This window comes from Lepidochelys olivacea (assembly GCF_965140295.1).
Source record: "Lepidochelys olivacea isolate rLepOli2 genome assembly, chromosome: 6".
In the NCBI taxonomy this organism is placed as follows: domain Eukaryota; kingdom Metazoa; phylum Chordata; order Testudines; family Cheloniidae; genus Lepidochelys; species Lepidochelys olivacea.
The window spans coordinates 54,351,008-54,482,337 of record NC_140416.1 but is presented as its reverse complement, the minus strand read 5'-3'; the positions used below and the strand labels follow the sequence as shown (position 1 = coordinate 54,482,337).

The 131,330-nt window shown below is 44.1% G+C and overlaps 2 protein-coding genes across 5 annotated transcripts; one reads left to right on the top strand and one right to left on the bottom strand.

The window, feature by feature from the left end:
• The first annotated feature begins 3,850 nt into the window (after positions 1–3,850).
• On the top strand, positions 3,851–23,457 carry SYT13 (synaptotagmin 13). The gene is made up of 6 exons (XM_084631675.1): positions 3,851–4,347; positions 11,185–11,407; positions 12,919–13,059; positions 14,994–15,307; positions 21,364–21,493; positions 22,772–23,457. Exons 1-6 carry the CDS (start codon positions 4,165–4,167, stop codon positions 23,071–23,073), a joined length of 1,293 nt encoding a protein of 430 aa, XP_084487801.1. The 5' UTR covers positions 3,851–4,164; the 3' UTR covers positions 23,074–23,457.
• A 26,300-nt stretch (positions 23,458–49,757) lies between these two features.
• PRDM11 (PR/SET domain 11) lies at positions 49,758–105,251 on the bottom strand. 4 transcript variants are annotated; one of them, XM_084631108.1, is made up of 9 exons: positions 104,624–105,251; positions 94,726–94,897; positions 80,256–80,374; positions 79,759–79,862; positions 78,265–78,527; positions 76,916–76,983; positions 56,911–57,098; positions 52,770–53,420; positions 49,758–51,969 (listed from the first exon to the last, which is right to left on the bottom strand). In XM_084631108.1, exons 2-9 carry the CDS (start codon positions 94,738–94,740, stop codon positions 49,805–49,807), a joined length of 3,573 nt encoding a protein of 1,190 aa, XP_084487234.1. In that variant the 5' UTR covers positions 94,741–94,897; positions 104,624–105,251; the 3' UTR covers positions 49,758–49,804. The 4 variants fall into 4 exon arrangements, with proteins under 4 accessions (XP_084487234.1, XP_084487236.1, XP_084487235.1 ...); XM_084631110.1 differs by lacking the exon at positions 52,770–53,420; XM_084631109.1 differs by lacking the exon at positions 94,726–94,897 and having other exon boundaries at positions 104,624–105,250.
• Between the last annotated feature and the right edge of the window lie 26,079 nt (positions 105,252–131,330).

Sequence of the window (131,330 nt, the reverse complement as noted above, 5' to 3'; positions counted from 1 at the left end):
GCCAGCGCGCCTTTAAACGTCCAAATGCACATTCTACCACCATTCTGCACTTGCTCAGCCTGTAGTTGAACAGCTCCTGACTACTGTCCAGGCTGCCTGTGTACGGCTTCATGAGCCATGGCATTAAGGGGTAGGCTGGGTCCCCAAGGATACATATAGGCATTTCAACATCCCCAACAGTTATTTTCTGGTCTGGGAATAAAGTCCCTTCCTGCAGCTTTTGAAACAGACCAGAGTTCCTGAAGATGCGAGCGTCATGCACCTTTCCCGGCCATCCCACGTTGATGTTGGTGAAACATCCCTTGTGATCCACCAGAGCTTGCAGCACTATCGAAAAGTACCCCTTGCGGTTTATGTACTCGGCGGCTTGGTGCTCCGGTGCCAAGATAGGGATATGGGTTCCGTCTATAGCCCCACCACAGTTAGGGAATCCCATTGCAGCAAAGCCATCCACTATGACCTGCACATTTCCCAGGGTCACTACCCTTGATATCAGCAGATCTTTGATTGCGTGAGCTACTTGCATAACAGCAGCCCCCACAGTAGATTTGCCCACTCCAAATTGATTCCCAACTGACCGGTAGCTGTCTGGCGTTGCAAGCTTCCACAGGGCTATCGCCACTCGCTTCTCAACTGTGAGGGCTGCTCTCATCCTGGTATTCATGCGCTTCAGGGCAGGGGAAAGCAAGTCACAAAGTTCCATGAAAGTGCCCTTACGCATGCGAAAGTTTTGCAGCCACTGGGAATCGTCCCAGACCTGCAACACTATGCGGTCCCACCAGTCTGTGCTTGTTTCCCGAGCCCAGAATCGGCGTTCCACAGCATGAACCTGCCCCATTAGCACCATGATGCATGCATTGGCAGGGCCCATGCTTTCAGAGAAATCTGTGTCCATGTCCTGATCACTCACGGGACCGCGCTGACGTCGCCTCCTCGCCCGGTATCGCGTTGCCATGTTCTGGTGCTGCATATACTGCTGGATAATGCGTGTGGTGGTTGATGTGCTCCTAATTGCCAAAATGAGCTCAGCGGCCTCCATGCTTGCCTTGGTATGGCGTCCGCACAGAAAAAAGGCGCGGAACGATTGTCTGCCGTTGCTCTGACGGAGGGAGGGGCGACTGACAACACGGCTTACAGGGTTGGCTTCAGGGAGCTAAAATCAACAAAGGGTGTGCCTTTACATCAAGGAGTATTTCAGGCAGGACTGCACGGAGGGTTCCAATAAGAAATGGTGCACCAAAGTTATCGTTGTTATTGGAACAAGGAGGTTAGCCTGGCCTCTGATTGATACATGGCTAGATTTACCTCGCTGCGCCTTCTCTGTGAGTGACTGCAGTGTGATCTAGACAGGGGAGGAGGAAAATGAGTACAAAACAAATCTGGTCTATTTCTTGTTCTGACCCACTCCATCTATCCTTTACATCTTTGGCTGGCAGCAGACGGTGCAGAAGGACTGCATGCCATCCACATCTCATGGCTGCTTGGCAGAAGATGGTACAGTACGACTGCTAGCCATCTTCATCTCTTGCCTGCCTGGCATAAGATGGTACAATACGACTGCTAGCAGTCCGTATCGCCTGCCCGCTCACCAGAAGACGGTTCAATAGGACTGCAGGACTAAAGAGAATGACCTGGTCAAGTCACTCCAAATTTAGTCCCTGCGCCCATGTCTGCCCAGGCGCTCCCAGCCGACGTGGCCAGGAGCACCTCGGACACGACGAGGACGACTACCAGTCGTATTGCACCGTCTGCTGCCAGAAGGCAATGGGTTGCTGCTACTGTGCAGCAAAGCCGTACCGCGTCTGCCAGCACCCAGGAGACATAGGGTGACGGTTACCTGAGCTGGCTCCATGCTTGCCGTGGTATGGTGTCTGCACAGGTAACTCATGAAAAAAGGCGCGAAACGATTGTCTGCCCTTGCTTTCACGGAGGGAGGGAGGGAGGGAGGGAACGGGGGCCTGACGACACGTACCCAGAACCACCCGCGACAATGTTTTAGCCCCATCAGAGTGCTCCATTGTGAGTGCTCTGGACAGCACTCTCAGATGCCCGATTGTTTGCCATTGCTCTGACGCTGGGAGGGGCGCTTACAGGGTTGGCTTCAGGGAGCTAAAATCAACAAAGGGGGTGGCTTTACATCAAGGAGTATTTCAGGCAGGACTTCACGGAGGGTTCCAATAAGAAATGGTGCACCTAAGTTATCGTTGTTATTGGAACAAGGAGGTTAGCCTGGCCTCTGATTGATACATGGCTAGATTTACCTCGCTGCACCTTCTCTGTAAGTGACTGCAGTGTGATCTAGAAGAATGAGTCCCCTAGACAGGGGAGGGGGGGAAGCAAATCTGGTCTATTTCTTGTTTTGATCCACTCCATCTATCTTTTACATCTTTGGCTGGCAGCAGACGGTGCAGAAGGACTGCATGCCATCCACATCTCATGGCTGCTCGGCAGAAGATGGTACAGTACGACTGCTAGCAGTCCGTATCGCCTGCCCGCTCACCATAAGACGGTTCAATAGGACTGACTGCAGGACTAAAGAGAATGACCTGCTCAAGTCACTCCAAATTTAGTCCCTGCGCCCATGTCTGCCCAGGCGCTCCTGATCGACCTCACAGAGGCGACCAGGAGCACCTCAGACATGACGATGACGGCTACCAGTCGTACTGTACCGTCTGCTGCCACAAGGCAAGGGGTTGCTGCTACTGTGTAGCAATGCCGTACTGCGTCTGCCAGCATCCAGGAGACATAGGGTGACGGTTACCTGAGCGGGCTCCATGCTTGCCGTGGTATGGCGTCTGCACAGGTAACTCAGGAAAAAAGGTGCGAAATGATTGTCTGCCCTTGCTTTCACGGGGGGAGGGAGGGTGGGAACGGGGGCCTGACGATATGTACCCAGAACCACCCGCGACAATGTTTTAGCCCCATCAGGCATTGGGATATCAACCCAGAATTCCAATGGGCAGCGGAGACTGCGGGAACTGTGGGATAGCTACCCACAGTGCAACGCTCCGGAAGTCGACGCTTGCCTCGGTACTGTGGAAGCGCTCCGCCGAGTTAATGCACTTAATGCACTTAGAGCATTTTCTGTGGGGACACACACACTCGAATATATAAAACCGATTTCAAAAAAACCGACTTCTATAAATTCGACCTAATTTCGTAGTGTAGACATACCCTAATAAATTGGTTAGTCTCTAAGGTGCCACAAGTACTCCTTTTCTTTTTGCGAATACAGACTAACACGGCTGTTACTCTGAAAACTGCAGTACCTGAGATCCTTCCAGTAGGGCATTAAGCAATGTGACTACACATCTGTCATGTTTGTTCTCTCCTCAGGGGGAGAAGTGTGTGCACTGGAATGTCTTGTTTTGGTAGGGTTTATTTTTATACATTACAGACAGACAGACACACACACACATAGAATAGATGTGTTTATGTTAAAGCAGGCAGGTGAAACAAATGTGCCTTGCACTTGGAAAGGAAGGTGCTGAGGTTTATGGTGGCCCTTGGTTTCTGGGGTAGTTCATTCTACTGTCTCAGGCTGGATCCTGAGAAGAACTTCTGTCTCCCACACAAACAAGCTTTGCCCTTATTATAGAGAGTTCATTGTGCCAGTCTCCAGGGCTATCAGGTTGGCACTTTTCATCAACCACTACATTAACTTTAAGTAAAAAAACCCCTAACTCAATTCCCCCCCCCCCGGAGAATTAAAAACTCAGCCCTCCCAAACCCTGCTAAAGAGCTAATCCAACACTTGGACGTTCTCTCTGTGGGTTAGCTTGCAGGGCCCACCCCTTTCTGCTGACGTCTTCCCTCTATCGCACATCAGACTTTTCCCCGTGGAGCTGGAGAACAAGCTTCAATGAAAACTGCCTGCTTGCGGCTGTAAAGGGATTGCAGGCACCACAGCCACTACTACTTCTGTTTTTCCCTGCCTGGCCAGGAACATAAAACCAGAAGCTCCATCAGCAGCTTCCTAGCAAACCTGGAATAATTTATTTCTCTCTTCAGAGTCACTTCTTTTCCCTGCTGTTATTGAAACTCTTTTTCTTACTTCAAAGTGAATGAAACCAGACTAAACTCTGAAAGGGAATGAATGAAATACATACTGCTTGAGAAGAAGAATCGCATGATTCTTGCGTAACATCTGTGCAGCCTGAGACAATGGTTTTGTCTGTCCCAGTTATAGCTCTGGGTGCCACCTTGGGGACTGCAACTAGCATCCTTGCCCTCTGCGGTTTTACCTGTTTGTGCAAATGCAGGCAACCTAGGAAAGGACTCTCGGGAAAGGACCAAGACATGGACAGTGAAAATGCTAAGCCCAGTACGCTTCAGCCAGTCCAGCAGGTAAACTACCTTCTCTAATTTACTCTGCCACTTTTCTGTAAGTGTAGAAGGCAGGAATGCAAAGTCCATGCCAGACTGTGGTGAGTGATTTATCACATCCTATTTGTTTGCAGGATTCAGGATGTAGCAACATTTCAGTGGGGGAAGGGAGACTCAGGTGACCTGCAAAATGAACAAAGCAACAGTCAACTCAGCGGTCCTTTTACCAAAGAGAAAGCTCCTCGTGGCAAACATACAGAAAAAGAAGATTTGAAATTCCACTCGAATTGTCAGGCTAGATCCCAAGGGAAATCATTTGGCTAGAACAGAAACCTGGACTCTACTAAGAAGCAGTCAGAACATAGTTGTGTGCAGAGTAGGAGCAGAATATCAATAGTGTCAGAATCTTTTATAATCTCTCTCTCTCTCTCTCTGCACACACAGACACTTATGGCTACAGCAGTATAGTGGAAAGGCTTCTGTGTACATAGCTGGTTTATTATGAAAACAATCCTCCTCCACATGTGAAACAGATGAAGTTTTAGGAAAGTTAAGACATGAGGTTAAAATAAGGTTTATAATATGAATCTAGTAACAACCTTAACTGTGGAGAGTCTACTTTCTCACCATGCCTACTGCTTTTTCTTTTCCTTTTCACTTACTATAACAGCTGTTTTGAAGTGCTGCAAATGCCAGATATCCCTGGTGATCTGACTTAATTGCTCAAAGGGTTCAATCAAAATAGGAGCATAGGGACTGGCAGACTGGAACAGGCTGATGGTCCATTTACTCCTGTGTCCTGTCAGTGGCCAGATGCATCAGCAGTAAATTGTAACACTTCCCTGATGCACCTAATTATGGAATACTCAATACTGAACCTTGAGGAGAATTATTTTTAAAAACTTTTTTCCCTTGGCTGATTATGACCTCAGGTCTGGAACATAAAGCCTGATGGTCACTGAAAGTTTTACCCTAGCTTGTGTTACTGTAGACGCTTTTCTCATTTATATGGGTTGAATGATTTTTTTCTCATTCTTACTAAACCTTAATTTGCCTTTATAATATGCTACATCAGCTAGTTCCAAAAGCTGATGATATATTGTATAACAAAGTCTTTATTCATTTGCATTTAAATTACATGGACTGCTCTATTATTTTTGTTTCATTGAAAACTGCAGTAGGAATCCTAATTGGCTTTCTCTGGGCCATTCATTAGTGCATACTCAGTCCCTATATAATGGACTCTTTTTTTCTTTCCCAAGTAAATAGTCCCAGTCTCACCATATTTCTGCTGCAGTTGTTTTGAGACAAGATGGCCAAAGCCGATTATCTGCAGTGTTATAGCCATGTTGGTCCCAGGATATTAGAGACACAAGGTGGGTAAGGTAATATCTTTTATAGGACCAACTTCTATTGGTGAAAAAGACAAGCTTTCAAGCTACACAGAGCTCTTCTTCAGGTCACCTGAGCTCCGTGTAGCTCGAAAGCTTGTCTCTTTCACCAACGGAAGTCAATCAATAAAATATATTACCTCACCCACCTTGTCTCTCAAAGCTGATAACATTTGTGGTGTACACATATCCATATTATTGATTCTTTTGGACTGCCACTTGGTATTGAGTAGATACCCTTACTGAACTTAGATCTTTTCCCCTAGACATTACGGCTATTTCTGAACCCTTCAGTGAGTAGGATAGAGTGTGTTTTCCAATGGAGATTTGCCTGTATTTATTCTGAATTTTATCTGTTAGTGTGTTGCCCAGTTTCCTAGGTCCTCCTCAGGTTTCTCATTAGCTTTGGCTAACCTAATAGATTATTATCTGCTGATTTTTCCAGTTTGCTCTTTGATACAATACTATGCAGCAAGGCTGAGATTTTCAAAGTATACAATTAAAAATGAATGGGAATTGGGTGCTCATGCCCCAAGGCTGCTTTGAAAAATTTCATTTCAGACCTTTATTGTGCATCACTTTCACCTGTTTTCCAGACTGTTAATATATTGAATGACACTATCCACAGAGCACTCCATTATCCACTTTTTCACACAAAGACCATTTCCTTTTCTAATGCTACTTTTTATTGTTTTAGCTCTAAACCAATTTTTAATTCTTCATATGACTTCACCCTTTGAGTAACCAACTTTCTTGAATAACATCTTGAGAAAGACTTTAAGAAAAGCCTTTGGAAAGTGTTAATACATTTCTGCAGCTTCTCCCTTCGGGTCCCATCCTGCAAATTGCTAAGCGTTCAGATCTACCACTGAAGTGCATTTTGGTCTACCACTGAAATCAAACTGTGCTCAGGGTCCTCAGAACCTCATAGGTTCAGGCTCTCATAATATTTACTAATTTAGCAAAGCTTGCAATATTTTAATATAGTATGTGACCAATATCTTGTTAAATTATTCACCCAGCTTTTAGTACAACATTATTACCCTAGAGCACTAGGAGGAGACTAATGTTTTCATCATCAGTTAGGTATTATAGTTAGTATCTAATTATTATTTTTTTTGCAAGAATTCCAGAAAGATGAACAGAGCACTCTGTCACTGAAGGTACAAAATGTCCCTAGTTCCCATATTCCATATGTTTGCTAGTTCTTTCCAAATTAAAAGGAACCTATTGCCAGGAACATGCACTCCCTAAAATGTCTCCAATTTAAAAGTACTCCATTTTCATTGTAAAGATTAATTTCAAATCTAGTTTTATGTCTGTGAAGTGCTGTACATCATCTGTGTCTGTTATTATGAACAATCCTGTCTTTTTTTTCATCCACGAACAAAAAGCAACTTTAATACACTGTATGTCCTACCTAGCCAGTGCTCGGAACGCTTTATTATTGAGGCTTGTCAGTATCAGGGGATTCTGAGGAAGAGAGAGGAAGCTAGACTATATTGGATCCACGGTTATGTTGTTTTCTTTAACATTGACCTAACATTGTTTGAAATGGGAATACATCAGCATGAACTAGTTACCTCCCATGGTGTACCACATAGGGCAGTTAGAGCACCACATGTTAGAGCACTCTACAAATCATACCTCTCGAGTGCACTTTGCCAGAGCTGGGTAGACAAGCTCTATGTCTGCTGTATAGAAAAGCCCCAGAGTTCTGAAAAGCACCTATAAACAGAATTGGGTCTTGTGCAAACAAAGATATATCTACAGAACAAGTAAAATGAGGTGGCTTTTATATTGTCACTTTGAAAAAACCTCAGAGCATGGGAGATAGTAACAATCACAAGCTTGCATTGCTTGTGAGTCAGATACAAGATAAGCCAAGGAAATAATCTAGGCCAGCGTTTTAATAATGTCAAGGAGGAACACAGAAGGGTCAAGAGCAGCGTCCTATCTAATTTGGTCTTATTTCACATAGAATGGATTACGCTCTCTTGCTCTTCACTTTATTTAAGACTGCTGCTGTAGTTTGATTTGTAAAAGGGACTTTCCGCAGGCAATGCTCAGAAAGAGTATAAGCTGCCAGCACTTGCGAAGCAGAGCTGGCAGCATGAACAATAAACAGAGGCAGATGCAGTTGGAGGAGGGGGTGGATTGGTCCCCACTGGTTTGCATATGTCTCTCATCTCTAATTCTGAAGAGCAGACATGAACGTATTATGTAAACCCAGTGAAGCTGTTAGTTGTTGTGTGCTGATGGATTTCCTGACTAAGTGTTGGGCTTTTAGCAAGCAGGGGAAGCGATAGTAATAACAATACTTCATATTTGTATAGCATCTTTCATCTCAAAAGTTCCTCAGCTGCTTCATGTAGTATAGACATACACCACTGAAATGCAGCCACCTCTGGTCTGGAGGGCAGCAGGCAGGTGGATAGCTATTGCAGAGCACTCTTTGTATAAGAGTGAAGGAAGAGGCGATGTTGGTCACAAGCTCCATGGCATAGGATATTTAATGTCTATGTAAAGCAACCAGGGCCATTTTTTCCCCAAGATATTGCCCAGAGGGTCCTGCCAACTGCACAGAACACACTCGATTTACTTTAGAAAGAAGAAAGTCTGACCTGACCATGCTGGGATTTGAACCTGTTATTTCAAGTTTAAGTATTTCAGAACTGATGTTTAAATCTCTAAGAGTGAAATCCCACTCCCTCCTTTTTGCCAGAAAGAGGCTTATTCATTGTGTAAGTCCCACTTATGGCCAGGGCTGGCCCTCATCAGAGGGGTGAATTTCTCTCTAAGAGTATAGAACAGAGGTCATAAACTAGAGTGGAGAGAGCATTGATAGTGGACTATAGTGAACAATCCGGTACTGGCTACCTGGGGAGATGGAGGCAATGACCTAATAGGACTCTTCCATTGCTAATGGCTATGTCACTATGATTCTGTGGGCATCACATGCAGAGTGTGGTTAAAAACCAAACTACATTATTCTTTTTGCGCTATTGAGCTGCTCCTTGAGGAATGTGAATATGCCCTAAGGACATGAGGTCTAGGAGTAAAAAGCTCTAACGCAAGAGACTGCTTCTCCCATGGCACCATCCACATTCATTATCAATATGAATCAAAGTAACTAATGGAAAAACATTAATTACAATTAAGAATATTATCTTGCTCTCGCTCTCTCTCTCAGTCTAAACGTAAAATGAAATAGCTTGGCAGTTAATGGGACAAGAGATCCTTCCATGACAGCAAGCTCACAATAAAACAGTCTTTTCCACTTCTCCAGCACCCTTCACACAAGATCTTCTAAATGCTTTAGAAGCACGAAAGCAAACTGATTAGAGTTGGGGTAGCTCCTACTCAGTCTCTGTTTTTTCCATGGACAAATCCAAATATATGTTCACACAGAGTGATTTAAATTACACATAGCTGGGATTAATGTTTAGAGTGTAGGTGGGGGTGGAATTCAATGTCCCATTGACAGATTTTTCACCAGCCTCTCCTTCTCAATGAAGGGTTCCTATGTTGGGTGAGCTATAGCAACAATCCCACAGCTCTGAGTTCATTGCTATGCTTTTCGCACTATCCTTCTGTACTCTGTGTTGATTCTTGTGAATCAGCATGGGACTGAAATCATAAAACGAACTCTGATCTATCAGACCAAAATGTCGGTCCATCTAATCAAGGAACTTTTACCTTAATTTGTTGATGCTGTCATCTTGTTTGTTCCCTGGAAAGTGCTCAGACACTATGGTGCTGGGTGAGCTATAAACCAGAATCAGTAGCCAATTGCCTGATGATTCCAAGGGAAATGAAAAAAAACCATCATACAGCGGACAGTATTGCTAATATTTTCCCATGAAGCTTTGAGAGAAAGGCAGGGCCTGTTGATCTAAAACTGAGATGGACCTGACCCCACTCCAAACTTTGCAACTGGTCCCTCTCTGTGTAATCAGCTAAACAAAATCTGAACAGTTCTGAAACCTAGGCCTGAACTTTGTGACTCAGGCCTATCTCGAGTTCAAAATCCTTACTGCCAAACTGTTGTTATTTATATTACAATAGCACCTGGAGATCTCAGTCAAGATCACAGCCCCATTGTACTAGACATGACAAATGCATAGTAAGAACCATTACCTGACCTAAAGAGCTTTCAGTCTAAATAGATAAGATGGACAACATGTGGGAGAGGAAACAGAAGCTCAAAGAGGTAATGTTATTTGCCCAAGATTACACAGTCAGTTAGTGCCAGAGATTAGAATAAAATCTAGGCTTTCTGACTCTTAGTCCAGTGCACTATCCATTAGACCACACTGCCTCTCACTATGGACTCTGTGTATTTTCAAAGCTACTGCAATTTACTTATTGACACTCCACTGGATCACCGTTCCCCAGGTTTGCCCCCGGACCTCCTCCTGAGCCTGTTACCCTTTAAGCAGTTTCATGGAAATTTTCTTTTTAGTAAACATTACATATATTTCCTTTGCTGCTTGTATGAAGTTATTTTGCTACTCGCTTTCCTGGCTCAATTTAGCTGCAACTCCATTAACTTAGTTTCACAACAGCCAGCAATTTGATTGTAAAATTCCTACTGAAGTTGAAATAAAGCCACTCAGAGGCCTCTGAGCTTCAAATTAAGCATCAGAACATAGTCAGCAGATGATAACTCCAACCACAGGAAATATTTAGATGAGAGAGGGTAAATAAATGTTCAGAAGCAGAGAACAGACGTTTAGGTAGTTGGCTGTAGATGGGACAAGAAAGAAGTTTTTCCATCGCTGTCCTGAACACAGAGATAATAAGATTCAATAGTTGCAGAGCATGTTGGTGAAAGAACAGTTTTAGACTCTTAGGTCTGGCCTGTTAGGGTGCAATAAGCCTTCCCACTTCTAGGGGCAGTCACAATCCCAGTCCTTGTGTTTCCTGAGTCCAGTGACAGAAAAAGTAACACAGCACTGCCAATGGCACTGGACATCCCAAAACATGTGGGGAGGTGTGACTGTCAGGCTGTGGCTGGCAAACATGTGGGAAATGTTTACTACACTTTCCCAAGGAGGTAGTGTGGGCACTCCTCCAAGCACCAAAACTAGTCTGCCTGGTTGATGACTGGCTTTCTTTGGATCATACAGTCACAGCACAGACCCAGCTCCATTCATAACATCTGAGCTTAGTAAGGAATTGGCATAGACATATAAAGTAGGGGTGTATTGCTACTGTGAAGGGGGAGGGGAAAATCAACAAATGGGAAAGTTTCCCTTTTCTGTTGCAAACAAATGTGTTGATGGGTGAGTCTGAAGAGGACACAAACTGAGAAGATGCAGTGAGTTCAATTAGCCAAGTAACAATGGCATTAGGAATGACTGGCTGGATCATTTTTTCCCTTGGTCTGGGTTCAGCTGGTCTTGGGCAAGCTGGTAGCATTAGTCTAGTCTATACAGAATAATGAACAGGATCTTTATTTCAGTTCAGCATTAAGAAGACTACTGAACCCATCCAGCCTCGGACCCTCCTGATGTTTCCCAACGTCTATGGCCCAAAGCCAGTCATGACTGCCCCAGAAATTATTAATTATGTGGATTATGCCTTGAAGTCAACTGAAGAGCCAACTAGAGGAAAAGATGAAGTTCAGGATCAGAACAGAATGAAGATACAAGTCAATGAGGAGTTATTTGTTCTCCCTCAAAATGGTAGGAGCATTTCCAAGTCCAGTGGAACCATTTCCTCTTCAGACTGGTGATCCACTGCTCCAGTGCCCAGGTGTCTGATAAGCAACATAGGACTTGTACACAGGATTAAAATGCAGTTATAATCAGAATGGTAGATGTAAAAATGACCATTTGGGGCGCCATAGTTCTTCTCTCTCAATGATCCCAGCACAAATGTGCTCAGCTGGCAAACCACCTGAGGCTTGCTCTGTCCACCATCATTTTAAATGTGGTTGGTTAAGATAAAGTAGAGATGGAGTCCATCAACGGGTTCCATTAGTGAAGCAGGGGCACACATCAGTGCCCTGAATAGTTTTAAGTCTAGAGTCCTCTGACCTTAGAGAGTCTAATTCTAACTGTTTGCATCTGGCAGCATTTCATGCTTGTGATGGTTCTGTGCCCATATTGATTTTACCTCCTGAGCTGCCTTTTTAATAGCACAATTGATCCTGGTGGCTATAACATTAATACAGTCTTCCTGGGGATTTTCCAGTGGGCACAATGAACTCCATGCATGGTTTATATAAAGATTTATTTTTAACTTGAAAAATCACTTGGCAGTACTTGGCAGTTTCTCTGTCTTTTTCTGGGCAGAGGGCCACTCTCCCAACCCCTCCACACTGGGAAAGAAGGGGAGGTGAGCATTTAAGCATCAGCCTACAGCGTCAGAAGGAAGGCAATAGGACGGGGCTGCTAAAGCAAGATGGCTGCACGTAGGTTGGCACCAGAGCTTGAGGTGTGTGTATCAGTGCACTATCAGCTCCGCAAGTGCTCTGGCTTCCTGCTGTGCTTGGTTCCATAGGCCAAGTGTTATTAAAATAGAACAAGAACCGTTTGCTTTCTCCTCTGTATACCATGTCACACTGATTTTTGACTCTGATTGGCATTTGCTTGGGGAATAAGTCCCAGCCCCCTACCATTGCTGCCTTCCAGCACCTGATCCAAACTGATACTGCATGCACCAGTATCTGACAATAAAATACTGTGGCTTCCCTTTTAGTCCTGCCTGTTGCTTTACTTGAGGTAATTAACATAATATATACTCCAATCCAAACAGCCTCACAACCTTCCAGCCTCACCACTTTCAACCTAGCCAAGCTCTGTGGGAATTAAGGTAACAGTGGTCGTCTGTGTGGAAAAGAGGATCCCCTAAAAAGGATTGAATTCATTCCAATAGCTTTAGTAAAATTTGTTAGCGTTGTAAGTGGGATCAGAGTCAGCTGTGAAGTCCTTACCCCAAAAATCTTACAGTTTAATTCAGGGAATATGTGAAAAAGAAATCCAAGAGCAAGCACCTGTGTCGTTACCATGGGTTGGTAATGGAGTGAGAGGTATGGCTAAAGCCCAGGTAGCACACAGAAAGTGAAGCTTGTCCACATCTGGAAGGAGGTGGAAAGTGAGAGGGGGAGGGCAGCACTACAGAACAGTCAGTGAAGCCAGGTGGTGAATTTGGCTTGATGAGGAATGAAGCCTTGCTAACTGGGTTACTTCAGTCCCAGGTGCAGTACAGGATGTGTGTGTCACTGAGCACCTGAACCCTGAGAAAGCAGCCAGCTGTAACCAGGTCCCTAAACTCCGCTATTCCCTTGGGTATGATGGACAGAAAGCTGAGCTGTGTGTGGCCTTTCTTGAAGGTAAGTGGCTCCCCATTCTGCCTATTTTATATAAACAAGCCTTTATTTGAGAGATACAAGATACTTTCTGACTCAAAGTATTTCACCTCCTACATAATAATCAACATGTCCCCACAGAACTGAGGGACACTTTATTGGCTATGAGGCTTTCAAACTAGAATTGCCAAGAGATTTCACTGCTTGAAAAGAATGCACCATGGTTTAGCAACAGTTTGTGTGCTCAAAGGCAGTATGAGGGAATCAGGAGTTTGTCCTATTCCACCCATGTTCGAGGTGCGCAGGTAAGGATCCTTCTGTCTTACTGTTGTTTTAAGGAGATGCTCCCAATGAGGTGACAGGCTCAATACCCCCAAATTCCTCCCACCCCTCCAGTCAAACATTTTTTTGTTTAGCCCTTCTGTCTGGTCCTGTAAAGCAAAACCAGATGAAGGACAAACCAGTTCATGGATTTATGATTCACGTAAGTGACAGGAAAATCTATAGAGCTTCACACAGCTTGACTAGCAAAAGGAAGGTTTAACTCTACATATAACAACCCTACATATAACAAGCCAAATTGGAGGAAGAGATGTTTAAATCACATTCCTCTTATATACCCTGTGGATAAGGTAACTCCCGCCAGCTGAGCCTAGCCATATGACCAGGCTCTCTGGCAATCTCACTAAGGACAGGCAGTTGGGGGAGCTGTGCTACTACTCAGAGATAGAACCCTGTTAACCCTCTGCTTGCTAGTCACAGTCCTCCTGGGGTGTGTAAAGCAGAGCTGAGTGACTAATTCACAGATAGTATGAGTCCCCCCAAAAACCAGTCCAGCTATCACCTTCCTAAGCAAGGACTGAAGGGGTGTTAAATTGCAGCCATCATGCTGGGCAAGCTGCCAGCAACAAGCCCACAGCCTTGAGTTTCTTTCTGAGGTTGTCATGCATGTTCAGTGAGCTCTCATAGGCATGTTGTGCTCTCCCTGTCAGCTCAGTAGGAGCTCTACTCTCTTAAGGAGACAGAGGAGTCTCTTGGGTGTCAAGGACTTGACTGCTCTCAGCTGCTGAGCCAGTGGGTAGCAGGGCATCTTTCCATGGACAGTCATGCACACTGACTTTTGCAGTCACAAAGAGGACTTGTTGCTACATTACCCTGCTGAGGAGTAGAGACGTTGCTGCAGCCCTTGGCCTGGAGGGCTGATAGATTCATTTGTCACTGTTCATGGAATGTGAAATGATATTTTATGTACGTTTTTCATTTGAGAACTTTCAGCCTCAAGATGAAATAAAGAACAGGAAAATCTGGGGCTGAATATCAGGAGGAAAATCCTAACACTGAGAACAATTAGACTGTGGAATGGTCTCCCAAAGAGGCCATTTCAAAAAGACTGGACAAAACACTTAGGAATGAACTTTAGAGACATACCGCACTGGTCCCTAGGGGATGGACTAGATGTGCTAAGCAGCCTTGTACACCTCTAGCTTCTGTGACTGACCAAGAGCCTTTAATGCATTTTATACGAGGCTCTCTTTCTGATCCAGTGTGAAGATAAATTAAAATCCTCTCTCCCCCTCCCCTCCCCCCACCCCAAATATCTCGTGTGTCTTCTCAGGCTACTGGTTCGGTGCCCTTGAGCGATGCACATTTACTTGAGTGGGATGCAAAATCTCCCAGACAATAACAATATCCTTGTGCTTTTGCTGAAGGACAAGGACAATAAGATTCTTGGGCATGCTGAAGGAAAAATAAATAACATTGGGCCCTGGACTTTGGTCTCTCCAGTGCTAGTTAGAAGGAACAGCAGGTTTTAGCAACATCTTGGATGTCTGTTCAGCTCATGTTATTTTATGACTATAGTGAGACAGGCAAAGGCCCCACAGCCTTCTGCCCTTGCATACCTAGCCCTGTAATAGGATGTTTCTTTTAATACAAGCTTCCCTCTCCTTGTCCTCCAGCTATGCATGGAAGCATGATAGGGGACCAGGATGCTGGCTGTGACTGCTACATCCTGGGCACCTTGGTGAGCAAGTCTGGCACCACAGGTGCCCAGACAGTGCTGAAGAAGAAAGTGCACCACATCATCTGGGAGGAAGCTCTGCTGTTCCCGTTAGCTGAGGAGGAGGTGCTAGAAGGGATGCTGACTCTCACCTTGAGGAACTGCGACAGATTCTCTAGGCACAGCATTGTTGGGGAAATTAAACTGAGCCTGGCTAATGTGGGGGAACCCTTCAGAATGGCCCAGTGGGAGAAACTGAAGACCCCTGAGAAGGTATCACATCAATACTTATCAGTAGCTCAGGCAATATAACGAGAGTTAGTTTCCAAAGTTAGAGATGCTTATTTCAATATGACTGTATTTTAATGGGCATGTAATAACCAGGTCTGCATTTACACTGGGCCAGATTCTGAGTTGTGATGAGCCTCCACAACTCCAATGACTTCTAAAGATCAGCAGCACAACTCAATATCTGACCATTTCAGCAAGTAATCAAAGTGCTCCAACTCAGCTCCTAACCTTATAGGTCCCAGCATCTACACATCCCTTCTTTCTCCTTGTGTTACATGATAATCAATCACTGAACTACAGTAAAAACAACGAGGAGTCCTTCTGGCACCGTAGAGACTAACACATTTATTTGGGCATAAGCTTTCATGGGCTATAACCCACTTCATCAGATGCATGGAGTAGAAAATACAGTAAGCAGGTATAAATATACAGCACATGAAAAGATGGGAGTTGCCTTACCAAGTGGGGGTCAGTGCTAATGAGGCCAATTCAATTAGGATGGATATGACCCATTCCCAACAGTTGACTAGAAGGTGTGAGTATCAGAGGGAAAATTATGTTTTGTAGTGACCCAGCCACTCCCAGTCTTTATTCAGGCCTAATTTGATGGTGTCAAGTTTGCAAATTAAATCCAGTTTTGCAGTTTCTCATAGAAGTCTGTTTTTGAAGTTTTTTTGTTGAAGAATGGTGACTTTTAAGTCTGTTATTGAGTATCCAGGGAGATTGAAGTGCTCTCCTACTGGTTTTTGAATGTCTGATTTGTGTCCATTTATTCTTTTGTGTAGACACTGTCTGATTTGGCCAATGTACATGGCTGAGGGGCATTGCTAGCACATAATGGCATATATCACATTGGTAGATGTGCAGGTGAATGAGACTTGATGGTGTGGCTGATGTGGTTGGGTCCTATGATAGTGTCCCTTGAATAGATATGCGGACAGAGTTGGCAACAGGGTTTGTTGCAGGGCTTGGTTCCTGAGTTAGTGTTTTTGTTGTGTGGTGTGTAGTTGCTGGTGAGTATTTGCTTCAGGTTGGGGGGCTGTCTGTAAGCGAGGATTGGCCTGTCTCCCAAGGTCTGTGAGAGTGAGGGATCGTCTTTCAGGATAAGTTGTAGATCCTTGATGATGCGCTGGAGAGGTTTTAGTTGATGGCTGTAGGTGATGGCTAGTGGTGTTCTGTTACTTTTCTTCGTTGGGCCTGTTCTATAGTATGTGACTTCTGGGTAAAGAAAGTAACAGAACACTACTAGCCATCACCGACTGCTCCCAACTAAAACCTCAGGATGGAGATGCATTGCAGAGCTGTGGGGAAGGTGTGGCAAGCAGTGGAATACAGAGAATGCTGCAAATTAGGATTGAAATGCATCAGTGAAGCTGCATGTTGGAAACAACATCTGCCTCCACCTTGCATTAATCTAGGCAGTGCTATTATTTCTTTGTTTTTGTGAGTACCACATGAATTTTGAGCACTTGTGAGTTTTTAAATTCACTAGGATCAAATAGAGACAGGACTGAGATAGTACCCAGGTAGTCAGAACCAGGGTTCTGGACAGAGCAAACAACACAGCAAGGGACAAGCATTCCTGACTGTGTTGCTGAACCCTGAAATAAGTAATCTGGCGTTAAGAGAAAAGGAGTACTTGTGGCACCTGGCCTTGTAATTCCTGAGGACTACACAGTGATTTTACTTGAATCATAGAACTTGGAATCTGCATCACCAGTTTCCCACAATGCTAATTTACCTGGACAGTACTCCCATACTACAGTGATGAACACTATAGAAAACCCTGAGATAGACAGATGGATGGTAGGAATAAATGGATGCCATGGATCAGTTTAGCAGATGGTGTTTTTGGCCTTGGCTACAGGGGAAAGTTTCACCAATTACACTGGTATAAACCCCCACCCTCCCACTCCCACACACAATGTGGACACACTTGTTCCAGTTTAAGAATGACTTTTTTCGGTTTAACTTTACCCCTCCCCCAGGGACATGAGCCCCCACCCTCACCGCCAAGCCACACTTCTCCTGGAATAAAAGTGTTTACACAGGGGATTAGATCAGTATAACTGTATTGGTCTAAATTCAAAGGCTATACTGAAAAAACTTTTCCGTGGAGACAAGGCCAAAATCTGCTCCATAGCTGTTATACAAAAGGTGCCAAGAAGCTCTCTGTATATAGGATTAGGAGACACCAATACATCTTCAAGATGACAGGGCCCTAGACATATTGTCCCCTCTGCCATGGTCGATCTTTACAGCCATTCACTTGATAAGTCAAGACTGATTCCTTTTCTAACCCGTGAGGAGTAGGTTAACATTAACAGTGCCCCAGTTTGTGCTGAAAGATATGCAGTGAAAGCTCTATTTGCATCATCAGGGACCTCAGTGAACCAATCATTACACAGCCAGCTTAAATACAAGTCATGAATCATTAATTGAGAGCCAGGACAGGAGGGAATGAGGGAGCAAGAGAGGGAGGATCAGAGAGCAATAGGAGCTATTTTTGTCAGCGTACATCCAGGAACAATGTTGCTGGGATTTGTTTAAAGTTTGATATTTCCTTGAAAAGCTATGAGCTGCAAAAATGTCAAACCCACTCTCTCTGGAATGCTCCTACACAGATATAAGAACGGAGAGGGGAGCTCACAACTGGCTGGGTGATGTCGTTGCTCTTCGGAAATGTGTGGAGTGCTGCTGCTGGCTCAGAGCAATGTTCACCACATTACGAAAGCTGCAGGTGTTAGGCTGGTACCACTAATCGTGTCCTCCTCTCTTCCCACTGGTTTAATACTCTATGCTTCCATAGCACCTTCCATCTCAAGATCTCAAAGTGCTTCACGAACATTATTAACTGATTAAATCTCATGGTGCGGGTAATTAGAGTCCGGCAAATAAGTGATTTTTTTTTAGTTCACTGTCAGTTTTGAAAAACTGAATAAAAAAAATTGGTTCTACCTGAACTAAATCCCAAAATTCAGAAAAATTTTGATGAATCAAAAAAGTCAACCAAAATTTCATTTCCAGTTGAACAAAACATTTCATTCAACCTGACACAAACTGTTTCATTTAATTTCCAGGTAGTTTATAACATACAAAGCAAAGAAATGAAGAACTAGATTCACAAAACTGCCGGGGGGGGGGGTGTCACAGGAGCAGGGTTTTTAAATTGGGTCTCCCACATTTTAGGAGAGTGTCCTAATTACAGTGGTGTAGGGTATTTTGAGATAGGGCTTTCTCAATCTCTTCTGTCAAAATTGTTCTATTTTGTATAAAATACTTGGATGGCCAAATAGTCAGTCCCCAATGCTGCAGAGCAAGTCATTGGCTATGTCTTTACTGGAGGAAAAACGTGTGTGTACGTGTGTGTTTACATTGAGATAGATAGCTCTCTTGATGTGAAATCCTAGTGAAGACAAGTCGGAGCAGTTTTTTCCTAGATTTAGCTAGTGCAGGTACCTCAACTAGTTACGCTGAGGTGAGAGACACCTGTGCCTTATCGCCAGTGGGATTTTACATTGAGAGAGGTATCTTCATGTGTAAATACATAATATTTTCAGTGAAGACATAGCCATCATCAAGAATCTGATTAGAATCCATGGCTACTGCCTCTCTTTAGATTCATTTAGATTTAGGACACTTTTTTCAAAAGGTGTATGGGTACAAGATATTCAGTGCTGCCTGCACATGTTAACTGAGTTCATGGAAAAAGGTTTACATTGGCTCTTCTGAGGACTTTGCTTAATCTGAGTTTGGAGTTTCTCTGGAAATGACTTCTTGGCTGGTTTGTGTATGAGTCATTCCAATCAGATAGTTATGACAGCAACATTTTCTAGAGAGTAAATCTGTTGTTAATGAATGTCTGTTCACATCCACCGCAGCCAGCAAGCAGAAAACTTAATCTGAAATATTTATAGCCTACTTAGAACTGAGAGAGGAAGGGACAAAAAAGTCCTGGATAAGGGAACTCTCTCCTAAAGATTCTAGTCTTTGTTGGGAAGTCCAAAGGGAATTCACTCAATTGAACAGTGGCTTTCAAGGACCTTTCTGGACCATTAACTGCACATTAAAATGAGGTTTCTGTCACAAGCTGGTACTACTTGAGTGAATAATTACTTCCCCTTTGCTTTCCCCTTTCATATCTCTGTGCACACACACATTCTCTCTCTTTCACTCCTCTGACTCCCCACCACTAAATGATGTCATTTTCAAAGGAAAGATCAGTTGTCAGCATGATTATTTTCTTCTTGTTCTGCCTACAGGTATACATGGAGGGCGGGAGAGGGAGGGAAAGAGAGAGGAAGGCCAGAAGGCTAAGAAGCCAATCACTAATGGCAGAAAATAAATACAGAGAAGAATGGTGGCCTTGTAAAGTGAAAGTTGGATCATTCAGAGCATCTACCTTAAAGAAACCAGAGCTTGGGGAAAATAGAGGGAATCGCTCACAGATTTGGGAGTAGACATGCCAAGAAAGCAAAACAAATGGCACAAGTGCTGATTTTATACACACACACACACACATATATAGATCAAGGTTCTTTCCCCACTCTGAACTCTAGGGTACAGATGTGGGGACCTGCATGAAAACCTCCTAAGCTTACTTTTACCACTTTAGGTTAAAATTTCCCCAAGGTACAAACTATTTTACCCTTTGCCCTTGGACTTCCACTGCCACCACCAAACATTTATCTGGGTTTATTTTTATTAGGAAAGTGTCGTTTAGAAACATCTTTCCCCCCAAAATCCTCCCAACCCTTGCACCCCACTTCCTGGGGAAGGTTTGGTAAAATCCTCACCAATTTGCATAGGTGACCACAGACCCAAACCCTTGGATCTTAAGAACAATGAAAAAGCATTCAGTTTTCTTACAAGAAGACTTTTAATAGAAGTAAAAAAGAATCACCTCTGTAAAATCAGGATGGTAAATACCTTACAGGGTAATTAGATTCAAAACATAGAGAATCCCTCTAGGCAAAATCTTAAGTTACAAAAAAGACACACAGACAGGAATATTCATTCTATTCAGCTCAGCTTAATTTTCTCAGCCATTTAAAGAAATCATAATCTAACGCATATCTAGCTAGATTACTTATTAAGTTCTAAGACTCCATTCCTGTTCTGTCCCCGGCAAAAGCATCACACAAACAGACCCAGACCCCTTTTTTCTCTCCCTCCTCCCAGCTTTTGAAAGTATCTTGTCTCCTCATTGGTCATTTTGGTCAGGTGCCAGCGAGGTTATCTTTAGCTTCTTAACCCTTTACAGGTGAAAGGATTTTTCCTCTGGCCAGGAGGGATTTTAAAGGTGATTACCCTTCCCTTTATATTTATGACAATATATATATTTTAAAATACCCTTCCAAGCTTAAGTGACTAGCTCTGGTTCATTCTGTGTATGAGTGTAAGTTAGTGTTGTGGTACCCATGGGCATTTTCTTCTCTTTCTCTGGGGATAGCACATCTGGATTATTTAAAGCCAGGACTTAAGTTTAGATGGAATTTTCTCACATAAAGGGTAGCTGATATAAGGAACAAATGGCCAAAGGAAATAATCAAAGCAAGAAACATGAATCAGCTGGAGAGGCAGCTGCACGATAATCTGTCAGAAAAGGATAAAGGCTAAGGGATGCAGCTACATTTCTCTGTTTACATCTTTCTGGTACTGCCCAGCATACTATATCTGTTACATCCCGACTCTCCATTCTCTCAAGTAAATGTCCCACTGAATGACATAGGAAACAGTTATTTTCCAGCAGCAATGAAAGGGTTAACCCACACAGTCAGGTGAATCAGTGAGGAGAGCACTACTGTGAACTTCCTTTCAGATGAGTTCTGTCCAAGAGCCTACTCTCTGCTTCATTCCATCAGACCTCAACTAGTCTAACTGGGGATCCTTGTGTAATAGGGCTAGGATCCAGAGACAACGTGACTTGCTGCATTTGAGAGTTTCTCATTGATCTTTGGCCCCACATTGCTCAATGGTATGGACAAGAGTGGATTTTGAATTTGCCTTTCTTTCATGCTTTTCTTCTTGACTTCTAGGAGCCGGATGCAGGCTATGGGGAGATACTCCTCTCCATCAGCTATCTGCCAGCAGCAAACCGCTTGCTTGTGGTGCTCATAAAAGCCAAGAATCTCCATTTCAAACAGCTGAAAGATCTCTTGGGAAAAGGTGAGTGAGGAACAGCAACAGGGGAATTGGGCAAAATTCTATAGGACACAATGGAATGAGGGTGACCTGATTTATGGTGAGTCAATACAGTCACAATGTAATCTAATGCCCCTCATCCCCATATCTAGAAATCCTGCACATAAATTAAGGTAGTCATATCCTAGTTACACAGCACATAGTTATATATTCATCTGCCTACTCATTGTAACTGTATCATTCTACGACCATTAATGGTCCAATTACAGATAGAAACCAATGGTGGCAAAGACTGCATTTTGTGGTGTGGTTTCAGGACAGGCAAGGAGAGGGTGGAGCAGAGGGGGTTCAGCAAGAGCCAGAAGCCCTGCTACTATATTGCTAAAGTACTGCACAACAGTTTCAGACCACTTCGCCACACTCTCCTGTGAAAGGGGGAGTTCTGCTTGTGCATAATGATCCTTTCTTGCCCTTGAACCATCTGAAGGCCTTCAAGGAGTAGGGTAAGGAAAGGGAGCCAGTTATAGTCTTCCAAGACTTCCCTCCAACCTGCAACCCTGAGGCTACGTTAACTTGCACTGCTTCATCCTCTGCACTGCAGAACTTCCCACCACATCCCCTTATGGGAAGAGTGGGAGAGTCTTTGGAAGCATGCACCTGCAAGACCTGTATAGCCAGGTGATAGAAGGGAGGCAAAAGTCATCACCGTGAATCCTTCTTGCCTCCTGTGATCTCATGGGATCCATAGGTTGAGGAAGGAATCCATAGGATTCTCCCAACATGGGACAAGCCATATCCACTCTGGCAAAAGAATTCATATTAGAATTCAGCAGTTTCCTCTTCCCTTTGCAGGTTCTTTCCATGCAGGGAAATGGGACCCATTGCTTTTGTGGATGGAATACTGGATGGAAACCCCAAACTTTGGAGGTGTTCAGAATCCAATCCCAGATCTGTGTCCCAAACTCCATGTCGGGCCTTCAGCTCTATCCCAGGGTACACAAAAGCCTTGGATTCAAACTTCCCTGAACTCCAAAGGAGTGCTCTAGATCCAGATGCTGATCTCAGTCTGAAGAGGTTGTAGTGTCTGATATTCTATAACATCTGCCTGTGCAGCTGGGGCTTAATAAAATGGGGTTAAAAAGCAAAAATAACTAAAATAATTTTGAGAGAGAAAACAGTTAGAAGTTGCTCATGTGCTTTTCCTTTGGTCCATAGACATTAGTTCAGATTCTCTTTTAATGGCTCTCTGCCTGTCCTGTGCTCATCACTGTGGTGTCTGTCTTTCCTTCATTTCCCATGCAGATGTATCTGTCAAGGTGATCCTGAAGCACCAGTCTCTGAAACTGAAGAAGCAGACAAAGCATGCAAAACACAAGATCAACCCAGTCTGGAATGAGATGATCATGTTTGAAGTGCCCCAAGAGCTGCTACACACCTCCAGTGTGGTGCTAGAAATGCTAAGCCAAGACGGCCTCGGGCAGAGCCAATCACTGGGCAAGTGCAGCCTGGGTCTGCATGCCACAGGCACAGAGAGGAACCACTGGGAGGAGATGCTGAGGAACCCCAGGAGGCAGATAGCCATGTGGCACCAACTTCATATGTAGCCAGGCAATCTCTGTCATGACCAGCCAACTGCCTTTCATACTGGGAGGTCTCTGAGTCAGGAGGAGTAAGCCAAGTTATATTTCATCTTGCAGTACTGTGAACCACACCCATCCACAAAATGACCAATCACAGCATTCTGTTATGGACACTGCCTTTTTCGGGTTTCCTGCCACAAGGACACTCTCAAGCTAGACCAGGCACAGTCCTGAAGCGTACATTGTAGGGAAGAGTCCTGAACTCTCTCCTAGGGATGGAATGCATGACCCCAACAGACCTCTAACTTCTACAAGGACGAGATTCTGACACTGAAAAGCTGCTGGTGAAAATAAATGGGGACTGTCAGATAGGCTTTTGTATGTGTTATAGTTAAAGGTGAGCTGAAGGGGGGGGGGGAATGGGCTTGTGTTCTTATTTACTGCTTTATGATGAAGAAAGAAGGCCTGGTTTTTATTTATTTAGTTAGTTTTCTGCTTGTTTTTTATTTTATATGTTCAGGTCTTATCTACCCTGCTTTCCCTTGAAGACTCTATAGATGACTGGAGAGCTAGCAGGTATACAGCATACCATAGAAGGGAAACCTGATTAAATAAGAGGGAAAGTGAGTTTTATTCACAGTGTTCAAACCACTTTGTCTTTTTATTAACATTTTTAAAATCAAACACTTGACAAACAATTTCGAAGAAAAACTCTTTGTTAAAGAGTTAACACCTCTAGCCCTTCAATTAATGGCAGAGAGAGATCTCCCTGTCTGTGTCTAGCTCTACTACAGAGACCGCAGCAAAACAGGGATGCGCAGATTGACATTTCTAAGGTTAATACGTACAAGAAGAATTTTTCTATGAATACAAAATGAAAAAAAGGCACAACCCACCTTTTGTTTGTTTTTGCCCCTGTACACCTTTTTTCAGAAACACAGGATTTCTGAACTCCTCTCGGGAATGTAAAATTCAGGCTCAAAACTCAGGCCTTCCCCCATCTCAGAATGTGGTAGCCAAGTTCTCTAGTGGAAGTGACTGGGCTCTCTGCATAGTTTGACCTCCCCAAATTAGAGATGCTAACACACGCTATCATTTTCCTCTGGTATATACTTAAAATCTGTCTCTATTCCTGTGAAAAAACCAAGTAATGGAAATAGATGGGCCAGAAGGTTATAACTCAGTCCCAGGTTTCTGACCTGTCAACAAACCTTCATCACCAAAGCCCCCATTGGGGTGGTGGTCTCTGCAATAGTTGTGTCCATTTTGCAGTAAATGTTTTCCATATTGCTTTATGTGGTCATATGGAACAAAAATAACAAAAATAAACTGATTCATGAGATATGAAAAAGAGGCAGAAATGGAAAAAGACAGTAGAGGAACACCGAGAAAAACAGAGAAAGATGGGAGAGAGAGAGTAGATCATATAAAAAGAGTGAGAGAGGCAAAGAAGCACAGGTATTCTTCTGAGAGTGTACTGTACATACCCAGCCTTTGAAGTGAGCACCTGCCAAACCCTGTGTCTGGATTCCTTCCTGTTCCTTCATTGCTGTAGTTTTTGATACCTTGGATTTAGGGTTGCTAAAAGCCATTGAAAACATGACAGCATCAAGGTCCCTTATCCCAAATCTATATATATAAGTAGTGTATACCTCTTTCTCCCAGTGTTCTTGGGGGAGCTCTCCTCTCTGTCTCTCACATGCAGGTCATTGGCATAAGAACATAAAAACAGCCATATTGGGTCAGACCATATTGGGTCTAGCCCAGTAACTTGTCTTCCGACAGTGGCCAATGCCAGGTGCCCCAGAGGGAATGAACAGAACGGTGATCCATCCTAGAATTCAGAAAAATCTGAATAGATAACTGTTCTATCCAGTTATTGCCAATGACTTGCCACAAATCCTTCTACTTACTGCCATCCTTTCTGCTTAGAAATAGACTAATTTCTGAGGTGAGCAGGTGTTGGATATTCTGATTATGTTCCAGGAAGCAGATGAGACTGAGTAAATTACATGGGATTGTTTCACCAACAGTCTGGGTTGGATGCTGAGTGCCATACTGAAACCCTATCTTAGTTACCAGCACTGCCTAGAGGAGCAGCCCAGAAGGCTGCCAGGTACTACATCATCTCAAGACTGAATGACTTTCTCTTCACTGGCCCACTAACTCACCATCACCTTTCTCTTGTGCTTTTGAGATTTGGCCTGATTTAAATGTAATTATTTACTCCCCTTTCTGTGTCTTGGCATACAGAAGGGGTATCGTCGACAGAGAGATTGCTATGTCCTATGAGCTCACTGCTTGTCCTGCCACTCCATTGCAAACAGCAGGCTCACCTTTAAGAGACATGCATGAGGACAAGGCATTCAAGGGGCTAAAGATATGATCATACTGTCCATAGCTCTGGCATACGTAAGAGTAGGACATGAGACTAAAATTACAGTGTTTCCACTTAATTCTAGCAATGATCGAATTGATGCACCATTAAATTTGAGTAAAACTACAAAAACCAAAGTATTTATATTAACAATTACCTAATCTCCACCACATTTGATAAGGCTTGGTCACTTTAAACCTGTATTATTCACAGTTCGTTCCCTTGCCTACAGAAGATTGCTGCTTAATTAAGAAGCAAGAGCCAAAATTCTGAACAAGATGGAGGAAGACTCATGGAGATGCTAAAAAATGGATTACAGCTAAAAGTTGTGTTAGCCACACTGTTGTGCATTCCAGTTTACATGGCACAATGCCTATAATATCAACAGCAGTATAATAAGATTGAACATTTATTTAAATCAAAGTATAGACTTGATTGAAATAAGAGGCTGCATGTTGGTGAATCTTACCCCATACATTTTAGCCTCCGATTACCTCTATTTTACATTGTTTTATAATTATAAAACAGTAATATACCATGAATTAATAGTGTTAACTTATCGTAATGATAAGACTAAAGTATCATTCAGGATGTTTGATCCCAACCTCTTGCAGTATCTATAATTTGGCTGTAGACTTACTACAGATCTGGAACTTTTTTTTTGTTTTGTTTTAACTGTGCAAACTGATTTTAACATTCAGTTTCCTCTATAGTTTCCTCTGAGTGCTGTTAATCTGCCTTATTTTTATGATAAGGCATTTTTTCATGGTGTTAGGATAGTTGGCTAGCACTGGAGATCCCGAAGGACCAGATATCTCTATGACCAGAAATCCAGGTCATCAAGTTATTGATCACAATTCAAACATGGTGGTATTAATTAAACTGGTTGTTATGGTCCCTTATAGTGCAGAGGGGAGTGAAATTGTGGAAATAGTGGGGTAGCATGGAGGAGGGGATACAGCACTGGAAATGCAGCTCCCTAATTCCATATGTACCATTTGTCATATATGTTTCCCATCTGTGGATTTTTTACATGAAAAGGGTATTGGGACTACAGAACCTGACTTGTGATCAGTATGTAAAAAACCCCCATCTATTCTGTTACAATATGTACTCTAAGTGTAGGGTGCTGTATCCCAGCTGTGTGGATAGTTCTGTTCTGTCTGTTAGCGCTGAATCAATGTACCAGCATGGAAGTAAGGGAGGATAGTTGGAAAAAATTGTTAGTTATTAAAGTTTCTATGCTATGTTTTGTAAGTCAGTGTTATATTTGGTCTCCCTGCCCAATTCTAATGATGTAGCAGCGACATCCTGTCCTCCCTAAACTGCAATTTCAAACTTCCGGTCCTAAATTGTTCAGCAGTGTGGTTGCTTGCTGTGAAACAAATGCTGTGTTTGATATGCAAAGGAATTTCATTTCAGTGATGAATGAAGTGATCACTATATATCCTCACCAGGGTCAGCATGAGGCTCAGTAAATTGATGGACTCATTTATGCTTTCACACATTGAAGTGCAACTCCATTAAAGTCAATAGACTTGCACCAGTATAAGTGAGAGGAGAATCTGGCCCAATGTTTGGAAAGCCTCCGAGGAAAGGAGCTAGAGAAGTGTATGATATTATTACCCATCATCAGGAAGCTGGAACCAGATACAAAGTTTTTTTCCTCAAGATGGGAGGAAGTTGTAGTTTGGCTCCATTAGAGAGATATGCCCAAGAGCTGAAGGGCCTGAATTCAAGTTTCCCAGTGTTTGCCTGGGATTTGGATCTGAGATTCCAGACTGAGCCCCTCTTTTATCATTAAACGATACACAGGAAATTCAGTTATCTTACAATTGCAACCAGCATTACTTCATTTCTATTATGTCCAGCTGAACTACATACTGGACTCACTTGTAATTACCTCCACTTCACAATGTAAAGAGTCATTGGTTCTCTGTTATGTACTGTGTAGTGCAAGTTTTCAATTGATATTCACCAGCAAATGCATGATTCATATGTGATTCAATAATGAGGTGGAAAATAGGGTACAGTCCACATCAGTAACAGAGGCTAGAGTTCAACACAATGACATTTACTAGCGCTATGACAAATTTACCAAAGGCACTGAACTTTTGGCCTCATTTCTTGCACTTTTGTGAATGTCAGTTTAGGTCTGATTAGATCTAATTACAGAGCTGAGATGGAACATGTTACATGTTTTAAAGTTCAGCTCAATCACAACAGAATTTTGTTCTCTTAAAGAAAGTTAACAGAGTGATGAGCTATCGGAAATAATAATACTTAGCATTCAATGAACAGCACAGAAAAATGGTGACATGTGGCCTTCCAACAGGAAGGACCAAGCTCTTCTGGTTACTCAGCCCCTTTCACTGATGTCTTTATTGTACAGAACCAGCTTTTGGTTGTCTACCTTGTACTCACAGTCCAAAGCACAAAAGAAGAGCATGAGATTTTTCAATCATGTTGGACATTACAGCACAAATGTAAATCTTCAATAGTAAATAAATAATTCCAAACTGTGAACATAGTGTCTGTTTTAATTGTGGGATTTAATTGTCCCCTATGCCTCTGTCATAAATATAAAGGGAAGGGTAAACCCCTTTGAAATCCCTCCTGGCCAGGGGAAAGCTCCTCTCACCTGTAAAGGGTTAAGAAGCTAAAGGTAACCTCGCTGGCACCTGACCAAAATGACCAATGAGGAGACAAGATACTTTCAAAAGCTGGGAGGAGGGAGAGAAACAAAAGGTCTGTGTGTCTGTCTATATGCTTCTTTGCCGGGGATAGACCAGGAATGGAGTCTTAGAACTTTTAGTAAGTAATCTAGCTAGGTATGTGTTAGATTATGATTTCTTTAAATGGCTGAGAAAAGGATTGTGCTGAATAGAATAACTATTTCTGTCTGTGTATCTTTTTTGTAACTTAAGGTTTTGCCTAGAGGGGTTCTCTATGTTTTTGAATCTAATTACCCTGTAAGATATCTACCATCCTGATTTTACAGGGGGGATTTCTTTATTTCTATTTACTTCTCTTTTTATTAAAAGTCTTCTTGTAAGAAAACTGAATGCTTTTTCATTGTTCTCAGATCCAAGGGTTTGGGTCTGTGGTCACCTATGCAAATTGGTGAGGCTTTCTATCCAACATTTCCCAGGAAAGGGGGGGTGCAAGTGTTGGGTGGATTGTTCATTGTTCTTAAGGTCCAAGGGTCTGGGTCTGTAGTCACCTAAGCAAATTGGTGAGGCTTTTTACCAAACCTTGTCCAGGAAGTGGGGTGCAAGGTTTTGGGAAGTATTTTGGGGGGAAGGAAACGTCCAAACAGCTCTTCCCCAGTAACCAGTATTAGTTTGGTGGTGGTAGCGGCCAGTCCAAGGACAACGGGTGGAATATTTTGTACCTTGGGAAAGTTTTGACCTAAGCTGGTAAAGATAAGCTTAGGAGGTTTTTCATGCAGGTCCCCACATCTGTACCCTAGAGTTCAGAGTGGGGGAGGAACCTTGACATGGTGGCATAGTGGTGGGATTAACCTGAAATCATTTTGAGATCCAGTTGAGATTTTTTGAACTAGAAATACAGATTTTAAAAAGGAAATTTTTTTTTCCTTTGGAAAGGAAGTCCAGAAAGCAGCTGAAACTGAAAGCAGCTTGTTTTTTCTCTGCTTTGTGGCCAAGCAGAGACAAAAGGGGATTATCTTTGTGAATTGCAGGTTTTCTTTGCCTGGAGGCAGGGTACTTAACTCCTGCAGGGAAATTCACAGTCTTCCAACCCAGAGTTGTTTTTTTTCCTCTCTCTTCTTCCTAAAAGTAAATAGGGGGTGTGTGTTCTACCCCTTTGCTTTTTCTTTGGGCTGGGTAAGCAGGTTTCCAAGTAGTTGGAGGTTTTTTGCTTTAATTTGGGCCCAGAGCAGAGACAAGGGAATTGTCTTTTTCTGTAGGCTGACAATCACTATCAGAGAATAGATATTCTATTCCAGCACAGCAAAATTTTACAGCCAAGTTTTGTTTGTTTATTTCTAAACCTCGGGTGTAAAGTTAGTTAAAAACAGAGAGGTTAGAATGACCAAATCCTCAGCTTGACTACAGCTGGAATTAGCCAAATTTCAGGCTGAGGAAAAACAAAGGGAACATGAAAGACAGATAGAACTCATGCGGCTGGAGAAGGAGGTACAGGAGGCTGCCCACAAGAGGGAAATGGAGGCAAGGAAGCATGTGGAGGAGGAGAAGGAAAAAGAGAGGAAGCATGTGGAGGAGGTGGAGAGGATAAAGGCCCAGCAGAATATACCAGCAAACCCTAGCAATCCTTCTCCAGGTACCACTTCCCATCCCAGACAGTTCCCCACCTAGAAGGCAGGTGCTGATACTGAGGCCTTCTTAGAAAACTTTGAAAGTGCCTGCCTTGGGTACAACATCTCTACTGACCAATACATGGTAGAGCTGAGGCCGCAGCTCAGTGGACCCTTAGCTGAGGTGGCAGCTGAAATGCCTAAAGAACACATGAACAAGTATGAACTGTTTAAATCCAAGGCGAGAGTCCGAATGGGGATAACACCCGAGCAGTCTCGTCGGAGGTTCAGAGCCCTAAGGTGGAAACCAGACATGTCATTTACCCGACATGCCTACCACATTGTGAAACATTGGGATGCCTGGATATCAGGAGCAAGTGTTGAATCTCCAGTAAATTTGCCCTTCCTAATGCAAATGGAACAATTCTTAGAGGGTGTTCCTGAGGAAATAGAAAGATACATCCTAGATGGGAAACCCAAAACTGTAATTGAGGCAGGAGAGATTGGAGCCAGATGGGTGGAGGTGGCAGAGAAGAAGAAAACTGGTCGCAGTTGGAGCGGATACCAGAAGGGACCACTCCAGACCACACCCTATTACCGGGGGCCGCCCAAAGCCCCACCTACCTCCCAAAGAACCCTCCAGACCCCTTATCGTCACGCCACCCCGTTCTCCAGCAACCCTCCTCGCCCCAGTGACCCGTCAGCTGGACGATGTTTTAAATGTAATGAGCTGGGGCATGTAAAGGCCAACTGCCCCAAGAACCCCAACAGATTACAGTTCATTGCACCGGAATCACACCAGAGGTCCACAGGCCCAGATACCTCCCAGATACCCTTGGAGCGGAGGGAAACTGTGAGTGTGGGCGGGAAGAAGGTCACCGCATGGAGGGACACCGGAGCACAAGTGTCAGCTATCCATGCTTCCTTAGTGGACCCCACTTTAATCAACCCAGAGATCCAAGTGACGATTCAACCCTTCAAGTCCAACTCTTTCAATTTGCCTACAGCCAAGTTGCCTGTCCAGTACAAGGGCTGGTCAGGAATGTGAACTTTTGCAGTCTATGATGATTATCCCATCCCCATGCTGTTGGGGGAAGACTTGGCCACTCATGTGAAGCAGGCCAAGAGGGTGGGAACGGTCACCCGCAGCCAGGCTAAACAAGCCGTGAGGCCTAGCTCTGTTCCGGAAACTTCTATCAGGACCCAGTCAGAGGTGATGGACCCGGACCCCAGGCCAATGTCTGCAACAGCAGTAGTGGATCCAGTCCCAGAGACCCAGACGGAACCAGTCCCAGAACCGGAACCAGCCGAACAACCAACACCAGACCCCGTGTCAGCACTGAATCCAGTACTTGCAACCTCAACACCAGAGGGCCCCACCGAACCTGAACTGGCAGCAGCTGATAACCCTACACAAGAGGCTCAGCCGGAGCCTGAATCCCAACATAGTGCACCAGCGGAGAGCGGTTCACAGTCAACAGAAACAGCTCCATCCCCTACATTGCTTCCAGAGGGACCAAGCCTAGGTCCACAATCCCATGAGGAACTGATGTCTCCAACATCAAGGGAACAGTTCCAGACCGAACAGGAAGCAGATGAAAGCCTCCAGAGAGCTTGGACGGCGGCACGGAGCAACCCACCGCCTCTCAGCTCTTCTAATCGATCCAGGTTTGTTGTAGAAAGAGGATTTTTATACAAGGAAACTCTTTCTGGGGGACACCAGGAAGACTGGCATCCTCAGAGACAGTTGGTAGTTCCAACTAAATACCAGGCCAAGCTCTTGAGCTTAGCCCATGATCACCCTAGTGGCCATGCTGGGGTGAACAGGACCAAAGACCGTTTGGGGGGGTCATTCCACTGGGAGGGAATGGTCAAGAATGTCTCTACCTATGTCCAGTCTTGTGAGGTGTGCCAAAGAGTGGGAAAACCCCCAGACCAGGTCAAAGCCCCTCTCCAGCCACTCCCCATCATTGAAGTTCCATTTCAGCGAGTAGCTGTGGATATTCTGGGTCCTTTTCCGAAAAAGACACCCAGAGGAAAGCAGTACATACTGACTTTCATGGATTTTGCCACCCGATGGCCGGAAGCAGTAGCTCTAAGCAACACCAGGGCTAAAAGTGTGTGCCAGGCACTAGCAGACATTTTTGCCAGGGTAGGTTGGCCCTCCGACATCCTCACAGATGCAGGGACTAATTTCCTGGCAGGAAATATGGAAAACCTTTGGGAAGCTCATGGGGTAAATCACTTGGTTGCCACTCCTTACCACCATCAAACAAATGGCATGGTGGAGAAGTTTAATGGAACTTTGGGGGCCATGATACGTAAATTCGTAAATGAGCACTCCAATGATTGGGACCTAGTGTTGCAGCAGTTGCTCTTTGCCTACAGAGCTGTACCACATCCCAGTTTAGGGTTTTCCCCATTTGAACTTGTATATGGCCGTGAGGTTAAGGGGCCATTGCAGTTGGTAAAGCAGCAATGGGAGGGATTTACACCGTCTCCAGGAACTAACATTCTGGACTTCGTAACCAACCTACAAAACACCCTCCGAACCTTTTTAGCCCTTGCTAGAGAAAACTTACAGGATGCTCAAAAAGAGCAAAAAGCCTGGTATGATAAACATGCCAGAGAGCGTTCCTTCAAAGTAGGAGACCAGGTCATGGTCTTAAAGGTGCTCCAGGCCCATAAAATGGAAGCATCGTGGGAAGGGCCATTCACGGTCCAGGAGCGCCTGGGAGCTGTTAATTATCTCATAGCATTCCCCACCTCCAACCGAAAGCCTAAGGTGTACCATATTAATTCTCTTAAGCCCTTTTATTCCAGAGAATTAAAGGTTTGTCAGTTTACAGCCCAGGGAGGAGACGATGCTGAGTGGCCCGAAGGTGTCTACTACGAAGGAAAATGTGGTGGTGGTGTGGAAGAGGTGAACCTCTCCATGACCCTTGGGCGTATGCAGCGACAGCAGATCCAGGAGCTGTGCACTAGCTACGCGCCAACGTTCTCAGCCACCCCAGGACTGACTGAACGGGCATACCACTCCATTGACACAGGTAATGCTCACCCAATTAGGGTCCAACCTTACCGGGTGTGTCCTCAAGCTAAAACTGCTATAGAATGGGAGATCCAAGATATGTTACAGATGGGTGTAATCCGCCCCTCTGAAAGTGCATGGGCATCTCCAGTGGTTCTAGTTCCCAAACCAGATGGGGAAATACGTTTTTGCGTGGACTACCGTAAGCTAAATGCTGTAACTCGCCCAAACAACTATCCAATGCCACGCACAGATGAACTATTAGAGAAACTGGGACGGGCCCAGTTCATCTCTACCTTGGACTTAACCAAGGGGTACTGGCAGGTACCACTAGATGAATCTGCCAAGGAAAGGTCAGCCTTCATCACACATCTCGGGCTGTATGAATTTAATGTACTCCCTTTCGGGCTGCGAAATGCACCCGCCACTTTCCAAAGACTTGTAGATGGTCTCCTAGCGGGATTAGGAGAATATGCAGTCGCCTACCTTGACGATGTGGCCATATTTTTGGATTCCTGGGCAGACCACCTGGAACATCTACAAAAAGTCCTTGAGCGCATACGGGAGGCAGGACTAACTGTTAAGGCTAAGAAGTGTCAAATAGGCCTAAACAGAGTGACTTACGTTGGACACCAGGTGGGTCAAGGAAATATCAGCCCCCTACAGGCCAAAGTGGATGCTATCCAAAAGTGGCCTGTCCCAAAGTCAAAGAAACAGGTTCAATCCTTCTTAGGCTTGGCCGGTTATTACAGACTATTTGTACCGCACTACAGCCAAATCGCTGCCCCACTGACAGAACTAACCAAAAAGAAACAGCCAAATGCTGTTCAGTGGACCGGAAAGTGTCAGAAGGCCTTTAACAAGCTTAAAGCGACACTCATGTCTGACCCTGTACTAAGGGCCCCAGACTTTGACAAACCGTTCCTAGTAACCACAGATGCGTCCGAGCGTGGTGTGGGAGCAGTTTTAATGCAGAAAGGACCTGATCAAGAATTCCACCCTGTAGTGTTTCTCAGCAAAAAACTGTCTGAGAGGGAAAGCAACTGGTCAGTCACTGAAAAAGAATGTTACGCCATTGTCTACGCTCTGGAAAAGCTACGCCCATATGTTTGGGGACAGCGTTTCCACCTGCAAACCGACCATGCTACACTAAAGTGGCTTCACACCGTCAAGGAAACTAACAAAAAACTTCTTCGGTGGAGTTTAGCTCTCCAAGATTTTGATTTCAACATCCAGCACATCTCAGGAGCTTCTAACAAAGTGGCTGATGCACTCTCCCGTGAAAGTTTCCCAGAATCAACTGGTTAAAATCGTCCTTGAAATGTGGAAAATATTGTTAGTCTTTATGTACTCGGTAGTATATTTAGAGATGCATGTGTCTTATTAACTCTGTTTTTCCTAGAGCTCCAGGAAGAAATCCCAGCCAGTGTTTCACCCTAGCTGAGATTTGGGGGGCGTGTCATAAATATAAAGGGAAGGGTAAACCCCTTTGAAATCCCTCCTGGCCAGGGGAAAGCTCCTCTCACCTGTAAAGGGTTAAGAAGCTAAAGGTAACCTCGCTGGCAAAACCAAAATGACCAATGAGGAGACAAGATACTTTCAAAAGCTGGGAGGAGGGATAGAAACAAAGGGTCTGTGTCTGTCTATATGCTGTTCTTTACCGGGGATAGACCAGGAATGGAGTCTTAGAACTTTTAGTAAGTAATCTAGCTAGGTATGTGTTAGATTATGATTTCTTTAAATGGCTGAGAAAAGAATTGTGCTGAATAGAATAACTATTTCTGTCTGTGTATCTTTTTTGTAACTTAAGGTTTTGCCTAGAGGGGTTCTCTATGTTTTTGAATCTAATTACCCTGTAAGATATCTACCATCCTGATTTTACAGGGGGGATTTCTCTATTTCTATTTACTTCTCTTTTTATTAAAAGTCTTCTTGTAAGAAAACAGAATGCTTTTTCATTGTTCTCAGATCCAAGGGTTTGGGTCTGTGGTCACCTATGCAAATTGGTGAGGCTTTTTATCCAACATTTCCCAGGAAATGGGGGGTGCAAGTGTTGGGAGGATTGTTCATTGTTCTTAAGGTCCAAGGGTCTGGGTCTGTAGTCACCTAGGCAAATTGGTGAGGCTTTTTACCAAACCTTGTCCAGGAAGTGGGGTGCAAGGTTTTGGGAAGTATTTTGGGGGGAAGGATGCGTCCAAACAGCTCTTCCCCAGTAACCAGTATTAGTTTGGTGGTGGTAGCGGCCAGTCCAAGGACAACGGGTGGAATATTTTGTACCTTGGGAAAGTTTTGACCTAAGCTGGTAAGGATAAGCTTAGGAGGTTTTTCATGCAGGTCCCCACATCTGTACCCTAGAGTTCAGAGTGGGGGAGGAACCTTGACAGCCTCTAACTCACAAATCAGATGTGTAACATTTTTGTGGTGTGTCAGTGGAAATCTAAGGAAGACCTTTTGAGTTATACCACTGAGTACATAGATGGCATAAGGTTATGCTGTGGCGTGAGATAGAGTTCAGGGTCACACCCTTGCCAAACACAGGAAGATTCCTGTCTTGCTTTTTAGCAAGAAAATGTAAAAGCAATGCTGGAGAGGCTTTAGTGAAGCTGTGAAGAACATAAGACCAGACATATTGGGTCACACCAATGGTCCATCTAGCTCAGTCACCTGTCTTCCAAAAGTGGCCAGTGCCAAATGCTTCAGAGGGAAGAACAGGGAATTGAGTGATCCATCCCATCATCCAGTACCAACTAGCAGTCAGAGGTTTAGGGACACCCAAAAGATGAAGTTGCACCACTGACCATCTTGGTTAATAACTATCCTCCATGAACTTATCTAATTCTTTTCTGAACTCATTTATACTTTTGGCCATCACAGCATCCTCTGGCAATGAGTTCCACTGGTTAACTGTGCGTTGGGTGAAGAAGTACTGCCTTTTTTTTTTAAAACCTGCTGCCTTTTTGTTTCATTGGCTGACCCCTCATTTTGCAAAGGGGTAAACAAAACTTCCCTATTCACTTTCTCCACATGGTTAATGATTTTATAGCCCTCTTTCACATCCCCCATAGTCATCTCTTTTTTAAAAATGGACAGTCCTAGGCTTCTTAAACTCTTCTCATATAGCAGCTGTTCCATACCCTTCATTATTTTTGTAACCCTTCTCTGAACCTTTTCCAATTCTAATATATCATTTTTGAACTGGGATGAACTGAACTGCATGCAGTATTCAAGCTATGGGCATACCTTGGATTTATATAATGGCATTATTATATTTTTGGTCTTATTATCTTTCTCTTTCCTAATGGTTCCCAACATTGTTAGAGTTTTTGACTGCTGCTGCACATTGAGTGGATGTTTTCCGAGAACTATCCACAATGACGCCAAGATGTCTTTCTTGAGTGGTAACAGCTAATTTAAACCCCATCATTTTGTATGTATCATTGGGATTATGTTCTCCAATGCATATTACTTCACACTTAAAGATGAGAAGGGATGAGCAGATAGGATTTGGAAATTAGGCCTTTTATGGTATTTGGAGCTGACTGTGAATCAAAACTGTAAAGGTGAATTTGGATCTGAATACCCTAACTGGTGCATGGGATTAGGGGAGCTGCATTTCCAATATAACATCTTTTCCTTTGAGAACAGCCAACGGTGGTGTGGATTTGAGGTTCTGGTTTGGGCCTGTCCCCAATTTTAACCCCTGCTGTGCTGACTTCCTCTCAAACATTAGCACTTCAGTAAAATACCAAGTCCATAAGAGCACAGGAGATGCCCTTTGCGTCTCAGAGGGAGCGAGCAGAAACAAGAGAGATGGGAGACAAAAGGATGGAAGACTGAGACACAGGAGATTGAGTTCTGAGTCATCCACTTAGAACTGGTTTCAGAGTAGCAGCCGTGTTAGTCTGTATCTGCAAAAAGAAAAGGAGGACTTGTGTCACCAACTGGTGTTCAAGGTTGTAACTAGCACGAGTTGTCACAGAGAGAGAAGAGCAAAAGAGCCAAGGAAATAGTTTTGGGAGAGAAGGTGGGAGAAGCTGTACAGCTCAATTTACAGTAGAGACATCATTCTGATTAAGATAATTTTAAAATGTGGTGGGGAAATGGTATAGTATGTCTCCTAGGGGTCCCCCACAGGGCTGGTGTCACAAAGGAGATCAGCAAAATATTCCAACCTGTAAAAGGCTCAGATGGTCAATCAGGCCAATTTTACTTAATCCCTTTTTTATAAAGGAAGAAGAGGAGAGGTTCAGAGGATATCCTTACTTCCAAACAAGATTGGGGCAATTTGCCATTGGGAGTTCCTTCTCACCTACTTGGTTACATCTGAAGTAGTCAGTGATACCCAGGTCTGGTGTATTTAATAGCAGCAAAAATTGCCACAGGTCCCGCTCTTGCTGTGGTGTTTATTTTCATATCAAATTTACTGGAAGCTTCCTTATAAAAAAATTAAAATTAAGCTGTCATGGAATTCCCAGCCTGCTGCACCAGAGCATAACAGAATCCAGGGCCCTTGCTATAGATATTGGGACCAACCTGCCGCAGAGTACCTAGGGATTTGAAGACTACTCCTCCCTGCCAACCCAATCCCTAGGAAACTTTGCGCAGGTTACTTCACATTTTCTCATTTAAATCTTGGTGATTATGAAAACTGAAGACTGATAGCACTGCCCAGAGTCAGACAGGGGCTGTGAAATGTCTCTCCAATGCTCTTGAATCTATATAGGTCTGCAAGTACACCACAACCCAGACCTGCAGCCTACTTCAATCCTGGGCTTTCTAGCACAACTCTACTGACTCACCTCAATCCGGTCTCTGCAGTAACCTCTGCTATTGCAATCCTTCAGCATCTTCCACAGCTCTGGCAATGTCCCCATGGCCAACACAGGACGCAGTGCACCTCAGTATTGACCTGCATCACACCTGGATTTGTGCTGGAAATGGCCCACCTTGATTATCATACACATTGTAAAGAGAGTGATCACTTTACATAAGATGTTGCCAACAGGCGAGTGGGTTTGTTGGGGGGGGGGGGGGAGAAAACCTGGATTTGTGCTGGAAATGGCCCACCTTGATTATCATACACATTGTAAGGAGAGTGATCACTTTAGATAAGCTATTACCAGCAGGAGAGTGGGGTGGGGGGAGAGAAAACCTTTTGTAGTGATAAACACCCATTTTTTCATGGTTTGTGTGTATAAAAACGTCTTCTGTATTTTCCACAGTATACATCCGATGAAGTGAGCTGTAGCTCACGAAAGCTTATGCTCAAATAAATTGGTTAGTCTCTAAGGTGCCACAAGCACTCCTTTTCTTTTTGCGAATACAGACTAACACGGCTGTTACTCTGACACCCTGCTATAGTATGCCTAGCCCCTCATGCACACATCTCTGCTCCTGACCTGCCCCTCAAACCTGACCTGCACCACTCCATGTGATTCCCAGTCCTGGATCACTTTAGTCCCAACCTGTAGCCCTTTCCTTCTCCTTTTTTAAAGGCCACTCTGCTGAGTGTCCCAATCACTCAGAAACATGAGGCAGCTGTAAGGAATATGGACAGCCACCCATCTGAGGCCAGCAAACTTATTTTACTTGGACTAAAATGGGCTTCGAATCTGGGGCTTCAGAGTGATGAAAAGTCTAGTGAGTCATCACATTCTGTTCTACAGCAGCCTGGTGCCTTTGATTTTTCTGTCAGATATTTGCTATTTTTAGACACCCCTTTCCCCCTTGTAAGTGAATTGCAGCACAATTCATGTGGTAACTGTTCTGTCTGCAAAAACTGGCATCTGCTGCTCCCTCTCGCCCACAGCGCAGTATCTCCAAAAGCAGACAGGCATGTGGCACAGCCCATGAAGGCTGCTCTTGCAATTTAACACCCTTGGTGAGGGATCTGTTTATTGAGCCCACTGGGGACAGGTCAGAGAATACAGCTGTGTGTTGGGCGTGGTGTGTGCCTGCTTCCCTTCAGCCACTGCTTGCCTGAGACACCTTGGGAGGGGGAGGGGGAGATGGCAACTGATAGGAGAGCAAGGCATCTCCATAGAAACCAGTCTGCTTCATTAATAGGAAAGTCACACCATGGTTCCTTCCCTCTCAGCCCCTAACTCACTGAATCAGACACATTATTGCAGACTCAGTCTCCTCATACAGAGCCTGTCCTGAGGTGCCCTGCTGAATTTAAGGAAACTTACAGCATTATAATCACACCAAAAGGAAATTAAAAAGTGAGCTGACTAGGGAAATCTAAGTTTATTAAAGGAAGGAAGAGTGGAGAGAAAACTGTTAACCCATTAACTGCCTCTCTCCCACATAGGCACACACTGCTCCCTTCATTTCACCTACTATATTAAAAGAGACAGTTAACAATAGACCCAAAGAAGTGCTGACAGCCTCCCTTGTGTGTCTGGGTCAATTTAAAAGCAAGCTGACCCTTTCCCTCAGTGTGGCATTGCAACAGGCCTCAGGGGCATATGTAATATTCCTCACCAGGAAGAAGCTGCAGGTTTGTTTTTCTGATGCTAGATACCAGCATTTCAGAGCCTCTTGCCAGCATCAGCCATCTTGATGGACAGTGATAATGACACCAGCAGAGATAAGAGAGAGTTTGCCGGTGGCTTCAATGCTAACAGAACTATCACAAACAGTTGTTTTCTCTTTTGCGCCTTTCACTATTTTCATGTACAGCTGGTGTTTATTAAAGGCATTAAAATCAGCAGCCCTTGAGACTGAAGTTACCTTTAGTCACAAAGTAGGTAACCAGCAGTGCAAGCTTCCCTTCTACATACTGTCGCATCCCCTATGCTCCGCTTCCATGGCCCATTTAGACCTTGGCCTGAGCTCCCAAGATGGAATCCAATTACAGCTGATTGTGGCGGTGATTTTTTGTGCCATGGACACCTGGCTGCTAGGAACTAAACTGAGACTCACCAGTTCATTTCACATCCTGTACTTGTATTTCACAAATTGGTTTAATCAGCTTGGTTTGAGATGGGGCATTGCTCTGATTTGCTGCCACCGCTTCCACAGGGTGAAGAGAACTCAGGCGATCAGAGCTCTATCACTGCCCCTTCCACTGACCACTTCCAATGAGACCTTGGACAAGTCACTTAGCCTGTGTCTTTGTTTTCCCATTTGTAAAATGAAGATGAATACTTACTTACCTCAAAGAGGTGCTGGGTGGCTCATTAATGTTTTAAAAAATCCTTTGAGTTGCCTAGGATGAAAGCTTCCAAAGAAGGGCAAATTAATGTAAAACTTGGTTCGCTTGGTGGCCTTGAACAAGTCGCTTATGCCAAAATATTCTAAAGTGTCCACTGATTTTGGATGTTTACAATTCTGAGTGCCAAGCTTGAGACACTGTTGGCCCTGATTTCCACAGGCGTTCAGCAGCTGCAACTCCCATTGACTTCAATTAGAACTGTGGGGGGCCGATGACCTCTGAAAATCAGGCTCCAAAGTGTCTCATGTTGCACACCCCAAAATTGATGCACCCACAATCAGCAGCCACTTCTGAAAATTTTGGCATTTATTTATTTATGTGGGTAGAGCTTTATAAATGCTAGGTAAGTACAATGGAAAAGCTACTGACCTGTCTGAATACGATCATGAGGGAAGCAGTATCACACAATTCTTGCTCCTTCATCTGAAATAGGTGGAATTTCCTCAAAGAATTTTGGCCCCCTAATGGCAGCAGTTATGGGGCAGAGTGTGATCCAGGCCCACTCTGGGCATAAATGCTGCTCTTTGGGCTTTCTAGTCAGTTCCTTCTGCTGTGCAAGACATGAAGCTCCCAGGATGACAGGACAATTCAAAATGATTAACTAGGACTAAAACAAGAAACAAAAAGAACAACGCCTTCTCCCCCCAAAAAGCAAGATGCAAGCATTGATATACTTTAAAAGAAGATAATCCCCAAACTCCAAGAGGAGGTGGGTATCCACTTGGAACAGTATCTTTATTGAGGCAGCATTACAGATAAGTAACTTTCCTTTCTCAAGAGACACCATCCACCAGGATGCTGACTCATAGGGAGTAAGAAATTAGGCTTGTTCTACACTTAAAAGTGAGGTTAACAAAACTATGTCACAGTCAGGGGTATGAAGAAACTACCCCCTGACTGACATAGTTATGCTGACCTCACCTCCAGTGCCTATGTTGACAGAAGACTGTTTCCATCGATGTAGCTAACTTTGTTCAGGGAAGTGGTGTTCCTATATCAATGGAAAAATCACTTCTGTCGCTGTAGGCTGCATCGATACTACAGGGCTATGTCAGCATGGCTACACCAGCATAGAAATGCCAGGATAGTCTCTGTCGTGTAGGCACAGCCTTAGACAGATATTCAGAAAGAGAACAGGTCCAGACCAATCAGGGAAGCAGCCAATTTAATCTAGGATCTGGCAGGTGTATAAGAAAGTGTCCCCTTTTTACAGTTGCTGCCCCTTTGTCTCCATTTGAGTGCCCCTTTTTGTGTTGCATTATAAGAAGGGGTAAATACAAGTGCATGAATTACCTGCTCCATACAATTACTTTTTATATGATCCTTATTTGTTTACTCACCAAAATAAATAGTTTCAATCTTTTCAATCTGTAAAGAAGTCTGTGCACACCACTGATATGGTCAATCTGTGGACTCTTGCAGCTATATCCTAGGACAGGGTGACCAAAACAGAATGTAGCATTGTGGGTGAGGTTGTATCACTGATTTATATAATGACATTATCATTTCTAAACTGTTCTTCATACATCCTTTTTGCTGCCTTTTTTTTAAACTCTTCACAACGATGCCTAGTGCCCAATTACTTGTCTCTGGTCTACCCTACAGAGTTAGGTCGACGTAAGGCAGCTTACGTCCACCTAACTCTGTAAGCGCCTACACTAAAATGTAGTTCCCACCGATATAACTCGCCCACTACACTGAGTTAATAACTCCACCTCCATGAGCGGCGTAGCACTTAAGTCAATGTAGTTAGGTCGATGTAGTATTAGTGTAGGCATTGTGTTGCTTACAGCAACTGTTGCTGCCTTTCAGAAACTGTCCCTCAATGCCCCAGTTAAATCAGTGCTAGCGCTTCTGGTGTGGAGGTGCACCACCAACACAAGGAGCGTAGTGTGGACTTGTAAAACTGATTCAATTACTGCAGTGGCTGTAGATTGATGTCACTTAGGTTAGGTTATCTTAATTTTGTTATGTAGACTTGCCCTGAGTTGTTACAGCTATTTAGAACTCAGAAACATGCATGAGTAGTTGCAATTATTTCCTTCAAAGTGCATTACTTTGCACTTAGTTTAAAAAGTGGTTTAAGTTAAACCTTTACAAACCCCTGTGTGAAAGCACTTATATGGATTTAAAAACTTGAGCAATTGTTTTAACTGATATGACTGTCCACAACAAAGTTGCTCTGGTTTAACTGAACTGGTTTAAAATCGCAACTTTAGTTTACCCTATGCAGCTCTGTGTGTAGATTAAGCCTTAACAAAAACTTCATGCAAAAACTACACCAATTTAAAAGAAGGAGCATCCTGAAATAAAACAAAACTTCTTTTGAGGGTGGGAGAGTCTGGTCTCCCCTATGTTGGAAGCATGGAGAGTCTGAAATGGGATTCTGTTCTGCAAGCCAAATCCAACCAACGTTTTGTGAATATGTGGAGACAGCTGAGCTGGGTACTGTGTAACACACAGGAAAAGCACCAGTGTGACTGAAATAAAGGTCTCACAATTAAGGCAACTGTAGCAGAAACACTGGAAGGCTGGGGCACTCCATATAAGAAATACAGAGAGACTGTGATAGCTGAAGTGATGCAGCAGCAGAAGGGAGCAATTTTGCTGACCATCCTCAAGAAGCAATAGACTGGATGCAAATTATTGGTGCCTTCCTAGCAAGTTGCCAAAATAGGCCTTTTGGGGGCAGTTTAGGTGTCCCTCCCTTTAGGAAATTAAGTTCTATTAGCCTTAAATAATAAAATAAAGAGAAAGTAACCCAACCTGATAAATTTAAATGTTTTTTATTAACAATCATCTTACATTAGAAGGATAATATGACAAAAGGAAAGTTCTCGTGTACATACTATGATATATCAACATAGCTCTATTCGTATCCAGTGTCCTAGGTCCTTTCACACAGGTACTATAAAGCATAGTCTGCAAAGTAATAACATTTTAACGTTCTCCGAAAGTGTGATATTAACATATTAATACATATGTAATAATAGACTTCTAGATATTTTTTCTGTGTGTGTGTGTGTGTGTGTGTGTTTGAAACAAACAGTTCAGCAGGGCTGTGCTTTGGGTGGGGGAAGGTAGAGACTTTGTTTTCTGTAGGAAGTTAAACAAAAAATGTATTGTGTACAACGGTTGATGAGTCTCTGAGGATGCCTGAATGACAGGAACCCTAATACCCCTCCAATCACAACATAGTACAGCATATGGGACGTGGTTCCCCCGCACAGTCCAGTGAGCATTCTGTACATGAGGTGCAGTGCATAAAGGATTCCAATGCCAGGCAGGAAATACTCTATTGGCAGCATGTGGACTGGGGATTGGTTTGCTAACTGAGTTTAATGTCAGTGGCATTTTCAGGAGAAGATGGGGGGTGGGGAAACCACCCATGAGGTCCATGAGGAACTGGTACTCGTTTCTCTCTGCTGTATGTGTTTACTGGGTGCCATTCAGCACAACTGGCAGTCATAGTTCAGAGAGACTCAGGAAAGGCAGGTTTGTGACTGAGGCGGATTAGCAGAGTTGTTTGAAGAGAGAGGCCCAGGATAGCAGGGGATTGAGGTTGCATGAGGAAAGTCTGCAAAGCATCTGCTAATGCAATACCAGTGTAACTAGTCACTCAATGGTCAGAGCTAAAATGCACTGAACTCTCCCTCCTCCCAAAAGAGATGAAAAATTAAAACAAACATATGAAGTTAAGTGGTTGCTAGGCTGACTCTGGAGCTGGAAAGCCAAATCTCCATTCTCCTCCGTTGAAGTTACAACAGCTCTCTCTCTCGGGGAGGAGCAGCAATGAATCCATTACCTTTGAGAGGAAAGCTGCTCTAGTCATCCTGCCTTGCCTCACATGAAAAGTGGCAAGCCAGTGTAATACGCACAGCTCTGTCCACAGCAGCAATTTCGTGTGGAGAGAGGAAGAAGGGAAAGGGGCGCAGACATCAGCACACACTCTATAAATGTCAATCCATGGAAGCTGTGTCCTGGATCCACCAAGAAGTCCTCAAGCTGGAACTGCCAGTCATAGAAAAATATTTATCTTTGTTTTTTTTTTTCAAGAGAGTGGGTGCGGGGTTGAGCCCCCTGAATGGCTCAACTCAGCAATGTCAATGCACCTTGTCTGTTGGCTTAAGTGTCCATCATGTGTCATTTACAGTGTCCTTCACTTAACCAAATAATTCCCTTCTCCACCAAGAATGCCATCTAGATAATCAGTCAGGCGAGTTAACAACTGAGAAATAGCTGCCCTTGGTGAAACACAGCACTCGCCGAGAAGCAACAGTGCAGTTGCACTCATTGGGTCCACTGTAAGGGAAGTGGCCTAATGGCTCAATTTGGTGGAGCTACAGGTGTGATTCCCAGTTCAGTATGAACACACACATCTTTATCACTCCTAACTCACGGTCCATTTTCTTTTGTTCTACTCCCGCTCCATACATCATTCCTCCCATCTCTGACTATACAAGAGGGACTGCACCAACTCTGCATTTTCTCTTGCTCTCGTTTTAGTCTAACCTCATCTCTAAAACATTGGCTGATGCTGTGTGCGACATACACTACATATAAACAAATTCCACTGTATTGTGCTGGACTAGCTTACTGCATGTCGGTGGCCACCAAGGAATGCCAACCAGGTGAAGCAGAAAGCCACATCTTCACTGCATTCAGATCCTTGGTCATCTAACCTCTCCATGAAGACAGAGAAAAGTGCATAAAGGGGTGAGATATGTATCAGCCCAAGTGTGAGTACACAGGAGCTATGGTATGCTTATCCAAAAGAAGACAAAGGCGTTCACCTTTCTCAGACACCAAGACACAGTCCCAATACTACAGCTCCACAAGCCTTATTTAGCACCTTATTTAACATACAAGGAACGAACCTCCTTGTCCTAACCACAGCAAAGTCCCTATACACACAAATGTAGACCTCCACAGCATAAGATTAAAGCTGTATTGAAGTCCTCAGTCTTCCGTATTACATACCTCTCGCTAGAACACAGGGCCAGGGTTATACAAGGGCAATTGATTCTATATCTATATTATAGGTTTATATCTATTCAAAACATAGAAATATATAAATATATAGGATTTTATTTATAGATATATAGGCATGTGATTTTTATTTCTTACGCTGTGTGAAAATGTACTGGGATGTGCGTATATACAATATATAGACTGTATGCATAAGTACTGTATACATACACTAGCTTACATGCACACACATTATACATGTCTCCAAGGGAGACAGGAATTGCATAGGCATTACTGGATTGACAGTACAATGGTTGGGGGATCAACGTACCATTTCTTCACTTTTACCACCTCTATTTATGGGGTTGGGAGAGGAATCTGGCTAAAGCAGATATTACTGAATGTTTGCCAAGCAAACTGTCCATTGGTCGAGCAAATAGCAATATTAATAAGTTATGAAAGATATGTAATTTCAAAGAATCCCAGTGGCGAACTGGCTGAGTTTGCATTGTGGGATAGAAATGTATTTAGAACCTGAACAGCATCTGATAACCCATACCACCAAACGTGCAAGGAGTACACCTGCATACCACAGAGATCAATTCAAGGTTTAATGCAAAGAACATTCCAGGACAATACCTTCTTAGGGACACTCTTGCATATTTGGTGCATGATACTTGTAGCATGCATAAGTAATCCTTGCACTCTTGCTAGTACAGGAAGAGCTTTGGTTTCCTGTGCCTTTAGGATTGTCCCTGTTGCGTTCAGCCTAGTGGCCAGGAGGCCTAGACTTCATGCAGCCACTGGCAAGCTCTGTAGAAGAAAACATCTGTGTGCTTAGTGGACGTCTGCCAACAAGCAGGATAAAGGAGTAGAGGAGCCTGAGAAAAAAGAGGGTAGGATTTCAGGAACCAAAAAACCCAAGGGCTACAAAACCAAGGGTCTGGAGAAGTGCATGTCATTCATGGTCAGCTGTCTTAAAGAAGACAGAAAAGAAAAAAGGCAAAGCTCAGTCAATGAATAACAAACCCATTTTTTCTTTGCTCTTGAAGACGTTCAAGATACCATGAGCAACACATTCAAAACAATCACCTCTTAGTTAAAATGGAGCAGGAGGGGAATAATTTAAACCGGATCCCATTCTTCTCCCCACCTCAGGAGGAATCTGTCCAAGATGTCTACATCTAACATCAGATTTCTGAACTGTAGTACACCATGTGATGCCGCTACAGTTACACTGGAACCCAACCAATGTTGTGAACTGGCACCCTCTGCTGTCCCTCAGTCATCACTACAACCCAGCACATTTCAGCCTCTTTCGTCTGTGAGAGAAACTGTCCAATCAACAGTTAAAAAGATTATAATGAAATAAATCTCCGTAAGTGTGGTTCAGCTAGTTATTGGACTGAACACTTTTTGCTTTTCACAGCTAAATACTAGGCATCTCTTGCCTTTCCAGTTGACAGAAACAGCAGATCCAGCCACTGGGAGTCACTCATATCACTGACACACAAGTGGGGCATATTTTTTGCAAGAGAAGCCCTCGCTGCTTTGCAGACAGAATGGAGAGAAAGCAACCCTATACACATTTCAATCTACTGTTGAGAATTTGTTATGAGAGATGTCACCAATGATGAATTGTATTTGAAAACAAAAACGTGATGGTCACAAGAGTCACTTTTGAGCCAGTCTCTGGTGATACCCACCTTACTGCCTTTTTGCAACATTAGAAAGTAAGGACACTCAGTGTAGAGGTTGTAAACAGGCTTTTTTGTGGCTTTAACACTGGTTTGAACAAGGACCAGGTCAGCTCTACTATTTAAAAACTGTTTTGGGGATGGACCTTTCCAGAAAGACAGCCACAGAGTTTGCAGCTCCAGTTTGAAAAAGGGCCATATGCCAAATGACTTATTTCTATTGCAAATAGAATACACAGATTTTTCATGGTGAGGAGTGTGGAACACTTGGATCTTCCAAGTTCTTGTGCTGAGCACAAAAAGGGAAGAGCGTAAGCTGTCTTTAAAGTCTCCCTCATGCTCAGAGCCGTCTATATCATGCACTTTTTCTACTGTTACCATTCACTTTGCTGCAGATTTCCTGGATACCTGTGTGCCATAAGAAAGAGAAATTCCCTGCAGCATCCCAGTTCACATTGTCCGGCTACCGCTCAGAGTTCAGGAGTGGCACAGTGGTTCTTTTGGGGATTTCAATTTTTATCTTCTCACATTTTAATTTAAAAAAGTGGCAGAACAGCCCCCAAAAGGAAATTGATCTGATGGTATTATGACAGTGCAACGAGCAGTTTTTTAATTCCCAGGCCAGTAGGGGCTGTGAACACCTTGGGCCTCTAGCAAGAGCTTCCCCTCTGATGGCTAAGCAATGAGCTATTTGAGTCTGCAGAATTCCACTGGGCCTCTGGTCTAGAGCTCTCCTCATTTGGAAGGACGAGTCGTCCTGATGCAAGGCTTTGTTGGGAGTGAAAGGTACCTCAGCCATTTATTACCATTATTCACTTGCCAGGTATTACATTGCCTTCCCCTGTGCTGATATGGAACAGTGTCATGACCTGACTCACTTATTGATTTCTAAGGGGATTCCAGGGGGAAACATTCCAGTTCCTGATTCTTAATGGTGATTTTGACGTACACTAGACATTACCTATCAAGCTCACTCTGGCACATCCGCACTAGCACACTCATTCCATATACTGTATGGGGAATGGGAGGGGCAGAAAGGAAGGAGTTAAGTGCTGCAAACTGGATTGCTTCCCTCCCACATATCACTATTTGAATTCAGAGGCTCCTTGGTCTATTTTAACCCTTTCAAAAGTGACCAGCTAAACATCCTTGCTATATAGTATGTGTGGCAGGATTAGGGTAAGGAACATAGTAAGTCATCACAATTAATGCTTCGAACAGTATCCAACTCCACTTCTCAACGCACCCCATAAGGGGTAATGTACGGATAGACGGGATGCACTTTTAAACCCATCAGACATACAGGTTCTGCCGTTTCCCTTGGGCTTAGGAGCTGAGCCAGAATGTCTCCACCTGACCTGTGTGCTGCTGTTCAGCACAGATTAGTTTGAACGGTGTGGCGGGATCCAGGCAGTGGTGTGTGTTTTGTTGGGGAAGACAGTGAGCGAACCTTGGCAGTAGAAGTGACTCCAAGAGAGACTGATTTAAAACATGCTACATCACCATTAAAAACAAAAAAAGTTTAAAAATAAAATAATTATATATATATATATATTTATATATATTTATATAAATGAAAAACTATCAACTAGCAGCAACAGTTCTAGAGATATCTTAGCACCAAGACCAAGGGTAGCGGTTGAAAGGAAAGGTTCAGTGTTGCTGACACCACCATCATGTTTCCAAACAACACAGCTTGGCACAAGACGTTTCCCTCTGGGAATTGGGAACATGCCAGCCTGATTCTTCTGGACAACACGGTCTCAACTCCCGTGATGCTCTGGTCAGATTGGTGCTGCCCATATCACATTAGCAAGGCAAGGCACTAGCATCTGGGGAGTTTTTGCACCTCTTTTTTTTCTTTTCTAACCTGAAGCGATAATTGTGTGAGCGTGTGATTCTGTTAAAAAAAAAAAAACAACAACTCATTTGCAGTTCAAGGTGAAAGTGCTACTTCCACCTTTCTGCTGGACTTCGTGCCCTTTCAAGGAAGGACAAACTATTTCACAGGAAGAAGTACAGCATTTTTCTTCCTTTTGTCGCCATTCTGCCATGCTGTGAAACATGTCACCTTGGTCACAAGAGAATACATGAACCTTTAAAAAGACATCATCACACCATTATAACCCAAGATAGATCTTGCATTGATATTCCCTGCCACGGAATTAGCGCAGGTGTTTTTTCACTCATTCAAGAAAATAAAACCAAAACCACAACAATCTATGATTATAAAGACAGAGTATAAATAATGTAAATCAGAATATAATTTTTAAGCCCTGAAATCTCCACCCTCTGATGGGTCTTGACTCATTGGCCATCTCACTTCCACAGCAGCCCTGGTTCTGAATGAACAGTTGTATAATTTTTTTTAATCTCCTACAATGTAAAAATATAAATGCAAAAAACTCCCCATGCTTTCTCCATTATGCTATCTTACAGTCTGCACATGACATTGTTATAATATGTCTGACTGGTAATGGGGTTATCACAAGGGGACCTGAAAGCTTTGCCTTACTCTACAGCCCACCAGTGGGGAGGACTGAGAAACAGGCATCACAGTTTAGCTGATACATTTGTTCTTAAAATAGGGGGAAAAAAATATCCAACACCCTGCATAAGTGAATAAAGCTTCCACTTCTAAACGAGAAAACAAGGTGAAGTTGGGGAGCAGGGGAGGGATCCCAACACACATGCACAAGTCGCTCAGTTGGAAATCAGACAGCCATCAGTGAATGGCTCAAATGGCTCAATAACTAGACTAAACAATGAAAAGAAAGGGGTGGGGTACCCCCCCCGCCACCCCACACGCACACAAACACACAAGGAAAACAACTGTGAGGAGGAGGTTGACAGAGACCCGTCATCTAGCTTATAGATTGATTGTTAGGTTTGAACATGTAGAGTATGGCCCCAACACATGCTTCTGACAAATGAAATGTTGCCACCTACGCTGCAGCTGCCATGTTTGGAGACATCAGTAAATTTCAAATATTGTCTCTTTCTTAAAATTCCACTTAGCTTCTATCAGATGCACATCGCCTTAACTTTTAATTTTCAGTGTGAGTTTTATATATATATATATATATATATTTATATATATATATATATTTTATATAATATATCAAAGTTTAGAGTATAGACTAAAAAATTATTCAACAGCTTTCAGAATTTGAGGCATTCCTTCCTAAATATCAGGGTAAAATTCAGAGCCGTGGTCCATGCTCTGCAGCATCGGCTTCTGATCAAGGGAGGACATCCTGCTCAGCATTTCTGCTGACAGTGCATAACTATTGCCTGATTTCTCCTCAAACCAACTATCTAGTGCTCGCTTGGCATCGAAGTTGGCAATGGGTGGCCCATTAACGGCAATCGTCAAAAGATCACTGAGCTGTTCCAGAGTGAGCCGAGAGCGGTTGTTTTTGCGCACTCTCTGCAGGGCATTGCGCCCCTTCTCGCAGCAGGCTGTTGAGGTGGGAAGGACTTTGAGGATCTGAACTATTTTATTTAAGAGTGGAAATCTCTGTTTGTATTTACAAATGTGACTGATTAAGTCTTTAAAACCATTTTTGGTATAATAATCCACCTTGAGTTCTCTCCATTCCATCAGCAAACTCCCTCTGGTGTCCATCCCCTCTCTGCAAACTTCTCTTGAAAATGATGGAACAGCTTCCAGGTGCTCAAATATTTGTACCATATCCTCCTTTCCATAGTTCATGAGCTCCTCTGTGTTTCTGGGCCAAGTTGCAAGATCAAACACCTGACACGCTTTCACAAATGTTCGGCTACGGGAATCGAACCTTTGGGCCAGGATTACCTGGGTCTTTTGGCAGATCTTTTCTCTGATTGACTGGAATTTGGCTTCAGCCACTCGCAGGTTTTTCACAGCAACGCCGTTAAAGCTTTCACGGAAGTTCTCTTCAAATTCCTGCAAGTACTCTCCAGGTGAGTCTGCCAGCCTACTGATCTCCTGTATAGCCTCCTCTATTTTGTCATCCACTTGTGACACAAGGAGGTATTCACCTTGGAAGATGTAGGCGAGGCGCGAAAGCACAGCAATCACATCCAGCAAGAAGTAGATCAGTTTAATTGACTGGTAGTCCATAAGGAACTGCAAGAGAGCCAAGGCAATGGCAGAAGCATCCGCCCGTTGTGTCTGACCACTGACATCTTTGAGATGGGCCACGACTTCAAGGTAATCCTTGATCAGCGCATTGAGGACATTCTGCTCCCCTATGATCCACTTCACTGCTCGGATGTCTCCCAAGAACTCTGTCTCTTCACAAAGAGTGGCAGCAGTGACTCTCAGCTCACACATCAGTCTGGGAGAGTAACGATAAAAGCTGAGCAATTGCTTCAAATTGTTTTCTAGCTCCTCCAGACATGGAAGTTCTTTCCCACTGATGGCATCCAAAATTTCCAAGTGGGGCCTGTGTACCATAAAGGGCAAACAAAGCAACCAAGGCAGAGTCTTTCTGATGGTCATGAACAAGTTGGCTCTCAGGCTGGCAGTAACGTTAGCACCATCTACTCCCAAACCGATAGTTGGTTTCTCATCCTGCAATCTTATTCCCAAACTGGAAAAAGCCCTGTCTAATGCTTGGAGGTAACTATCTGTTGTACAAAAGCCCAGCTCTTGAAGAGACAGGAATTCAGTTGCTGGAGGTCCATCGCTGCTCGTGTACTGAACGTAAACTGCTACTGTGTCAGCAAGCAAGTCGTCACTCTGCCCATCCAGAATGATGCTGAGAAAGGGAGACTGCCTGATACGTTCTACCAGATCCTCTCGTAGAGCCCGGGCGATATGATGGATTAAGATTTGGCAGTCTCCCTCGTTCATGTACTGATCCACCACTTTGAGTTCACACTTTCTCAGTAATTCCGCAAGAGGCCTAAAGTCAAAGTAGGGCCTGCCTTCCAGAGCCAAGTGATAGGCTGTGTTGAAGAGCAGGGTCATATTTCGGCACATCTCTTCCGTCTTCTCTGGATGCATCCTGAGCTTGTAGAGCTGCAGGCACTTCTTGTGAAGGTTGCTCTGGCTGTGAAGCTTTATAGTGTGTATCTTGAACTGCTTAGAGCCAATGATGAAGGCTGAAGTCCGAGAGGATTGCACCGTGTACTGCCTGCAGACGTGGCACCACATTTCATTCAACGTAGGGGAGTACCGCAGAAACCAAAACTTTTTAAGCCACTCTTGCTTGAAGCGTCGAATCCTCCTACCAGTTGCAGAAGACATCTTTGAAGGCTCATCTGTTGCAGCTATCATGTCATTGGACACTGATTCATCAGCAGAGTCCACCTCCTGGTCATCATCCTCCATGATTGTGGGAACAGAGATGATGCTTTCAGAAGCTTAAAAGAAAAAGAAAAGATATTTACAAAGTTCAGAGGTGCAGCAAACATTCAAAAGATAACACAGAATATTGTCTGAACAACTGGCCCAAATTCTACCCTTCATTGGTTGCACACCGGTAGTAGAATTTGGTCCTCTGAATACAATTTTTGAAAGAAAAATCAACATAGTTCTCGTATAAATCTTACACATCAGGCCACCTTGGACAAAAAGAAATGGTATGACATTTTGGCCACTAGCGCAATGTATAAAGTAAACCACATACTGCTTTGGGAGAGAAAGTCACTAAGTTCCTGGAGGAAATGAAACATCTTCAGAAAGGGACACACGCTTGCATTAAGGCCATAGAGTGAACAATGAATGCTTCCAAAGGAGGCAAAGAATTCATTATGCTTTATACACATGCAGTGAGCTAGTATATTTCAGACTCAGCATTTCAAGTCATTCAGACTTTCAAGCAGAGCTTCCTGGTGCTTCTGCTGGAAAAAAAAGAATGCGTCAAGAATACAGCAAACAAACCAGCTGCAATGGAATTCCGTTTTTTTATTGACAGCATATTGATTACAATAGAAACAAATAGAGCATGTCATCATTACAGAATCTTCCCCAAACCATGTCTTCCTATTCTACACACAGCAACTGCTTCTTCCCCCTACAAAACCTATTCAGCTGGCTTCCATAAAACAAGGCTTTCCTCATAATATTCAGAGTAAAACATTTTAGACATACACAGCAGATAGTAACTCCATTACTCTCCTTAAGCAGGGTTTGAAGAACATTCTAATTCTGCATGACTTACCTGTGGGGTCAGACAACTCTTGGAGCTCGGGTACCTGAGATGGTACAAGAGGCGGCTCAGGTAACTTGCTAGATCTCAACATGTCTAGCTCAGCCTGCAGCTCACGGATCTTCTTCTTCAATCGTATGCAATTGGGACAGAAGGAAGTTGTGGGGATTTCATGTGAGTTGCCTTGAGTCGATGCTAGCGATAGCTCAGTTGGGCTTTCTGCCTTGAGTGACAGAGGCTCTTCATCTTCATCTTCAAGGAGGCCCATCTCTTTGGCCGCACTGTAAGAGGAACCATGGGGGACCTTCCATTCACCTTCATTTTGGTTTCTGCTAAAGTTTGGGGAGCTATGTCGAACGGCAGCTCCACACCTTTCAAAGATGTCTTCGGCCTGGTATTTGGATGCCTTTCTAATGGAAAGGGGTGTGCTTGTTGTTAGCTGGTGCTCTTGCCGCTTTGCTGACTCTAGGGAAGCCTCCAGGACATCTTTGAAGATGAGATCTATCTTCTTTTTCTTCATCTGGGTGTGGGATTCCCCCTCATCACAGCTGCGCTTGTAGGGGCTCTTCCCTTGCTTTAACGTGGTGAGCTGGAGGGGGCCTCTCATATCCTCTTGATTTTCCACATTTTTTTCTGACTTTTCCCTCTGTAATTTTTTATCTCCTAGAAAGGAAAGTGAGGGGTGGGGATCATCAAAGAGAACTATGAAATATTCCTCAATCCAAAACTAAAAAGAAAAGTAAAAAGCAGGCCAAATCCCTGCATATTTGTTGATTGCATTACAAATAAGGGAACTAAAAGAATTCAGTGGAAATCAGGACTCAGAAGAAGAGGAGCTCTACTAACGGGCAAGCCTTCAAAATGGAGAGACAGTATCTAGGCAGGTTTCAAAGTAACAGACGTGTTAGTCTGTATTCGCAAAAAGAAAAGGAGTACTTGTGGCACCTTAGAGACTAACCAATTTATTTGAGCATAAGCTTTCGTGAGCTACAGCTCACTTCATCGGATGCATACTGTGGAAAAAGACATTAGGACCCATACATTTTTAAGAGAAGAAAAACTATAGGCATGTTGCCGAACATAACAGGTATAACCAACCTGTGCTGGAATGAGACTACAGAATTAATCACTGATCACAGTGGAATCCAGGGCTCTGGCCCAAATACCTATTGCCTTTCTGGAAGTACAGTGACTACTTTGACTTGGTAAAAGGTATCAGGTGAACAACACATGAAGCTTGAGATTCAGAGTTTTCCATCAGAACCCCAGAGTCTGCCCATTTCACAACAGAAAGCTTGGAAGGCCTTTTCATTCTGTTTCAGTTTGAGGCTCTTTCAGAGACGAGAGCGCAAAGAGATCAAAGACTTGCAGTCTTAATCCCTGTGGTACATGTTGCCAACTCAGCTAAAACTGGTGAATGCCCTCCAAAGTTGGGACAGCTATCTTGTCCCAATGGATTCAAACAATGTGGCCGCTATTCAAAATTAAAAAATAAAAGCAACATTATACAAATAATTAATTGCTTAAAACAAAGGGAATAGCCAGATTTCCTTACCTGGATATTCAAAGGATGATAGGTTTGGTTCAATTTCCATCTTTCTTCTATCTTGTAAATAACTTCAAGCACTGGTGACTTCCCAAACAAGAGGTTGCTTTATGCTGATTTTTTGTTTTTAAACCATATTCATGCTTTCATAAGTTACAGTGTAGGAGTTACTAGGGTCTTTCTGAGGAAAGCAATGCTAAGAATGCAGAAACGATGCAAGACTCAAAACACTCAGGGTATTCCACTATATGGAGGGCTGGACTGGACAACCAATTTCATGCCAGGTTGTTAGGTTAGGGTTGTATCCCCACCTGCCGTCTTGTATGAACCAAAACAACAGCCTATGTTTCAATGCATTTCACCAGGGCGTTTCTAAGGGCTTGAATATTTTACCTTATTTTTTCCCCTTTAGTGGAGGATTGCAGCCAGAAATAAAGGAAGTGACTTAAGACTGATCCTACTTCTTTTATAATTAAATAAATGGTTCAGCCCCCTATAAAGATATTAAACCACAAGAAAAACCCTTATATAATAGGTCTTAAGGCAGAAACTCTGATGATAAAAACAAAATGAAAAATAATAGCAGCTTTGTTACTTATTGGGACTTTACAAAGTCTGTCTTTTTACTTGGCAGGCTGTAGAGGACTGTGCATGCTTTGGGTATGCTTCTAAATATAATATTATTTAAAAGATTTCTATTTTCTACTGATCAGCAAGGTGAAGCACCTTCCAGAGCCGCCCTCAGAGCAGATGCTGTAAAATCTGGGAATTCTAAAGAAAGTCTGCAAGTGATGCTCAGGGTTTGTCTACACTTACCGGGGGATTGATGAGCAGCGATTGATGTATCAGCGGTCAATTTAGCGGGTCTAGTGAAGAGCCGCTAGATTGACCACAGATCGCTCTCCCGTCGACCCCTGTACTCTACTGGATCGAAAAGAATAGGGGGAATCGACGGGAGAGCATCTCCCATTGACATTGCGTAGTGTAGACCCTGCGGTAAGTAGATCTAAGCTATGCGGTTTTGAGCTATTCACGTAACTCAAATTGCGTAGCTTAGATCGAATTTCCCCTGTAGTGTAGACAAGGCCTCAGTATTTGCAATGTCTCCATTTCTGTTCTGCAATACCGAGCCCATTGCAGAGAGCGACTGGCTGCCAGAGATACCTGCAGGTTTCTCGGTAGGCCTTTTCAACCATCTCAATTTCTTCTAAAACAAGATCATGCAGCAGGATGGTGAGACGCAGACCCAGTTCTCCACTACACACATAGTTTCACTCTGGTCCAATGTGCACTGTGACTTAATCTCTGAATTCATACAAATCCAAGGTCTAAATGCAAGTGTGGTGTTTGTGTGGCAGGGCTATTGATTTCCAGAACCTGTGTTATGGGCATTCAGGCTCAGACAAGCATTGGGGCATACCACTTAACTGCCAGCTGACATGTGGGAAACCCAGGACATAGTCTTTCCCTTTAGTATCTTCTGAAAGTTTCAAAATGTTTGAGCAACTGGCGACATGTGTGGGATAAAGCAACTCCCCATAAGCTTGTATACAGTACAATTATTAATATAATTGTTCATGGAATAAGTGCATATTCACCAAATATTATCATTGATATACCATATTTCCCATGCGTAAAAACCAGGGTGACAGACTAAACAGATCTTCCAGGAGGTTCTGCCCTACCCATGTTTTAACAGAAGACACCTTTTACCAAGTCAAGGCAGCAGCTGTGCAATAATACACATAGGCTTTTTAATTATAAAATTGTATTTAGTTTGGCTGCCTCTCAGAGGCCCTGCCATTCTGTGGCTGGGCTTGCAAATAAATTCCCTTGGTCCCCTTTGTGTCATTGCATTGTACAGACAATCAGGTGCATGAGAGGTTTTGTGATTTGTTTTGTTTTTGTCTTCCTCTAAATCTCTGAATGCTCTGGCAACTGAATGCAGGACCAGTTCATTTGTTCCAGTGTGGCTATTCCTGCAATAAGACAACAATACTAATCCAACGAAAAAATAATCTGATTCCACTGCCAATTACAAAGTCTGCCATATGCATTACAAGACATGTAAAGCTGTATGTCTGATGAGCCTCTAGCCAATGCAGTGATATTCCCAAATTGACTCACTGAAGAAAGAGAGAAATTATGTCAGGAAAGCAGACATATACAAAACACACCAAGGAAACATCCCTTTCACATGCACACAGAGCCATCCAAATACTAGATGATCACAATGGTCCCTTCTGATCTTGGAATCTATGGTCTTCAGAGAGCCACCAGCTCAGCAGCCTTCAGAAAAGAGAGCCTTGTAGAGGGAAAGCTCTGAGATCCCAGTGCTTTGTTTCAGTTTCTTACAGTACATGAAGTGAAAATGCCCTTCTGTGATCCTTCACTCCAAAACGTGTGGGTTTTTTTAAACTCGTATCTATCCCAGGGAACCAGGCAGGAGGGACTCTGCACTCAGTGGACTTTGGTTATAGAAGTTCAGAACTCCGTATAGAGGTTGAGTATTATTTATTTATATTATGCCTTCGATCGAAAGCACTTGGTGCACAAAGCTTGATCACAGACAGGGAAAAAAGGGATGATGTGAAGGAAGGAACTCACCTCTTGTGAGGTTTCTGTTGATTGTCTCCTGGGACATACTATGCAACCGCTTCATGTAATCCTCACTGTACCAGACTCTCAGCCTCTCCCCAGGCCGGATGTCCCGACAGGCTCGGAAGTAAATCCTCTCACTATGCTGAAAGGCCATCAGATTCTGCTCCCTCTCCTCTCGGGATATGACCACATACCTGAGGGAGAGGATAAAGTAGGCTTGAATCATAAACTTCAGTGGAGGTGTGCCCCCTCCCTTTCTTATCAAAGTCAACTGAGACACATCCACAGTCATGCCAGAACGATCTTCAAAGACAGCCACAGAACCAGCAAGATTAGATAACATTGAATTATGGACAATGATATGTCAGTGTATAGATACAAGAATATGAACAGGGATACCTAAGGACTATTAAACAGGTTCTTGAGTCTGTGGCAGCTGTTTCAGCCTGGGAAGAGAGGTTACTACTTCTATTACTGTAACAATTGTTACTACTTCTATTACTGTAACAATATACATGCCGTATGAAGGACTATCAGTGCTAGTGCTTGTGACGCACACACTCACCTTTGACATTTTTCTTGCCTAAAATGTGTTAAACAGAATTGGTGACTTCCTGGACTCTGGTCTTCCTGGACTCTGCGACCCCCTGTTCCACCCCAGGAGTCTTGGAAATGACAGAACCTTCTGGCCTCCCACCAATCCTGGCCTCCCACCAACAGCTGCTCAAACACCATTTGACCCTTCAAGATAAGCCATATTTCTTAGCTTCTCCCTTGCTGGTTAAGCAGTACCTGGGTACTCAAAAGGGGGAAGATCATGGTGGCTGATGATGAGTGCATGAGCCAAACATTTTGAATTGCAGTCTAGGAAACTGAGAGATCATCTACACTGGTGGCTTTTGCACGTGTGCAGTTTCATTGGTATCCAGTACAAAAGAATACAGTGTAGAGAAACTCAAAATGCTTGAAATCCAATAACACAGGCTAACGACCTGCTAATGACTTTTGATTGAAAGATCGAAGTTCAACAATGAGATTTTTTTTTCCTGTTCTCCAGAAGCCCAATTTCAGCGCAGTGGGAACATGGAAATTAATCTTGCTAGTCAACCCATCCTCTACATGCATCTCGATAATATACAGATTTAGAGTATAGAATAGTCAGAATAGTCTAGAATAGAATAGTCAGGCTAGCGCCTCCTTTTCTTCATCTTGGAGGAGGAAAGAAAGGCATCCTGTAAGCCATAAGCGTCCTATCCATTGCTGCTTAAGTACTTTTTGTAGGCATATAGGACTAGAAGCAGAACCCGAATACTGTGCATATAAAACTGGTTGATCCTATTTGAAAACTATATATTTATTATAATTTACAACATCTTCTCCCCTTCTTACTCCTCTTCTCTTCAGCTTTGAAGGCTCCATGTCACAATCACCCCAATGTCAGTATGGGAGAGCAGCCATTATGCCTCCTTCTACAATCTCCTTCCGTTGTGCCTTGTATGAATCATTGTTAATTCAAAGCACAACTTCTTTTTGGATAGAGAAATGTGTATATTTTTCCTTGAATTCACATTCTCTCTCTCTCTCACACACACACAAAATTACAGGGGGAAAAGTTCACAAACTTGATCAAGTTTTGTAAATACAAGAAACAGGTTTGCAAAGCCTCCGACAGCATGAGTTTCAATCAGCTCTGGTTTTAGTGTTAACCAACTGCCCGTTTGACTGTAATCAGCTATGTTTTATATACTATTGTGCTACATACAGTACCCACAATGGTCTATAGTCATCAGTAATTATGCAAACAACAGCCTTTATCACTCCCACCAGCAAAATAATACGAACAGCCTACGAGACTTTTTAATTAGCCTTTTATAAATATGTCAGAAAAAGTGAGCCCTCATTCACAGCAACGTAGCACTGGGAAGGAGGCTACTAGGGATTGTGCTTGTGCATCAGATGTCATGTCTGTGTTGACCTATTCAGGCATTCAAAAAACAATGCATAGAGCACCCAGGAGATATGCTGCTTCGCTATGATCTGTTCCGTGGTTAGTCCACCTGAGCAGCATAAGTGAGTGCAGGGAACGTTTGCCCCAGCACAAGCAAAAGTACGGAAATGTTCCAGTGACAGTTAAGGCCTGATTCTCCAGCTACTCTTCATCCCCAGCCTCCCAGTTGAGTGAGAACGTTGATGAGATGAGTCTGCTCCTCTACACAAGCACAATTACTTTTAGATATTTAACAACTTCCACAAAGGCATTCATACTTTACAGAATGTGCACGGTTCAACCCAGTAGCCAACAACACTGATATTTATAGGATAGTATCTTGTAGGGCAGGATAATGTTGTATGTGCCCAATAACTAGATTTCTCATAGAGATTTTGAGAATTCAGTAAGGTTCAGCTTTGTGTGAGAGTGAACTGGTAACATTTTCTATTAGGTCACACAAGAACAAGATAATGTTAAAGCCACGTTTTCCTGTTACATGGCTTACTATGCCTGCCAACCCCCCAAACTTCTCAAATTTTCTGCCTGATCCTTAGGTACAGTAAGGACCCACAATTCCCACCCACTTTTCTTTTGCCAGCCTGGCTTCCCCTCCCAGGTACAGTGCTGGCTGCACACTGTTTCTTCCCAGCCCAGCTTCCAATATAACCTACCTTGACTGCCATTTCCTGACCTTCCATCACACCGGGAACTAGTGGTGTGTATGTGTGAAATACAGAGAAATACAGCAAATGCTATTGTGGATCCAACCAGTGGTGGATCTAGTTCAGGCTGCCTGACAGTGGCCAGTACTGAATTCTTCAGAGGAAGGAGCAAGAAACCCCATAATGGACAGTTCTGGGATAATCTGCCCATAGGTAAATTTCTTCTTAGCCTTGGGCAATTAGTGGTTGGTTTAAACCCTAAAGCAGGAGGCTTTGTATCCCTTATATTTTTCCAATCTAATGTAAATGTGGATGTTCTCATCCATATAACTAAACTTTTAAAATCCTACCAAGCTTTTAGCCAATAATATCCTGTGGCAATTAGTTCCACAGATTCATTATGCATTTTGTAAAGAAGTATTTCCTTTCACAAGTTTAAAATTATATCGTCACTGAATGTCCCCTTGAGGTGGGAACCATGAGAGGAGGGGGGGAAAACACTGGAACTGGCAGCATGGTTAAATGGCAAGGGAGATTCCTGGAAAAATAATCAAAGAATCAATTTGTAAGTACCTAGCAAGTAATAGTCAACATGGATTTGTCAAAAATAAATCATATGAAACCAACCTAGTATCTTCTTTGACAGGGTAACAAGTCTTGTGGATGGGGGAAAAGCGGAAGATGTGATATATCCTGACTTTAGTAAGGCTTTTGATACGGTCTCATAGGATCTTCTCATAAGCAAACTATGGAAATGTAGCCTTGACGAATCTGCTACAAGGTGGGTGCACAATTATTTGGAAAACCATACTCAGCATTTATCAATGGTTCACAGTCAAGCTGGAATGGCATATCCAGTGGGGTCCTGCAGGGATCTGTCCTGGGCCTGGTTCTATTCAATATCTTCATCAATGATTTGGATAATGCCATAAAGAGTACTGTTATAAAGTCTGCAGATGATACTAAGCTGGGAGAGATTACAAGTGCTTTGGAGGATAGGATTAGAATTCAAAATGATCTACTGGGAGAAACAGTCTGAAATAAATAGGATGAAATTAAATAAGAACAAATGCAAAGTACTACACTTAGGATGGAATAATCAACTACATAAATACAAAATGTGAAATGACTGCCTAGGAAGGAGTACTTTAGAAAAGGATCTGGGGGTCATAGGTGATCACAAACTAAATGAGACTCAACAATGTAATACTGTTGCAAAAAAAAGCGAACATAATTCTGGGATGTATTAGCAGGAGTGTTGAAAGCAAGACACGAGAAGCAATTCTTCCACTCTATTCAGCACTGATAAGGCCTCAACTGGAGTTCTGGGCACCATACTTTGGGAAAGATGTGGAAAAATTGGAAAAAGTCCGGAGGAGAGCAACAAAAATGAATACAGGTCTAGAAAACATGACCTATGAGGAAAGATTGAAAAAATTGGGTTTGTCTGGAGAAGAGACATGGTAACAGTCAAGTATGTAAAAGGTTACTATAAAGAGGAAGGTGACAAATTTTTCTCCTTATCCCCTGAGGACAGGACAAGAAGCAATGGGCTTACATTGTAGAAAGGGAGATTTACGTTAGACATTAGGAAAAACTTCCTGTCAGGGTAGTTAAGCACTGTAACCAATTATGTAGGGAGGTTGTGGAATCTCCATCATTGGAGGTTTTTGAGAACAAGTTAGACGAACACCTGTCAGGGATGGTCTAGAATAGATAATATTTTGTTCTTCCTCAATGCAGGGGACTGAATTAAGATAACCTCTTGAGCTCTCTTCCATTCCTACATTCTGTGATCAGAGAATTCCTGGCTGGGAAGAAAGGCTAGGTGATTCTGCATTTTCCCAGAAGACCTTACTGAAGCCAATCTCCCAGCCTTCCCTGCTCCTGTGCAGACAGCTCTCTAGTGGCCCATACCTACTTTGGAAAATGGTTAGTTCCCAGCTGTTAACCACCTAGCAATTAACCAGTGTCTTTGGCCTGGTCTACACATACAAATTACACTGTTTTAATTCAACCTGTTTAGGAACTGGTGTAGTTAAGATCAGTACAACCCCATTGTGTAGGGATTTCTGAATTTGTTTAAGAGTGCCTTTGAACAGTATTGAATCATCTTAAAACTGAGGTAAGGCTACATCTACACTGCAGTGGCATAGCTACGGTGCTGCAGCTGTAGCATCATACTGTAGACATTTGCTACAGCAGCAGGAGGGGTTTTTCCATCACTGTAGCGAGGTGGTAGCTAGGTCGACAGAATTCTTCCACCAATCTAGTGGTGTCTACACTAAGGCTTATGTTAGCTCAACCACATTTCTCATGGGGGCAAATTTTTTCACATCCCCGGGTGATGTAGCTAGGTCAACCTACGTTTTAGGCGTAGACACTGCCTAAGGTGCTCAAACCAATTTAAGACTGTCTACATGACGGGGTTGAAGCAATTTAACGATATCTACACTCAAAAGTTAGGTTGACCCTGCTACAATGCTCAGGGGGTGTGAAAAATCCCCCCTCCTGTGTTACATAGTTGAGCCAACCTAACCACCGGTGTTATCTAGCTAGCATCTCTTAGGGAGATGGAGTAACTACAGTGATGGGAGAGCTCCTCCTGGCATGGGAGTGAGCATCTACACTGAAGTGCTAGGGCAATGCAGCTGTAGCACTGCAGCATTTCTCGTGAAGACATAGACACTGGTACAATTTCTGACAAGACCTTAAGGCTGTTTCCCAGCAATATTAGTGAGGTGAGGTTCCAAAAGGAGAGGGATACTGGTGACCATAGACATGTGACTCAGTCAAACCCATCCATCTGCAATTGCTTCGGGTTTTGAAGAGGTACCTGCAGATTACGGGGTAAAGTGAAAATAATGAATTTTAGCTCTCACAGGGGTCATAAAGTCTCCCAGCTGTCCTATGCCCTGGGACAGAGAAGCCAAAGTGTAAAGTCATAGTAAACTCCTCTTCAAATGCTGACAAGGACTCTGCCCAGTCTATTCCGACCCAGCAAAATGCCAGGTCTCAGATCGACAGCACTGTTCAGATATTGCACTGCCCAGAGACATGGGAGCCTGCCGCTCTTGCTGGTGTGTATTAACTGGAATTGATTCCTTAGCTGTTGGAGAGGCAAGCGGGCAGCAGCAGTGATCCTAGCTACACAGAAGCTGGCCCTGCAGTATGTGCTTTCCATTTAGTGGCTAAACGCTATTCTGTATTCCCTTTACACCGCTTCTTACAGCTGACTCTGGACTCCCAGAGGCCAAGAAGCTCTCAGGTCTCCCTGCTCAGGGGTGGTTTGTGTAGCTATTTCTCACACACTTCAGAAGTAAGGGGGATTTGGATGGAACAAGGGGACCCAGTGGAGATTCAAGTATTGGAGAGAGCCACAGGCCACTGGAGGGCAGGGTGTGTGTGTTGTGGGACAGTTGGGAAGCCCTGGAAAAGGTTTGTTGTGGGGGAACCTCAGTCATTCTGCCCCTCTCCCCTCAGCCTCCCTAATCCTGTTCTCTTTGTCTCCCCCCATTTACCTGCACTATCTCCTCCCTGGGGGCTCTGTGCTGGTCTGGTGCCAGGAGAAGCCGAGGGGAGGGAAGAGAGAAGCCCACCTGGCTGCCTGAAGGCAGGCGCCACAGCTGACCCAGGAGGAACAGCAGCAGCTTGCTGCCTCCATTTCAGTGGCCACAGGAGGTGCCTACCTGCAGCCCAGCCACAAGCGACAGGGCTGCCAAAGGCTCGTGTGTCACTCCAGGTTTGTGACATTTGGCAGCCCTGGGATGTCTGGGAATGTCAGACAGCAAATGGATGTGGCTTCTGAGATGGCTGCAAACACCAGATCTTTAACTTTAGCTCCCTGGCACAAATCCAGGCAGAGATGGAGTGGGAAGGACAAATGACCCAACAAGCATGTGTGTTAAAAGTGTTATATATTTATTGTAATTTATTTAACAAAATACTTTTAAAGAAATATTTTTCCAGCATATACAAGAAATGGAAATACTGGCGTAAGCACAGTAATATGCTTCAACACGGGCACTTTGTTTCTCAGGCTTCCACCACCAGTCAGTGTGATGTGCACAGGAGGAAGTGCCCTTTGCAAGACAGTACAAAGCAACCATTTCACTGAGGGTCTACAAGGGCAGACAATTCCCACCGGGAACTGGGCCCATTAGTAATACCCCACAGAGGAAATTCAGGGATATAACTTAATCTAGTCATTGGATTTTATAATATGTGGCCCTTTCTCGTCAGCAATCCCCTGAGCCCTGATGTTTCAGGGGTTTGCGCTTTAGGCTGTCCCATTAGCAGAACAGAAAACAGGGTCATCAGTGGTGGCTCCAGACATAAAGAGACTAAGCAAATGCCTAGGGCCCCAAGCAGCTCAACGGGGGCCCCCCATTTAGTATTACCCCCAAAATACTATTCATCTTATTTAATGTGGAGATTTTAACAAGCATATTAGTATGTGTTGTGTTGGTACATTTTTTGGTTTGCAGAAATAATGCAGTTAGTATTTTTAGGGAGTCAGTAAGAGGTAATGGAGTGCCCCTAAATTATTCTTGCTTAGGGCCCCCAAAGGACTAGAACCACCTCTGACGGTCATCGCTCTTTAAGTGCTTCTATAGATTAAGGGCTTTATTCTAAAACATTCTGAGTACCCATAACCACCATAAATGTCACTGGGAACTGTGGATGCCTACCAGCTGCAGAGCTGAGGCCTCCATTGTCTAGCTCTAAGAGTTCCCATGGCAGCTCCCCAAGGACAACATAACCAGTGGGGCTAATCTTGCAGTTATATCAACAAGACATTGGCATGGACCAAATATTATAATAAATATAAACTAAGAATGTTACTAATAATATTCAGCAGTAGCACCATATTTACTCATACAAGCTTTTTAAAACATTTGCCATTTCTCAGTTTCTCCTTAAGCCACATTAGAAAAGTTTCTCCAACCTCAGCCAAGACCAAATACATTCCCCCACCATAAAAACCAAAAAGAGTAGTTTTCTACAGAATACAAATATTGCAACTGAAGCAAAATGGCAGACTAATAGAAAGGAAAGCAAGCATTGCCCTGCTCTGGCCTTGATGCTCTGGGGAAATTCCTCTATGAGATCCAAAGTTGATTAATTCTTAGAAGAAAGGTGGTTTTCTCCTCACCAGACCTTGGCTTTCTTGAACTAGAGCGCTTTCTCAAGCAATTAAAATTTAACCTATTTGTATTAGGACAGTAAAATAAAAATACACACACCAGGAATGGCTCAACCACTGCAGTAACACTGAACTGAAGTATTTTAGACAATTCTCACAGTATATTTTAGAAGAGAAATGGCAAACAGCTGAAAGAAGAAAACACTCTTAACAGTTTCAGAACAGTAAAGTAGGTCTCACATATTGTGCTGTCCGAGTTCCCTGTCCACTAAGGCTTTGCCTACACAATCTTTAGCTGAATTTGCAATTGGCTTGTGACAAGGCTGGCTCTAAACCAGATTTGTGTTCACATACTCAACATGGTTAGTACTTAGTTAGTAACTGTGGCAGCTAACCTTGTGTCACCATTTCAAGAGATCTAGGAGAACATGTGCTGTCTCTGTGCAACCAGGTAGTAACACTTGTGTGTAGATGTGAACCCCCCAAGTCTGTTCGTGTCTCCAGTTTGGAAAATTCTCCTGTTACCCAGCTCTATGAACAGTAGGACATCCCAGAGAGCACAGGCTCACAAGCTGCTGGTGCTGCTCTGCGTGAATGTCCTCTTGGCACACAGGGATAACTGGCCAGATGTTTCTGGGGTCTGAGGTGGCATGACAGATGAGGATGTGGAAACCAGGGTAACACCCAATTGTGTTGTGAAAAAACTGCTGTGCGGATTCAACTCAACAAGGTGTGTTGTAGACGGGTCGGATGAGGGTGCTAAAACGCAGTTTCAAAACCAAGATTATACATGTAAAGGCAGAGGGAGCCTAGGACAACAACAAAGTTTAAAATGCTGAAACATCGTTCTCGCTTGTCTGGACAGAAACAAAGTGTTTGAGGTTTTAGCTTAGATATCTATCAGGAAATTTAGATTGTAAGCTCTTCAGGGCAGAGACTATGCCTCAAATTCTGCCCTAAGATACCCCATTGTAAATAATTCCACTGAAGTCAATAGAATTACACTGATGTAAAACTAGTGTACATGAGATCGGAATCAGGCACTATGTCTTTACTTGTTTCTGTAGAATATCTAGCACATTTTTTGGTGCACAAAAACAATAGAGGTTATAACACGTCAGAAAGGAACATGGTACAACCCTGTTTGGCCACAATCACACTACAAATACTAGCCATGTTTAACCCTGACTGTGACGTGCAGACAGAGCCTCAGATACACTCAAGGAAATAGATGGATTAAACCCTGCTGTGCAAGTGCGTGCAATACTGCAGGGTTCTGGGCAAGTGCAACACCACATCTTTGAGGGTTTTATGGAATCATGGGAGGACGGAGTGGTCATCTAGTCCATCCTCCCATGCTAAGGAAGGATTAATTATACCTAGGCCATCCCAGATAGGTGATCATCCAACCTTTTCTTAAAAGCCTCCAGTGCTGGGAATTCCACTATCTCCCTTAGAAGCCTGTTCAAGTGCTTAGCTATCCTTATTGTTAAGACATTTTTCCTAATATCTAAGCTAAATTTTCCTCTGCTGCAAACTAAACTGGATTACTTCTTATCCTACTCTCAGTGGACATTGAGAACCATCCTCCGTGTCAAACAATGCTTGGACAGTCTCTCCCAAGTTGCAGTGGGTGGGAGGTTCTCTCTGCATCTACTTTCTTCCCATCTCAGCATTTGCACTTTTATATCCCCATTCCCAAAGCTGCATATAATTATTACAGTAAGCCCTGATCTCCCATTATTGCAGAGCACAAGATAAACTAATGAGCAATTACAGCCTTTAAAGCTATAATGATGCATCACTTAGTTAAGAATCTGCATAGCACATATGCCAATTTGCAGGATAATAGTGGGAGGAAAGAGGCTGGGATATTTTGTGGTTTGGTTTTTAAAGGAAGTTTGCAAATATGTTGCCCTAATAATGTTTCACAGGCATCCTCCAAGATCAAAGAAATCAGTCTAATTGCATCTCTCAGCCTCTAGAGGACTTAAGCACAGGGGGCCCTGATGGCTCGAAATAGCTACAAGACAAAAGAATTGAGGTTTAACTTCCCTACAATCCAGGTTCTAAAAGGCTTGAGACACCTGTTTGTCAGTCCATCGGGCCAGGCCTACTACTCAGCTGCCATAACTCTGCTTTACAGGTAAGGGGGGGGCCTGCTGCTCCTCACCATGTAATACTGATCCTTGGGTGGAGGCCCTGTGAATTCGCAACAGCTCAGGATGGACCTCCCTTCTTTTATTTAACATGAAGCAGATTAAAAATGGTGTTTTCTCTTTTGTGACCTGGTAGTCCGTGCAGGAGCAGGCTGCTTTGGGGGGCTTTGGTTGGACTCTGCATGGGGCTCAGATGGGTTCCTTGAGCAGGGTGCCTGCAGGACAGTCCTTGGGGTGGCATTAGGGTCCTGCACCCTATGAAAAGCCTGGACCCCATCACGGATTTCTGTCAGGGTCTGGCACATCTGGCTGACTTGCCCAGTCAGGTCAGTCATCCTCTGACCAATCACATGCATGCTGTCCGCCATGTCTCTGTGGATAGCCACCAGCTCCTGGCAGAACTGCCTGAACAGGTCTGTCTGCTGGGTGTGGGAATGGAGTAGTTGCCGATCGAAGCTAGAAAGGGGCGGACTCCTGGTGCGTGGGTGAGGGGGTTGGTAGGATGACTGGGCATGTGGGGACAAGTGCTGCACTTCCTGCCTTTGGTTGGTAGCTTCAGATTGATCAGATGAAGAAGACGTGCGGAGGAGAGAAGGCCCAGAGAGCTGGCTGGCTTCTTCACCATCCCTCTGCAGTGATGAGAAGTGGTGCTCCTGTGAGGGGCCTGGCATTTCCTCATCTTCATCAGCTTTAAACAGAACAAGAAGTGCAAATTATTATGGCAAAACTTTCTCTCCCATGACTTGTTTCAAGAGATCTTAGAGCAGCTGGAAAGCTCTCTCTTCACTATCCTAGCATTAGAGACAAGCCTCCAGATACAGTTTTTGGTGCATAACTTAAATGTGCTTGCCCATGTAAAGCAAATATTAGCACCTGAGCAACAAATGTGAAGGAACCCAATCAGTTGAGGAGGGATCCAACCTGAGAGGTTATCCAGTATAACCACATGGGTCAGGATTTGTTACCAGAAACTAAAATAATTTTAAACAATAGTGATGACCTACCTTCTCCAAAAGCACAGCTAAATAAGAAAAATTGCATGTTCTGGTTAAATTAAGACAGCTGGCCTTCAGGCTAGTGTCAAAACTCACCAGAGATGTGTAGATATCTGATGACAAACACCTAGTCATGTACTATTGCTTATATTATATTTTATATAATGGCACCTGGTCCTTGCCAAATTTGACTTGCATTGCAATATTTTTGGTTTGGTGCCAAGGGATGTAATTTGGTAATGCTGCTTTAAAACAACAAGACCCCAAGTTAATTAGGTATGTTAGACTGTTGCAGGGGGAAAAATAGCCACACAAAGAAAACCCCACTTCACTGTAATGATACTGATTGCAATAAAAATCTCGTGATAACCCTGTTCATGGGCATATGTACAACAAATATAATGATAATGCCTTATACTTCTAGCTACCGACTGATATTCTCACACAGACATATGAACTATTTTGAAAAAGGCTATCAGTTAAGACGTGAACCTCTGGATGATAAAGGCTAGAAACCCCATATAAATGTGCACATTACCCTTCTGATTCTGAAAGACAGATTACTGATTTCCAAAGGTAGGCACAAGGAGTTATCTAAGGGCATGTCTATCTTGCACAGAAAAACAGAGATCATCCCCCCCACAGGGTTTCAGAGCCCAAGTTCCAGCCCGAGCAGGAATGTCTACACGGCTATTTTTAGCCCCACAGCCTGAGGCTTGTGAGCCTGAGTCACTAAACCCAGGTTCTGAGACTCAGCATCATGGGTTTTTCTTTGCAGTATAGACACACCCTGACTGAGCCTCACTTTGCCAGTTCTAGTATTCTGTCCTTGCATTTCTATTAACAACGTTAACTGGTAGAGCACTAAGGGAAGAGACAGAACATGGTGGGAGAACACCAAGAGTGAAACTATACTTAGTCTACTTTCCAGAATAACAGATATCCCTCCTTCCCTACTTCATATCTCCATAGGCTTACAGCAAAGCAAGTGCCACATCCACACAGAAAAATTCATAAGTAAAGGCAAAAAAACAAACCAAACCAACACAGAGTAGAAAGCAATTTAGGCCTACAGAGCTGGAAGGAGTTAGTGAATTTCACTATAAGAAGCGTAACTAAAAAGCAGAGTCAATCTTCTGTTTCAGGAAAGAAAACAAATCATTAAGATGCCCTTTCTATTGATATTACTTGCACTGAACGCTCAAACCACTAGATAAGAAGCCCACAATGGCCTGAGCACAAGTGTCAATAGTCACCATAAAAAGAGGACCTTGTTGAAGCTGATTATAGTGCAGCGGATCCATTAGTAATGGGATTTGTTGAGAATCTCCTCCCTACTGGGATGCATGTTTGGGAACCCTCCCTAGTCCTTCATAACGGTCTTTCCACCCACTGGAAGTAGTTGCATCCAGCTCCCCATACCTGGTTGGCTTGGGTAAGGCTTCGATAGCTGCTGTCCACCCCTTAAAAAGGCAGAACCTTATCACTGTACAATCATAAGAGGGGGGAGACACAATAGGGCAAAAGGCTGGGAGAAGTTGACGCAAAAAAAAATTTAATATGGGATGGGGGAAACTTGCTTCCATCTCACTTCACCATGATCAATAGAGACCTACTAGCGACCAACACCACAGTGAGCAGGAAGGTACAACACCTCATATCATACACAAATGACACCTTTGCGTCAAAACTGAGATATGTGAACATAAAACAGAGGTTAATGTAGAGATACTTACAGCTCGTTGATGGGCTGTCAACCACGTCCAGATCCGCTCTCCGGAAGCCGTGCATCTGGTGTGACGAATGCAGCGTCGACTCGATGGCTCTCTCGTGGGCGGTCAGGACGATGGCCGAGGGCCGCCCCGTGCTGCCAGGGCTGGAGAGGGACCTCTGCATGAATGCCAGTTTGTCCTTGGTCCTTCTCTTCATGTCGTCCCATCTGTGCTTAATGTCTTTTACAGACCTGGGGACCTGGCTGACTGATGTGATTTTCCTGGCTATGCCTTCCCAGATCTTGTCCCTGTCAGCATGGGATAGACGCATTGTCTCCCTCCCAAACAGCATGGCTTCGTTCCGGGTCACCTCAGTGACCAGAATGTCCAGCTCTTCCTTGGAAAACTTGGGCTTCCTCTTTCGTTCAGTCATATTCCTTGGGTTGAACATCCCACAAAGCACAATTGGGTAAAAAGAAATCAACGCCAAGTACCACACCCCCCACATCCAACCACGTGACCAGTGCTGCACTGGGGCTGATTTCCAGCAAGACGGAGTTGGTGGGACCAATTCCACCCACACCCACAACAAGCTTTCAATATTCCTCAGTCGAGATAGAAAAGGGCGGCCATTTTGTTTTTTAAAAGGTAACTTTCAAGCTTGAAACTCGGACTATTATGGAGGTGCTAGGTTGAGCGCCACAATTAAGATTGAGTTGAGTTCAAAGCAGGGATTCAAAGCCTTTTGTTATGTATGAACATTTCAGCATATCCTCACCAATACACGGAATAGTGAATGAATTTTGTGAGAATTTGCGAAGTCCATTAATTAGCTTATGAAGTAACAATTAAAAAATGGGACCTTTAAAAAAAACCTTAGTATGCTGTGTCTTGACCTTACTTGTGTGTTCTAAATGATTTTAATAAGGGAACACAATGCAGACTCAATTTCCCTTACGGTTAAAACTCATTGAAATCTTATCTACAGGCTACCATATGAATACTTTTTTTAAATTTAAGAACTGATTAATAGTAATTTTTTTACTTATTATCTTCTTAAGTGAAAGTTTCTCCTTCAGTGTAGTTAACTAATACTATACTTCAGAGAATTCCAACAAACAGCCGTACAGTACACTCACTGAGTAGTGCCCGGTCACTATGCCACTCATCCAAGTTTGGCCCAGCTGTCCCTCTGCCAAAGTGAGCAGCAACACTATGAGAACTGGTCCTGGTGGATCCACAGCATAGCCAGCCCAGCCATGGCAAGTGTACTTTATGGCTATTTATTATTCATGTGCAGAGAGGGGCACAGAAGTGTATGTTTACATAGGGCCCAGTGATGGGTTAATCTGGCCCTGGTGGGTGCAGGAGAATGGAAGACTGGAGGGGCAGGGGAAACAGGTGTGCACTGAGAATACAAAGGACCTGTAAACCCAGCTTACCTAACCAGTATGTTCAGGGTGCTTTGTGTTATTCCAGAGCAGAGTAAAGCAGTCAGAACACACAGGTGACTCTGGCCTCAAAATTTCAAATAAACATGATTTAAGGTTGACACTACACATCTTCCAATAATTAAAAATATATGATAATGTTCTCTTTAGATTTCCTGTTCAGCATCTATGTATGAAGTTTCTGATCATTTAAAAAAGGAAATTCTCACAAAAATCTACATCAAGATGGAGTAATGTTTGGAAATATATATCTGTAATTTAAGGTAAAAACAATCAGTGATGATGTAACTAACCCCAAATCAAACAATTAAAACCCAGGAAATTCAGACATATGCTAAAAATTAAAAGAAATCAAAACATATTAAGTATGGAAATGCCCAGTTAGAGCATTCAAACCACCTTAACTCTGTGCTATAGTAGCACTGTGGCGGCAGGGGGAAAATGAAAAAAAATCTAAAGTGTCCTTAAAAATAAGTTTAATCTAATCTGGGACCACACATTAAAAAGCCTAATTTTAATTATATTGTTACTGAACGGTGTCACTATATGTTCGATCAGAAGTTATAGGTAATGTCATGCAGTTTGGGGGGGGGAGGAGGGAGGGAGTGTTAATTGAAGGAGATCTGAAACAAAAGGTCCTGTCTGCGCGGCATGGACACTAAAGATCCCAAGATACATTTTAAGGGGTAGGTAATATGTCCCATTTTTGTAATCTGCACTAGTTATCAGGAGGTGCTGCCTCCCAGTGTGGAGAAGTTTGGGATACATTGGCATGAAAGGCACTAGACAAATGCAAACTATGACAAAAACATATGGAAAAATAAGTGGACCCCTTTCAGGTGTATTTGTTTGTTTTCCTTAGTACTGTTATGTTGAGGGAGGGGTGAAACTTCACTGAAGGCACAACAGCCGCCCTTGTTCAGGATCAAGGAAAGAAGCAGTTAAGCTCCTTTATGGAACAGGAAACAACAGGAGCCACTGCCCAAAACACAGGCCACATAAAAGGCTGGTCAGGAGGTGGGCTATGTGGGCTGAGGGGTTTTACTGGAGGCTGAATGCAAATACTGAGGGTGGGGTATTGTTCTGGTGGAGTTGTGTGTGTGTGTACACATCTGCCTGTGCACAGATGATTCCAGAAACACCTCAGAAGCACTCAGAGAAGGCAGCAGAAAGCCGACAGCCAGAGCAGAACATGTAGCGTGACCCTGAGAGAAAGCTAAGAGAGAGCTTTGGGGCAGAATGCTGGCTGGGAAAAGAGGACTGGAATATTTGCAAGGAAACTGTCTCCTGTATGATTCCTACTGTGTTCAGGGAAACTGGGACTTTATGCACATTCTTTGTAAATAAGCAGAATTGTATCAAACAAGTATCTCACGACATCATCAATTTCTTCTTCTAACTGAAACAACCAGTAAGATTTCCAATACTGGCTAACTGTTCTGGTCAAAAGGGGTAACAGTATGATAATCTCTCTACAAAGGGAAAGCTGGCGGGATTTTAACAGAGAACTCACTTGGGAGCTGCTCTGAGCAAGGTAAGCTGACAGTATTAACAAGACTGAGCCCTGTCTACATTACTGCTTTCACGACTTCTGTCATTGCTGGAGCTGCACCAGTGGTGAATTATGGGTCCCAAGTTTGCCATTGCGGCTAATGCCATACAGGGAATTGCACAGTGAATTAGTCACAAGCTAGAGTGAGATGTGGCAGTTTCAGGTCCTAGGGGCTCATACCAATTTTTCCTTCTGAGTCTGTGCATCAAAGTCGAATTTTCCTTTCAGTTTGCAGTTTAAGAGAATCCAAACACCAAAAAACCAAAAAACTCTACAAAAACTGGGAAGCCTGGCCTGATACTAAGTCAAAACATGAAGCCAGAAAGTGTCAGGTTCCCAGCAGACCTGGTTTCCACAGGGTTGTGAGAGGCTCGCGCAGTGTTCTGATAGTTACCAGGAGCCTGGGAGGAGTTTTGGGTCGGTATTAAAACCTAGTGTTTTGCCTTTTAGAGCTTCTTCAGGCCTCTAGTTTTGGCACCTATTGTGTGAATGGAAGAAGGCTTTAACTTTCAAGCATTGTGGCCCACGCAGAATGTAATGTGGGGTGTTGCCAGACCCTGCCCACAGGAGTCATAACAGCCCATCCATCATTTTGAATTCACTCCTTAGCTCAGAAGGAGCAGGGCCCCAGAGACAGCTTAAAGCTGTACAAGTTTCACTTTCAGTTGCAAAGGAGTATTTGAGAATTGCTAATGTGTGATATACAGAACCGTTCTGAATACAAAGCCACCTACACTCTACACTGCTTCTGAGGAGCAAATGCACAGTGACTTTAGATTGCTGTTTGCAGGGAGCTTGTGGCTCCGTCAGAGTTTCAGAGTGATACTGCTTTATATGACTTCTTACTTCTTCACAGCAATTCACTGAAACAGGAGGACCCATAAGAGCCCTCAGGTCCCACATGCTGAGAGCTAACAGAAATGGATGTATGCAACCCAACTTAAACGAGCATGGACACTGAAACCAGGCATCCATCCCCAGCCATGCCCAAAGGGCTGAAGAAAGTAAGATAGTGCTATTACAAACCCATCCCAACTGTGTGCATATGCGGCCATCATAAACGTGGTAGGAAAATGTTCCCAAGGAGTTGCACCAACAATGCTAAACTTAAAAAAGCAAATACACAGACAGTTCCATGCACATATATGCACGTGGTGAGGTAAATTAAGACTTTCCTATCCCCAGAGTGGGGATTTGGACCAGGTAATAAGTTTTTGAGAATTCGAGTGCTCTTTTCTAGCAACAGCTTGGAGACTGTAACCTGCCACAGGAATTCTAGGACTCTCACATATGAGACACCACACTGTGATAATCCCCTTAGATATTGCCACAACTCCAGATGCTTCCCTTCACCATCTTCCAGTGAGGACAATGGTGAGTCACCCAGAAGGGTGCCCTAAGGGCTTCCTGCCCTATTTCAAAGGCAGTTCCATTTTCCAGACGTGTCCCCTGCTTCATCCCTTATGACAAAGGTCACCAAGAGCTGTATGAAGTGTCTCTGCCACATCCCAAAAGTAACCCAATACAATGGGGCTGGTTCTGGGTTTTGTGAGAGCCCTTGTAAGATTCGGGATCAGGGTAGATTCCTGGGTTCTTATTAAAGCTGGAGGCAACATAGCAATTTTGACTGAGGTTTGGTTTGAGTCCAGGCATTTGTTCAAAGCCAGTCCCTATGTGAAGTGAGACCGAGGAAACGGTTCACACAAACCCCTACAAACAAAACCACTACGTTCCACACAGTATTAGAGACAACAACCCTTTACGCAAAGAGGAGACTGTTACAGTGACTGGTTCTTGGATCAGTGGCCATCTCAACATGCAGCCCAGCTCCAAGAGCTTCTCCGAGATTAAGCATGAGAAGAAGGAAAAATGCAACATGTCACCTAACATGTCACCTAACTGCTGCTCGTCACTTGCCCTGTCTTGTGTTCTTCCTTTCCTTCTAGCCACTGCCCTATTTAAAGAGGATCTGGATTCCCCGAAGAGTAAGAACTGGAAGGTGCCAAATTTCATTAGGAATATAAACATGATCAGATTGGGTGGGTCAAAGACAAGTAAAATGACACACAACACAATACAATGATGAATCAGCTCAGGCTGCTGTTCACCTACGACCCCGTCCTGGTGAGCAGACCCACTCCGTTCACAGAGAGAGAACGCTTTGCAATGGCAAGGACAGCGCTACTCTTTTTCCAGATGCTGCTACAGCATCCCGAGAAGTATGGCTTTTGGGGATAATATCCACGAGGGGCAAGATGCTAAGGCAGGATCCTGAATGCCTACCCAATCTGAAAGTTTCTGAATACACAAAAACTTTTCCCCATCAATCCTTCCTAGTAACATCATGTTTGTTAGCATGAATACAGTCATAGTCCCCACACTACTACTGTGGGAAGCACTTTTTCCAGGCTCTATGTGGAAGGATCAGAAAGATTTCACTCCATGGAGCTCAGTTTGTGTGTGACCTGTCTGGGGTCCCCCAATAAACAACCCCTAAAGGAGTCTGGTGACCCTCTTGCACCTAGACGACCAGATGTCCCTATTTTGTAGGGACAGTCCTGATATTTGGGGCATTTTCTTCTATAGGTGCCTATTACTCCCCATCCCCTGTCCCGATTTTTCACACTTGCTGTCTGGTCACCCTACTTGCACCTTATCTCCATTGTTGTTCCGATTCTCTCCATCCAACCTTTTATAGTCTACTCACTCTACCAGGCTGAGCAGAATGGTTTGGCCATTCCATCAGGACATAACCAAGGCAAATGCTGGTTTGTGAAAAGATTCCTGTGAGGTCATTCTGTCGGATGGCACCGTGCTGGTAACTGTTCCTGGATAGGGCCAACATGAAAATTGGTAGTGGTAGGGCCATGCAAGTCAAATCCAGGAGGAAGATATTGTTATAAGGTTCTTGTTTCATGGGACCATATTCTCTCTACTCCCACTTTTGCCCCTGATTGGGTTATGAGAAATGGTAACAATAGCAGAAAAATCTCTCCGTGGCTTCTGACCATGGAAATCTCTACTATGGTTTCTGATCTTTGAAATCTTTGCTGTAAGAGCTACATCCAAATATCCATCCATTCCTTCTCCCACCCCTTCTCTTTTCCACGAATTACATAACTCCAGACTAGAGATCAGTCCTACTGGAGTAAAGACACGCAGAAGACCACATGACAGTATTAAGAACTCCAGCCTTTCTTGTCTCATTGGCATCCTGGATACAAGTGTCAGGACACCCTTCATTCATGCAAGCAGACAAAAAGGAAGAGCAGTGCCAGAATATAGGCTGGATTGGTTGCCTTTGTAGTGTCTCCATATGTGTTCCACACTACGCCTCTTTTCTTGGTGAAGCTAATAAGGGAACTATTCATTTGGGTCAACAATCCAATTAACCCCAAAGTTATTTTGATCTTGTCTGGAATGCTTTCCTGACACCAACTATCTAGCTCTTCAAAAATCCACCACTGAAGGCAGTGTTATTGATTGGTAAGAACATAGAAGTAGCAAGAAATCCACAAGTTCTCATGCCCTCTGTTAACTCTGCTACTGATATATCCGTGGCCTTGGGCCACTTCACCTCTTTGGAGTAGCTTCCCAATTTATACAAAGTAAGTGCTACCTGCTTATAACATCATAGGGGGCTGCAAAGAGTACATCAATACTTGTAAAGAACTCTGAAACTAAACAGTGCTGTATAAATGCTAAACATCTTCATTTCTCACTGTTCCATTCAAGAACCAGATCCACTTTTTGTCCAGTACCTACACTGCTCTGTGTTCTGATGCTATGAAGCCACTCAGCCAGTAGAGTTCAATAACATGAGCTGTACCTATATAATCAATCATACTAGTGACACAAACAAGAAAAACAAACAGAAGAGCGCCATAGCAGAATTTGCTCCATTAGAAACCTAAGGAAAAAGTCTCTCTCTCTCTCTCTCAATGTCTGGGAAATGGGAAAGGATAAAATTAATATGGAATACTTTCTGCAAGATTATTTGCAAACACTGGAAAGTAAAATGGGGGGAAAAAATTAAAGAAAACTGGAGTGAGACTTGTTAATGTTTGTAAGAAGGGGGAAGCGTATATCTGTTCACTATTTTTACTGTGCTTGCTCATCACAAAGAACAGCCATTCTCTGCACACACCTCCCTCCGTTAGATCCGACCATTCAATCTGACAGCAGAGGACTCTCACAAGAGCACTTAATAGAAGAACACAAGAGTTGAACCCTGTAAGAAAGGGCCTCTTTTGTAACTGTCACACAGAAGGATGAGAAGCGCATCCTGCCTTTTCTCTGGATCATAAGCCCTTTTCAGGGAAGTCAGAAGAGAGCCAGACTCACCTCATCCAATTTGCTTTGGTTTCATCTGTCCCATCTATAGATTTGTAGCGGTTATTCTTATCAACAATCTGTAGAATAATAAAATAAAAGTAACAGGAAGACTGGCTGGCTCAGAGAGAATCAGGGAATACAGAACTATTCACATCTAGATCAAATTTCCATTCTAGCTCCTGGTCAGGGGGTTCTGGGATATAAAGCATTTTACCTCTGGGTCATGGTTTCACATCTAGCCCTGACCAGTAGAGCATCTAGCTTGCTCCCACTGGATATGTGTTTGTGGTCCCCTCTGTGAAATGAGCTTGGTGGTATCAGTCCATTGTCCAGTGTATAAATATCCACAGCACAAAACTACCACTGCAGCTGGTACTATTTTGTACAATTGTTGACAGTCTCAGCTAAGATGCCAGGGACTGAATGCCCCTCTTCCTCTTCTCCCTCAGAACTGAGGCATATCCCCACTTTGCAGCTGGCTAGACTGAGGCACAGAGATAAGGACCTTGCGTCAAGGTCACAAAGCATATCAATAGCAGAGCTGTGAGCTGAACTTGGGGGTCCTGGTTGTAGGTTTAATCACTCACAAGCAGTTCTCAGTGTTTCATACCCACAACCTCAAATCCACCTTGTGGTTTCTTTATGGCTGAAAAGTGTTGTGGGATTGGGATAATAGCAGGATGGTTTTTAATGCTGAAGACTGTGTGTGGTAGTGGAGCTGCTCCTGGTGGATGACAGATTTAGGGAGTGCTGGGACTCTTGAATCTTGGTTGGCGGGCTTCTCCCTCCTTCGCTCTTCACAGTGCTCTGGTTCAGGGGAGGGGGAAGTGCTGTTTCAAGAGGTCATGGAAACAGTTCTGTAATCTCCAGAAGTGATCCTCCCCAACCCTTAGAGTCGAGGAAGATACACTGAGGAGCTTCCTCAGGATTGGCTGGAGGGCATGCCAGAGAGAACAGCAAGAGGCAGAGGAGAGGGAGTAAGCTATTCATTCATTTCTTCTAAGTTCCAGTGATGGTTGGACTTCGATGCTTTCTCAGCCCCTTGGCTGTGACCCAGAAGGCACCTGTTTGTGGACCATTTGTGGGTTTTGCCCCATCAGTTGAGAAGTCCTGCACTAGACCACATTCCCACCCAGATCTGGAAATACAATTCAGGAATCTTGACTCCCAGCCCCCTTCTCTAATCTGTATCCCTAAAAAAATAATAATTACAATAGGTGGACCTGGAGCTGCTGCAAATGAATATCAAAAGAAAGGCACTTACTCTTTTAGCAGAGCTAGTACCATCACCCCATAACTCGCTGCTCTAGGCTGTGTGGTTGGATTGTCACAATTAGGGAGGCAGTTAGGACACTCACCAGCCAAGAGAAGAATCCTGCTGACTTGTCCTGGCTGGAGATCTGCCCCTCATACGGCCCGAAGACATGACCTTTGGGGATAACCTCGTTCACACAGCGTATGTCATTCTCCCCGCTGGGTTCTTTCACCACCTCCATGCCAGGCGGGATGGTCAGTGCTGCCCGGTCAGGGATACCAACAGGTACCGGAGTGTCTGACACAAATACGGGGGGACCATGGTTTGGGCATTCATCCACAAAATACTCCTGGCAGGACTCACAAACTGGAGGAAACAGGAATTAACTTGTGAGCTGAAACTTCCATTGGCAGAAATGCCAACATCTGAAAGCAATTATTAGCTTATACAACCTTCAACAATAAGGACAGAACTCACATTTTTCTACTCCAAAAGCAAAGAACCCTGCCACTGAGGAAAGGGAGAATCTTTCAGCAATACAGGGCCTATGACACAGTCTAGCAGTCCTGCCTCCATTCAGCAGGGGGCAGAAATGTCTTCATATGGATGCATGTACACACAAAAAGCCAGTTCATTAAAAGAGGAACAAGACTGCCTTCTTCTCCTGCTGCTCTGACCACATCTCCCCACCGCTTCAAGCTCTTCACTAGCTTCCACTCACTTTTTGTATCAAGTTAATCCTCCTTCCAGTCCAGGATGTATACAATTCTACTCCCACCTATGTCTCTTCCCATATCCCCTCCTATACCCTTTCTCTTCCCAAGCTCCCTGCCAACAGCTCTTTTTGTGGCTCCTCCCATGTCACAGCTTACACCCAGAGCAGTTTGCCAAGCATTTTATTCTGCAAGTTCCTCTTGAAAGCCTACCTGTTCCCGAGAACATGTCAGCCATAGAGGCCCACATATTCTGTGCTGTCTTACACCTTAAAACTACTAGCTCTTGGAGGCAGCACTCTCATTTGCTTGTTGGGTATATGACCCATTGTATACACCCAGTAAATACCCTTGCCCACATAATCCCACTACCTTTGTCATATGCCTCAGCGACAGACAACATCATATACTTCTCCTGTGACAGGAAGGGGCTGTGGCTTCCTTAGGAGGCCAACAACACTCAGGGTGTGCAAGTGTATGCCAGGACACTTTTCCCTCCCAGGATGTGGAGAACGAAAAAAGGAGTTACGCATGCAATGCTCCCTTGCTTGAGAATGATGGTTCCAAAACTCATAAATCTGGACTTTGTAGGCTCTCTATTAGGCTGCCAGGCCAACTCCACAGTTACCCAATCCTTATGCTTCAGAGGCCCTAGCACATTTTCTATCTATTTCTCCACACAGCCCCACTACAAACCCAGAACTTTGGATGTCACGAATCCCTGCCTGACGGCTTCATCACCAAGTATTTCAGGGTCCTCGGGAGTTTAACTAAAGTGACAGGTTTACAAGTAAATTCTGTCCCAGACGCTCCTTTCCTATCCAGGGGGAAGCAGATGGACTGAGAGAGGAGGAGAATTCTCCCTCCATTGATAAGACACTTACACCAGAAATCCACTTGCTGAAAGCTCTTGGTCATGATCAAATCCCGTTTCCCTTTCAGTTTCTTAGGCTCCACTTCCATGGATTGAGAGTCAGCCCTCCCAGAGCTGGGGAGAGAAAGCAAGAGAATAAAGAACTTACGACTGTGATATGCTGGAGAAAGAATAGAAAAGAACAGACAATGAGACAAAAGCTGTGTGAACAGTCATACCCTGCTTCCCAAGCCTAAAGTGTCAAACTTGATTTTGCCATCTAAATTGCTGATACATAGTGCCCCAGGCTATCCTGCCAGAACAAGGTGCTCCAATGGCATCAAGTGGCTAATGCTTACATCGCCTGGGAGCTTTTGGTGGAGAACCACCATGTCTGGCAGAAATCCGCCATGTCTGCTGCGGGTCAGGGAGACTCAAGGGGAGCACCATCAATCCAACCCATCTCAACCTATGGCTGAAATGGAGACAAGATGAAGGAACATATTAGGCAGAGGTATAGTCTCTTACCAGGGTTGCCCATATTCCTGGTCCCGGCACGGAGAGCAGGCCTCAGTCTTTATTGTCACCATCTCCCCTAACGAAGTGTGGGTCTGGATCAAACAGTCCTTCAGGTTTTCACTCATGTTCTGAAAGAGAATGAAAAAATAGGGACAGGGAGAGAAGTGAATGATGGAGAAATCACAACACTCCCCCTGAATTGTATATCCAGCCACTAGAAACACCTATCTGGGGCACAAACAAAAATCCCTTCTTGGACAAAGAGGCACTAGTAATTCTATCACAGGTCCGGCCTAGGTGCAAGATACAGAGAGTAACATGGGGCACTGAGAATAAGGATTCAAGGCAGGAGGACTATGCTACACAAAATCTGCAGAAAAAAAAGCTAATATAGGGCTACATGCTTTGTCATCAGATGAAAAGACACTATAGTAGTGCAGAGTATGATTATATAACCAAAGACTTGTTTTTAAATAATGCTTAGAAACAGAAGTCTATAGGTGGGCAATGAGCCATGACTTGTCTAGCTGTATGGCTGCACCATGTATCAGTGTGCCACAGAGGGTGGAGTGAGGATATGGGCTCACTGAAGTCCTCCTATGCTTTGGGCACTTATGATACAAAGTCACGTGTCCTCAGTGCCAAAGGCATGCAGGAATCCAACAGAACGGCATTATGCCTAGCAGGCACTTCTCTCTCCACCCTTTGTGATTAATGGGGATCGGTTACCACCACCCTCTTAGAGGCATATTGTTTTAATTAAAATGCTGCTCCCCTGTCTCAGCACAAGAATAAGGGAATATTCAATTCAATTAAAAGGTGGCTAATTCAAATGCTTTTTCACACAGCCCATTGTCACAGGATCCCACTGAGGAAGATTCACAAAGACACTGGACATACATATTGATGTCAAGAATATTCAGAGTTGTTATAATTAATGCTAAGAAAAATTTTGGAAGGGGGATTAAACTTTATGCTTCAGGGCTTCAGCCAATTTGTAACTATTAGGGATCAGGATAGGGATCAGGATTACCCCACATACGCCTACTGTGGAGTTCTTACACCCTCCTCTAATACATCTGGTGCTGGCCACTATCAGAGAAAGGAGACTGGACTAGACAGAACTCAGTTCTGATCCAACATGGCAATTCTTTTACATCACAGATTGAAATCATCACACTCATGCCACACTCAGGGCATGTCTACACTACAATCTTAAATCAACCTAAGTTAGGTCAACTCACAGCCACCGCAATAATTACTGTGGTGGCTGACGTCCACACGACTCTCCTTCTGTCGGTGGCGCGCATCCTCACCGGGAGCCCTTCCACCCGACTGAAGAGAGGCAGTGTAGAGGATTGAGAGGCAGAATTCTCAGCTCTATGCAGCTCCCCGCCAGGAGCCCAGCTGCCCCCTGAGCTTCTTGCCTCCAGTGGGGAGATCCACGCTCAGAGTCTGGTCGGCAGCCATGCTTCCGGCAGGGAACTGAGAGGCCCGGGAGAAGGGGAGCTCGGACCCGGGGGGGGCAGCGCAAGCCACCTGGCAGCAGCTGGGGAGCAGAGCTTCAGCAGAGTCATGAAATTGACAAGACAGCCAACAGCTGATGTAAGTAATGCAGTGTCTACATTGCCACTGTGTCACCCTACCTACACCAACATAAGCCCTATGCCTCTCCAGGAAGTGGAGTTATGTCAATATAGTAGGGCACTTACATCAACAGGAAAAGGTTGTAGTGTGTACACTGATGTAGTTAGGTGAACATAAGCTGCCTTATGTCAACCTAACTGTGTAGCATAAACCAGGGCTCAGTACACTTGATCTCTGCACAAACAACATTCAATAGTCAATCAGAACCCTTCTTTCCGAAGTGCCCACCTAGGAACAGTGGTCTGAGCACAGAATCAGAAACAATACTTCTGGATCCTATTCAAGATTAGGTTCTGGATTCTTAGAATGTAAACTCTTGTCCATAACACAGCACAATGGAATTCTGGTCTAACACCGGGGTGTGTGTGTGGCACTGCAATAAAAATAAATAATAGTATTCCTAGTTTTAACAGATATTCTTTGTAATTTTGAGGAAGTCACAATTTTTCAGCTTCAATTTCCCACCTGTCAATCTAAACTGGAGGAATCATTGATTCATATTGAGAATTCACCAGTTAATACTCCGTGGATTTTGGAGGTGAAGCCACAATGTAAGTGCATCTTTAGGCACAGACACTTTTGTTTCTTTATAAAACACTGCCAATCCCAAACCAACAAAACAGAGAACTTCCTTCAAGACCCAGCTAATTCCAGGGAAAGCAAGACATTGCAAGTCACTGCCCTCAATGGGCTTGGGTATTTCTTGGGGCTCAGAGCTCTGTCCGCACATCCACACACAGAGAAGGGAAAGAATTCTAATAACCAATTCTAGGTACCTGGGCTGAAGACAGAGGCTACCAGCCTTCTCCAGAGAAACAGAAACTATTTTGCCTGAAGAGTGTGCTTTAAAAATGCATCAGAGCAAAAAGAAAAAGCAGAACTAATGGGGAGGAAGCAGAGGGCTGTGAGGAGCTCTTTCCCACAAAGACTCCCTGAGGGGAGGCATGTGATGTTGCTGGCACTGGGGCAGACATTCAACTTAACTTTCCAGTGATTGCATGCAAGAGGAAGCCCTGAGGACAGGTCAACACCCACAACTCCAAAGCCCCTTAGCGGGAAAAACGTCAGACTGCCTGCTCTCATGCACGGAGCAGACACGTGGCTGCGTGAACAGACATTGTCTTGTCTCTTTTTCCCTTTCAAGGAGGGATTTAAAGTTCCTTCTCAGATCCAGGATAACGATATGAAGACAGAGGAAGCCAGCTTTCAATTAACTGCTGTATATCAGCCCTCAGCACCGTGCTGCAGTCACTTGGATGCACTTAGCAGCACCTTCTTTGTGCCGCTTTCCAATGGCTTGTGATCAGACTGCACATCTGCCTTGTGCCCAACGGTGAAGACAGAGTATGACTGTACAAAGTGCAAGCTGGTCTCCATATTGGAAGAGAAGGTTCAAGGTCTGGAGAAACAAATATCAACCCTGCGTTGCATAAGAGAAAATGAAGATTTTCTGGACAGACATCAGGATATGCTTCTACGGGCACAACGTTCTGAAGATTCAGAGCAGGCTGCACAGCGGGGACATAAGGACGGTGAAGAAAATTGGCAGCATGTGACCTCCAGAAGAAGAAAGAGACGCATCCATGTACCAGCAATGCAGATACAGGTGAGCAACCGGTTTTACGTTCTCTCCACAGGTACTAATGTGGAGAGTGGATTAGATGATACATCTGAGGGAAGGGAGCTGAAGGAGACTCCACCGATTGGATTGCATGAGATGCACTGTCATAGGAATGGGGGTTCCATGACCACCGCTCTCCAGAAAAGGAGACGGGTGGTGGTGGTCGGGGACTCCCTCCTAAGGGGGACTGAGTCATCTAACTGCCATCCTGACTGGGAAAGCTGAGACGTATGCTGCTTGCCAGGAGCTAGGATTCACAATGAGACGGAGAGACTGCCGAGACTCATCAAGCCCTCGGATCACTACCCCTTCCTGCTTCTCCCTGTGGGCACCAATGTTACTGCCAAGAATGACCTTGAGCGGATGACTGCAGACTACGTGGCTCTAGGAAGAAGGATAAAGGAGTTTCTCGTGCAAGTGGTGTTCTCGTCCATCCTCCCTGTGGAAGGAAAAGGCCCAGGTAGAGACCGTTGAATCGTGGAAGTCAATGAATGGTATGCAGGTGATGCCGGAGAGAAGGCTTTGGATTTTTTGCCCATGGGATGGTGTTCCAAGAAGAAGATTGCTAGGCATAGACGGGCTCCACCTAACGAAGAGAGGGAAGAGCATCTTTGCAAGCAGGCTGGCTAACCTAGTGAGGAGGGCTTTAAACTAGGTTCACCGAGGGAAGGAGACCAAAGCCCTGAGGTAAGTGGGATACCAGGAGGAAGCACGTGCAGGACAGCGCAAGAAGGGAAGACTCCTGCCTCATACTGAGAAAGCAGGATGATCAGCGGGTTATCTTAAGTGCCCATACACAAATGCAAGAAGCCTGGGAAACAAGCAGGGAGAACTGGATGTCCCGGCACAGTCAAATAATTATGATGTGATTGGAATAACAGAATCATAGAATCATACAATATCAGGGTTGGAAGGGACCCCAGAAGGTCATCTAGTCCAACCCCCTGCTCAAAGCAGGACCAATTCCCAGTTAAATCATCCCAGCCAGGGCTTTGTCAAGCCTGACCTTAAAAACCTCTAAGGAAGGAGATTCTACCACCTCCCTAGGTAACGCATTCCAGTGTTTCACCACCCTCTTAGTGAAAAAGTTTTTCCTAATATCCAATCTAAACCTCCCCCACTGCAACTTGAGACCATTACTCCTCGTTCTGTCATCTGCTACCATTGAGAACAGTCTAGAGCCATCCTCTTTGGAACCCCCTTTCAGGTAGTTGAAAGCAGCTATCAAATCCCCCCTCATTCTTCTCTTCTGCAGGCTAAACAATCCCAGCTCCCTCAGCCTCTCCTCATAACTCATGTGTTCCAGTCCCCTAATCATTTTTGTTGCCCTTCGCTGGACTCTCTCCAATTTATCCACATCCTTCTTGAAGTGTGGGGCCCAAAACTGGACACAGTACTCCAGATGAGGCCTCACCAATGTCGAATAGAGGGGAACGATCACGTCCCCCGATCTGCTCGCTATGCCCCTACTTATACATCCCAAAATGCCATTGGCCTTCTTGGCAACAAGGGCACACTGCTGACTCATATCCAGCTTCTCGTCCACTGTCAACCCTAGGTCCTTTTCCGCAGAACTGCTGCCTAGCCATTCGGTCCCTAGTCTGTAGCTGTGCATTGGGTTCTTCCGTCCTAAGTGCAGGACCCTGCACTTATCCTTATTGAACCTCATCAGATTCCTTTTGGCCCAATCTTCCAATTGGTCTAGGTCCTTCTGTATCCTATCCCTCCCCTCCAGCGTATCTACCACTCCTCCCAGTTTAGTATCATCCGCAAATTTGCTGAGAGTGCAATCCACACCATCCTCCAGATCATTTATGAAGATATTGAATAAAACCGGCCCCAGGACCAACCCTTGGGGCACTCCACTTGATACCGGCTGCCAACTAGACATGGAGCCATTGATCACTACCCGTTGAGCCCGACAATTTAGCCAGCTTTCTACCCACCTTATAGTGCATTCATCCAGCCCATACTTCCTTAACTTGCTGACAAGAATACTATGGGAGACCGTGTCAAAAGCTTTGCTAAAGTCAAGAAACAATACATCCACTGCTTTCCCTTCATCCACAGAACCAGTAATCTCATCATAAAAGGCGATTAGATTAGTCAGGCATGACCTTCCCTTGGTGAATCCATGCTGGCTGTTCCTGATCACTTTCCTCTCATGCAAGTGCTTCAGGATTGATTCTTTGAGGACCTGCTCCATGATTTTTCCAGGGACTGAGGTGAGGCTGACTGGCCTGTAGTTCCCAGGATCTTCCTTCTTCCCTTTTTTAAAGATTGGCACTACATTAGCCTTTTTCCAGTCATCCGGGACTTCCCCGGTTCGCCACGAGTTTTCAAAGATAATGGCCAATGGCTCTGCAATCACAGCCGCCAATTCCTTCAGCACTCTCGGATGCAACTCGTCCGGCCCCATGGACTTGTGCACGTCCAGCTTTTCTAAATAGTCCCTAACCGCCTCTATCTCCACAGAGGGCTGGCCATCTCTTCCGCATTTTGTGATGCCCAGCGCAGCAGTCTGGGAGCTGACCTTGTCAGTGAAAACAGAGGCAAAAAAAGCATTGAGTACATTAGCTTTTTCCACATCCTCTGTCACTAGGTTGCCTCCCTCATTCAGTAAGGGGCCCACACATTCCTTGGCTTTCTTCTTGTTGCCAACATACCTGAAGAAACCCTTCTTGTTACTCTTGACATCTCTGGCTAGCTGCAGCTCCAGGTGCGATTTGGCCCTCCTGATAACATTCCTACATGCCCGAGCAATATTTTTATACTCTTCCCTGGTCATATGTCCAACCTTCCACTTCTTGTAAGCTTCTTTTTTATGTTTAAGATCCGCTAGGATTTCACCATTAAGCCAAGCTGGTCGCCTGCCATATTTACTATTCTTTCGACTCATCGGGATGGTTTGTCCCTGTAACCTCAACAGGGATTCCTTGAAATACAGCCAGCTCTCCTGGACTCCTTTCCCCTTCAAGTTAGTCCCCCAGGGGATCCTGGCCATCCGTTCCCTGAAGGAGTCAAAGTCTGCTTTCCTGAAGTCCAGGGTCCGTATCCTGCTGCTTACCTTTCTTCCCTGCGTCAGGATCCTGAACTCAACCAACTCATGGTCACTGCCTCCCAGATTCCCATCCACTTTTGCTTCCCCCACTAATTCTACCCGGTTTGTGAGCAGCAGGTCAAGAAAAGCGCCCCCCCTAGTTGGCTCCTCTAGCACTTGCGCCAGGAAATTGTCCCCTACGCTTTCCAAAAACTTCCTGGATTGTCTATGCACCGCTGTATTGCTCTCCCAGCAGATATCAGGAAAATTAAAGTCACCCATGAGAATCAGGGCATGCGATCTAGTAGCTTCCGTGAGCTGCCGGAAGAAAGCCTCATCCACCTCATCCCCCTGGTCCGGTGGTCTATAGCAGACTCCCACCACTACATCACTCTTGTTGCACACACTTCTAAACTTAATCCAGAGACACTCAGGTTTTTCTGCAGTTTCGTACCGGAGCTCTGAGCAGTCATACTGCTCCCTTACATACAGTGCTACTCCCCCACCTTTTCTGCCCTGCCTGTCCTTCCTGAACAGTTTATAACCATCCATGACAGAGACTTGGTGGGATAACTCACATGACTGGAGTACTGCCATGGATGGATATAAACTGTTCAGGAAGGACAGGCAGGGCAGAAAAGATGGGGGATTTGCACTGTATGTAAGAGAGCAGTAGGACGGCTCAGAGCTCCAGTATGAAACTGCAGAGAAACCAGAGAGTCTCTGGATTAAGTTTAGAAGTGTGAGCAGCAAGGGTGATGTCGTGGTGGGAGTCTGCTAGAGACTACCAGACCAGGGGGATGAGGTGGACAAGGCTTTCTTCTGGCAACTAACAGAAATTACTAGATTGCAGGCCCTGGTTCTCATGGGGGACTTCAATCACCCCATTATCTCCTGGGAGAGCAATACAGCGGTGCACAGACAATCCAAGAAGTTTTTGGAAAGTGTAGGGACAATTTCCGGGTGCAAGTGCTGGAGGAACCAACTAGGGGCAGAGCTCTTCTTGACTTGCTGCTCACAAACCGGGAAGAATTAGTAGGGGAAGCAAAAGTGGATGGGAACCTGGGAGACAGTGAGCACGAGATGGTCAAGTTCAGGATCCTGACACAAGGAAGAAAGGAGAGCAGCAGAATATGCACCCCGGACTTCAGAAAAGCAGACTTTGACTCCCTCGGGGAACTGATGGGCAGGATCCCCTGGGAGAATAACATGAGGGGGAAAGGAGTCCAGGATAGCTGACTGTATTTTAAAGAATCCTTATTGAGGTTGCAGGAACAAACCATCCCAACGTGTAGAAAGAAGAGTAAATATGGCAGTCGACCAGCTTGGCTTAACAGTGAAATCCTTGCTGATCTTAAACACAAAAAAGAAGCTTACAAGAAGAAGAAGACTGGACAAATGACCAGTAAAAATATTGCTCAGGCATGCCGGAGCGAAATCAGGATGGCCAAACCACACTTGGGAGTTGCAGCTAGCAAGGGATGTTAAGAGTAACAAGGAGGGTTTCTTCAGGTATGTTAGCAACAAGAAGGTAGTCAAGGAAAGCATGGGCCCCTTACTGAATGAGAGAGGCAACCTAGTGACAGAGGATGTGGAAAAAGCTAATGTACTCAATACTTTTTTTGCCTCTGTCTTCACGAACTAAGTCAGTTCCCAGACTACTGCACTGGGCAGCACAGTATGGGGAGGAGGTGACGAACCCAGTGTGGAGAAAGAAGTGGTTCAGGACTATTTAGAAAAGCTCGACGAGTACAAGTCATAGAATCATAGAATATCAGGGTTGGAAGGGACCTCAGGAGGTCATCTAGTCCAACCCCCTGCTCAAAGCAGGACCAATCCCCAATTAAATCATCCCAGCCAGGGCTTTGTCAAGCCTGACCTTAAAAACTTCTAAGGAACGAGATTCTACCACCTCCCTAGGTAACGCATTCCAGTGTTTCACCACCCTCCTAGTGAAAAAGTTTTTCCTAATATCCAACCTAAACCTCCCCCACTGCAACTTGAGACCGTTACTCCTTGTCCTGTCCTCTTCTACCACTCAGAATAGTCTAGAACCATCCTCTCTGGAACCACCTCTCAGGTAGTTGAAAGCAGCTATCAAATCCCCCCTCATTCTTCTCTTCTGCAGACTAAACAATCCCAGTTCCCTCAGCCTCTCCTCATAAGTCATGTGTTTCAGACCCCTAATCATTTTTGTTGCCCTTCGCTGGACTCTCTCTAATTTGTCCACATCCTTTCTGTAATGGGGGGCTCAAAACTGGACACAGTACTCCAGATGAGGCCTCACCAATGTCGAATAGAGGGGGACGATCACGTCCCTCGATCTGCTTGCTATGCCCCTACTTATACATCCCAAAATGCCATTGGCCTTCTTGGCAACAAGGGCACACTGCTGACTCATATCCAGCTTCTCGTCCACTGTCACCCCTAGGTCCTTTTCCGCAGAACTGCTGCCTAGCCATTCGGTCCCTAGTCTGTAGCGGTGCATTGGGTTCTTCCGTCCTAAGTGCAGGACCCTGCACTTATCCTTATTGAACCTCATCAGTTTTCTTTTGGCCCAATCCTCCAATTTGTCTAGGTCCCTCTGTATCCTATCCCTGCCCTCCAGCGTATCTACCACTCCTCCTAGTTTAGGATTATCCGCAAATTTGCTGAGAGTGCAATCCACACCATCCTCCAGATCATTTATGAAGATATTGAACAAAACCGGCCCCAGGACCGACCCCTGGGGCACTCCACTTGATACCGGCTGCCAACTAGCCATGGAGCCATTGATCACTACCCGTTGAGCCCGACAATCTAGCCAACTTTCTACCCACCTTATAGTGCATTCATCCAGCCCATACTTCTTTAACTTGCTGACAAGAATACTGTGGGAGACCGTGTCAAAAGCTTTGCTAAAGTCAAGAAACAATACATCCACTGCTTTCCCTTCATCCACAGAACCAGTAATCTCATCATAAAAGGCGATTAGATTAGTCAGGCATGACCTTCCCTTGGTGAATCCATGCTGACTGTTCCTGATCACTTTCCTCTCATGTAAGTGCTTCAGGATTGATTCTTTGAGGACCTGCTCCATGATTTTTCCGGGGACTGAGGTGAGGCTGACTGGCCTGTAGTTCCCAGGATCCTCCTTCTTCCCTTTTTTAAAGATTGGCACTACTTTAGCCTTTTTCCAGTCATCCGGGACTTCCCCCGTTCGCCACGAGTTTTCAAAGATAATGGCCAATGGCTCTGCAATCACATCAGCCAACTCCTTAAAAAAAGGGAAGGAGGAGGATTCAGGGAACTACAGGCCAGTCAGCCTCACTTCAGTCCCTGGAAAAATCATGGAGCAAGTCCTCAAGGAATCAGTTCTGAAGCAACTTAGAGGAGAGGAAAGTGACCAGGAACAGTCAACATGGATTCACCAAGAGCAAGTCATACCTAACTAACTTAATTGCCTTCCATGACGAGATAACTGGCTCTGTGGATGAGGGGAAAGCAGTGGACATGTTATTCCTTGACTTTAGCAAAGCTTTTGATACGGTCTCCCACAGTATTCTTGCCAGCAAGTTAAAGTAGAATGGCTGGATGAACGGACTATAAAGTGGATAGAAAGTTGGCTAGATTGTTGGGCTCAACGGGTAGTGATCAATAGCTCCATGTCTAGTTGGCAGCTGGTATCAAGCGGAGTGCCCCAAGGGTCAGTCCTGGGGCTGGTTTTGTTCAATATCTTCATTAACGATCTGGAGGATGGTGTGGATTGCACCCTCAGCAAGTTTGCATATGACATTAAACTGGGAGGAGTGGTAGATACGCTGGAGGGTAGGGAGAGGATACAGAAGGACCTAGAAAAATTAGAGGATTGGGCCAAAAGAAATCTGATGAGGTTCAGCAAGGACAAGTGCAGAATCCTGCACTTAGGATGGAAGAATCCCATGCACTGCTACAGACTAGGAACTGAGCAGCTAGGCAGCAGTTCTGCAGAAAAGAACCTAGGGGTTACAGTGGACAAGAAGCTGGATATGAGTCAACAGTGTGCCCTTGTTGCCAAAAAGGCTAATGGTAGTTTGGGCTGTATAAGTAGGGGCATTGCCAGCAGATCGAGGGACATGATCATTCCCCTCTATTCAGCACTGGTGAGGCCTCATCTGGAGTACTGTATCCAGTTTTGGGCCCCCCATTACAGAAAGGATGTGGACAAATTAGAGAGAGTCCAGTGGAGGGCAACAAAAATGATTAGGGGGCTGGAGCACATGATTTATGACGAGAGGCTGAGGGAACTGGGATTATTTACTCTGCAGAAGAGAAGAATGAGGGGGGGATTTGATAGCTGCTTTCAACTACCTGAAAGGGGATTCCAAAGAGGATGGATTTAGACTGTCCTCAGTGGTAGCAGATAACAGAACAAGGAGTAATGGTCTCAAGTTGCAGTGGGGGAGGTTTAGGTTGGATATTAGGAAAATCTTTTTCACTAGGAGGGTGGTGAAGCACTGGAATGGGTTACCGAGGGAGGTGGTGGAATCTCCTTCCTTAGAGGTTTTTAAGGTCAGGCTGGACAAAGCCCTGGCTGGGATGATTTAGTTGGGGATTGGTCCTGCTTTGAGCAGGGGGTTGGACTAGATGACCTCCTGAGGTCCCTTCCAACCCTGATATTCTATGATCTCATGTGTATTAGGCTAGGGTCATTGACAATCATCGTTGCACCAGCAACCATTCCTACTAGTGAATTGATGTTTGAGGTCACAGCAAAAATCCTTCCTCCACAGCTGTAGTGATGGTAAAAGTTTTTTCCCTCCCCCCCAACCATGCTTTTTTTTTTTTTTTTTTTTAAAAAAAAAGCACCCTGAAAAGGGATAATGGGTGGAATGGCCCATCCTCTTATTATTCTGTCTACCACTTAGGCCTAGTTTTCAAAGCACCAATTTTGGTTTATTAATTTTCAATCCCTTATTTCTTTTGTTTACCAGTCATAATTTTAATACAGTCCTAGCCGGATAATATTAGAAAATCCTCTTTGTTTCAATTAGTTTAGTTTTTTGTTTCCTCTTTGGATTTATATAACAGGTTATTGTGACAGTTCATGGACCTTTACCTATTTTCCACTGGTTAGGCTCACAGTTACGATAGGTCTTCAATAGACCTGAGCTACTGAAACAGAACACAGGGATGCAGACAAGATAGAGCTCCAGCTGAACAGCCCTTTAAGGTGGTACCATATTCTCTAGATGGAAAAGAGCTCCTCGTTGCAGGTGATAGGACTGAGATTTAAAATGTTTTGCCCTTCCAGTATTAAATTTAAACCCCAAACTCACAAACTGAAAACCTTAGCACTTTGTGTATGCCATCCTGCCCCATACACACTGATCTCGTCTCATTACTTTATTAAGCTATGAGTCACCTTATCTCAAAGGAGCCCTCCCCACTTTTTACCTGCCTCAACGGCAAGCAAGAGGTGGAGAGAAGCGAGCAGGGGGCAGGACTCAGGGGAAGAGGTGGAGCGAGGGTGGAAACTAAGGGGGAAGAGGCGGGGCGGGGCCATAGTTCGGGTACCGATGGCCCCCCAAATTCTAGGGAGCTTCTGATGCTCCTGCGGATGAGCATGCCCTGTCCTGAGCATAGCTGCACACAGCTTTGCTTATCTGTAGGAGCCATACTACTACAGTGTCACTTTTAGTTTTACCAATTCCTGAAACACAATACATGTCCCGCTTGCTCTTGCTACCACACACATTACAGCCCCTGTAGATGGCAATATACACACAATTAGCCAAAGGGAAGTTATGTTTGGGGTCTGTAAGGGCCAGATTTTCAAAAGAGCTGGCATCCAATAGGCTCAGCTTGTTTGAAAATCTGGTTTTACTAGTCTTTATACTGCTCCACATACCTCCTGCAACACTTGCCAATTTTAATCTTGGTGAGTCCAGGCAGTTCTCATTCATAAAAATTAATGTCTTCAATATGGGTTTTAGATTTTGGTCCTAAGCTAAAAGTTTTCTCCTGACCACCTCCCCTATGAACCATTGTCAAGGCTCAAAGTTCCTTAGCATCAACAGCATTCTCACCTGTGGGGTTTGTGTTTGTTTGCTTTGGGAAGGTGGGGCAGAATCGGGGAATGACTGGTACCCGTAACCTGGGCTAGAGTAATGGATTTCTCTTGTCTAGATTCTTACGCTGGGTGTTGGGGGGGAAAAGGGAGGGCACCCAAGTGCCTTTAGCATTTTATAACACACACGTCAAGTCCAAGAGGTTCCATCAACCAACCCAGCTGTGAACCTGAAACCCTGACACATAACACCCAACATGTTATAGACAAGGATCAAAGTGCTTCTCTGCCTCTCAAATGAAATCTCCAATGCATTTCAAAGGTATTTTCATGCAGGTTCTAAACACTCACTCAGTGTGCACTTCTTCTGGCTAGCCCACGAAATGACCTAGATAAGTGACACCGGTTCTTGATGTATTTCAACATCTACCCCAAAAGAAAGAGTGTGGGCAGGAAGCAGACCCCAGAGATACCATTTTAAATAGCAGATGTGGCTATCCCAGCTGGTAAACTGCCATTTTAATTTCTTACCCACAGATATGGGAAGTGATTCATGAAAATCAATAGAAAAGAATTAGCTGAAAGGCACAGAGATAATTCATATGGCCCAACTGTCATGGGCAGAACTGCCCGTAGTACCAGCACTGCCTGGCATCTCACCCTCCAGTGCCCATCAGAAGGACACCCAGGCAATGATCAAGGTTTTATATGTATTAGTCCCTCTGAAGAGCAATTACAAAGAGTTAGCCTTTCACTCTTTCTGTTTCTAGAAGTTCAAGCCATTCATTACTTTATCAATAATATTTTCTTTTCCCTTATTCAGGTGAATGTTGAGTGCTGATGAAAGGGATGGACAGAGCACAGCTGAGAGACAGGTGAAGCATTGGCAGATTCTGTGAAAACTTCCCACATGGAGCTTGATCAATTCACCTCTATCCATCTTGCTGCTCTGACAATGTACTTCAGTGCAGCCTCCACAGATGTACCGCTGCTGGGATTCCACCCAATTCTGACAATGTACATAGCCCTGAGTGTGCCCTATTTTTTCAGTCTTTGGCTTCTCCTAAGTAGATTGATGATATTGTCATACTGTCTAGACAAATGCCCACTAGGGACTAAGTAGAGACTAAGTACAAAACTAACTTCCATTCATGATCATGTGAAATGAGGTCTCTAGAGGTAAACTATATAATTTACCTATTGCAACTTCAAGTCCTTCATCTTAAAAAGGTGGAGGAGTAGGAAGAGATCTCAGGTCACTTACACAACCATCTACAGTTGTAGAGTTAGTCATAGCAATAGACACACAGATATAGAGAAGGGCGGTTATCAAACACCCAAATCAAAAGTGTACTGTTGGAAAAAATTCTCAGATTTAAAATTTTTTGCAGCAGGGACCATTTCTACTTCTGTTCATGCAGCAGGCTCCCAATCCAAGTCAGGCTTCTGGGCACTACTGTAATATAAATATTGAATAACACTCCTGGCTCCAGAGAGATTGACTGGGTAGGACTCAACAGAGCTTTTTCATCTATGACTTCTAGGATGATGATATTTGATAGGCTCTTTACAGTTATTATAAAGAAAAACCACTATCAATATTACAGGATGTTACATATCATGCAGCTGCCTCCTTTCCAGAGATTTAAGGCTTGTCTACACTTAAAATGCTACAGCACCACAGCTGTGTAGCTTCAGTGTAAACACTACCTATGTTGATGGGAGGGATTCTCCCGTCAGAGTAGGTAATCCATCTCCCAGAGAGGTGGTAGCTAGATTGACAGAAGAATTTTTCTGACAAACAGTGCCTTCTACAAGGGGACTTTGGTCAGTTTAATTATGCTGCTCAGAGGGTGTGGATTATTCACACCCCGACCTACATAGTTAAACCGACCTAATTTTCCAGTGTTGACCAGGCTCTAGCTTCATTCTCCAAATGAATGGGGGAGGTGTAGCTTTAGAAAGGAAGAGGGCAAAAGTAACCAAAACTCCTGACATAACTGACATGAATTTCTAAAATTCTAACAAACTCACTCAGCTCTTTAAAAGCATAACAATAGCACCAGTTATAACAAGAGCAAATAAACTCTTCTATAAAATGGAAACCAAAGCAAGAATCATATTTGTTCTTCCTCATTTGTACCTTCTTGTAGGCCATTAGGAAGATAAGATCTCACAGTACAACAGAGCTGGTAAAGCTGCCTGTAGGTTAGGGGTTCATGTTACACAGCTTGCATCCATGTTGCCTGAGTGTGGTCATTTTGATCGCCTTTTCCTCAGCGTAGGCTGCAGGCCAGCTATGCCTGGGATCAAATCTGCCAAGAAATCAGATATCCGTGTGCTGAATTCATCAACGCTATAATTCTATCTGCACATTCCCTTCTATATAGAGAAGGGGAAGTTTGGGCACTGCATTCCCTAACCCAGAGCCTCTCACAGAGGCAGGGAACTTTTGAAGTTATATTCCCTCATACCTCTGTTCTGAGGGTGCATTCTATTCCCAAAGCAAGCAGTTTATGCAAGAATAGCTGCAGCTCCTTTATGACAGGGACAAATTTTAAGAACACACACTAGTGGAAACAAAAAAAAGATTTGAAGGGCTTAATCCAATTCATAGCAAAGTTAATGAAAAACCTTACAATACTTCAGAAGAACAAACTATCTCATTGACCACAGAAACCCACAAGCTAGCCCAGAATATCCAGTAACTCCCAGAAAAGCCTTTCAAACACATGACCACAGAATAATCCTACTCAACAAATACCAGCAAAATCCACAGAATCATGAAAGAAATAGCATTGATTTACTTGGCGCTAATGCCACAAAGAAAGCAATCCAATAAGTAGTTACAACCTCTGGATACACAAGATAAAGAGAGCACAACCCCTGCAATTGCTCTCTATTGAGCAGACCCTATAGCACTGGAATCCTATCAGTTTCTCTTCTGATACATTTCCACAGATTTCAGAACAGATTTCTCAAGGAACAAAGCAACACACCATGCACGTAGGGATATTTAACCATATATGAATGATGGTTCTGGAGGGCTAAACAATGCACAAGGCTTGAAGAATTCATAAAGTTCCCAATGGCCCAAGGACTTTGCCTACTAGCCAGGATTATGAAAGTTATTTTTGCACTGCCATACCTCCTTCCCTACAAAACCTATAAGAAGCAGAAGCCAGGGTACCATCAAAATTCAGGCAGATGTCAATGCATTTGGTTACATGCTATTCACATTTGTAAATCTTCTTCATAACCATAAGTGACAGAAACTCAGTAGTTAAAGAAGTGAAAGCTTAGATTCTGCCAAAGTTGATGGTACCTATTCAGGGACACTTCCTACTTGCCTAGGCAGGTGGATTTTTCAAGCCCTCATGAAACAAGTACATGTGCAGTCTCTAATATATATTTATATAATGAGAATGTACTATGATGAATGAGTAGAAACAATCACCAGTATTGATTTCTGTTGAGGTCAGTTTTCCAAGTTTATTGGCAGAGTTCAGTAATTGCTTCTTAAGGTGGGTTAAAAGGCCAATCACTAACTGTAGCCATATCTAACATCTGTCCTGGTACCTTCCAAGCAAAATGTCTCCTCTTCCAAAGAAAATGGCAGACTACAATAAGGAGACAGGCTGCACAGACTAGGTGTAAAAGAGAAGCCAGCAATCAAAGGAGCATTTTGGGAACCCAGAGTGAAAGGTACAAATGATTTTAGAATTTCATCCTTAAAACAATTGCAACTGAAAACATATTTTCTCCCTTGCATATTCCTCTCTTATTAGTTTCTTCTTCTTAGTTATTTATTCTTGTTTTATTAGTTATTATTTGATTCTGCAACTATATTTTATTTAACTTAATACAACAGTTTAGGATACAGTTTGTACGAAAGGTGATCAAAATAAAGCTTCATTGTACTGAAAGCGAATGTGCTATACAGTGTTTCAGCTGTTGCCTTTAATTGTCAGCATGGAAACATTTGGTGTCCCTTAGCAATAATAGCTCCAATTACTGACCTTGAGTGGGTGAACTTAGAAATAGGACTCATCAGGAATTTGTAAAAGTTTCAGGTCTGTAACACTCCTGTTTATTGTTCACAAGTGTGGGATTCCCAAACATATATCTGTGTCCTGGCTCATGAATTCAGATAGGAGTGAAAACAAATAGGTTCTCACTTAGCTTTATGCTAGTGTAATACATACAGAAATGTGTGTGGCTTTCAGTGGAAGGTAAGAAAAAATGCCTAAATATGAGATAGTGTTTCATACCATCAGCTCATGCATTGTCACCAGTTTGTACTCCTGTATCACCCCAGATACACCCATATGAGCCTCCACTGACTTTGGCAATTAATTTGAGAGCTAAGCCAACCACAGGAGCTTGCCCAAAATCAGGATCCACAAAACTACAGGCACTGAGCTTTGCCAGTACAGATTATTTCTGACCCACAGTACCCCCTGCTATACCAGTCTTGGGTTCCCTTCACACACCTCTGATGAAGCCCCTAAGTAACGACAGACAGCATGCCTTTCTATTTTAGTTCTGCTCTCCAATCCATTTGGGACATCAGAACTTCATATGTGACATACCTGGCACATTAGTTAGCACCCAAGTGGTCACAACGTTGTGGCTACAAGGGCTAATCCAACTGTCAAGACCACTCTGAAGCTTTAATTAATGCACAATACGGTTCTCCACTTGCTCAGCTGGGCATCTTGCCCGGGGGCTGCCATGTGATCTATGATCTACACCGACTTTCTGTTAAATGTGAGGTGTAATTCAAACTGCTGGTTTAACTGATAAAGCCTGTTATGCTTTGGGTCCTGTGTGTCAAAGGGTATTCTGCACAGCAACTAGACACCCGTGGCTGGCCTGTGCCAGCCAACTCAGGCGAGCAGGGCTTGGGCTGTGGGGCTGTTTCACTACTGTGTAAACATCTGGGCTTGGGCTGGCACGTGGGCTCTATGACCCTGTGAGGTGGGACGGTCCCAGAACTCAGGCTCCAGCCAGGGCCTGGAAGTCTACAGCCCCGCAGCCATGAGCTCGAGTCCACTGGCTCAGGCCAGCTGCGGGATTTTCTTTGCTGTATAGACTAGGGATGCAAAATATCAAATGGTTATACAGTTAACGAAGAAGTATTAGCTTACTGTTAATATATTGCAGTTAATGTTTAAAACAGATTGGCAGCAGCCTGGACCCTAGACCTCACCACGTGGGAGCAGGCGATGGCCCCCGACCCCGTCATGTTAACAATTAAACGGTTAATTGATATAATTTTAATAGTTTAAATGGGTACTTTTTCAAACCATATTTACATCCCTAGTGTAGACATACCCTAGAAATCTGCCTCTCTCCATGTTATACAATGGCATGTTATACCTCCAGCTGAGGTACTGGAGAAGAGAGGGGATGGGGACATGATGTACTTGGCAGAGAACCTTGATTCTGTAATTTGCTTCCCAACTTGGTCCAACACAAATTCAATCCATTGGCCTCCAAAGTAATCTATTGCTAGGCCTCTATTGCCAGCCTTTTACCAAGGCTTTTAATGAAACAGGGAAGATCTTAGCTCTGTAGGTAAACACTACGTCAACTTTAATTTCTTTACTGATATGTTTTTATTAAGAGTTCAAAAGCCTACAATATTTTTGTCAGGCACACTGTATAAGCTGACATTACAAATAAATACCATCATACGGGGCATGCTGTGGTTTGCCTAATAGCAGCTGTAGAATGGCTGGGCTATGTTGCTGACGCAGGCAGACAACTGAAGTAAAACTGTAATCTAAGAAACAGCAGCATAATGAGAGAGGGGTGGAGAAACTAGTCCTTTTGCTTATGCCCACACAACAGCTAAGAAGTTTGGTTCCCAGCTCACACAGACCCATACACTCTAGTTTAGCTCAAGCTAGTGTGCTAAAAATAGTGGCATGGCTGCACCAACAAGGGTGGAGGCTCAGGCTAGCTCAAGCAGAGCTAACATATGTCTACACGAGCTGTGAAGCATACCTCCCAGCTGCTGTGTAGGCATGCCTTTTGTGTGAAGTTAGATTAGATGTACACACCTAGATACCCTGACGATGGGCACATTATAAAAAGCTATTTGTGACTATGGATTGCACTGAGATGGTAGCCTGTAGTATATTTCATTGACATTTCTTTGGAGACCATCAGTTTTTAACACAGCTGCTACTCTGAAACCTGAAGATTTTAACTTTCATTTAAAAACATATATATATATATATATATATATATATATATATATATATATATGTTTTCACCTTCTGAATGCAAAGAAAATGTTTTGAATGTGAAACACTTGGAATGTTGTCTTCTGGAGGCTGAAGACACAAAGCTTTTAAGCAATAGTTCTGAGAAATGTGAAGTGTGAGACTGGCAGAGACCGACAGGGTTTTTTGCCTTCCTCTGCAGCATAGGGCGCAGGTCATTTGCCGGTTTAAACTAGAGTAAGTGCTGGATTCTCTGTAACTTGACCTCTTTAAATTATGATTTCAGGACTTCAGTAACTCAGCCAGAGGTTATGGGCCTATTACAGGAGTGGGTTGATGAGGTTCTATGGCTTGCATGTGTAGGAGGTCAGACTAGATGATCATGATGGGCCCTTTTGGCCTTAATGTCTATGAATCCCATTCCTCTCAATGAGGTGTTGACTCTGAAGCCTAAGGGTAACTGTTTAAGCATCAGCATTCTGAACAGCCTCACTCTTTCAGCCAAAAGAACTTGAGATTTTGGGAGCTCAAATACCTTCTCTTACCCCACCACACTGCCCCTTGCTGTAGCCTGAATCTTACTTAATGAGCAGTCTAAAGTGTGAAAACTGTTCACAGACCAGTTTCCATTAGTCTATATTATATACAAAGTATTTCTAAATGGTAAATATTTTCACATGCAGCACCTCAGAATTGCCACCTTTTCCTTTCCTATTCTCTCACCTACCCAGTCTTTCCTATTATTAATACAGTGCTTGACATGAAATAGGCACTTTGGAGAACAAATAAAACATAAGCTCCCTTCCCTTGAAGTGCTTTTCTCTGTTTTTCTTTCACCCACTTCTCTGTTCTCACCCTGTCTCTCGAGAGGCCACATGCAGAGCTTTTCTGAGTTCTCTATTTGGCCTTTTCAGTATGCAGTATGATTGCTCTCTTGGGGATCCCCTCTATTCTGAAGATTCTCCCAGCATGTTCTCCTCTCTAACGTTTCTTCTAGGCTGTGGAATCAGGTGATCAGCTCCCAATCTTCCCTCCATGAGCTCAACCAAGAGGGAATCCTTAAAACACAACATTGCACTGGGCAGTTTTAAAAGGGACCATCGGTATAGAAGGAACCTTTCCACTCGGGGCGGGGAGGGGGAAAGCTTTCAGCAGCAGAGAGAAAATGGGGGAAAAGAGCCAAAGCCTGTAAAATGAGCATCCACTTGCCCCATTACTAGGGAAAAGGCCAGTGCTAAGGGAGACACTTCAACCTCCTATAATTGTGCAGGAGTCCTTGGTCCATGAAGCCTTACGCTTCTCATTCCAAAAGCCAGGGCTGCAGAGGTGACCTCATTTTTCAAGCAAAAACTAGTTAGTGCCCTTTTTGGTGGAATGTGTTGCAAATGTAAATATAACGAGAAGGAGGGTAGACTGTGATTAGATGCAGAAAAGCTAAGCAGCCCAACCAAAGCCAGCACAGTCTAGATAGGGCAGTGGACTGGGAGTCAGATGAGCTGGCTTCTATTCCCAGATCTAACACAGATCCACTGTGTGATCGAGGCAATTTACTTCACCTTTCTATTACTCTGTTTCTCCTCCAAACCCTTGTCTGTCAGGTTGATTTAGCTTGTAAGCACTTTGGGACACACACATCGCTTATTTTGTGCCTGTACAGACCTTAGCAAAATGAGTGGGCACTAGTCTAATCAATATTACCATGTGGTAATGTTTCTGTGGTTTGCCTAATAATGGCAGTTGCTGAATGCACAGACTACCTTTATAACAGACAAGGTGTCTTCGGGAGGCACATACCTGGAGTCAGAAGAACCTCTACTCAGTGAGCTTGACGTTAACCAAAGGGCAAGTATTAGAGACGAGAGAACCCAAACTCTGCACTGGGAAAGCATGTGAATTACATCTAGACAAATGGCAAACAGAATCTAAGGGACTACCACCTTCTTAAGATTCCAAAGAGCTGCACAACATATTCAGCAAAGTGTCTTTTTCTTTATTTTGGCTTCTCTTGTGAAAGCAATAGATTGTTCTGAATGTTAGGTACATGCACCCCCTCATGTGGTGCATATGGGGCTATGTTTAGCTTCTCCAGGCAAATCTTCTGGAGAAGATTTTAAGAAGCTCCTTCATTTTATTGCTGGGGATAAAAAACAAATAAAAGTAAAAAATCTCAACAAAAAAACCTTGCATTACTACATTAAATGGCAAGCAATAAAATAATTAACTGCAGAAATCAAGTTTTCTTAAAACTAGTTTTCAGTGCAAAAGTCACTGTCACCAAAATCCTTCCGACTAAACTATCCAAAAAGCGAGTGATTGTTGCCAGCCTTAGAGCAGCTAATGTGACTCAGAACCAGAAAGATAAAGAGCAATCCATGAAATGTTAAGACGATATTGTGCTTGATATACGTGTGTGAACTATATTTCAGGGAAATGCTAGACTGTTGTTTGTAGGCCAGCAGAGAAGAGTGTCTTAGATACAAGTGTCCTTTGACTGAAAATAAATATACGTCCTAATATTGTGTTTTGTTTCAGATCATAATCTTCAATTTGAAGCAAAAATGCTCTGTCCTAATTTTTATGTCATTAGAGAGCTTAAAAAAATAGAGCCACTTTCCTCCCTGCTTTCATTGCCTTGTAACATTTCACTCCATACCAAGATGACATTTAGGGTCCATTTCTGTCAGATGCCAAGTACCCTTAACTTCTACTGAGTCAAGTGGGAGTTGAAGTTCTTCTTTACTTCCCAGGAACTGCTTAGCAGGTTGGATCCTTGGACTGTCCGCTTTTTGGGGCAGGGATCAATATTTTTTAAGTACGCTGCACCTAATGTAAAACACTTTATGCACTCACAGTGCTAGAGGAACAATGATTTGCTGTGATAGGTTTTGGGTTGTTTTATTTAAGTCAGTCCTTTTTTCTCTTCAATTTATATAAGATACTAGTCATTGAAAAGGGAAGGGAACACAGGGGCCCAAGAGTTTTGCGTAGAGGCTGAACTATAGCTTTCCTAATTCAACAAACCAGGGTTCTATCCTGGTTTGGTACGTTATCTCACTTCCCCAACCAGAATGCCTGGAGAATCAAAGGTATTGATTTCCTCCCAACCTGAGAAGCCGTAGTCCTCACTTCTTGGGGGGGTTCAGAAGGAAGCCCCAAGGATTTAATAACAATAAAAGGAATTTCACTGCTCCTATCAACAATATGCATTCAGCTCAAACAAACAAGGTGAAAGTTTTCTATATGGTAAATAACTACTTCAGCAAAGCACTGCAACAATTTCCATTTCCACTCTGTGGGGGATCTAGGGCAGGGGAAAGAGTGTTTCTCAGTTTTAATTTTAAAACCAGACAACGTGAACCTTACTAACATTAATACTGGGTAAATGAATATGCAGAAACCAGCTTTGACTCAAAATGGAAAATGCAGATCTTATTCTTTTACGTAAGTAGATCCCTGGATAATACAAGTTTTAGTTCCTCCCAAGGAAATGTACTCCACATGGACTTAGCTTTTAGCAAACATATCACATACCTTGAGGGCTCATCTGTCCAGACAACAGCATAACTTCTAATTCTTGTAGCAAGAGTCAGTTATTTGTTAATTTATTTATGGTGTTTAAATGATTTCAAAATATAGCTGATAACATTGTTTTTTATATGTTGCACTACATAGCTCTTTGTCTTCTCTCTCCACTCTTATTTTTAGTACCAAAAACCTTCTTAATCCTAAACAATATTTCACACCTTCCAATTCTGACTTCAAGCCACTCTTCTTTTTCCAGTATGCAACACAGGATGACCAAGTTCAAAGTTTTTAACCCTGTATTTTGGCCCACCATCCTTGTTTAAATAACTTCTAATTTTTTTAATACATACATGGATCCAGGGTGACTAGATGTCCCGATTTTATAGGGACAGTCACAATATTTGGGGCTTTTTTCGTGTATAGGCACCTATTGCCCCCAACCCTGATTTTTCACATTTGTTATCTGGTCACCCTATATGGATGGATCAGAATCCAATAGACTGAACCTGGAGCCGGGATTTCACAAATTCAAATTCTGGCTGCTCTGGTGCTTACTTGCTGTGAGATCTTGAGTTAGTGACTTCACTTCTGAAACTTGTTTCTCTTAGTAGGGGATAGAGCTTAATTACTGAGGGTATGGGGTGGTGAGGCTTACTTTGTAAAATGGTTTGAAAATGTAAATTATTTCTAAGTGTTAGTGTGCTGCCTGGATTTACCAGGCACTATAAAAGCATATAGCTAGGCCTTCTTGAATTATTCCCGGCAACTATTTTATTGTTGAAGATTTCACACTTTTTCTGGCTTCAAATCATTCACAACCAAACTGTGATTTCTGAAAATCTGTTATTTGGAAGTATCTGACCAGTGACTTATGAGAACAAGTTTCAGCCTCTGGGGTATTTGTGAGCAGCTAACTTGGGATATGCATGATGTGTGGTTCATCACACAAACCATATGATATTGTGTCTGTTTCCTGAGTGGCAACAAATGGTTTACGCAGAAATATAAATGAATAATCAACAGCAAATAGAATAGCCAATTGCTGGATGATCATTTGTAAAAAGTTTGGGATTTGCAATGGCTGTCTCAATACTCAGGAACACTACATCTAACTCCACAAAAACAAAAAAACCTTAACTTTTTATTTGAGAATTTCTCTGTGCCATACCTATTTAACAGTGGTTATTTTGGGAACAAAGAAGTGATAGTACACTACTCACACCCTACCTATAACCTCAAACCAGCCTGAAGTTTTTGTTAAAACAGTAAGCAATAGAGTAATTACTGCTGACATTTAAACTGACATCCTTAGGCTTCAGAGTCAATGACACCTTTACACAAACGGGGCCATCTCACACCTCTCAGAATTTGCTATGTCAGTCTAGCTGCACTTACATAAGATACGATTTGCTCAGGTTCAGAGGTTTGCTTCGCAGTGAAAGCTATAATTACTTAATGAAATCTTAAATTCTGCAGTAGCTGAGGAGGCCAGCTGCAAAATGCTGGCAAGGCATGACACTACCCAGTGGTGCATCCCAGAATCTCGGGGATGGGCAGAGTCAGCACAGAAAGGTCCTTATCAAGCAAAGAAAATGCAAAGCTAACCCCGCAGTATCATTCTGAGTTACACCGTTAGCTCAAGGGGACTAGGGGAAGACACTGATGGGCATGGTATAAGAACCTGAACAGAAATTAACCGGCGACAGTGGGGGAGACTGTAACACACTCCCTCATCCGACACATAGCCTCAGCCCCCTCTCCCACAACATTTAACTATGTTCAGCATCCCGCCCATAACCAATTACCCCCATAACACATAGTTACTACCCCACAGCCTCCCACTCCAATCCCCACCAAACCAGCACCTCACCTCCTCTCACCGCCCCCCTATCCTTTAGCGGACCCGCCCCCGCGTTCCAACCTCGAACGCTCGCTACCCTCCCCCACCGCCCATAGGCCCGCGGCCGCGTCACTCACCGGATACAATGTAACAACTAGGGGAGGAAGGGGCGGGCAAGAAAAAAGGCAACATCGGAGCGGGCGGGAGAGGAGGGGGCCGAGCCCAGCGCCCGCCCAGGGGAGGGGGAGGCACCTACCTGCCCGCTCGCGGACCCCGGGGCAGGCCGGTGGGTGGGGGGAGGCCCCTTTCCCCCCAGCGCCCCCTCCGCAGGGAGCCGCGGCCCCCCGCCCAGCGCGGCTCCGTCCCCGCGCTCCGCCCCCCTCCGCCCCCGCGCTCCGCAGCCATTTTCGTGGCCACCTTGGCTACCAAAGGGGCTGACTCACCTCGGCGCTGCGGGCTCGGGGGCCCCGCCTCGGCGTAGGGGGGCCCGCTCTGCCCGGGGGCCCCCGGCTCGCTGCCCCCTCCCTCCCCGCCGGCCCGGCCAGCCCGGCTCGCTAGTCCCAGGCGAGGACGGGTCCCGTGGCCGGGCCGGGCTCGGCGGCGGCGGCTCCCTCCCTCCCGGCCGTGACCACCATCTTATTAGCACAGGAAATGACATGGAGAACGGAAGAGAGGGGCGTTCGGGGGCCGAGCCCGGGGACCCCCCGAACCGGGGGAGGGAGGCGCAGCCGCCCGGGCCCGGGGATCTCCCAGTGCCCCTGCGCTCCCCACTTCCCTCCGAATAGCCGCCCAGCCGGGAGCCCAGAACCTCATTGCCACCCCCTCCTGATCCGGCACTTTCAGCAGAAAAGCAGCAGGAATGGGCACGAAAACTGGAAAAAGGAGGAGGACTTGAAAAGGGTTAAAAGCAACTTTGGGGAAAGAAAAAAAAATTGCAAAGCCAAGTTGCTGGGCTTTTCTCTGGCTTCTTTCTGTGCCCCTCGGGCTCCACATTTCATTTGCTCCCTGGGTCTCTGCTGTCGCCTGCTGCCTTGCAAACTCATCCCACTTTTGACTTCTAAAAAATATTCACAGTCACATGTGACTTTTGGGGAGGAGGCGTCTTAGATCAATGACTATTTGAAATAAAGTTTGCAGAAAAAGATAAACATTCTCTCCCCCATTCATTACACTTTATGGTTTTACGTGCTGATCCTGCAAAACCGTATAAGAGATGCCTGTAACTTTCTGCACTGTGAGTGCTTATTGAAGTTATTGGGACTATTTGAGTGCATACAATTAAGCTTGTGTTCTCGGAGGACTGAGGCCATTGATTTTAAAACTGGATCTCTTTACATGTGTAAAGTTATTTACATGCAAAGGCATTTGCATAGTTGGGTCCTGTTTAGTGCTATTGAAGGAAAGTTGGTGGAAATTCCATCACTCTGGACATTCTTAAAGAAAAACGGACAAAACACTAGGAAATATCCCTTAGGGCAGCATATGCTGACTGGCAGAGGAGGTATCAAGCCAGCCATTTGGAAGAAGGTGATTTTAAGTGTCTAACTGAAACATGAAAATCCTTTGTCACCCAAAGGAAGTACTTTTTTTTAATGGCCTCAAGGTGAATCCAAAAGTGAGGAATCTTCCTCCAAGTAGCAAAACTCAGCAAGTCGGGGACATGTACGTATATTCCCTCACTAATTCCCATGATTCTTTGGAATCTTCTTCAGCTTGGAAAAAAATAACTTTGCAGTGAAATTGCAATGCATAGCTGCTATTCAAAGCTGATAAAAAAAAAAAAAGATTTGAAGTGTTATATGGCCAGGAGCTCTGTGTACAAATTAAGGACAATATGACAAAGGAAAGAGAACTAGGCATAATTTAATAATCACATGAAGCATATTTTGTCAATAAAATAAACATTCCCGCTAAAGCCATCTGTAGACATTAAATTTTAAACTAAACAATGTAGACTGCCTGGCTGCTATGCCAAGTGGGACATAGTGAGGATGAAGGGAAGGATAGATGACTAGTTTTCCAATTCCTGGTTTGACCACAGGCTTGTATGTGAACAGGGCTATGATGACAATATAAACACTGGCGTACCTCCCTTTTTGCTGTCCTGATAAATGAGATTCTTTTCCGTTATGGAATATCCCCAGATGTGTGTTGGAAAAAGGATGAGCTGAGTTGAGAAACAAAGAAAGTGTATGGGGAAAAAAGGGAATAAAGAAGTGCACTCTGACAAAAATAACAACCCAATCTGTACCCTCTGCACCTCACTGATTTCAGTGGGAATTTACGGTGTGCATGGTTGGTAGAATCAGGCCCCAATATGTTGCTCAAATGTAAAAAAAAATCAGCTGTCTGGCAATATAATCTGGAGGTGATCAATTGAGGTCCAAAAGGAGCTTAATTTACAAAATGAGGCCCCTGTGGATCAAATTGCTACACTGAAGTCCAAATGTAGATCACTTTGTGGTCTCTCCGATTGTGGGTATGCTTTGTGCTCCCCATTTCCAGCCATTCAAGAATATGCTCCTACATAGAGGATAATTCTGCTCTATAGTTTTATCCCTAACTTCTGATGACAATTAAATAACTTTAAGGCAGTTGAATAAATAAGCATGGGAAAGAAATACCACGAGCTATCAGCACCTTCAGACTCTTCAGAAATATATCAGATCCCAGTGTAGGCTGCCTCTGGTTTGCAATTTCTGTTTATGTGTTGAGGGGTGTATGTGTGAATACAATTTGCATCATATGCAATATTGGGCTTGTAAAGATGATGAACAAACAGCACAGGGAGCTGCTCTTGATGACTTCTTGAGGTTCCTTCCAGCCCTACATTTCTATGATTTATTACATAAGCTGAAAGGAAAAAGTAATAATGAAAAACTTCCCCTAAGATATGGAATTCATAAAGACAGCTGCTAAATGGCACTGCCCATTTTTGTGCTTCTTGTCTCATTGCCACTTGCCCTTTCCCTCTGTGTTCCCTGTTCAGATTGTAAAATCCTTGTGACAGAGATCTTTCCTGTCTAGAAAATAATCATAATAATAATCATTATAGGAGGAATCCAGTGGAAATTTGAGCAACACCTGCAAAAAGCCTCCCCTCCCTGCTGAAGAGAAAGTCCCCTCTTCCAATCCATTTCCCCCTCACTTATTACTAAACCATGGTAATTTGTTTAAAATGATTCCCTAGGCAGTCTTCCTGACCATCTCCATGGGTTCCCTAGTGTTCTGAAGTGCTGCACTATACCTCTAAGTGTCATTGTTTCTCCTGTGCTCTCAGAAAAGCTTTGCAAACAGCCCTCATTCAGGTCCAGGTAGCTAGAGTTGGCAAAGACCTTGCAGTATTAGATTATCAACTGCATTGCCCTACGGGAGCAGGACAGTCTCCCAACAGAGGATGTATTAGATATTAAATACATTAAATATTTTACTGAAATATTAAATATTTTACTGGAACTTAGCTTTGGGGCTGCAGGAGAAAACAGTTTGCACACTGAAGTAAACAAAGAAGAACCTAATAACAATTATGTTTGAACAGCTTTCAGGGCCCAACAGTGGGAGATGGCAAGTACCCTCAGCTCTGAATGAAGTCTGGGTTAAGGGCACTCAGTACCTCCCAAAAGCTATGCAGCACCTTGAAGGCCCAAACTTTCAGAACACAAAGGAATAGATTGTATTTTCACTGAAGTCAGTGTGATCTCTTTTCAGAGTAGCAGCCGTGTTAGTCTGTATTCGCAAAAAGAAAAGGAGGACTTGTGGCACCTTAGAGACTAACCAATTTATTAGAGCATAAGCTTTCGTGAGCTACAGCTCACTTCCTCAGATGCATATCGTGGAAACTGCAGCAGGCTTTATATATACACAGAGAATATGAAACAATACCTATTCCCACCCCACTGTCCTGCTGGTAATAGCTTATCTAAAGTGATTTCCAGCACAAATCCAGGTTTTCTCACCCTCCACCCCCCCACACAAATTCACTCTCCTGCTGGTGATAGCCCATCCAAAGTGACAACTCTTTACACAATGTGCATGACAATCAAGCTGGGCTATTTCCTGCATAAATCCAGGTTCTCACATCCCCCCCACCCCCATACACACACAAACTCACTCTCCTGCTGGTAATAGCTCATCCAAACTGACCACTCTTCAAGTTAAAATCCAAGTTAAACCAGAACATCTGGGGGGGGGGGGTAGGAAAAAACAAGAGGAAACAGGCTACCTTGCATAATGACTTAGCCACTCCAAGTCTCTATTTAAGCCTAAATTAATAGTATCCAATTTGCAAATGAATTCCAATTCAGCAGTTTCTCGCTGGAGTCTGGATTTGAAGTTTTTTTGTTTTAAGATAGCGACCTTCATGTCTGTGATCGCGTGACCAGAGAGATTGAAGTGTTCTCCGACTGGTTTATGAATGTTACAATTCTTGACATCTGATTTGTGTCCATTTATTCTTTTACGTAGAGACTGTCCAGTTTGACCAATGTACATGGCAGAGGGGCATTGCTGGCACATGATGGCATATATCACATTGGTGGATGTGCAGGTGAACGAGCCTCTGATAGTGTGGCTGATGTTATTAGGCCCTGTGATGGTGTCCCCTGAATAGATATGTGGGCACAGTTGGCAACGGGCTTTGTTGCAAGGATAAGTTCCTGGGTTAGTGGTTCTGTTGTGTGGTATGTGGTTGTTGGTGAGTATTTGCTTCAGGTTGCGGGGCTGTCTGTAGGCAAGGACTGGCCTGTCTCCCAAGATTTGTGAGAGTGTTGGGTCATCCTTTAGGATAGGTTGTAGATCCTTAATAATGCGTTGGAGGGGTTTTAGTTGGGGGCTGAAGGTGACGGCTAGTGGCGTTCTGTTATTTTCTTTGTTAGGCCTGTCCTGTAGTAGGTAACTTCTGGGAACTCTTCTGGCTCTATCAATCTGTTTCTTTACTTCTGCAGGTGGGTATTGTAGTTGTAAGAAAGCTTGACAGAGATCTTGTAGGTGTTTGTCTCTGTCTGAGGGGTTGGAGCAAATGCGGTTGTATCGTAGAGCTTGGCTGTAGACGATGGATCGTGTGGTGTGGTCAGGGTGAAAGCTGGAGGCATGCAGGTAGGAATAGCGGTCAGTAGGTTTCCGGTATAGGGTGGTGTTTATGTGACCATTGTTTATTAGCACTGTAGTGTCCAGGAAGTGGATCTCTTGTGTGGACTGGACCAGGCTGAGGTTGGTGGTGGGATGGAAATTGTTGAAATCATGGTGGAATTCCTCAAGGGCTTCTTTTCCATGGGTCCAGATGATGAAGATGTCATCAATATAGCGCAAGTAGAGTAGGGGCTTTAGGGGACGAGAGCTGAGGAAGCGTTGTTCTAAATCAGCCATAAAATCATAAAATCATAAAATCAGCCTGAAAAAGCACAAGATCAAATCCGCACAGACACACCCCTGGAACCCCGACCTGGGATATTCTATCTACTACCCAAGATCCATAAACCTGGAAATCCTGGGCGCCCCATCATCTCAGGCATTGGCACCCTGACAGCAGGATTGTCTGGCTATGTAGACTCCCTCCTCAGGCCCTACGCTACCAGCACTCCCAGCTACCTTCGAGACACCACTGACTTCCTGAGGAAACTACAATCCATCGGTGATCTTCCTGATAACACCATCCTGGCCACTATGGATGTAGAAGCCCTCTACACCAACATTCCACACAAAGATGGACTACAAGCCGTCAAGAACACTATCCCCGATAATGTCACGGCTAACCTGGTGGCTGAACTTTGTGACTTTGTCCTTACCCATAACTACTTCACATTTGGGGACAATGTATACCTTCAGATCAGCGGCACTGCTATGGGTACCCGCATGGCCCCACAGTATGCCAACATTTTTATGGCTGATTTAGAACAACGCTTCCTCAGCTCTCGTCCCCTAAAGCCCCTACTCTACTTGCGCTATATTGATGACATCTTCATCATCTGGACCCATGGAAAAGAAGCCCTTGAGGAATTCCACCATGATTTCAACAATTTCCATCCCACCACCAACCTCAGCCTGGTCCAGTCCACACAAGAGATCCACTTCCTGGACACTACAGTGCTAATAAACAATGGTCACATAAACACCACCCTATACCGGAAACCTACTGACCGCTATTCCTACCTGCATGCCTCCAGCTTTCACCCTGACCACACCACACGATCCATCGTCTACAGCCAAGCTCTACGATACAACCGCATTTGCTCCAACCCCTCAGACAGAGACAAACACCTACAAGATCTCTGTCAAGCTTTCTTACAACTACAATACCCACCTGCAGAAGTAAAGAAACAGATTGATAGAGCCAGAAGAGTTCCCAGAAGTTACCTACTACAGGACAGGCCTAACAAAGAAAATAACAGAACGCCACTAGCCGTCACCTTCAGCCCCCAACTAAAACCCCTCCAACGCATTATTAAGGATCTACAACCTATCCTAAAGGATGACCCAACACTCTCACAAATCTTGGGAGACAGGCCAGTCCTTGCCTACAGACAGCCCCGCAACCTGAAGCAAATACTCACCAACAACCACATACCACACAACAGAACCACTAACCCAGGAACTTATCCTTGCAACAAAGCCCGTTGCCAACTGTGCCCACATATCTATTCAGGGGACACCATCACAGGGCCTAATAACATCAGCCACACTATCAGAGGCTCGTTCACCTGCACATCCACCAATGTGATATATGCCATCATGTGCCAGCAATGCCCCTCTGCCATGTACATTGGTCAAACTGGACAGTCTCTACGTAAAAGAATAAATGGACACAAATCAGATGTCAAGAATTGTAACATTCATAAACCAGTCGGAGAACACTTCAATCTCTCTGGTCACGCGATCACAGACATGAAGGTCGCTATCTTAAAACAAAAAAACTTCAAATCCAGACTCCAGCGAGAAACTGCTGAATTGGAATTCATTTGCAAATTGGATACTATTAATTTAGGCTTAAATAGAGACTTGGAGTGGCTAAGTCATTATGCAAGGTAGCCTGTTTCCTCTTGTTTTTTCCTACCCCCCCCCCCCCAGATGTTCTGGTTTAACTTGGATTTTAACTTGAAGAGTGGTCAGTTTGGATGAGCTATTACCAGCAGGAGAGTGAGTTTGTGTGTGTATGGGGGTGGGGGGGATGTGAGAACCTGGATTTATGCAGGAAATAGCCCAGCTTGATTGTCATGCACATTGTGTAAAGAGTTGTCACTTTGGATGGGCTATCACCAGCAGGAGAGTGAATTTGTGTGGGGGGGTGGAGGGTGAGAAAACCTGGATTTGTGCTGGAAATCACTTTAGATAAGCTATTACCAGCAGGACAGTGGGGTGGGAATAGGTATTGTTTCATATTCTCTGTGTATATATAAAGCCTGCTGCAGTTTCCACGATATGCATCTGAGGAAGTGAGCTGTAGCTCACGAAAGCTTATGCTCTAATAAATTGGTTAGTCTCTAAGGTGCCACAAGTCCTCCTTTTCTTTTAGTGTGATCTCTGTGTATATAAAGAGACTAGTCTTGCTCCCACTGAAATCAATAGTAGAATTTCCATTGACTTGAATGAAACCAGGTTCAGATATAAAGTTAACCTGCACTGATCCTTGGCTAGCATGCCAATTATATGCACTATTGAGGGTAAATGAGGTTGTTCTCCCTTTAACAGCATTACCTGGGAGAACTGAAATAATTCAGGGTGCTGGTTATGGCTGAGAGGTTTTTCACTTCTAGGTTACCAGCGTTAATCAGGTACTAGACTGATATTTACTGATAGTCATTACCATTTTGATGGCTTGTGTGAAATAAGTTGGGGTCAGAGGCGGAGTGGGGGGTCTCAGCATATGTCCACACTATGGATACTATGCTGGTGTAATGTCCAACAGAAGGGATTTTTCTGTCAGTGCAAGATCACCACCTCCCTGAACGAGGATAGCTATGTTGACAGAAGCCCTCTTCCATGGATATAGCTGTTGAGGGTTATTTCAGCATAACTACATCAGTCAGGGTGTGTTCTTTCACACACCTGACCAATGCGGATATAACTTTTCCGTGTAGTGTAGATCCAAGTGGATATTCGTCCAGAGCACATGCTTACACATTAACCCCATTGGTTGCTGCATTCACAAACAAGGCAAAGACAGAATGACTTCCTGGAGGCTGAATCACCTTTCTCTCACAGTGGTCTCTTCAGCTTATGGATGGGGAAGAAATTGTATCATTATTACCCAGCCTATATCCATTCTGGGTACAAAGAGAAGATTAAAATCTTCACCACTATCAAATTGGCACTATTCACCAGCATGAAATTTACTAACAATTACGTCTCTGTGACTCTGACTTCCAGAAATAGTGAAGTATCCGATGAAGTGAGCTGTAGCTCACGAAAGCTTGTGCTCAAATAAATTGGTTAGTCTCTAAGGTGCCACAAGTACTCCTTTTCTTCTAACAACAAGAAAGTCCACCAAAACTTCATTTAAGGCATTTATTTTCTGCCTGGGAGATCTGTGGAGGAGGAAGAAAGAACCAAAAATGTACAGTTTTCTCTTTGACAATCTGATAGGATTCCCACTAAGAAATTGTAAGAATGGACCATCTCAGCATGAAGGAAAGAAAAATATAACAGGCACTTACTAGCTGAAAAAGAAAGAAACACATCCAGAAGCTACTAGTTTCAACCGGCTACAAAAGGGCAGGTTGCTGCTTGACTCTGCTATATTTAAAAGGCCAGATTCAAAAAGACATTCTGGGAAAAAGTTCTTAGAAAAGGGCAACAAAGTGTGAGAGACTGGAGGTCTTCTTCTTATTTTATAATAGGACTGGTGAGGGCCTTCTATACAGTAATACTGTAACTCTGGTCTATCTCCATTACTGAGTGTCTTTCTTTGTAAATGAGAGATGAATTATAACCCTTTAAAATTATACATTAGTAGCTTCTATGTGAGGGTCTTAAAGAGTTTTACAGATGCCAGGAGATAGGCATCCAGACAGCTAGAGGGAGGAAGCAATACCCATGGCCAGAGGCAGAAATGTAGGCACCTAGGGAACTTTTATTGCAAAAATTTGGTCTCGGAGTGAGTTTAGACGCCTACGGTTTCAGTGGCAGCCAACTGCGGGTTTTGTAGATTGCAATGAAGCCTGAAACTGGGATTTAGGTGTCTGAATCTGGGGTTTAGGTCAAATAGCTTTGTGGATCTGGGCTAAAGTGATCTGCTCATAGTCAAATCTAAATCCTGGCTTTTACTCACTTCTGGACTGGATGAGGTATGTGATTGTCATATAAAAATAGGTGCATACTCTTCTTAAAATACCAAGAGTAGAGAATCCAAGCTGTTCTTGTATAAGAAGTTTCATTACCAGAACTTCTTTTTAAGGTCTTCAAAGTTAGCCACTAAGCTCTGAGGTGGTTATGCTTATAATCACAACTACTTCAATACTAAGATGCCTCAGGCAGTTTGTTTCTAGAAACCTGTAATATGTCAGGTGGAGACATATAGCCAAAGCCAAGCCAGTTCTCAATATATCATTTTATTCTGGAGTGTGTTTTGTACTCAAGAAATGTTAATACAATACACACTCAGTTCAGACACAGATTAAAAACAACAGATACTTTTATGCAGAGAGATTAATTTAACAGCATGTATCAGGCTAGAGAGCTGGAACGTTCTCTAAGCAGAAGAAACCGGTTTTGGAAGGTTTTCACAGACAACTCTAATCATACAGTGCTCTACAAAGGGTATTAAATTACAAGCATTAAATCATGAGCACGTGATATCAAAATCTCAGAACTGTCTCTTCTAAATTAGAGACATGTAGATCAAATTTAGCTCCAAATTTAGGTTTTGTTTAAAACAAACAAATCTACAACCAATAAATATGCTTTAATGCATTTTGAAAATCTGAGCAGAAATAGATTTTTGAAGTAAATAAATGTTCTCCTGTAATGTTTGCAATCCAAACAGCTCCACATTGCACTACTGCATAAGAGTCTGAAGTGATACTGACTAGAAGCTAATTATAAACAACCAGGAAACTGGCTATTCTAATCTCATTGTCCACACTGAAAGAAACATAAAAAGTAAACCAGAATAAGTAGAGAAAAGAAAATTGGTTATTTAAAAGTCTTTAATTTTTATTAATCTCAGGTGTTGTTAATGACATAAGTATGTTTTTTTTAACCCAATCGTGTCTTTTTTTGCAGTCTACAATTACAACTCCAGTATCAAGAAATAACTATGATGTTGCAGCTTTTTGTTTTTAGTCAAAAAGTAGGACCTAAAAATAATACAAGGGCACACAAATCATGCAGCGTTGTCAGCTCTTGTGAGATTTGATATTTTCCTTAACGCCTCTGATTGCTTTTTGTCTGTCTTAAAAAAGTTTCTAGTCCTGATGGTTGCAGAGAAAAACTTGAAAATATGAACTAAGTGTACCTTAAAGACTCAGAAACCAGAAGATGCATGAAAAGAACTCACATTCTATTAATTTTTAAAAAGTGATGATTTTAAAGCCAGTTTAATAATGTTTTGGAGTGTGACTCCTGATCTTTGAACTCGTGTGGTTGGCAGTACTTTGTCTTATACTTAGATTGGGAGCCCTTTGGGCCAGGGACTGTCATTTTGTTCTGTGTACAGCACAAGGACAGTGGGCTCCTGGGCACTATAGTAATACAAATGACTTGTTATTATTAATTATTATTATATTGTTTATTGAGGGAATTTTTAAACATGCCTACTGACTTCTTTAGAAGCATGACCACTTAGGAGCCTGCTTGTATAATCCCTTACTCAAGATGGTATGTACCTATTTATACAAATAGTTCCATTCATTTACCTGCTTATAATATGACTAACTCCGGGAGTAAAAGTTGCACAGGGCCTTAAATATTAAACAGCTCCTGAAGTTTCTTGTGTTGTTGCCACCTAGAGCCAGTACTGCATTCTCTGCCTGTATCTTAAAACAAAAACAAAACAAAACAAAAAAGCATGCTCAGAGGAGGAAGAGGTAAAGCAATTTGAATTTTTTTTTCAAATGAAAGGTATTGTGGTTGAAAAATGGTCCTTTAAATTGAACGATTTAATTTTACACAAAAAAGTGCTTTTAAAAATAATTGTTATTGGAAATATTGAAAATGTTTGTTTACCAAAAACTAGGTGTTTGGTCAATGACAAATTCTGATAATGTTTTCAATAGCCATTTTAATAACATTTTTTGAAAATATAATTGAAAAACTCATGAAAAGTTTTGAAAAAAAGAAAAATATGTTCATTTTTAATACTTGAGCACAAAAAAAAAAGTCAACATTTTTGACATATTTCACACAAATAGTTTTTCATTTGCCAATCAGTTCCAGGGAGAAGGGGTACTGCTTTAGAGTGCGTGGTGGATTCAGTAAAGGGTCCCCATACTTGCATATGTTTTGTGTTTCTTTTTAAAGTGTCAACACCAGTTGAAGTCGAGACTTGTCTGAACATTTTTTGTCTGATGTTTTTACAAATAACCCCTAGAATCAGAGCAAAAATGTTTTTTTCAGTTTACTTTGTGCATTTGATAGCACATTATGTATACCTAGTTTTGCTGTTTCCTCTGTATAGTCTGTCGGACAATTTCCTCTGTTCATCTAGGTTTTTTATCATAGCGACAAGAAGTAAGTAAATGTGGTCACAAAACCACAGAGATTTGCAGGTGCAGGACTATTTTAGACTCTTTTTAAAACTGAGTAGATTTCAAACTGACTGTGCCCTTTTAACTGTATGAGGTTCTCTAGCATTTAAACTTCCCATATTTCGTTGAACTACAGAGGCCCTATCCGCATTAGAGTTCAAACTGTGGCCCCTATCTTGCAAACAGATCCAAGTGGGTGAATCTCCATTCAAGTCAACGGGGATCAGTGCAGACATAAGAGTCTATCTGTTCAGACCCAGTTGCAAGTTCAGGGCTCAAAGTAACCAGAACTTTGTCCTTGATTAAACATGGCTTGCGTAAGCCAACTCTAGGACACCCTGGGTCTATAGCACAGTTTATCCCTGCCTAGTCCACTGGCCAGGAATGGGTCTAGCAAGAACCATGTTAACATAAGGATCTGGCCTAAGAGTGTGAATTCTTGCATAGATAATCCCTTTATCACTCCAGGTATGTAAGGCTATGTCCCTTAGAAGCAATTGTTCTTCAAGCTGCCAGGAGAAAAAGGCACCAGTGGACAGATAGTTCTTCCTCAGGGTTTTGGATGGATCATGTCATTCCTCTTCCCTGCAAGAGAGGCTCAAGCCTCAGCATTCAGACCTGATTTGAAACACTCTAAAGCTGGGGTACGATTGGTCCTGGGGGATTGATTTAGGTCTATCTCTGCCTCAGATCTGACCATCTGGCATGAGACCTCTCTTTATCTTGCAATTTTTAATAAGCATGTTTTTTGTTTCTGTGTTATCAAGCTCCCACTTCCTCTCCAGGTGTGTCTGTGTATGACTGGGTTATTGTGCATGTTGTGATCAAGTGTTGTACGTTTCTCATTTCACCAAGGATCTCACTGTAGCTTTCCTTAGATGTGCCCATGCTGGGCAGGGGGCATATTTTAAATGAGGTCTCTTGGGAAGGTTCATCTCTGTTTAAATTCAAAATGTTTGCAGGAATCAAACTGAACATAGGCAGAATTCCAGGCACTCCAATGGGATGTAATGATTCCTTCTCCTCATGGACATTTGTGTTATTACAGTTTACACTGATGGCATGCAAAGAAGGTGCCAGCATGCAAAACAGAGGGGAATGGCACGCAAAGAGTGTTCCTAGAAAGCAGCTTTGTGGGTATGGGTAGGGCTTAGAGAAAAGCATGGGGGGCAAAGGGAGGCCTAAATCAGTCCAAGGGGGCGGGAGGTCAATTCTTGGACAAGTATCCATTGACTTTTAAAGTCTCAGTTGCAAGGCCCTTTGCCCGTCTCCAGGATGTTTTCTTATGAGGAATAATAATTCTCGCTGTTTGAGGCTTATGTATTCTCCTCTCATTTGTCTGGCTTTTTGCATGTCTCCCGGTTTGTGAAGGAAGCACTGCACTGATTGATGGGAAGAGGACGGGACAACCTAACAAGTTTTTTCTATCTCTAGTTTCTAGACCTATTCATAATCCAATGCATGCTTTTGTTTATTTGGAGAGCCAATGGGTTAACCTGACAAGCATCTCACCTCCACATGCCATTAACACACATGGGAATCCCAGGAGCCTTTCACAAACGGAAGCATTTGGCACAGAGAACTGTGCCAAAGAAGCTGCTCTAACACGTCAGTCTTCTGTATTGTCCCATGCTCAGCACAGTGTTGGAGTTTAAATAAATAACAGGAATGGTTTGGGTTTTTTGGTTCAAAATATGGACACAATTGTCTTTAATTTCTGCCTTTGTGTGTCGGTGACAGAACTGTGCAGAGAAAAAATCTGATTCTCTGGCAGCATTTTGGGTGTGTGGCTCTTCTGCTGTACTGCAGGGCGCTTTATCTCTAGCACATACTTATTATGATATGTAAGAAACATATTATACTACCAAATAACTTAGACACAACCTCCCTCCCCCGACCTTCAGAAATTTGCTGACTTGAAACATTTAATAGAACAGGAATCTCTGTCAGATTTTAAATATTTCCTGTTTGGATTATTGTTTGTTTGTAGCTAGGGTTGTGAATCATCATATTTAGATGTACTTTTTCTCTCCTATGCTCTTCATCCTCAATCTTGTTTCACGTATATTTTCTGGACATATGTTTTGATTATTTAAGGACCTGATAAGAGGGAAAATCTACTGATTTCTTGTAGAATGCTCTCGGTCTTTAAAATTTGATGTCTTTGCAGTGTCAAAAACTGCTTTTAACATTGAAAAAGCATGAATAAGTAAAACAACATCGAACAATTAGTTAGCCACTGTTTATGCAAGACCTAGATTGAAATTAGTTTTGTGCTGTTGCAGTGGGAGCAGAACTTTGTTAGCAATTCCCTTTGCACTACTTTGTTTCCATCGCTACAGATAGAAAAGCATAAAGGAAGAAGTGAAATTTTAGAAGCCAAGTTCACTCACTGTATGTACCATTAAGAACACAGATTAAATTGCAACCAACCAGAGTCACGTTTGCCAAATGGAAAAGGACTAGTCTTTAAAAAGCACATCAAAACACATCAAAGCACTAATACAATCAGGCTATGGCATCAAGAAGATGACATTCAGTAAAGACGAGTGTAACATACTATACTTAGGAAGGAAAAATCATATGCACAGCTACAAACAGGTAGACAGTAACGCTGCTAAAAGCTTCTGGGGGTTCTAGTGGATCTTAAATTGAATATGAATCAACAATATCATTCTGCAGTTTATTAACAGGAGTGCTATATGTAAGACACAGGAAGTAATTGTCCTGCTTTACCCTGCTGAAGCCTCAGCTGGAAAGATGAACTAAGAAAGATGGGGACAAACTGGAGAGAGTCCAGAGGAGAGCCACAAAATGATCAAAGGTTTAGAAAACATGAGCTATGAGGAAAGGTTAAAAAAACTGGGCATGTTTAGTCCTGAGAATTAAAGACTGAGAGGGAACCTGATGGCAGTCTTCCAGTATGCGAAGGGCTGTTAAGGATGGTGATCAATTGTTCTCCATGTCCACTGAAGGCAGAAGGAGTAATGGACTTAATCTGCAGCAAGGGAGATTTAGGTTAGACATTAGGAAAAACTTTCTAACGATAAGGCTAATTAGACTCTGAACTAGGCTTTTAAGAGAGGCTGCGGAACCCCTCTCAACACATGCCAGGGATAGTCTAGGAGATGTATTTGTCCTGCCTCAGCACAGAGGCCTGGACTAGATGACCTCCTGAGGTCCCTTCCAACCCTACATCTTTATGATTCTATGATTTATCTACCTCTGCACTTAGTTGGTGCTCCATCACTGTAGTGTCTGAGCATACTCCTCCCACAACTAGTTACACCTTCTTTTTTACAGATGATTAAGCAGCAGATATGATCACTGATTAATTATAAATCCTTCCAAGTGGCCAGACAGAGCAGGGAGCTCTCTCTGCTCTATTCAACAGGCTAAATTCAGTTTACTGTATGTCAAGGAAGGTATCAAGTTGAGGATGGGAGGGGAGGAGCCATCAGAGAGAGGAGTTTGGAGAAATGTAGAAGGGCTAGGACAGATTACAGAAGGGAGAGAAGCCTGGGAGGGGGAAAGGCAGGGTGTAGCACAGGGTTGGACAAACTTTTTGGCCTGAGGGCCACATCTGGGTGGGGAAATTGCATGCAGGGCCATGAATGTAGCGCTGGGGCAGGAGGTTGGGGTGCGGGAGGGAGTGTGGGGTATGGGAGGGGGTCCGGTGTGCAGGAAGGGGCTCAGGGCAAGGGTTTGGGGCAGAGGAGGGGTGCAGAGTGTACGAGGGGGCTCAGGGAAGGGGGTTGGGGTGCAGGAGGGGGTGCGGAGTGTGAGAGAGGGCTCAGGGCAGGGGGTTGGGGTGCAGGAGGGACCTCAGGTGCAGGAGGGGTGCAGGGTGCAGGAGGGAGCTCTGGGCAGGGGGTTGGGGTGTGGAGTACAGGACTGGTTTGGGGTGTGGGCTCCAGCCTGGTGCCGCTTACCTGGAGTGGCTCTGGAGTGGCAGTGGCTCACACTGGGGCCAGGGCAGGCTCCCTGCCTGCCCTGGCTTTGCGCTGCTCCCAGAAGTGGCCAGCACCACGTCCCTGTGGTCTCTGGGGTAGGGGGGTGGCAGAGGGCTCCGTGTGCTGCACTCAACCTGCGGGTACCTCCCCCAAAGCTCCCATTGGCCGTGGTTCCCCATTCACGGCCAGTGGGAGCTACGGGGGGCGGTGCCTGCAGGCGAGGGCAGCGCACAGAGCCCTCTGCCCCCTCCCAAGCCCAAGGGCCTCAGGGACATGGTGCCAGACACTTCTGGGAGCAGCGTGGGGCTTGCGGCCTCACAGGGGTCGCAATCCTGTGGGCTGGATCCAAAGCCCTGGTGTAGAATGAAAAGACACAATAGAGGGGAATGAAGAGGGCATTGGGTGCTGTTGGGGAACAAAGTAACACAAAACCAGGTGAAGAAAACCTGACTAGCCACTTTTCACTGAGTTTTAATGGATACCAACACAAACTCTGAGTAATCCATGAATATGTGAACCAGGAACCTACATCTGTTTTCAGTTGTGGCAACCATATAATTGAAATTGGCTACATCTGTAATGATTTGATATTGTTATGTTTGACATATAGAGGCTATAAAACAAGATCGTTTGTCTTTCTAAAAAATGTGCTATCATTCTACCAGTTCCCGCGCTCTATGCAGGAACTGCATGATGAAACTCTACAGCCTGCATTATGCAGGAGGTCAGACTAGATGATCATAAATGATCCGTTCTAGCTTTAAAATCTAAGAATACATACTGTATTTCATCAAATGCTTATGGGCAAAGCATGGCAATGATGTCTTTCCCTTGTCCATACTATTTTAAATGGCCCTTTGTGATGCATTAAGAGTAAAGGACCCCTGTCTACTGGAGTATAGACCCATGATACACTTTGCTTTCTCACAGTCTTGAACGAACATTTATGACCTGGTAGCATCTGGAACATTGTCATTGCACTGTTTCTCCACCAAGGGGCATAGGAGGCCTTTCGTTGAAAATAACTATGCCACACCATTTTCATAGCTCCATTGATTCTTTGCAGGGCTGTTTCTTGAGTTCAAAGGAGTACCCAGTTCTAGGTGACTGTGAGCAGCTTGGATCAAATAAATACCCACTATTGTCTAGACAACCCCTCCTCCCCATTTGGCCTAAAAATTGCTTTTAGATTTGGAGTAGATGAAAAAAGATAAATGTCCAATTTTCATTGTTGTTAATACAAACTTAGCCTTCATCGATGCTTGTGATGGTTTCACATGTTATATTTCTACAACTGTGCACCGTGCAATGTAATTTCACAAACACCCCCAGCACTAAAGTAACATCTGATTCTATCCCAATTCTCGTTTCACTTTACACACCATGGGCTGATTTCTGTTTGACACCTGGAAACAGCCACAGTCCCTCTCAAACAGGCAAGTAGATCCGCTGCTAAAGCCATGATATGGTGTGTCCATATTCTGGACAAGACCAGTCCCATATGCAGTCTTCTTCTGTACTCTAAGGGGTAGATCTTTCAGTGGTGTTACATCAGGGATGAATTTAGTCCAAGAGGTACAGGGGCCATTACCAGAAAATTATATGCATGTGCAAGCTACCAGCTGACCACTTAGAAAAGCAGCACGATCCCCTCTGTGATGTATGTAGTGGAGGACCTGCAAAATGGTCTCTCCTTGAGATTCTCCAGGAGACAGAATTAGGCCAGAAAGTTTCTTCTCAGCATTCGTGCTGCTGGCTGCAGGTTTCTTGGTAGGTGGCTATTTATATCACTGCTGGAATTTGGGTCTCTCTGCAGGAATCACTGTGTCCTCTGGGGGAGCTTCACATCAGGGGAATAGGGAGAAGAACACAAGGCCCTGGGAAAATTCTGATCCAATATAGGGTCTAAGAGTTTGTACTCCCTAAGGAAGGGAACCAGCGAACACTGTGGGAAAGGAACAGTTGAATTGCACAAAACCTAGGAAACTTCATCTGTAGTCTGGCTTATTTTTCAAACAAGATGCACTATTCCCTGCAAACTGCAGAGAACAAAGTTTTGGCATGAATGACAGCTATTTAGCTAAGTGCTCAATGGGGCAGAGCGAATTCTGCCCTGCTCTTGGCATGACTGGGCCTTTTCCTAACTGGCTCCTCTGTACCACATATTGCTTCCCAGAACAGAAGCAAAACACACTCTGAGAAAGGAGGAAGAGTTCCTGAAGGTTATTTCTATGACCATAGCACCACTGTGCCAGGAGCTATACAAACACCTAGTGAGAAACAGTCCCTGCTCCAAAGAGCTTACCACTTAAACAGACATGGCAGACAAAGGGTGGAGGGGAAAGAGGCACAGAGTGGTGATGGGATTTGCCCATGGTTACACAGCAGGCCAGTGGCAGAGTTGGGACTTTTTCCTGAGTCCAAATCTCGTGCCCCGGCCATTAGACCAGTGGTGCCCAAACTTTTGAGGATCATACTCCCCCTTGCCCCTGTTTGCACGCCCCCCCCAAGCTTGGAGCGGGGCCGCAGCTCCAGGAGGGCCGCAGCCAGTGGTAAGGGATCCGAGGCTGGGTCTGGGTCTATGGCTGGGAGCAGGGCCGCAGCCAGGGGCTGAGGCTGGGGTGGGGGCAGAGCCACAGCCGGGCTGTGGTGGGGGCCAACAGTTGGGCCTGCAACCAGGTGAGGCTCCTCTCCCTGCCTTGCCCCCAGCCTCAGCCCTGGGCTGGGAATGGAGCTGCGGCCAGCGGTGCAGCTGGGGGCTGGCATGGGGCTGTCAGCGTAGCCGTGGCAAGGCTGGAGACAGGACCAGGAGCTGGGCACTCGGCTTGAGGCAGGACCAGAGCAGAGCTGGGGGCAGGGAGGAGCTGGGTGGTGCTCCCTCGGACCTTGCTAAGCGCTCTTCCCCCCACCCCCCCGCCGGACGTTCAGCATGCCTCAGACTTTGGGGGACCTCTGGACTAGACCACACTGCCTGCCTTGATGAATGGCTCCTGCTATAAACTTCATCTGCCCTTTCTCATGACAAGGAAGGGGTTTCCTCATTTCACCCTTCTCTCTGTCCCACACAAACTTGCCATCCCACTGCTATGTTCCCAGCCACAAAAGTAAAACCTGCACTTTCAGTCTAAAATGACTTATTTTAGCTGAAGAACGCAAGAAAGAACATGTATGTGTATGTGTCTGGGTCCTCAGTTATGTGTTTAACCCTGAGTGCCTCTCAGGATTAAATATATGCGCTGTCTCTGCACTCAGGCAGAGTTCTTAGAAAAAGATACAATATGTAGCTGTGAAACCTGTGGTGTATCTTCTTCTTCCTTGTGCTAGTCCCATGAAATGGGTCTGGTATACAAGTCTTACTCCCTCTAAAAAGCGCTGTTCAATTCCATACCCTCCCCTCACTCGGCATGCTGGCACGTCTTTCTTTATGAATTCCCACCACTACTTCTTGGGTCAGCCTCTCTGTCTTTTCCTTCAGTCTTAATCTGTTGGATTCTCTTACTCACATAGTTATCATGACTGTGCTTTACATGACCAAACCATCTTAGCCTGCAAACCTTTGGTTTTTCATTGATGGGTGTTACTTTGAGCATGTCTTCATGTGATGGGGTGGCTGCCCCACCCAGGGAGGAAGGGTTAAAGCAGGCCCGAGGGAGCCTGCACAGAACGCTCCAGTTAGAGGAGGGCTCACTAAGCAAGCCAATTGGGAGGTGGCTCGTTGCAGCGGCCGATCAGGGCCAGCAGAGGCCATATTTAAAGGGCTGCTCAACAGAGCAGAGGGCAGTCTCTCCCTGGCCTGCTAGGAAGAAGGACTGGCTGGCTGGCTAGGAGCACCATGGCCAGACCAGTGCAGGGCAGGATAGTAGAGCAGAAGGAGCTTCTGGCTGACCGCTACCAGACTGAAGCCCTGGAGAAAGGGCAGATAAGGTGCTAGGGCTGCCCCCATATGCCCAGAGGGAAGTGGCCAACACAGACTGCAGTTTTCCCCTGGTGACTGTAGCAGACCGCTGAGGTGAGTGGCTGGACTGTAGACTGCCAGTTCCTCCGAAAGTGGGGGAGATAGTGGAGCGGGGCACCGCTGAAGGGCTGTGCCCAGAAGAGGATGCTGCGGTACGGGGAGCGACACAGGTCACAGAATGGTGGAGACAGCAAAGCGAGAGTAATGCTGAGTGAGACACCACTGGAGGAGGATGCCGTGCGGAAGGACTTGAGCTAATTCCAGAATGACCAGCAGGAGGCACCACGATGATGAGTCTCGCTGTGTTACACTTTAACATAGGTATGCCTCATGTGGTCTTTCTTGTTTACAACACTCATCCACTCACTCTGCCATAGTTGGTCACGGGTCTGGTTGAAAAAGGAGGAGGGTTGGCATCAGGTTTGCAGCTGGTCATAAAAATTTGCCATAAACTGAATTGAGTCCTCAAGTGAAGTAACATACTTTGTGGGTACTGTTAAAATTCTTTCTAATTACTGAAATCAGCATTGCTGAATCACATGAAACTGAAGTGAAGAACTCTGGGATGAACACCATTTTTTGTGTATGCATGTGTGGCAATCTCTTACTATGATGTCCTATCAGAAACTATTGATTCTGTCCTCAATCCAGCTGTAATAATTTAATGAAATGGCTCCTCCTGCTAAATGACATAGTCATCTGTGGGGATACTGAATACATTCTGTCCTCTTCCCTCAGTCATCCAGCACTTGGCCACTGGATTATGAGACAACTTGACATACAGGTGCCTACTGATCCAACTGTTGAAATGGCTTTAATCAAAAGCCTACTGAACTGTGGCCCCATGTGTGATTTACCAAAGCAATTGCTGAGTGATGAGATCCAGTGCACAGAGGGGTTATGGTGACAGAGTGGGGGTCATATCTGAATGAACTTCATCTCCCCACATATCAAACTGATTGTCACAGTTACTTAAGTGAGACACCTTCCTAACTTTGCCAGAGTTTTTTTTTCAAGGACCTGGATTTTTGTTGCTCACTGAAATTGGTTATTCTGGGCATTTATGCTGTCTAAGGCTCAGTAACTGCTTCCATGTAATCTTTCCATCAAAAGCTGGCAAAGATTTTCCCTGAGACCATTTGTCTCTGCCTGGAGAGCTGATGTAATGCTTAGATAACCCATGGCCAGGTGAGAGATGGAAAACTTCATTCAAAGGAAAAGCTGCATACAAAGCTTGACAAGAGCAAGAATCAAAAGCATCTAAACAAGGAGAGCAAAGATTCTCTTTTCATAGTAACTCACACGGAATACTTAACCTGCATCCCTCTCTGGTGTCTGAAAAATACTGTGATCTCATCAAGATCACCACTTTTGTCACTGATGTGTATGTGAGCATATTTATGTACATCTACAGTACACGCAGCCTTTTCAAGTGACAAGGAGCTCTCAACAAATTGATGTGGTTACTCAGAAAGGGCTTTTCACCGCATGGTGGAATAATGAAAGTAGGGCCCTTTTCTTTTTCATGACTAAATAGATGCGCTAGTTGGCTAATTTGTTGCAGCTCTTGTGGAGGGTCTTGTGGAGGAACTTCAATGAAGAGAGGGGAGGGAGGGTTGTGGATCAGGTCCAGGAAGGTATTCCAGGCAGAAGATGTGGATGGAAGAAAGCTTGAGGACAGATGTTCAGGGGAGAAGGGAACAAATGGGACACAAAGGCTGGAGTCAGTGGAGGACCTGAGACAAGTAAGTGTGATGGGGAAAAGGTAGAAATACTAAGGCCTTGTCTACACTACAGATTTTTGTCAACAAAAGTTAGTTCGACACTCAAAGTGCTATAATAAAAATCAGTATTGCATGTTCACACTAGGTCCCTCTGTCGGCAGAGCACATCCACAGTTGGGGCACTATCATCAACAGTGTGAGCAATGCATTGAGGGTACCTATCCCACAGTCCAGCTTGACACCTTCTGTCGCTAAGCCTTGTGGGAAGGCGGAGCGAATTACAACATATCTTGGGCCCAGGCTCAGTGTCCCATGATGCATTGCTTTCTGTCCCAGCATTCCATGGGCTTCCAGCTTTCTTTCACGGTATTTTTCAATGGCCCTTGCTTGCTGGGCACCACGGCATCTTTGTGAGAAGGGATGGATCCTGCACTGTTCTCCTATGTTCTGATAACTGTAATGAAGACCTCGCGAATGGCAGTGCAGTTAATCATGAAGTTCTTAACTGAAGAAGACTGCCAGTTGCCTGACATGATGTGTGATATAGACAGGAGCAACTTTAGATTGCCTTTGGCATTCACAGAACAGCTGCAGATGGTGGACCATCGCTTTTGGGCCCGGGAAACAAGCACTGATCATATAATCATGCAAGTCTGGGATGATGAGCAGTGGCTACAGAACTTTCAGACGCAGAAAGCCACCCTCCTGGGCCTGTGTGCAGAGCTGCCCCAGCACTACAACACAAGGACACCAGAATGAGAGGGGCCCTGTTGGTAGAGAATCGTGTGACAATTGCTGTGTGGAAGCTCGTGACTCCAGACTGCCACTGGTTGGTCGTGAATCAATTTGGAGTTGGGAAGTTGACCTTTGGGGCTGCATTAATGCAAGTGTGCAGGGCAATTAATCGCATCCTGCTACAAAGGACCATAACTCTGGGAAATGTGCATGAAACAGAGGATGTCTTTGAAGAAATGGGTTTCCTTAACTGTGGAGGGGCGATAGATGGTACACACATTCTAATTTTGGCATCAGACCACTTTGCGATGGAGTACCATCAATATGAAGGGTTACTTCTCCATGGTGTTGCAGGTGCTTGTGGATCACCATGGGCATTTCACTGACATCAACGTGGGGTGGTCGGGGAAGATGCATGACACACGCATCTTTAGGAACACTGGCCTGTATAGAAAGCTACAAGCAGGAACTTTCTTTCCAGACCAGAAGATTACAGTGGGGGGTGTTGGATTGCTATGGGCATTTCTGGGAGACCCGGTGTATCCCTTACAGCCATGGCTCATGAAACCTTACACAGGAAACCTGGACAGCAGTAAGGAGAGGTTCAATAACAGGCTGAGTAGGTGCTGGATGACAGTTGAATGTGCCTTTGGCAGATTAAAAGCGTGCTGGCAATGCCTTGATGGCAGGTTAGACCTCAGCCGCATGTTGTACGTTGCATAGTCTTTGTGAAGGTAAGGGTGAAAGGTTTGCTCAGGGGTGGAGAGTTGAGGCAGACTGCTTGGCTGCTGATTTTGAGCATCCAGATACCAGGGCTATCAGAGGGGCCCTGAGGTGGGCAATTCAAATCAGGGAGGCTTTGAGGCAATACTTTGAAAATGAGACCCAGTAACGTATATCTCTGTGAATGGTGCTGTGATGTTACATTACAGATAGTTTTCCTAGGAAGCAATGGCGAAATTTTGGGCCTTACATTCCAGTAAGAAAATGAGTAAACTGCCTGTGTATGTATTGGTAGTGCCTGCTATTTCAATTTATAGGAAACAAATAAAGATGAGTTACTGTTCAAAAACTTTGCTTTTATTGCACAAGAAACCACTCCCACACCCACAAAGCTGCTTGGTGGGAAAGGAGGTACCAGGGAAGGGCAGACTTTCAGAGCTGTGTGTAGGTCCAGCTGTCATTTTGAAAGTTGTCCGAGGGGATGGAGTAGTCCCAGAAAGGACGGTGCAGGCAGAGTTTTTTGGGATGAGACACCAAAAAGAGTTCTGAATGTGCTGCAGGGGAGGGCGGGCATGCATCTGCTCCGTCTGCAGCATTATTAAGGATTTTACCATCTGCGTTTGCTCCTCCATGACTTTAATCATCCACTCAGTAGCGCCCTTAACAAACTCCTGATTTTCTTTTCTGCCTGCCTTTTGACTTCCCTCCACTCCTAGTGTGCCCTTTTCTCTGCATTGGAGAAGTGCAGTACCTCCCAGAACATGTCATCTTTGCTCCATCTTGGGCACTTTCTTATCTGGCGGAGATGCTTGGCCGGTGTGTGTGGGGTGTTCCTCAAGGTCACATCTGCCAAAGGAGAAGGAACAATGCACAGAAGCATGATTGTTAAATACACGCACAGCATTTAAACATTTCCGTAAAATACACCTATGGTAATATAACAATCACTTTCTCACTGAGCTTTGGCAAGCACACATCTCAGTGAACACCCAAAACATGGTGAGTGTTGGCTGGGGAGGAGTGCTCTACATGGGGAAAAGAGCATTCAGCAAGGATTGCGGTGCAGCTGACTCGGGAAAAAATTCTAAAATTCTCCCACACTTTTCCACAGACGGGGGTCATTGTAGCAGATATCTCACTGCTGAGGGTAAGTAGGGAAGCGAGGATACATCTGCATCTACTACTTGTGGCTTCTGCCATGGTCCCTATGCTGTTCACCTGTGTGCTGCTTTGGATCCTGCACAAATGATTGCTGAATGGCGCAGGAAAGTTTCTTATAATGGGGGAAGGAACAAAGCTGCTCTGCCAAGGAACCTTCGGCAGAGGATTACCGATTACCTGCAGGAAACTTTTTTCCAGAGATCTCTCTGGAGGATTCCTGAGAGATCTTGTTGTGCATCCACACCCAGTTCTGCCGTACTGATTAGCTGCACAGGCAAATGTCCAGCACACAGAAACACAGCCAGCCTTGTAATTTCTATACCCTGAACCCACCTCTGCACTACACAAACCACAGCCACTTACCAGGCATTTCCCCTCCTGCTTCTTGCTTGCCAGAGAGCAACTGCTGAGACTGGCTAAACACCTCCGGAGTAGCGAACAGTTCCTGGCTGCCTGTCCCACCGGGTGACCTCTCTGGGAGCTCCACATAGTCTAACTCCACCTTTTCATCAATGACTTCATCCTCAGAATTAAGTCCTCTTTCCACCGCATCCAGGCCCGCCGAAGTATCCATGGGGCTCTTGGCAGTGGAAGTAGTGTCGCCACCAAGGATAGTGTCCAGCTCTTTCTAGAACTGACAGGTCTTAGATGCAGCACCAGAGTGACTGTTTGCCTCCCTTGCCTTATGGTACGCCTGCCTCAGCTCCTTTATCTTCGCTCTGCACTGCAGTGTGCCCCGATCATAGCCCTTTTTGCACAAGCCTTGAGAAATCTGCCCGTAGGTATCAAAATTCCTACAGCTCAAGCACAGCTGGGACTGCACAGCCTCCTCTCCCCATATCCTGAGCAGATCCAGCAGCTCCGCAGTGGTCCAAGTGGGAGAGCATTTGCTGTGATAAGCCACCATGGGAGGATGCAATGAGACCTCTCCATGCCGAGCCAACAGGAAATGGAATTTCAAAAATTCCTGGAGCTTCTAAGGGGGAGGGGTGGATGGTTGTTTACCTGGCTGCAGAGCAGTGGAGTTCAAACTGCTGATCAGAGTGGTCAGGATGGGCATTGTGGGACACCTCCTGGAGGCCAATTAAAGTGATTAAAATCAAGCGTGGTGTCTACATTGGCACTTTGTTGACAAATTTTGCGCAAAAAGCCTTATGTCTCTCGTCACGGTGGTTTTATTTTGTCACCCAAACTGGGCATTTTTGCCACCAAAAGTTGCATCGCAGTGGTGTATGCATCCACTGTTTTTGTTGACAAAAGCTGCCTTTTGTCGACAAAACTCTGTAGTGTAGACAAGGCCTAAGGGAGAGTGCCTTGACAACCTGCCAATTTCAGAAGCCAGAATAAGCCCAAACCTGGAAGTGTGGATATGAAAGTAAACTTTTCATAGTTCCCAGGGTATTTGGATATAGGTTTTTGGTCAATCAATTTCTAGCCAATAGGGACTATGGATTTTAACTTGCACTGTTTAGCTTTTTCCGAGATAATGAAAAACTGAAGCCCAACCAGGCAGCATACAATTCAAAGGTTAACAGTTACCATTATGATCCACATTTGTAATCTCATCAAATAACATTATCAGCTTTGTTTGACATCTATGTTTTATGAAAGCATGCTGATTGGTATGAATTATGTTACCATCCTTGAGTTCTTTATTGACTTCATCCTGTATTAGCTGTTCCTTTTATTTTGCTCAGGATTGATGTCAGGCTAATCGGCCTATAATTGCCTAAGTCACCCCATTTATACTTTGAAAGTATTAGCCAGTATTATACTTTCAGTCTTCTGGGATTTCCCACGTTGTCCAAGATATATTTAAAAAAATTCCTCAAACAACTCTTAAAACTTTTTGAGCATTATCTGGACTTGCTGATTTTAAAAATATTTAATTTTATTAGACGCTGCTTAACATCCTCCTTAATTAATATTTTAATGGAAAGTATTTCGTCATCACATGATATTTGTATAGAACAGAAATATTTATTGAACACTTTTGCCTTTTCTGCATCATTATCAACAATTTTACCATCTCCATCTAATAATGGACCCGTAATGTGTTTAGGTTTCCTTTTGTTCTTGATATATTTTAAAAAATTCAATGTATTTTCCTTAACCCTGTCCGCTTTCTTCCATTTTTGCTCAGTTTGCTCTCTCAAAGAGGAATGAAGAGACAGTGAAATAATGAACCTGTCATTTTGCGTTTTTGGTGGATGAATCAAAAGTGCCATCATCCTAGGCCAGGGACTCCAGAACTCATCTGACGTTGCTGCACATAGAGAAAGTGGCAGCAGCCCCAGTAGCTTTATGGTAATACAGAATGCGATGCTGGGTTGTGGGTAGCAGCTCCAGCGACGTTAGGGGTTCATTTAGTATATAGTGAGAATATATCTAAAATGTTGTTTTATGTTTTAAAATGTTCACTGCACACCACTGTGCACTGGTGTGTCACTGCATGGCACTGTGTCACTTCATCTCCATACATCACTGTACCTCCACATGTCACTACACATTCCTATAAATGTGTGATTGCATGTTACTGCAACCCCTCCTTATGCAGCTGTTTGTCACTCTACCCCCGTCTAATTTCATATCTTCAGGGTTTGTAAAAAGGTCACTTGTTAGCATGCTTTTGTATTCTACCATCCACAGGGACAGGAGAGCAGGCAGACTTTATAGAGAGGTGGTGCAGTGGTGGGGGTTGGCTCTCCATCCTAGTGTTTCTATAAGAATGCCAGGACAGGCATCAGCAAAAGAAATCCTGTAGCGGTATGTCCATGACATCTTGAGATCAGAAATGTTGGCTATTGACTTGGACCTTCTCCCATCAGCTCTGTGCTTCCCTGTAGGAATGGTATACCCATTGCAGCTTAGTGTTTAATGCTGTTTTACTTTCTGATATTTGTGGTTCTTCCACTGAACAGGCAGGCAGATCAATTTCTCTCTATGGGTATGTCTTTACTACCCGCCTGATTGGCAGGCAGCGATCGATTCAGCAGGGATCGATTTATCGTGTCTAGTCTAGACACGATAAATCGACCCAACCCCCCTCCCCTCCCCGAGTGCTCTCCCATCAACTCCTATACTCCAACGCAGGCAGAGTCGATGGGGGAATGGCAGCAGTCGACTCATTGCGGTGAAGGCACCACGATAAGTCAACCTAAGTATGTCGACTTCAGCTATGTTATTCACGTAGCTGAAGTTGCATGGCTTAGATTGATTCC

Excerpts from the sequence above, each read along its gene's own strand:
- PRDM11 (XM_084631108.1), bottom strand. Across the intron at positions 79,863-80,255 it reads CAGGAATATGGGCAACCCTG|CTCTGGGAGGGCTGACTCTC; the intron begins GTAAGAGACTAT and ends TTCTCTCCCCAG. Across the intron at positions 78,528-79,758 it reads TCAGCAAGTGGATTTCTGGT|TTTGTGAGTCCTGCCAGGAG; the intron begins GTAAGTGTCTTA and ends TGTTTCCTCCAG.
- SYT13 (XM_084631675.1), top strand. The coding sequence starts at position 4,165 with ATGGTTTTGTCTGTCCCAGTTATAGCTCTGGGTGCCACCTTGGGGACT. Across the intron at positions 13,060-14,993 it reads GTGTGTGGCCTTTCTTGAAG|CTATGCATGGAAGCATGATA; the intron begins GTAAGTGGCTCC and ends CTTGTCCTCCAG. Across the intron at positions 21,494-22,771 it reads GAAAGATCTCTTGGGAAAAG|ATGTATCTGTCAAGGTGATC; the intron begins GTGAGTGAGGAA and ends TTTCCCATGCAG.